At 40.6% G+C, this 142,741-nt stretch overlaps 8 protein-coding genes across 19 annotated transcripts; 3 read left to right on the forward strand and 5 right to left on the reverse strand.

Moving 5' to 3' along the window:
- Positions 1–207: 207 nt before the first annotated feature.
- Positions 208–18,056, reverse strand: LOC119916428 (WD repeat-containing protein 49). 5 transcript variants are annotated; one of them, XM_038736433.1, is made up of 18 exons: positions 15,617–16,953; positions 14,298–14,544; positions 13,982–14,128; positions 13,340–13,462; positions 13,084–13,255; positions 12,920–12,966; positions 12,680–12,817; positions 12,345–12,533; positions 11,362–11,553; positions 10,754–11,227; positions 10,476–10,625; positions 7,607–7,791; positions 7,355–7,494; positions 6,491–6,639; positions 6,198–6,409; positions 3,522–3,655; positions 2,835–2,887; positions 208–1,046 (listed from the first exon to the last, which is right to left on the reverse strand). In XM_038736433.1, exons 1-18 carry the CDS (start codon positions 15,685–15,687, stop codon positions 990–992), a joined length of 2,880 nt encoding a protein of 959 aa, XP_038592361.1. In that variant the 5' UTR covers positions 15,688–16,953; the 3' UTR covers positions 208–989. The 5 variants fall into 5 exon arrangements, with proteins under 5 accessions (XP_038592361.1, XP_038592362.1, XP_038592360.1 ...); XM_038736432.1 differs by lacking the exon at positions 208–1,046 and adding an exon at positions 2,079–2,622 and having other exon boundaries at positions 15,617–16,954; XM_038736434.1 differs by lacking the exon at positions 3,522–3,655 and having other exon boundaries at positions 15,617–16,956.
- Positions 18,057–18,099: 43 nt separating this feature from the next.
- On the forward strand, positions 18,100–46,437 carry LOC119916426 (myoferlin-like). 7 transcript variants are annotated; one of them, XM_038736424.1, is made up of 55 exons: positions 18,100–18,336; positions 19,208–19,263; positions 19,639–19,730; positions 25,539–25,647; positions 25,751–25,844; positions 25,923–26,077; positions 26,892–27,020; positions 27,236–27,298; positions 27,556–27,606; positions 27,689–27,719; positions 28,202–28,317; positions 28,445–28,571; positions 28,718–28,821; positions 28,932–29,000; positions 29,113–29,156; positions 29,808–29,890; positions 30,133–30,171; positions 30,505–30,629; positions 30,718–30,831; positions 31,107–31,284; positions 31,705–31,829; positions 32,014–32,123; positions 32,334–32,526; positions 32,699–32,854; positions 32,945–33,076; positions 33,226–33,389; positions 33,966–34,080; positions 34,367–34,469; positions 34,588–34,730; positions 34,982–35,152; positions 35,393–35,501; positions 35,587–35,664; positions 35,831–36,012; positions 36,475–36,633; positions 36,770–36,871; positions 36,956–37,117; positions 37,337–37,502; positions 37,597–37,670; positions 37,824–37,880; positions 39,482–39,493; positions 39,595–39,693; positions 39,854–39,982; positions 40,135–40,290; positions 40,390–40,481; positions 40,604–40,774; positions 40,883–41,031; positions 42,977–43,116; positions 43,213–43,301; positions 43,387–43,482; positions 43,764–43,905; positions 44,038–44,137; positions 44,251–44,444; positions 44,849–44,958; positions 45,081–45,228; positions 45,437–46,437. In XM_038736424.1, the coding sequence occupies exons 1-55, from the start codon at positions 18,249–18,251 to the stop codon at positions 45,473–45,475; spliced, it is 6,234 nt and encodes a 2,077-aa protein (XP_038592352.1). In that variant the 5' UTR covers positions 18,100–18,248; the 3' UTR covers positions 45,476–46,437. The 7 variants fall into 7 exon arrangements, with proteins under 7 accessions (XP_038592352.1, XP_038592354.1, XP_038592353.1 ...); XM_038736429.1 differs by lacking the exon at positions 18,100–18,336 and adding an exon at positions 19,019–19,059; XM_038736426.1 differs by lacking the exon at positions 37,824–37,880.
- Positions 46,387–50,223, reverse strand: aarsd1 (alanyl-tRNA synthetase domain containing 1). Of its 2 annotated transcripts, none has more exons than XM_038736439.1 (12): positions 50,104–50,223; positions 49,504–49,632; positions 49,170–49,329; positions 48,956–49,013; positions 48,713–48,869; positions 48,249–48,365; positions 47,974–48,104; positions 47,812–47,878; positions 47,606–47,697; positions 47,377–47,431; positions 47,204–47,298; positions 46,387–47,121 (listed from the first exon to the last, which is right to left on the reverse strand). In XM_038736439.1, the coding sequence occupies exons 1-12, from the start codon at positions 50,140–50,142 to the stop codon at positions 46,983–46,985; spliced, it is 1,239 nt and encodes a 412-aa protein (XP_038592367.1). In that variant the 5' UTR covers positions 50,143–50,223; the 3' UTR covers positions 46,387–46,982. The 2 variants fall into 2 exon arrangements, with proteins under 2 accessions (XP_038592367.1, XP_038592366.1); XM_038736438.1 differs by having other exon boundaries at positions 49,462–49,632.
- Positions 50,224–50,807: 584 nt separating this feature from the next.
- On the reverse strand, positions 50,808–52,989 carry ptges3l (prostaglandin E synthase 3 like). The gene is made up of 7 exons (XM_038736441.1): positions 52,764–52,989; positions 52,505–52,618; positions 52,159–52,225; positions 51,928–52,026; positions 51,525–51,614; positions 51,209–51,271; positions 50,808–51,050 (listed from the first exon to the last, which is right to left on the reverse strand). The coding sequence occupies exons 1-7, from the start codon at positions 52,796–52,798 to the stop codon at positions 51,042–51,044; spliced, it is 477 nt and encodes a 158-aa protein (XP_038592369.1). The 5' UTR covers positions 52,799–52,989; the 3' UTR covers positions 50,808–51,041.
- A 2,182-nt stretch (positions 52,990–55,171) lies between these two features.
- kat7b (K(lysine) acetyltransferase 7b) lies at positions 55,172–63,372 on the forward strand. Its single transcript, XM_038735785.1, has 15 exons — positions 55,172–55,226; positions 55,324–55,373; positions 56,415–56,565; positions 56,664–56,912; positions 58,096–58,178; positions 58,656–58,739; positions 58,877–58,975; positions 59,123–59,233; positions 59,926–60,117; positions 60,516–60,605; positions 60,722–60,862; positions 60,974–61,067; positions 61,561–61,707; positions 61,846–61,952; positions 62,355–63,372. The coding sequence occupies exons 1-15, from the start codon at positions 55,196–55,198 to the stop codon at positions 62,454–62,456; spliced, it is 1,731 nt and encodes a 576-aa protein (XP_038591713.1). The 5' UTR covers positions 55,172–55,195; the 3' UTR covers positions 62,457–63,372.
- LOC119916504 lies at positions 63,051–64,410 on the reverse strand. Its single transcript, XM_038736546.1, has 6 exons — positions 64,198–64,410; positions 63,900–63,996; positions 63,709–63,738; positions 63,444–63,497; positions 63,215–63,286; positions 63,051–63,085 (listed from the first exon to the last, which is right to left on the reverse strand). Exons 1-6 carry the CDS (start codon positions 64,309–64,311, stop codon positions 63,051–63,053), a joined length of 402 nt encoding a protein of 133 aa, XP_038592474.1. The 5' UTR covers positions 64,312–64,410.
- Positions 64,411–120,153: 55,743 nt separating this feature from the next.
- Positions 120,154–124,313, forward strand: dlx4b (distal-less homeobox 4b). The gene is made up of 3 exons (XM_038736413.1): positions 120,154–120,744; positions 121,747–121,940; positions 123,622–124,313. The coding sequence occupies exons 1-3, from the start codon at positions 120,423–120,425 to the stop codon at positions 123,874–123,876; spliced, it is 771 nt and encodes a 256-aa protein (XP_038592341.1). The 5' UTR covers positions 120,154–120,422; the 3' UTR covers positions 123,877–124,313.
- Positions 124,314–130,822: 6,509 nt separating this feature from the next.
- dlx3b (distal-less homeobox 3b) lies at positions 130,823–133,653 on the reverse strand. Its single transcript, XM_038736412.1, has 3 exons — positions 133,097–133,653; positions 132,088–132,272; positions 130,823–131,733 (listed from the first exon to the last, which is right to left on the reverse strand). The coding sequence occupies exons 1-3, from the start codon at positions 133,437–133,439 to the stop codon at positions 131,419–131,421; spliced, it is 843 nt and encodes a 280-aa protein (XP_038592340.1). The 5' UTR covers positions 133,440–133,653; the 3' UTR covers positions 130,823–131,418.
- Between the last annotated feature and the right edge of the window lie 9,088 nt (positions 133,654–142,741).

The following is a 142,741-nucleotide window of genomic DNA, read 5'->3' on the forward strand; positions in this document are numbered from 1 at the left end:
TTCTCGTCTATCTCTAAGCATATTGTGACAGCCCCTGTGTGGTTCGGGCTGCTCTGTGGGAGTGATATCTCACTGGTCTTAACCATCTTTGTTTTGTTGAGGTGATCTGGTGCACCTGAGACCTGTGAGCCAGTGCCGTTAAAGCTCCACCTGGTCAATCTACATTCTCTTCTCTGCAATCCAGACGTCAACCATGGCCTGATCAAATCAACTGCCACATCTTGCTTTGGGTTTATTTACTTTACAGACACATTTACATTTATTCATTAAGCTGATGCTTTTATCCAAAGCGACTTACAATTGCTATACATGTCAGAGGTCGCACGGCTCTGGAGCAACTAGGGGTTAAGTGTCTTGCTCAGGGACACAATGGTAGATGGGTCACAGTGGGGAATTGAACCCGGGTCTCTCACACCAAAGGCATGTGTCTTATCCATTGCGCAATCACCACACCAAATTTTGCACATTTAAATAGTTATGTTTAGTTCGCTATTTTCTTAAATAAATCACTTTTTGATCATTTATGCTGCCTCATTCCCTCTTTTGTCATGGCCCTTGAGCCAGGTTGTGACAATATTACCCAAAATATCACAACCATTGCTTTAAAGAAGAGATGAATATGAGAGGGAGCGAACATCAGGAAATGTGGGCAGAGTTTGGAATGAATGAAAAAGAATAAGAAAAAATGCTAAATGCAAGACAGACAGAAGGTGGGGAAAACAATTCCTACAGTTTTCAGTATCTTTATCGTGCTGTGTAAGTCCGGTGCAGTGTATATGATAGACTGTTCTAAAGTAGAAATATTGCCAGTACAGTATGGCATATTTAAACACATATTCATGTTTACAGTTTCAAGACAACTTCATAAAATAAGGGGAAAACAGAAAACAGCATTCATGTCTGCATCTTTGTTTGTTTATATCTGACTGGACTGGTAGGAAGCTTCACTTTTCCTTCTAGATGTTGTGAGCTGAGCCTTTTGCTGTCAGTCAAGCTCTGACACCGGACCCAGGGGATTGTGGGTAAATCCTCAGTGGAGCCTTCTCCTGGAAAAGGAATATGAATAAAAAAGAGGAAAATGAAGACCAGACTTTTCAGCCTCAGGTTCAGAAAACTATTTTCATAAATATAGAGCAGAGTTTATGGGGCAGCATCATCAAGGCATTTCTGACATTCTTCTCTCAACAAACTTCTAAAGCAGTCTGATGAATCGATGGATGTCTTTTTAACTTCCTTTCTGACCTCTCAGCGGTCAGTCCACAAGGACTGGAAGCTACAGGGAAAGTTTCTTCCATATCTAAGCCACAAATGCAGTGTGGCAGCACAACCCACAATATGGAGGGATGAGGTCACAGTTAGACAGAGACAGAGAGAGGATAGAGAAGCTCAATGGAAGGAGAGACCAAGAGAAAGATTTGGAGCTGTTAACACAAAATGAGAAAAGGAGGAAGTGGGAAAGACATGCATGCAAACACTCAAATGAAAGAAATCAGGTTTTTCCCATCAGATGTATCTAAAATAGAGTGGCAGAATTCCTCTGGTCCTTCTTTTATCCCTCTTTCATTATCCCTCAATCACTTCAGGCTGACGTGGAGCCACAGTGCTGGGACCAAAGGATGTGGAACTACACCCTCACATTCCTCCAGAATTGATCGAACCTTTTATAGCCGTGTGTGCTGACTAGTACTCCACTACTACTGGATGTCAACAAAGCTAGACTACCGCCGACAACAACAAACACTCCTGCTTAGTATTTGCATAATAGCCTATACTGAAAATGCAATTGCACTGTCCAGAACAGTAGAGCACACCGGCAAGGCAAAATGACTGTTGTAGATGGAAAGCTGATCAAATAAAGTTTATTGATTGTTCATGGGGAAATCAGGCACTGCAGCAGCAAAGAGCTGACCATTTTTATGCTAACATGTCAAATTAGCTTTATAGTAGTGCAGGTGTCGAAAAGTCATAAATGCTAATGTCAGTGTCACAGCAATATCTGTCTAATGTTTGCTAACATTAGCCTCCACAAACTAATTTAACTTACCATTTAAATGGAGAAGTGTGTCTTTTCCTTTTTCAAAAGTCACATGCTGTTGCTTTGCGTTGAGACATCCATCATGCTGATTGAAAATGTTAGTTTAAAGGAACAGTACAACTTGTGACAGGTTCAGTTTTAAATTTGATAGTTAATTTCCACAATGTTTGCATTTAGCTGTTTCCCCGTTTCCAGTCTTTGTGCTAAGCTAAGCTAATTGGCTGCTGGCTGTAGCTTCATTTTTACCGTAGCCTACAGACACTGGAAAGTGGTATCTATTCTGACTGTTGGCAGTAAAGCAAATAAGCACATTTCCCGAAATAATTTTTAGATTAATTTGCACATTTTTGGTAGTCTTTTTAAACAAAATGCAATGAAAAAGGATGAAAAAGTTAATTGAATTTTTATTATTGCAGTCACTAGGCATCAACAGAATATCAAGATCAGATATTCATGAGATATTCAGGACCGAAGTCTGATGGGGCGAACACAGCCAATCAGCAGTGATTGCTGGTGCGGATGCCATCGAACAGATGTCTCCTTTCATGACATGAAACTACCGTCTGGCAAAGGTCCTCACACAGACACTGACACAAAACAGATGCACAGATGATGGTTGGATGGATAGGTGTGCACAGAGGGAAGAGAAGAAGATAATTGATGAGATAGATGAGAATCACGTGTGTGTGTGTGTGTGTGTGTGTGTGTGTGTGTGTGTGTGTGTGTGTGTGTGTGTGTGTGTGAGAGCAGTTTAAGTGTCCACACTCATCAGCAGCTGATTGTATGTTTTCAAGGTTACCATGAGCTGCTGTGGTCGCTCGTGGGCATTCTCTGATGGGCTGGTAGATGAAGCTAAAGAGGGTGACAGGAGACAACGTTAGCTAGTTTGTGTGTGTGTACATAACTGTGTCTGCCTGGGTGTGGTTGCTGAGAAAGCACAGCTAATCGCTTATTTTGGCAAGTCCTGAGTAACGGGCAGAAAGTGAAAGGAAAGTGTACAAAATTTCCTGCAGATACACACACACATACACACACACACACACACACAGACACACAAATCATGAGCATTTGTGCACGTTACATTTTTTTTTTTTATCTGGATTGCGTCTCTGGAGCAGAACATTGCCCAAATGTTCCTGAGCCGAGATCCAGACTTCAGAGGAAGAGAATGTGAAGAATGCTCTGACTCTTTTCTTCATAACGTGGTGAAATTGGACATGATTTAATCAGAGTATCAGGTTTAATTAGCTTGGAAGGCTAACCTGAACTGGACGTCTAGTCTCCTTCCAGTATCTGCAGCAGCAGCTACACACACATCCACACACATGTGTAGGATTCTGATGAAAGTGGTAATTACTGGAATGGACATTCCCAGAGCACAGCCAAATGTGACTGGAGACTGGAGATGGCCTGGGTCAGTGAGAGGCCATGTGTGTGTGTCTGTGTGTGGAGCACCTCAAAACACCTGTTTGCACTAAATGTTTACCTTCAAAACATTCTTCCTGTGAAGTTTGACCCCTGTTGATGGGGTCAGGTGCTTGACTTTTGACCTTGCTGAGCCCCATTTCGTCACTTTCAGTCCTCTCATCTGCGTCTTGTGTCAGTTTCATTTTTTTCTCCCTACGGATGTCAGAAGCAAAAGATATCGCTTTTGCTGAAGGGAATCCACTTGTGCAAACACAATGCTGTTTACTTTAGATGAGACAGGTTTCACAATTTTGGTTCATGTGACTGAACTAATCAGGACTTAGATTAATGATCTCTGTTGGATGGTATTTTGTCCCAGAGTCTGATATCTGTGTGAGTGTTTGTTGTTAGATCTGATTTAAACCAGAGCTGTTGCTGTTCTCCATTTCTGTGGTGTAGCTGGCCTGCACTTGAGTACTGTGTGTGTGTGTGTGTGTGTGTGTGTGTGTGTGTGTGTGTGTGTGTGTGTGTGTGTGTGTGTGTGAGTGAGTGAGAGAGATAGAGAGTGTGTGTGTGTGCATGTGTGTTTTTGTGCATTTTAGGACTGGTCAATAGGTTAAATTTGGTTAAAAGTAACTTATTATGATTTCAATATGCAAGAGCTCAACTTCATGAATGTGCAAGCTAAGAGCCCACAGACTGATTAGTTATGTAAAAGAGACTACAAAGAGTGAATGTGTGTTGAAGACAACTTATTTGGGATATTTACACTTGTTTAAGGATTATTAAAACCTGTATAGTGTTTTAGTAACAGTATTTACCATATGGTTATAAATTGGGCAATGTATGGCCAAAACAAGTCTACAGCCATGCTAACATGCTTACAATGACAATGCCAATATAGTGGTGTAAGTAAGTGGTAAGTATAATGTTTAGCATTCTCAACGCCTTATTTTAGCTTGGTAGCATGTAACATTTGCTAATTAACACTAAGCACAAAGTACAGTGGAGGCTAATGGGAATGTCATTAGTTTTGCACCAAGATAAGACAAAAAACTGAAATATTTGTACAGAAACAGAACAAATTTTTCTATGCTCGTCTTCTTGCCTGTCCTGGATTACAGTGACATTATCTATAGACACACATTTGCCTTTGTCACTCCACCCCAAGATTTATTACGGTGACAGTTATTCTACTCATCACTGAGTGGGCATCTCTAATAGTGACACGATACAGGCATTGGTTTTTATTTATTTTTAAAGCCCTAAATGACAACTTGCCATCTTTTTTCACTTCCTCATTATACTGGTCCGATAGTCTCGTCCAAGTGATTGGCTAATAATCCCACATGCAAACACTAAATTTGGGAAAAGTGTTTTTAATTTTTGTGCTGCACACACTTGGAAAAGTTTACACACATTAAGACACAATTGTACCCATAGGTCAATTTAAAAAACACAAAAAACTCTTGAAGTAACAGTTTTTTTTCTCATTAATTATATTTGGTGTGTATTTAATCGGTTTTACAGAGGTGGTATTATGCTCATTTTCAGATTCAAAATCTTATTTAGGGGTTGCACCAGAACAGGTTTACAGGGTTTAATTTTCAAAAATATTTTTTGTCATACTGCACATTGTTACAGCTCCTCTTTTCATCCTGTGTGTGAATGCTTCTTTTTAGCTATGGAGTGAATCATCTTGTCTATAAATGATCTTTGTTGGGAGTTGCACATGCGCAGTTCCTAGTTAAGGACTACTAGCCAATCAGAAGCAGTTTTTGAGGGCATGTCCGACTAGCTGCTTGGCGAGTGTTATGAGGCGTATTTTGTTTTCATCCCTGTGACGTCACAGGAATGAAAGAGAAACTCCTGGACTACAAACGAGGAGAGATGAGCTGAACATCTGACATTGCCATCCCTAAAAAAATCTGAATTATACAACACTTATGGGAGTGCTGCAGCAAAGACGTTGAAACATTCTGTAGCGCTCTGTGGGTGGTTGACCAATCAGAAACCACAGATGCAGTGACAGAGTGAGAAATTGATGCAAATAATATAAATTACTGAACTTTTCCTTAACCCTTAACCATTAAGTTAAACTATGTAATGGTTTGGTTCCTCAGTGAGCTTCATATTTATGTGTCTCTGGATATGCTGACTCTGTGTTTCACTTCACTGCCGTTTTTCACCCTCTTAAATTAGGAGTGTTCGCTCATTTATGGTCCATGTTACCAAACATGTGACCAAAATACAGTCAAGCACACAGCAAAGGCCTGGGCCAAGCCAGAGTTTATGACCTTTAACCAAACTGAAGTTTCTATTAAAGACTCGAACTTCTGTGGAAACATGGAGGGAAGTTTCTTTTGGAGAAAGCACTCACCCATGACGTATTCCTCTGCACATTGTCTATATTAGATTTGGCACAAACTATCCAGGCTTCATATATAATCCCAAAAAGGCTGCCATGTTTACACACATCATCCTCAAAATTTGGACTGTATAATCCAATATGCGTCAGGGGCAGCTTGTGTGCAGTCATTTTTAGTATTTGTGGCCTCCAATGCAATAAGAAAATATGTCTTTGTTCAGATTTTGGCATTTTTTTGTTTCCCTACAAATGAAATTTAGTTTCATGTGTTTAAATATAATTTTGTCATGGAGGCGCTGCCATTTCTAAGCGGCCTCTGTGACTGTTTTTCATTTTTCCTATTATTTTACATTTGAAATGTGCAACAGACGAGCTCATGAACCTCACCACTGGTAAGTAGCTGGGTCAGTATTATTCCACAATACTTCCTGCCCGAAAGAACCCACGAGATCTCCGTCTACAGTCCACAGACCAGCAGAGCCGTCAGCTGAGGCTGTGAGGATGAACAATCTGTCAACCACCTCGAGGACTTCCACACTCACTAACGCTCCCTTATGAGCCTTCCAACACTGCAGCAGAGGAGGCCGCTCACAAACTGGCTGTGTAGATGGAGAACACATCAGGTATATGGGGATATACATTCACACCAGCTCACACACACAAAGACATATCCTTCTCACCTCGTGTTGGATGTCCAGTGCAAAGTGACAGATGTCCCAGATCTGAAGCCAGCCCGTTGTGTCTCCAGACACGAGGATGGTGTTTTTAAGCCGATCTGAGCTCAGGCTGATCACACGCTCACCTGGCTGCTCTGGAGCATAGAACTGTCCTGGAATGAATAGGAAAAAAGGAACTATTCTTATGCAAAAAAAATCTTAAAAAATCTAGATGGATCATGATTTTAACAATAGTCTCCTGCAGGTTTGGGTTCCTGAAGGTCTGCAGGGAGAATGACTGTTTCAGTGAAAATTGTGTGCGAGGAAATCTATTTACAGTCACATTTAGTGCCATTTTTAAGAATACTGTCTTGACTTAAATGACAAATGTATTTCCGAGACAAATTGCAATCATTTAATGCTTTATGTCACACTCTCAAATTCCTTTATGCTAGAAAAATGCATGGACACATAGACTTATACACACACACACACACACACACACACACACACACACACACAAATGTACACTGTCATACACCCATGCATGCTCGCACACATATGCAGCGGTCACAGTGATTGAATCCCACACCACTAAACACAGATGGGATCTGGAAAGAGACATAGCTGTGGGCTGCCAGGAATGGTACAGGCTAGAGGCCAAGTCGACAGTTCAGCCGAACTGTCACTGCTTTGCCTGCTTGTAAATCCATCTTAAGGGAGAATCATTAAATCTGACAGCTGCTTGTCAACTGCTTGCACAGTTTGGTGCTTCTGCCACCCTCATAGTGTGAAAGTTCTATGTTAAATTCCTGTCTTTTTATTTTTGATTCATTTATTCTGAATGATACTCCCTGCATCCATCCGACCTCTCCCTCTCCCACTCACCATAAGTTTGTGTCTGTCCAGTGATGCTCCAAAAGCAGAGACAGCCAGCCTGCGATGAGACCAAGACGCCTCTGTTTTTCAACTTTCTGTCACCTGCCCGATGCTGCAGGAACAAGAGGCTGTCCACAGGGGGCACCACTCTAGATGCACACAAGCAGAAGAAAACAAACAAATAACAGTGAATACACCCACTAAGGATGCAGTACTCTGGACAGGAACAGGTCGGCTTTGCACATGGCTGCGTTTTCTCACCCTCTCCGTGTCAGTCTCTGTAGGTGGAGCACGGCTCCTTTCGTCTCCAGCCTCCAGATAATGACCTCTCCATCATGGCTCCCCGTGGCAATGACCCCCAGAGTGGAGCACTGACACACAGCCAGGATGTCTGACTTGTGAACACCGTTGGACTTCCACGACATGTCTGCTCTTACATACAAATCCTATGTGTATAGTATTTAAATATAAATTACATCAAAGCTTTTTTTTGTGGTATTTATTATAAAAATGCAGTGCACTTGGTATGCAGTTTCAAATTTAAAATCACCAGTTTTAGTGGTTTTGTGCTAAAATAGCAAAGATTTTCCAGAAAACACAAAGTACCATGTTGTCTTCAGGCTCCACTGTGTGCATGAGTTTGTTGGCTGAAGTTGTGAAACTATTTTCACATCACTTCCCACATCACTGTGTGACAGTTTACAAATGGTCTGAAGATCACATGTAATTGTTTGTGTTGCCTTGTGGAAAGCAGCTCTATTTACTTCTCAGGTTTACTGATTTTGTTTACACCTCTGGGCTACGATGTTTTGGTCAGCCTTTTAAAACTGGATTACCTGGAAGCTCAGCATGGTGGACGTTAGGGAAAAACTGCAGCAGATGTCTTGCGTGGCACAGATGCCTTAGATCTCATTAGGTGCATGTCTAAATGTAGTTTACATCATTTGCTGATATTATTTACTCCTACACAACAGTCCTCGGATATTTTTTTCCTCAGCCTTAAGGCAATGGCAAAGCCTACTGTGTTAGCAGGGGGCTTTACAATGAGAAACATATGGTCAGAAAAATAGGATTGAGAATTTGCTGGGTAGGCGTGAATACTGAATGTTACTACTGTAGTCTTGAAGAGATGAATCCGACCGCAATTTGAGGTGTGAAAATATGCACACCCAGACCTTTGCCTCACATCGCACTTCATACTGGTGTTTATACTGGCACTGGTAATAGTAATTTTTTGAGACCTGAGTGTCAGCATGTATAAATGTGTAGGTGGATGTGGTGAAGTTTTTTATGCTTTGAGAAGCTGTAGACATTATATTTTGCTTGCAATTAATGGACATAAGAGGTCTCATTTAAAGATATCACAGATTTAACCATGTATTTTTTGGATATGTTTTGTGCTAGTATTGAAGGCTAAACGTCTTCTTAAGCTCAAACTGTTGTCAGCATTCCTAAGAAAAACACAGCGTTTTAAGTCTGTATCAGATTAGTCACTATGGTGACAAATGTTTGTGTGGGACTCATCATTCAGCATTCAACATCTGGGGAAGAACTTGTGGACGAGCAAAGTGCGAAGGCTAAAACCGCTTGGCTTTTGGTCATTAATAAATATTTGTGCTGCACATTTACTGGCAATCAAATGCTTTTGTAATTTATTTAATTCTGTGATTTTCTGTTTCAATAGGTAATGCTTTATTGTTGTCCATCAAGTAATGATTGCTGTCGATGCTCAAACTAACTACACTGCTTTTCCTTCTATTTTTCCAAACAAATGGCTATTACTGATAGAAACATGACAAATTACTTCCTGCCCTGAAGAGCATTTTCTTCCAAAATACCGACCAGACCTGCACAAAAAAAGGCAAGAACATCCTACATTTATATTTTTGTTTCATCTGTGTTGTTTTCCATGTCCAGATCCCACTGGATGTTCCCCGCACTACATTGAAGGTTTGAAGGTGCCATGTGGAGGTTTTGACCACTAGTAGCTCTATGGAGCAATGTCTTTATAAGTGAGTCCCCATGACGCACAGTGCTGCTGATGGTTTCATGTTATTCCACAGAGTGGATTCTGGTCATCTGCCAAAAAGTGCAGCAACACGCCAAAAAAAGCAAGGTAGAAAAAGACTGCTAGCAAGCAATATACATAGACAATGCAAGATTCAAATTCAATCTAAAATTTGGCTTTACTTTTTTGTATTATGTTTTAAGGATGGCATTTTATTGTGAAACGGTGAAAGTAAACATACTTTTGTTTACAAAATGAACTTCACATAGTACCTTTAATGTTCTATCTCTTGTATTTAAAATAATGAACTGAATTCCAGGTTTAATTATAATTTTGTTGTATCAGTTGTAACCAAAATATTAAAGGTAAGGAGTAACTTCATACCTCCTGGAAATCTTTTTTTTTTTTTGCTGCACTCTAGCGGTTTAATTCTTCACTTTTTTGCAGTGATTTACAGGTGTACTCCAGGACGCTGTAACATCACTGTTAAAGGGGCCATATGTTTTTTTTTCAATGAAACAAATCACTTTTTATTGTCTGTGAGTAAAGGGGTTGTAAGCTCACATAAAAAAGATCCACTTGCCAGTTTTTTTCTGTTACCTCTAAAGGCCGGTAGTCTATCCCTGTTCCTATGTGAAGACTCCGGGTCGGATTTTCTCGCAAAATCCCGTGGCTGTGAAGTGCATGCGCAATCCAAGCCTCTTGCCTTGTCTACTGACTCTGCACTAAACAGAGACGACATTGTAGCAAATATGTGGTAGTAGTGACGCATGCGTAGTAGAAGTACAACCGGTTGGGAAAAACGCTTTTTAAACCTTATTTTGGGGCAAAGTCATCAAACTTTTTCAGAGATTTTTATCAGATTTTACTGCTGATTCTATTCATGTAGTTTTTATGTCCCGGTGACCAGTGAAACTGCAGTTCTGGCTCTCTCCTCATTCATTCAGATAGGAGCCTGGTCTTGTTAGTCCGAAATAGGTGTCCAGAGACGTTGCCAACATGGCAGCCGAGTGGCATGACTTGCCTATAAGGACTTTGACTATACTGATGCTAGACAGAGGCAGCCAGCCACTGTATGCAAAACAACTGTTGATTATAAATTTCAAGCACCTTTAATTTTACCTTAGCAGCCGCAATGTCATACTGAGCTATCCGCTGGCTCCACCCTACAGCCATCAGCTGGTTGTCAGGGAGACAGGTCAACCCTGTGACGTCAGAGTTGGTCACAGGCTCGAGTTTGTGCAGGTTAAGGCCGTTTAGTAAGTTCCACACCTGCTTGGGCGACAAACTTCTCATGAATAAACTCTTTAAGTAACCCATACATGTGAAATAAACATGTACATCAAATCAAAGTATATTCACAGTATTTTTGTACAAACTGAGAAGATGTGTTATTAAACCTTAATAGTGCCATTGCGAGCCCCAGTGATTAGTCTTCTGTGGGAGGAGTCTAGCGCCATGCAGGTGAGTTCATCTTCTCCATGAGCATTTAAGATCTGAAGCCGCCTTCTCCCGGTCTCTACGTCCCACAGAGACACAGACGAGTCGGTATGTCCAGTCACCACCTGTCTCAAAGTGGAGTTATACAGAGCGCAGGAGAGAGCAGGACTACTTTGAATTTCTGGTCCAGTTTCCCTTCCTTCATCGGTCAACCAACCGCCCCCTCCTCTTTTCCCTTCAGCCAGATTGAGCAGTGCCAGGTAATCTTTGCATCCCACTACTAAATGAGACTGTGTCTGCTCAGGAAGATGAGGGCTCAGCAACAGGAAGGGGAAGTTGCCGTGTTCTGGGATTCGACCTGGCTGCTGGCAGGGGAAGTGCAGGCCGATGGTTTTCAGACAATGATGGCTGGAAATGTCCCAAACCCTCAGCTCCTGACAAAGGACAGACATCAATTAATTAACCAGAAAATGAACAAGCAGTATATATTTAATATATATATTTAGCTCTATTCAGACCCATTGTCAGGCCAGTTCTCTGTTTCATTACTTCATCTTTAATGACTCACAGCATCTCTTGAGTAGCTGAATATCTGCCCAGCAGGTTGGTAGATTGCAACATCCAATACAGTGGTACGGTGACCCAGCAGTGTAGTTACAGGACGTGTGGTCACAAATCGAGTCCACAGTCTGACGGCTCGGTCACAACCTCCTGTGACCATCAACTGCAGAGATGCGTTGTAGTCAAAACATTTAGCTCCCTGAAATGAGACAAAAAGACCCAGATGGTATACAGAATAAGCTGCTCTGTGTGGTCGAGAATGCACATGAACTGGTGTTTGTTTTTTTTTAAATAAAGCATGCCTACTTCTGTTAACACAGATACACTTAGCTGGTTCCATTTGTTTGGACTGAGGAGTTTATGGCTTCATTGTTAAAACTGTCCAGACAGTTGATTGCAGTATAAAATTAGTGTGCCCGTTGTGAATAACAGGAAGCATCCCCACCCAGTTTAATACTGTTTTGTGCATCAGCATTACTTCTTTTTCCCGCAGTCAGTGGCACTGTCTGCCTCTGCATGCTGGGCGGGAGTCCACTTTAGAAATAGTAACTCGACTCACAACTCATATTAGTTTTTCTAGATAAAGCTGGGTTGGGATAATTCACTGAATGCGTTATGCAATATAGCATTTGCCACGTAGGGACATTTTCCTACAACTACAGTTGAATTTTGAACTTTGATCCACCTAGTTAGGTCAGTGTCATCCAGACCAGAGTACTGTGACCGACATGTGTCTGATCTGACCTCGACAAAAATCTTTATCTTGCTGTTTTCTGTTTTATTTTCTTATACTACTGTTTAAAGAGGAATAAATGTCTAGAAATATAATTCTGATGCATAAAACAAACTATATAATAATGACTAACTGACTACACTGACTACAATAATGTGCAGAGGTGTGAGGCCACAGTTATGTTCACAAATGAGAATACATACATAACCTTCTATTCAACATCAGATCAGGCAAAACCACACTGTGCAGTCAGTTACCTGCTTAAATTTCCAAATATAAGGCTCCTGCTTCAGTGTTACATTCATGAAGACCACAGAGGTGGTATCACTTTCTGATGATGTCATGATGATGTTGGTGCTGGGCTCAAACATCACTCTGTTGATTGGTTGCTGGTGGATGTTGGGGACGTGATGGTAGGAGACCATGTTGCTGTGTTCACCAAGGTCCTGTTGGGTCATGATGGATAACAATGAGTGGTTAAGTATTGTTTATAAAATTGGAGTGTTATCAGCAAGTGCTTGGAATTGCTGCATGACACAGTTCTCTGCAAAAAACAGAGATTGAGCTCAGTAATTTAATAGACCAAGCTTACTGGGAAAAAGATCCTCTGTGGGCCGTTCTCTTTCTTAGGTGGATTCTTGAAAAGACCTTTAGATGGGTTCAGGAACCACATGAGGTGGACTCCTCCTTTCTCATCCCCCAGCAGCAGCAGGGAGGGTCGCTCTGGACACTTGGAGCGAAAAAAACATGTGACTAAAGTGATGAATTTATTGTTTTCAATTGATTGTTTTCTATTTATTGTCCTGCTGAAAAGAACATCTCAAAGTCCTACCTGAACATCATGCCAATAACAAAGAGCAGTTGGAACACTACGAAACCCTTGGAGCAAAGATGAAAGAAATAGTTTTAAAAGTTAGATCTTTGAACAGTAAATGCTTTTTTTAGTGACCAGCTCAGTTTAGTACAACGTAGTAACACGTTAGCAATCAAGTATACCAAAAACATGTACGTCCTCAAATACACTGGCTGTGGAGACATTGACAAAGTGCAAGTCCCTGCAGTCCGTTGCTATGGCAACCTTGTGGACGTTGCCCATATAGACGGCGTCAGTGGTCCAACCTCTGAATCTCCTCGTGTAGGCCACTTCCTCTGTTGGGTCTCCAGTCAGCTGGATCAAACAGGATTAAATATAAAAAAGTGTGAGTGTTGTACTTCCAGGTGGATGTAAAAGTAGTACAGTGATGTGACTCACCTCTAGACCTTTGAGGATGTGTAGGCTGCTGTTCCAGACAGAGATCTGACCCCCTTTACTGACACTAATATAGCGGAGTGGAGGAGGATGGGAAACAGCAACCAGGCGCACTGTTGGCCCCCGCTGCAGAGGAATGTACAATTAATAAAAAAGTTTACCAGAGGACTGAAATAGTTACTTTTAGAAAGAAATATACAAGAGAGTAACCTTTGTCTAGGACACTGCAATAAATTTAATAAAATGAGCGCTCTGTAGAGCTGCAGTGATAATACTCTACAGACTACTCGCTATGGTTTGTCATTATGAGTGACCCAAACATTAAAGGTTTGGTGCGGTTATGCTTAGTGTAAGAATTAGGTCTTATTATTTGTGAGGTTCCCAGCACAATAAAACATTAGCTAATTTCATTCAAATAGAAAAGACACTGGGATTTAGTTACTATCTATTAGCTACTTTCTATCTGCAGTTAGACACAAAGTGTACATCTGTCTCTCCTCAAAACTTGTCTGTGAGGTCTATACTTGTCTCTACACGAATTTTAATCATTTTGGCACCCCCATTAGGCCTTTGGGTGTAATTGAAGGATCCTACAAAGATTCAATTCCTTATTAAGTGACCAGATTTAGTCCGGGGGATTTCTACCTTATTGTGAGAGCAGTGTCTGATCTGTGGCTGCGAGTCCAGGAGGGCTGCTCTGGGGATGGAGGCACGCTCTCTCTCAGTGTACTCCAAAAGCAGGAAGGAACAAAGCTGCTGCCATTTCACCTGCCCGGTACAAGTGATATCTACCTGGACATGGAACGTTAAGACTTTCAGTGGCCCTACATCATCATCCATCAACACATTTTTGATGGCACAGTGAGTTTATGTGCTGTATTGTACTGTATAATGGCAGTACAATACAGCTTTTCTTTTTTTGTTAGTACTACCACAAAGCCACCTCTTTATTTCTCCTTACCTCACTGAAGAATCTCTCAACCCATGTGTCCTCAATATCTGGACCAATCACAGACCTCAGAACCTCCTGAAACTCTTCAAATATCATTCCACGCTCTTTGTTTCCTCCTCTGTTCCTTCCACTCCTTCTGTTTGGCCGGTCTTCACATATTTGTGCTCCAGCTTTAGGACAGGTGAATGCATTTCTCAGGAGCTGCAGGTGCTCTGGGCTCAGTTTTTCAGCAGGACTGACTCCCCAGGCTGGATCACTGCAGAGGGGACCACACAGCAGTGGTCATAGGTAGGACTGAAGGTAACTGAAGCCCTTGATCAATCAGGGTCAATTTGGTGTCTTAGCATCATGTTAGTGAGTTTTGACACTTTATTAATTCCACCCAGTCACAGACATCTGGCTTGCAGCAGAATGAACGCAGTGCTCCCATGTGGCAGCCCTGGGACAACACACTGCAGAGCCCAAAAACAGTTTAGCCTTATATGATCCATCTATGACACACACTGAGCAATGTAAATATAGATATATATATATATATATATATACACATTGAACGATGGGTCTTAATGTGTGCACTCGGTAAACGCTGCAAACGGGGATGGGGGAATAACTTAGGTTTGGGGGATGTGTTTGAAAGTGTTCCTCACCACCAGCGGCTGTGGCCCGGTTGCTCAGGGAGACCACAAGCTGGAACAATAAGTCACATGTCTCAGCATTGTGAGCTCTTTTCTCCTTTTCCATCGGGACATGCTTGAGTGGTCGTTTACATCATATACATTTCTCACAATCAACCAGCGTTAATGGAAGCGTAAAATAATTAAGTAATAAAAGTGCATTGAAAAAGAGAGTGTAAAAGGCTGTTGTATGTGAAGGAGTTGGTGAAGCTGCGTAGGAGGGACGGAGGAAATCCTTGTCAGTGTCTGAGTGGAGACAATATGTGAATCTGAACCAGAGAGATGCAAACGGACAGATAAAGGACAGAAGGATGAAGATTGAAATCATCATCACTCAGAGGGAAATGTTTTATTTGACAGGAGGGGATTTGAAGCCATAAAATGTAAGAAGCCATGGCCTGGCATCTAGTGGTATTGGTGAACTTCATGCTTTGTGCATGTGTTTATGAATTATTATGTATTACTAGTATCACGTACAGCAATTGTATGATGAATATTATGGAGGAGTATTATGAGGTAGCCTACAAATGCACATGCAAAATCTACAAAGCTTATAAATTCAGTAACATGTCATACACACTTAACACACAATTAACAATGATCCATCATATTTATCAAGATCAAATAAATAAGATAAGCTAAATAAACACTTACCAAAACCTGCTGTGTGGCACTTCTTTCTCATATTGCACCCATGGATTTTTGTTGTTTCTTAAGTTATCCATATTGGTAACCTGAGCCTCACAGTTTAAAATAATCCACACACGAGATACTGCTCCATCTTTTTCTCTTGAATTTGTGATCCAGGTTGGTCAGTGTTTCAAGTTCTTAAGTTCCAGATCCTGGTGACAAACAAAGACACAGCAACCACAAGTTTCCACCCCTTCCTCTGTCTTTTCAGGCAGTCCTGATTTGGTCAAACAAAGTATTTTATCTCCAGCCAGGGAAGGAATGTCCAGGACCACGGATCAATAAGCCATCCGTCATGAGCGTTTGACTGCTCCCAGAGGTGGAGAGTCAGCACATCACTGATGAGAAGACCGTGTTACAAAATAACTGTAACTCCGCTGTGGGTAACAGAGCCACAAACCCCACAGACAAGCCCACAGTGGATTAATCATTTACAGAGGACCTCAGGACCCAGGAGAGTTCAGATAGGCAACTTTTGCACAAGGTCAGTTCAGCTGTTCTAACATCATCATGACTATGTAGAAATCCTTGATATTTCATTTCAAATGAGCCTATGTCCAGTACACATATATTCTAATGTGAAAAAGAGTTAAAGCAATGACACTTTATATTGTTACGGCCTCACAGACTTCTACAACTAATGCAGTTTAATTATTGCTAGGCAACCACAGCAGTTTTGCTTACCACTTCAACGAGCATGAGCTATCCAGAGTGGCCTCCCACTATGTTTAATGAAGGTACCCAAAAGGTCCCAGTGGAGTGTGGTCCCTTGCACCTGGTCTAATCTTAGACCTATACATACCTACACACCAGTGGTTTATAATATAACTGGCTCAATAACTACATAATTCATCTGATATACATTATGATGCAATGGCCAGTAATGGATGACAGAAACTAAATCACAGCACATTAACAGCGGCTCTGTTCTATTCCTGCAATAATAATCAATATGTTTAAAGACTCCTTGCCCAATTCAATACATTGATTAGTTCTCTGATGTTATTATGGTGTTTCAGTCAAAAAGGCTACCTGCTGTGCCATGTAGCCATTTTAGAGCAGTGTCTGTCATCAGTGGGCCTCTTAAGGTGACATTTAACATCTCAGACAAAGACATCGCTACTGAGCAGATAAACAAAAGTGGATATGAAATGTATTATACAGGAGAAATCACATATCCCTGATTCCAAAATACTGCAACATTTCTGTTCTACCACTGAGTTCATTTCAGTCACCTGGACATCCAGGTGTAAACAGAATATTCATTACCTGCGTATAAAAAAATACAGCAGGTTTGAGAAGCACTAACAGTGATGGAGTACTCAGATCTTTACTTAAGTAAAAGTAGCAATATACAATGTAGAAATACTCTGTTTCAAGTTACAAGTAAAAGTCCAGCAGTCTTAATTTTACTAGTAAGAGTACAAAAATATTAGCATTAAAATATATGAGTAAAATATAATAGTACTAGTAAGTAATTATATTATTAGATAGATAGATAATTATTATGTATTAATGTGTTAATCACTTAAATGTTACTTAAATATAACACCCCACCCACACACACTCCAGCTAAAGTGGATTTCATTTTTATCAATCATTAACAACACAGACAGTTGAAATAAAACAAAAGATTGAGGTAAGCAAAAGAGACCTTTTTTAGTTTATGCCACCACATGTATAACATTCATGAAACTTCAGGTCAGCTCAACTTCCATGCCTATAAGGCATATAAGCTCATATTCCAGCACACACTACATGTATATTGTGTGGGCAGGCCTATCTTTACTACAGGTTTAAATGTGTCTATGCTATGCAGAAATGTTTTACATAGAGCCTAGGAACAGTGATAAGGTTAGTTAGTCTGGGATGGCCCCTTGACTGGCCCCAGCGTTGATTGTCAAAAGTTCATGTTATTACCCGTAACGGCCGCTAAGTAGCGCCACAGAAATATATTTGATTAGGTCTCAAACATGAAGAGGCACGTCTCAATTGGTAGATTTGCAGTTAATATATAGCAAATATCTGACGACATTTACACACACTAAACACAATAACAATCTCTTATTGTTACAATATTTATATTAATAAATACATAACTATATACACTAATTATACATAGCCTATAATTAGACCACATAAATAAAAAAATTTATTATTCTGGATTTAGTCAATTGAGAATCGCGGTTATTATTATTAGGCCTACTCGTCAGTCGTCACTTGTATTTAGGTAATAGCCTAATTAATAAAATCTGCTCACTTGCAAAACATGCATTTATCTAGTGAGCTCTTCTCCTGTCAGCACTGTAGTGTGTGTAGAGCCATGGTCACTTACCGAGCTACTCACACGATGGCAGCAGCAGCAGCTCACAAGCCTCCACTCAGAGTAGTAATTACACTCCCGTGACCCGCCCTCATTTCCCTCTTTCTCCCCGACGGGACCGAGAAATAGTTTATACTTCCTCGGCCCTGCCCTGCGCGCTTCAGTGATGGGGCAGTGAGGATGCCAAGACACGAGAGTCCTGTGAAGACTGTTTTTCATTTGATTCCTCAGCTTTACTGATTCAGCCTTGTTGATTTTAACCTGTTTGTTGCCATGTTGCGGGTTGTAGTAGAGTCGGCTAAAGGTCTGCCTAAAAAGAAACTTGGAAATCCTGATCCATTCACCGCTGTGGTCTATAAAGGTAAGTCTTATTTTAAAAGTTTTATAATGTATTGTATCATAGTTTGCGGGCAGAAAAAACTTGCAGCCTAAAATTTGGTGTTAAAGAAATAAAGTGTCTTGGAACTAAATTGTAACTCTTGATTATACTTTTTTCTAGTATGACTTAATAGTATTTTTTTTTATGGTAGCCCATACAATAGATCAACTAACATACACTAGTGCTACTCTTGTACTTGTGCATTAACTGGAAGCACAATGCACCATTTAGAATTAAGAAAGTTTAGGCTTAAGTATGAGTGTAGCTCCTAACTGCAGTATATTTAAAAACCTCATCAGCTTAAATTGCATTGCACCTTTGAAGACTGTCCCAACATGTCGGAGCATTTCCAGATGCTAAGCTGGGTGGGGACTGTGTTAGGACCTGTAGTATGTACATGAGCTCAGAAGACCATGGTGAAGGCAAATTAGCCTTCAGTCACTGAATTGAAATTAAATCAGACACAGTTCTGTATCAGACACAGAATGGCATTTCCCCCTGAAGAGGAAATGATCCTGGCAATCAGCCCTAGTTGCTCCCAGCTGTTTTCCTTTTACACATGTCATCATCATCACCTGCAGGTGTGACAGATCCCCCCCCCCTTACTGGTGAAGGCAGAAATTTGAGCCCACTGACACCAACATCATGACGCATGTTTAGATAAAAATTCAGATCCAGCAATCACTTTGACAGAAAAACAAATGGGTAAAATATTTTAGGTGTATTCTTAGGTCGGTTAACCTATGTGTGTTATCTTGTGAAATCATGTGCCACAATATTACCACAGGAAGTGGCAAAGAGAAACTGCAAACATTTTTCAATTAATATTCACAAAAAATCATTTCCCTTTCAGATGAGAAGAAGAAAACAAAAACGATTGGCAATGAGTTGAATCCTGTTTGGAATGAGGTAAATCCCTTACACACACAAACACACACATACGGTCAAACATGCAGATATCGCTGGTTCACTCATTTACTTTGATGTTATTTAGAAGATGTCCTCACTTTAAATACATGATATCACATGGTAAATATACTGTGGCAATCATCATGTGACTGTCACAGTAGGGATTGACCATGCCAATAGATTATATGATAGATAAATCCAGGAGTTGGATGTGAATGTTTTGGATTGTTCTTGCTGAGTTGCCAAATCATTATTTGCTCAGGCTATATTCAGTTAAAGGCTCTGCTCTCAGATAAGATGTTGCTTCTTCAGGACATAACAGTAGCTGAAGGTACCATATCTGATGGACTGTGTGTCCCTCATCCTGTCTTGCAGGTGCTTGAGTTTGATCTGAAGGGCACTGGGCTGGACTCTAGCTCCTACATAGACGTGATTGTGAAAGACTATGAAACCATTGGGAAAGATAAGTAAGTGCAACACAGCGCCTGAGCTCCCTGTTAGCTTTGGCTTTATAATTTGTGTAACAGACGGTGGTGAAAGAGAAGCTATGTGCCTCACCTTACTGAATCACAGCTTAAACTTCTTGTCTGAACCAAGAGTCTGAGAAATAATTCTGTTTATTCAAACAGCAGGTTAGCCAACAGTAACTGAGGTGTGTGTGCATCTTTGTCATTTTCAGTTGCTTGGATGTTAGTTTCTTAAAGTTACAATCCAGGTAGCATGAGCTGTTAGTAAGCTAGTCTCAATCTGAAGAGCTTCTAAAGTACCACGACTGAAAAATAGTTGCATAGTTTGCACATGCCAAAGGCTACCACCACTCACTAGTTAGGACGTTTTATTATTAACACTTAACACAGTATATAAGTTTTCATAATATTCCAGTGCTGGCTGTGTCTACCCCCTCACACCCTGCTTGCCATGCTGAGACTTGCTGCGTGGGATGACTGGTTCTGATTGGGCAACAATGGACAGATGAATTGCTGTTTGTCTTCTCTCTCTCGCGCTCTCTCTCTGGGATTTGTGTGTCTTAAAGGAGAATACTTTATGTGGTCGTTAGTTGCCAAACTACATTGTAGCAGTATAATTGCAGGACATACTGCATGTATGAACTGCTTGAATACTATGTGAGGAAGAGGCGCTGTCATGCTAAATGTTTCTAAGTTGCTCCAGAACAGCTCAAGGCTGCTACTTCCAAAAAAGAATCACACATGGGACCAATTTAGGCCAACCACAGAGAATGTTGTCTCTACATCACTAATTACTGCGATCAAAGTCACCTTTGGTAAATACAATACAGCACATGAAAGTGTATTAGTCTTTTTATAATTTATATATCATGATATTTTTTCCCTGTCCATAAGCTTTACCTAGTAAAAGTTTCCGTAGTGCACAGGACAATTGTAACTGAGGGAGGAGCTTTTCGTGTGTGTGTGTGCTTGTTAAATTGAGCAAAGTTTTCCACTGGTCTGGCCCTCTGACACACTCCCTAAAGATCTACACAGTGGGAGCAGAAAAGGGCTTCTCTCTTTCTCTCAAATAGTTTTCCCAGCTGCTATTATGGGTAATCCCTGTCGTCGTGGCAACAAAAGAGGGAACCACAAAACAAAGTTGCGTCTTCTTAACTAATTAGATTTTAGAAAGGATTCAGAAGATAAGACAAAGTTTCCTTGTGTAAATGTCAACGCGGTTGATCATAACATTGAAACTCTGCCTATAGTGCCTAAATCTGCCTAAGTCTACAGCCATGCTAGCAGCTCTGGGGATGTACTTAAGCGCAGCTGTGCTTTGAGCTAAATGATAACATCAGCATACTAACATGCTAACAATAATGTCACTGTTATGCTAAGATTAGCTGGTAATGTTAATGTGCTAGCATGCTAACATTTGTTAATTAGCACTGAACACCAAGTATAGCTGAAGTTGATGGGAATGTTATTAGTTGAACTGGAATTTAGTCACAATGAACACTTTTTGACGTTTTGACCTGATGATGGCGCTCGATGAAAAGTCAGGGGATCACCTAAGTGTCTTACAATTCATTCTCTGGGGTGAAAATGTGGGCCAAATTTCACAGCAATCCATCCAATACTTTGAGATAGGCTATTTCAATAAAAACAAAAATATCAACCTCATGGTGGAGCCAGATGAAAGATCAGGGAAGTCTTTAGGATTCATCCTCTCGGGGGCATGGATGTCTGTACAAGATTTCCAGAAATATAGCAAATATTCGATCTATGTTAACTTTTAAGGACAACGAGATCATTTTACACGCCTTCATCTCATCACGCCTGGATTATTGCAACAGCCTTTTCACCTGTTTAACCCAAAAATCTATTGATCGACTCCAGACTGTCCAGAACTCAGCTGCCAGGCTTTTAACCAGAACAAAGAAATATGACCACATTACTCCTATTTTAGCTTCATTACACTGGCTCCCAGTATGTTTTAGAATTGACTTTAAAATTCTATTGATCACTTTTAAAGCTCTTCATGGCCTCTCGCCTTGTTATATTTCTGACCTTTTAGTCCCATACGCACCAGCACGTACCTTGAGTACTACTAAACTAACTAAACTAAAGGGGACAGAGCGTTTGCTGTCAGGGCCCCGAGGCTCTGGAACAGCCTGCCCGGGGGAAATCAGGTCGGCTGAGTCAGTGAACTCTTTTAAGTCCCTTCTTAAAACATACTTTTATAGGAGAGTCTTTCCCGATCTTATTTGACTTTATTTTATCCCTTTATTTTATTCTATTTTACTTATTTTATATTTATCTTAAACGTGTATTTTAGTCTTTTCAATGTTTTCTTGCTTTTATCTTTGTATTGTTTTTGTATTATTGTCTCTTGGGTATTATTGTCTTTACACTTGTTAAAGCACTTTGTAACTTGTTTTTGAAAAGTGCTCTACAAATATAGATTATTATTATTTATTGGTTAGTAATTGTTGAGAGAATTCAATCTAGATCAAAGTGGTGGACTGACTGGCAGGCTGACATTGTTGTCCCTAGAGCAAAAGGTATCCTGCTTTGCCCAGTATTTGCTTGCTTTTTAACTGAAGCAAGTGTAGCAGAGTTTTTTTTTTTTTTTTTTTTTTTTTTTAACTAAATACAGGGCTGGAGACTTCTAGAAGTCATTGCATGGTTAGTCTTTTGATAACACTAAAATAACAATGAAATGACTACTTAAGTGTTATCATTACCATTAAATGTTTTGCATGAATACATTTGGAATGGTATGGTGAAAACCAGGGTCGCATTCTTCACAGGAGAAGGCTGGAAAAAATTTGACCTCAAATCAGAACTTCCAGTATTGTTTAATTTCCTGTCTCATGAAACGTAGAGCCAGACATGAGTTGGTCTGTCCAAATAACTCACCTATTTTTGACTACCTTGTGTATGAAAATATTTCAGCCTTGCAGTGCAGACAACTCTGTTGATCAATATGAAGCAACAGAAATCAGAGAATCAGGGAACTGTGAAGGCGGATATTCACACCCTAGTCACAGATCTAAGATGAACTGTATTCTTTCACACATCCATCAAACAAATCTGTGAAATCAAATTAATTATGACAGGGAGAAGGTGTTAACTTTTTGAACTGAAGCCCAGGCAACGACGCTCAGGTCTGCTTGTCAGTCCTTCCTCTTCATAGACACAGTAAGCGATCATAGTTTATTTGGCGCACAAATGTGAGAAATTCATCATACCAGGTCATGTGGAAAGTCTGTATCTATATCCAGTAATAACTCCATGCACATAATGTCACCCTGTCTGATTGTGATTGTTTGGATGTGGGGACTTAATCAGCTGAGGTGGGATGTGACTCACCAGGGCTTGACAATGGTCACAGTCTGTTTTGGTCATTCTGTCATTCTTTGGTCAAACTGTGTATTTAAATGGAAAACAATGAGAGTCAAGCATCCATATTCTGTTCACAAAATGTGCAGTACTGGGCTGTAATATGTAATTTGTTCTAATGCCTTACAATCATACTGTGTGACTTAATCTCTTTCATATTTGAATGCTGGTATCAGAATGTCGAGTTAAACACAGGAGTAGCAAAGAGTTTGATACCTTACAATAATTTCGTTTGACTTAATCTCTTTTGTATTTAAATTCTGTTATCAGAATACAGTCAGGCTGCCCACAGAGTAGCAAAATGAAAATTATCTGACTGCCTTCATGAATGGTTTGGAGCCGAATAATGCAACTCCTATGTCATAGGAGAGAGGATGAGGATGTCCCATTCCACCTGAAGCCACTCTTTAAGTCTAATGAAACATTAAATGTTTGCGGAGAAGCCATCGGAAAACTACACACAAGTTACCCAGTCAGAGTTGAGGCTACATACCAGGTTTATATAGTCACTGACTCCCTGGGGAGATGCCAAAACAATTACACTCCATCCTTTCTCCTCCCAACAAAACTCTGCCCAACTATTTGTAGAGTCGCCCTGGTAAGCTGATATCCAGCTGTTAATAAAGAAATCCTGTCTGAGTAACATTGGATTATGTATTTGTCTTAGTTTGCTGTACTTCAGTGGTCTGCAGTATGACTGTATAGTATTAGTATATTTATAGTTTACTTTTTAAATGATATTCATACTTAAATCATGAATGTCAGATGCTTTGTTACAGAGTATAAACACAATCTTATGATCTAATGTTTGTTTAAAGAAATGCTTTCCTGATAGAAGTAAGGTTTGTACTTGGTGTAAATTCAGTCAGCTTCTCATAGCACGGTGGTTGTCTTGTTCCCTGCAGTTTTCTTTTTGACATTTCTGTCCAGGTCAAGTCAATGTTGTTAGCAAAAGGTAAACAAAATACATAATTCTGAATATTTGGGCCCATTTCGAAAGCTTTAATCTCTCGCCAGTCTTGGATGTATCGGATTCGGATGGCTTCAGTGGTGTAGTTGGATCTAGTGTCTGTAGTGAGTTTCCGTCTAGGGGAAAATGCCTCCAGGAACGCTGCCAAAATAATATTACTCAGTCCTCCCAAAGACAGTATACATGATGTACTGCATTCCATTAGCTACATGATGTTACTTTGGACACAATACAGTGAACAATATTTTTTCCATCCAAACTGCGTGCCCGTTTTATTAAGTACACCTAGCTAAAACTGATTTAGTCTACTACAATAATCCTGCAATAAATCCAACCTTGATGGAGGATGCTAAGTTTGTGTTGAAACTGTTCTTCTTCTCTTCTCTAAAACAGTGTGAACAGAAACTGAACATTATAGGTTATTATTGCAAAGCTGTTATATTAGACATCTTTAGTTTTAGCTAGGTGTACCTAATAAACTGGACATAAGTGTGTTTGATCGTATTTGTAATGGTTCAGTGGCAACATTTGAGATCTCTAACACAAATCTTTTTCTTCTCGGAGCCAATATGTTGTTTTCATGTTCACTCATAATTGCTTGAGCGTAAACAAGCTGCACATTTAAGCTGTGTAGTTTTGGCTGCAATACGATAACACCTATAAGCAATAACAAACTGCTTTGGAGCAGGCACGGAGAGACTGCTGAAGATGGTGTACTTGTATAACAAAGGCCAGTATTAATGAGTCCGCTCTCACATGGATAATTTTAGTTTCATTGAATTTTTACCCTTGAAATATCTAAGAAGGTGTAAACAGAGGAATGCGATTTATGCATTTCAAGCCTAAAGCCGCACAGCTTAGTCATTAAAATGTCAATGGTTACTTCATTTCTCAGGAAATGTTATTAACATTCCATAAGGAAAATGTTATAAAACTGCTATAATTTACTCAGCGTATGATACAGGCGGTCGAGATAATGTTTTTGTTATCAGGAAGTGACATTTGTTTTCAGTACTGTCGATTTTACCAGGTAACTGTGTCTCATGAACCTTTTTAGGTTTACCGCACTGGAAACGATAGTTGGATGTCTAGTTTGAATGCTTCCAAATTCCTCCTGGTTCTGTTTTTCATATCTGGCATTAAAATAACCTTTTTAATGGAAAGAATTGGACGAATTAGTTAATTTCAGTTGTCAGATGTTCATTTACAGAAAGATCACTGGCTGGTAGCTTCTGAGCGGCGTTGACTGTATGGCTCATAAGGTGCGTCTGTTTGTCTGAGCAGGCTGGGTTTGTTAGCTCTGGGTGGTGACCTTCTATATTGTCCTTTTGTAAATGTGACTTCACTGAGCACACAGAGTATTGTATTCCAATGTGGTGTGTATTTTGATTACTGACATGTTGGCACAAATACAAATCTATTTCTGTTTCCTGTTTCTTTTCCCCCATCAGATTGATTGGGTCAACCAAAATCTCTTTGAGAGACCTTTCCTCTGGGCAAGTGAGATCACTCCCATCCAGAAATCTTCCTTTGGCCAATGAAAGTGGGCAGAATACTGGAGTAAGTGTCTGTCTTTGTGAACTTAAAAATATAAACAGGAAGGCTATCTTACTTTTTCAAATAAATAAATGAAGTAATAGAACAGGCAATTATTTCCTTCTAGGCTACAGTCAACCTTGTGATTGGCTACGATCCTCCAGCCAGTGCTGTACCAAACCCCAATGACCCTCAAGCAGGAGATGCTACAGTGGATGCTGGTATGTTCATGATGCAGTAAAATGCAGATTGTTGATTAGAGGCATGCCAGGAGTTCATCTTGTTGTTCTGTTGATTAGGTGGTGGTGAGCAGGGGAATGAGACGCTACCAGATGGAGGCCAAAGTAGCTCTGCAGGCATCCCCTCGCCTCCTGGTCAGCCTGGTAAACTCCACCTGCAGATGGCAAGGGGACAGAATCGCTCCCGACTAGCCGATAAACCCCAGGACTTCCAGGTCAGTTTGATGTTGATTGATGATTATCAGTAAAGACCATCAGCACCATAAGGAGGACTGAACCTGTTCTTGTTCAGCTGCAAATCAAAAACTTAAAGCCAGTAAAAGTACGTAATAGGATTTGTTATGCTATGGTTGGTAGAAAAATTTGGCAATCCTGTGAGGGATTATCATTGCTGTCTGCACAGTGATAGAATAACGCTACAATGGATGCTTATGGTTGAGGATAAGAAGATCATAAAAAAACATGATCTCTATTCCTTTTATTACAAAATATGTACTTTTATTATATATATTTATGTACTCTTTGATAGGCTACTTTCATACTTTGTAATCCTTAGGTATGTTTGAAATGGTCTCTTTGAAAGCCTTTGATGGGAAAACAATCAGCAAAAAGTAAAAGGTTTTGCTCCACTTTTAGGATAAAGAACCATTTCCCACCTTAAGATAGTGTGTGTGTGTGTGTGTGTGTGTGTGTGTGTGTTTTTTAAATTTAGGTTAGTTTCAGTATTACCTCCGCCAAGAGGAAGGGTGTAGGACGGACCAAGGATTTCATAAATCACGGGGACAGACTGTCAACAGAAATGATTTTTCACTTTTGTTATCATTGCGAGATAGGATTTGCATATCATAGAAGACTGGACCATTTGCGTTAGCGGAGGTCTGCGCTCTGAGTGCCCATCTAGTTTCTAGCTAGATTAGGTTTAATTTTACAATGTATTTAAATAAACGGAGGTGCTCTTAGTTAGAACCAGGTGCTCTCATACTGTCATCATTTATTTACGTTCATCCACGCTGAAAAAATGTTTTTCAGATTCGTGTCCGGATCATTGAGGCCCGTCAGTTGCCTGGCAACAACATCAAACCAGTGGTGAAGGTTCATGTGTGTGAACAGACCCATAGGACAAGGATCAAGAGGGGAAACAACCCCTTCTTTGATGAGGTAATCTTACTTCGCTCTTGTACAGTGAGACAATAGATGAACTGATTTGAAATGGAAATAAAATGTTTCTTTTGATTCTATTTATTGCACGTAAAGAAAGTTGAGTTTTAGAGCTAAGCCAACCAAAACTTGTGCCTAGGAGGTCCAGTTCAAATGTTTTATTTTGTCTATTGTCATTGAAACTTTCATGATTTACCTTTTTTGTATTTTCACAGATGTTCTTCTACAATGTCCACATGCTACCGTCAGATCTATTTGATAAGCACATCAGCTTCCGGGTCAGTACACAAATGTTGATTTTGAGATCCTGGCCTCTCTCTCTCTCTCTCTCTCTCTCTATCTCTCTCTCTATCTCTCTATCTATCTATCTCTCTATCTATCTATCTCTCTATCTATCTCTCTCTCTATCTCTCTATCTCTCTATCTCTCTATCTCTCTATCTCTCTATCTCTCTATCTCTCTATCTATCTATCTATCTATCTATCTATCTATAAACAAACAAACAAACCAGGAATTGTTTCACTCTCCTTTGCAGATCTATAATTCCTATTCACTGAGGGCTGACAGTCTCATGGGAGAGTTCAAGGTACCTGATTTAATTTAGTCATAATTGTAAATATCTCAGTGTTTGGTGAGTCTGACTGATTTGTTTTTGTTCTCTCACACAGGTGGACATTGGTTATGTTTATGATGAACCAGGTAAGCTTGCTTGTAGTGGTGAACCCACAGATAATTAAAGGTGCTACGGAGCTCTTTAGCTTCTTTCAACTTGGTTTTGGTGTTCCAACCTGCAATTATAGTATCGTGGTTCACGTTCACTGCTCAAATAGTATAGTTTTCAGCTGCAGCATGCAATTGGTGACCAGCTTGTGAACATAGTTTAGTGTTAAGCTAGCAGCTATACAGTCAGACATAGTTATTTTTCAGAAGTCTGTGGAGTAGAAACACAACTCCATAATGTTCCCGCTTTTTAACATTGATATTAAAATTTGGTTAATATTTTATTTATGAAAATGACTTTGAGAGGGGAGGGAATGAAATGGGGGGGAAAAAAATTCAGGCCCTGTGTGCACACAAGCACTTGTGAAGTGCTTTTCATTTACCCATACATTTCTACCTGATGGTGCTGTCTCTGACTCTGTGTACTAAAGTGGTATATTCACGTGTGTCTCATATTGCAGCCCACTGTATCATGAGGAAGTGGCTCCTGATGAATGACCCAGATGACTCTAGCTCTGGGGCTAAAGGCTACCTCAAAGTCAGCCTCTTTGTAGTGGGGACTGGAGATGAACCTCCGGTACGACTGACAGAAAACAGCTCTTATATAACTTGCACTGGCTGCTTCCTCTTTCCTCATAAATATGGTGGGTGTGCTCCTTGATCTCTTCTCACTGACACTATTCTGTTCTTTGTATCTAATGTAGAGAGAGAAAAGGGACTCAAATGATGATCAGGATGACATAGAGAGTAATCTGCTGCTGCCAGCTGGTGTGACTCTGCGATGGGCCACCCTATCACTGAAGGTGTTCAGAGCTGAGGATGTTCCCCAGAGTAAGACTAGCTATTATAGTTATTTCATTTGTAACAAATCAAATTGTAAGTTTAGCTTGTTTAGCCCATTTTATGGCTGCTAAAAAAGATGACGACAAAATACAGAATAAACTATGATGGATTATTGCATTCTTTTCTCATTGCAGTGGATGATGCATTCGTCCAAACCATGAAAGAACTTTTTGGAGGAGATGAAAACAAGAAGAATTTGGTGGATCCCTTCTTAGAGGCTTCATTTGCTGGCAAAAAGGTTCCTGCTCATATGTATATTTTTAGCTACAGTGTTAAATGTTAAAAATGCAGGATATGACATTACTGTGTAATAAAAGAAAAGTTTGTGTGTTTTTTCTGTCTCTCCAGCTGTGTACTAAGATCATTGAGAAGAATGCAAACCCTGAATGGAACCAAGTGCTGAACCTCCAAGTAAAGGTAGGAGGTCCTAAAGATGGAAAGCTGTATTTTAATTTGGCATGAAAGTAAGACACCATGAATTCATTTAATAGACTCGCTTTTTTAAAGCTCTTTCTTGTGTTTCCTGTAGTTCCCCTCCATGTGTGAGCGTGTCAAACTGACGGTCTTTGATTGGTAAGCTGAACAAGATTGTGCTTTAGAGATTTTTGCCTGTGTCATTTTGTGTTCAAGTACAGGCGGTGTTATTTTGAGTGAGTTATTTGGGGTTGAGAAAGTATCCCACAATATTTCTGCAGTGTGGTCAGCTGTGCTGTGTTTCTCCATGCCCCATCACCAACCACATGAGAATAATGTAAGCAGCCTGCGACTCAGGCTGTGTAGCACCCTCCCTTACCCTCAGTAACATGCTTTGGGATCCTGTTGGCACCGTCTCTCAGCTAATTGTTTTCATTTATTATTGTGCGTTTCTGAGTGAACAGAACAGTCTGATAACTCAGGTTCAGGAAGGCTGAAGGGAAATAAGTGCAAGAGGAAAAGTTGAGGAAAGAGGAAAAACTGTGTGCCTCAGAAGGTGTTGAAAACACACTCTTAGATTCAAGGAAGTACCATGGAATTGGAATGCAAAACAATGTACCTCAACTATGCATATAATGGGCTTTATATGCATAGTTGCAAGTTTTTCAAATGCCATGGCACTTCCTCCACAGAGGTATTGAAAAGGCAGAACATAACAATACGCCTACATTGTGAAATGTGCATGTTATTTAACAGTTAATCGCACATGTTTGTGCAGTGTGAGTCTTAAGGTGCCGAGTGTGATTGCAGGGATCGTTTGACAAGAAATGATGCTGTTGGCACCACATACCTGAACCTGGCCAAGATAGCCTCCTCTGGTGGAGAAATAGAAGGTATTATTTTTGGATTTTTAAATAAAAAAACAAAAAGAACATTTTTGCTTGAAATAGTATCTTATAAGCTTGGATATTTAGTGAAAACCACAGTACAGAGGTTTCATAGCCTTTGCCTTTCACCTAGATAAAATATATCATAGTATAACTAAACATCTTATTTACGGTTGAAAACCATTGTTACTCTTATGTGCCTGCTTTGTATTAACTTCTAAATGGTGCTTGAATTGTCCTTTTTCTAGAAAAACATGCGGGAAATCCGGAAATACCGTCATTTGAAGGTTCAACAGTGCTCTTTGTTGCTCTGTGTTGCATGACATGTAATGCATTTAAGCATGTTGTGCACACTAAATTGCTCAATAAGTGAAATTCTGTATGTGCACATTACTAATAAAGCTGTGCTGTGCTCTGTTTTGACATTTAACCGTTTACCGTTTTGTTGTCGTAGTGCCTGCCACTCGCTTGCCCAGCATTCACTGTTTCCACCGCAGTCTGTCCATCACCACCGTCTCAAAAAACAGCAACACTGACATACTAACATTAAAGCTTGGCTTAGCCTAGCTGGAGCATAATCATAAAGAGATTAAGCCTCTCGTATTTCCATCTCTCCACAGCTACCACAGGTTCGTCTGAAGTGGGTTTCCTGCCTGTCTTTGGGCCCTGCTACATCAACCTGTACGGCAGCCCCAGAGAGTTCACCGGCCTGCCAGACCCCTATGAGGATCTCAATTATGGCATGGTAGGGGACAAGACTTGGAACAATTTTAATCTTCTCTTCTGCCCCTGTCCTACATTCATTGGTTCATATCAATGTATTCTGTTTACAGGGAGAAGGAGTGGCGTACAGGGGCAGGATCCTGGTTGAGCTGTCCACTAAGCTAGATGGCAAAGCAGACAAAACAGTTGACAGTATTAGCAGCGATGACATCCTGGTGGTGCAGGTATTGTGACTATTTAAGCTCTGACTAATACCTGACCCATAGTTCAGTGTGACCAAAGTGTGGTTTCAAGATTCGGGACAAGGTGTGACGAGCAGTTAGGGAAGTGTATTAAATGGGTAGGCTATACATAGAATGTGGTTAGCTCTCTTTTCTATACAGACCTTGTTGATGTTCCTTAAAATGTCTGTACATAAAGTGACACTACATTTTAGTTGGTTAAAATATGTTATACTTCTCTCTCTTCTTTCTCTCTTCCATTTTCTTCTCGACATCAGAAGTACCAGAGGAGGAGGAAGTATTGTCTGTGTGCAGTCTTTCACAGCGCCTCCATGATACAGGAACCAGGAGAGCCAATCCAGTTTGAGGTCAGCATCGGTAACTATGGCAACAAATTGGACACCACCTGCAAACCACTGGCCTCCACCACTCAGTACAGCTGTGCTGTATTTGATGGTGAGTGAGGAAGCTACTGTCTGATGTGATACCTTCACTAGCAAGGACCACGCCACAACAATTTGTCATTTAAAGGTTTAATGAAAGTTCGTAATGTATAGATGATAAAGGACAGGCGGGACAGGGTGATGGAGAAAGAAGGATGTTGTCTGATGGTCTGGGAGAATGTACAGAAGAGGGGAATAGGAAGGGTTTTGGGGGATGAAGGGAGGAGAGGATTAGTGGATGTGTGTAGGGATGAAGAGGAAAGGGAGGGTGGGTTGAGCAATCTGACACAAACTGGGCAGGCTGAGTAGAACATGTATAGATTGGTTTGACAGGTGATTTGAGGTGTGGCCCCACTCCCAAACCTAATTTAACTTAATTTTTTGAAAAACTGCTTGCTTAAGAGAATTCTTAATTTGCGTATAATCTTTCTAGGTAACCACTATTATTACCTGCCCTGGGCAAACACTAAGCCAGTGGTGGTGGTTACCTCATTCTGGGAGGATGTCAGCCACCGCATGGACTCGGTCAACATCATCCTCCACATTACTCACCGCCTGGTAATACTGCATTATCTTGTTATACTCAAACTTTGATTGCTTTACACTCAGAGTTCATGATTTATTGCCCATGGTTTGCAGCCATTAAAGCGTACTGCATTGTACAGATGTTTGGTACGTGTTTCTGTATGTGCGAGTGTGAGAATCATTAGATCTAATCCTCACCTCTATTTTGCTGTTGCAGCAATCCAACCTCGATGAATTTAAAATAGCCATCTTGGCAAAAGTCCCTGACAACCAGCTTGTAGAGGTGTGGCTGAAGTTGCTTACTGAGCTGATTGAAGACCTAGAAAGGTAAATGGAGTTGGTGTTTCTGGAAAAATAACATAATCTGTGTTGTCTATGAATCTTGTAATGGAATAAAATGTCTGACAAAAAGTGTGTTCAGTTTTACAAAAGAAAAGAGCCAATAGTGGTAATTAGTAGTAAACCCATAAGGGATTTAAGAGTTTACTGGGTAATTTGTGTATTGTTTAGTCCCATTTTGCCTATGCTTTCCCACAGTTTCACAACACCTGAGCTGGAAGGCCGCTCCAACCTGACTTCTTTGGACATCCAAATCAAGAAGCTGCGAGACAGCGCTTTGGCCACAGTCAAGGACGGAGCCAGACACATGAGAGAGGAGGCCAGAGAGATCCGTGACACTGTGTCTGACATAGAGTCCTGGGTGGACAAACTTGCACTGCTGGCTGAGGAGGTACGTACACAGCAATGATTTTTAACAATATAAAATCCTTAAACAACATTTTCTAACATGACATACAGTCAGTTTTCTTCAATAGCCGTGGCCTCCCTTTGATTTGGTACTGCAATGCATCATATTGTTTGGTTTGCATTTGTTCACAAGTTTTTACCATCACTGTGTCCAGCCCCAGAACAGCATGCCTGACGTGATCATCTGGATGTTACGGGGTGAGAAGAGGGTGGCCTACAGCCGCATCCCCGCTCACCAGATACTCTACTCCACACACAGTGAGCAGGCCTGCGGTCAACACTGTGGCAAGACACAGACTGTCTTTTTAAAGGTATACATCTGCAGTCAATCAAAAAAAAGATAAAGGAACGGTTTAAAAGTTCATTTTAAACTCCGGGTTTTTTTTTCTTGTCCCTCTCAGTACCCCATGGACAAGAACAAGGGCTTAAAGGTGCCAGTTCAGATCAGAGTCAATATGTGGCTGGGTCTGGCTGCACATGAGAAGAAGTTCAACTCCTACTCTGAGGGAACCTTCAGCGTATTTGCTGAGATGGTATATCACTCCAAAATCTCTCACAATAAAAAAATAAATAAAAGCATGTGCTTCTCCATATTCACAAAGTATTGCTATAGATTGTTAAATATTTTAGGATTACTCAGTCCCAGCATCTTAAACTAAACATGTCCTCCTTTGCGTTATAGTACGAGAACCAGGCCCAGGTGTTTGGGAAGTGGGGGACCACAGGACTGGTGGGGCGCTACAAATACTCAGACGTAACGGGCAAGCTGAAGCTGAAACAAGAGTACTTCATGCCCCCAAGAGGGTGGGAGTGGGAAGGTGACTGGTTCATTGACCCAGAGAAAGCGTGAGTATAATTGTAGATGACGTTTTTGGCATCCTCTCTCCTCTGAAATGCAAAACATTTGACCAAGAGGAAGACTTTGTGATGTGATATTTTCAGATTCAGACTAGTTAAATTATTTTATGGGTTGAATGTGTGTTTTCCCTATCGAACACACACATTCTGTGGACTGTAGAGGAAGTGGGCTACGTTCGCTCTCTACTGTTTGCATTCCTCTCATGCCATTGACCACGATTTAAGTACCAGGCTGTGCCAGTAAGCTGGAAGTTATTTACACTTCATCTACCTCTGTCTGTGTATATATGAAAAGTAAAAATGCCTATGCGGAGCATCAAGAGGAACACACACTTTGACAGCTTGATTTGTGTAAAGTTTTTGCTCGAACGGGTAACAGTTGGGTTACTCCCCACATGTAAACACAGTCACTGTCAAAACAAGCACAACGTTCCTTCTCTTTCACGCTGTCATTTTTGCATGCGTTGGTGTTTCAATGTTTTTTTGTTTTTTTTTTACATATTACCACCGTAATGTGCCAAATTTCATGCAGATATGGCACGTATGTTTGACTTTATGTTCCAGTCTGTTAACAGAGGCAGACGCTGGACACACTGAATTCATGGACGAGGTGTTCCAAAATGAGGCTCGCTTCCCTGGTGGAGAGTGGAAGGCGCCCTCTGAGCCCTACACTGATGTGGTGAGAACAGCACCGCTGACATGCAAATAATGTGCAGGGTGGCTATAAACAAAACAAGTCCTTGTTTCTGTGACATGCAACACAAAAAGATGCATGAATGTCACACAGACCCACACACCTTTACTCCATTTGTTCTCCTTCATTATTTCACTCAGCTTTCCTTCAGATGTCTATGGCGGAGGAGTTATCTATAACATATCTAATATTTGAGTAGGCAAAACACATATTAAACACAAATTAAAAAAATGAACTTGTGCAGCTAACAGTTTGTCTTGTTGTTGCACAGAATGGAGAGAAGAGCCGTAGCCCTGGAGAGTTTGATTGTCCTCCAGGTTGGAACTGGGAGACTGAGTGGAGTGTGGATGACAACAGAGCTGTGGATGATCAAGGTGCAGACATTTATCTAAGCAGATAAAATTTGGATGAAACCATACGTTATTGTATCCAAACTATAATCAAATTAAGTAAAATTTTTTGCGGGCATGTGTGTGTGTGCACACTCTACAGGCTGGGAGTATGGAGTCACCATCCCGCCAGATGACAAACCTCGGTCCTGGGTCTCTGCGGAGAAGGTGTATCACATCCACCGCAGGAGAAGGCTTGTTCGACCTCGCAAGAGAGTTGCAGTCCCTGCAGGAGCAGTTGCGGAGGTCAGCATAGGACTATAGTGCAGTATTACAGTGTATAAACTGTAGCTTATTTGTATTTTGATGCCATATCCATTTTTTATATCATAAACTGCAAAACACAGTTCTGATTATGTTGTTAAAGATTAAGAGACAGATATCCAGGTATTTCTAGATACCAGAATTTATTATTTAATCTAATGCCGATTGTTTCATTTTCTCTGATTGACTCATTTAAAATATAAATTGCAATCCATGTTTATTTTTGCCCATAGAGGCGGAACCAAGGTGACCCTGAGGGTTGGGAATTCTCTTCTCTGATTGGCTGGAAGTTCCACCAGAAGGAGCGTTCATCGGATACCATTCGTCGTAGGCGCTGGAGACGGAAGATGGCACCAGAGGGACGGCTCGGCGCATCCGCCATATTCCAACTGGAGGGGGCGTTGGTGAGTAAAAAGGGAAAATAAATGTTTTATTCTGGCTTGAATCTGTCAGGATCTGGCTTCCAAAAGTCAGAATGCAACATTAAAGTAGGAAGGGCTGGCATAAAAGTCCGTACCAGATCTGAGCTCACCAAATATTTCCAAATATTTACTTATGTATTTAACACATCTATGGCGTGTGTTTATTTGGCAGTGTGTGAGACACATGAACAGTTAAAAAGCTCTGAGATGTTTACTCTGCAGGGTGTTGATATTGAGGAGAAGGAGAAAGGCTCCAAGGCCGATGCCAACAAAGCTGATGCCACCAAGCTGTTTGGGGCCAACACGCCCACTGTGTCCTGCTCCTTTGAAAGTGAGTGATGCATACAGTGACACACATGAATGATCATCAACATAAAAAGAAATATACTGAATAATGTATTTTTCTCCCCCTACAGGGTCACATATGTACCATCTCCGTGTCTACCTTTATCAGGCACGGAACTTGACATCTATGGACAAGGATAGTTTTTCTGGTAAGATTCTACTCGCTGATCAAAAATATTATTAAATTAAATTTAAAATGTCAACATTAAGACTCCAGATTTCAAGTCTTGCATTTAATATTAAATGAGTCACTTTGCAAAAAATAATGTTGGATGTGAAAACATGAACATTAAACCTATTTATTTTCCCTCACAGATCCGTATGCATACATCTCCTTCCTGCATGTAAGTAAGACAACAGAGAAGCTGTCAGCAACACTGAACCCCACTTGGGATCAAACACTGATTTTCAGTGACGTGGAGATTTATGGAGACCCCCAGAAGATTGCTCAACGGCCCCCTAATGTTGTAGTGGAGTTCTATGACTACGACCAAGTGGTAGGTTGTGCCAGATTTACATATAAAAAGCATTTTTACAACTAATTTGCATATAGGGAAAATTAAATATCACTTGCATATTTCTCTGGGAAATGTAAATTGACACAAAAAATAATTTTGAAGAAAATCTCCCAAGCAGAAAAATGCCCATTGGATCTCTGCTGGTCTTGAGATTCAAGTTTGACTTTCATAGTATGAGCGGTCTTGAAAATAAATGTCTGTCTTTAACTTCATCCTATCTATGTCCACCTTTCCTCTACACTCTTATAGTTGAAACTGTAATGTGTTTTTTTAAACCTCTGTTTTTGTCTAATTTCCTTTTTTGTATTCATTTTTAGTATACATAATCTACAAATTAGAACTGTTTATAAATTAGTAGGTTAACTCAGGTTAATTTGCCTCAAATGAGAGCATCAACTAAAGGCATAAAAATATACCTGTGACATGTTACCTTCTGCCCAGGGGAGGGATGAGCTGCTTGGCCGCAGTGTTTTCCTGCCACTGGTGAAGTTGAATCCAGGCATGAATGAGACTCCCAAACTGCTATGGATCCCCATCATGCAGAAAGGAAACAAGGCAGGGGAGGCACTGGTGGCTGCTGAACTCATCCTCAAAGAAAAGGTTTGCCCTAAAAGTAATGGAGAATAAGCTGCTTTACTGTATTTAATACCCAACTATGTTCGCTAGGTTACAAATGGGATATAGCATGTGAAGTAACTGGTAAAGGTCTCTCCTGTCTCTCTCTCTCTCTTCGTAGACGGGCGATTCAAATCTTCCCCTGATGCCCCCAAAGAGAGGAGAGAAACTCTACATGGTTCCTCAGGGCATCCGACCTGTGGTGCAGCTCACTGCTGTGGAGGTAATGCACAACTTTAGACACTGTCCCTCTGAGCTAATGCACATAATGTCTCTAAATCCTGTCTGTGTGTGTCTCTGTATCCAGATTCTAGCATGGGGCCTGAGGAACATGAAGACGTACCAGCTGGCAGCAGTGTCTTCACCCAGTCTGGTGGTGGAGTGTGGGGGTCAGAGGCTGGAGTCAGCTGTCATCAAGAACATGAAAAAGAGCCCAAACTTCCCCAGCTCTGTCCTCTTCATCAAAGTGGTAATGGCGAGGTTACACGTGTGTGTGTGTGTGTGTGTGTGTGAGAGAACTTAAAGCTATTAAACAGGGGAAGTAATAGTATAAGCCAAAATCAAATTATTATGAAAAATATGTAAATCTTCTGCACTTGGTAAGTCTTATAGCTTTTACACAATACTGTAAACTCCCAATACAATTATTATTATTATTTTTTTTTTTGTCTCTACACCTGCCATCCAGCTCCTACCAAAGGATGAGATGTACACACCTCCCATTGTGCTTAAGGTGATCGACCACCGTCCATTTGGCAGGAAGCCTGTGGTGGGTCAGTGCACCATCACTGCTCTGGAGGATTTCAGATGCGACCCATATGTCGTCACTGCAGAAGGAGCCATGTCTTCCAAAAGTAAGGAGGCAAACGTAAGAATATTCTGATTCAGTTAAAACGGAGACAAAACAAACTAAAACTACTTCTAATATTGTCTTGACCCTATCCACAGTGCATCTGATGGCCTCCCCTTCCAAACACGTGTCTATTAAGATGGATGAATCAAGACCACTGCTAGAAGCTCAGGTAAAATCTACCTCTGTACCACCACATAACATATTCCTCATGTTGTTCGTAAGTGGTATTCTTCTTTCTAATACACACATTAAGTTCCATTTTGTCACTAAGAAGTGCTAAGAAGTTGTCAAATTTGACAAACCTTATTACTCTGGCTTGCAGTTCATGTACAGCATGTCAGCTGCTGTCAACAAAATGGCTTCCCCTACCTCCTACTTTGTATGTATGGTTACTTTATTATAGCTTTCTGATTTGCAAGGCTGGGCACCAATGACACTGGATGGCTGAGATCACTTAATCCACAATGCTACAGCAAGCTTGACAAATGCCTTAATGTCATTACTTTGTGGAAATTGTCAAAATAACAGCGATTGTACTTCATTTAATTGGCACAAATTTAATGAGCACATTTTCATTTTCATAGCAAGGGCGTAACATGTAAATGGGCCCTGGAGCAAATTAAGCTCCAAAGCATTCGCTTCACATGGGAGCTGATTTTGTTATTGAACTATCACTGCCATGATGTGGCTGGAAATAGAGTTTTAAATATTCAACTTAAAGCAGAAGTAGGACATTTTGGGAAATGTGCTCATTTAAAGGAGCTATATGCCACATTCACTGCCAGAAAAGGAAGAAAAAAACAAAAAGGCGCTACAGCCCACCAGACTCCATTGAGGAAAAATAGCAATTTTACCTGGAAGATGATTGTAGAGGTTGGCGTCTGTGGATCTGAGGTTGTGGGTGAGAATATGACAGTGTAGGAGGTCAGTGAGGTAGGAGGGGGCAAGGTTACTGAGAGCTTTGTAGGTGATTAGGAGGATTTTAAACGTGATTCTGTGTTGGATAGGTAGCCAGTGGAGGTTTTGGAGGACTGGAGTGATGTGGTCCCTGGTGCTGGAGTGAGTGAGTAGAAAGGCAGCTAGGTTTTGGATGTATTGGAGTTTTTTTTTTTTTTTTTTTTTTGAGGAATTTGGTGGATGTACCGTACAGAATGCTGTTTCAGTAGTGCAGTTGTGAGGTGATGTATGCTTGGATGATGGTTTCAGCAGCTAAAAAGGAAAGGGAGGGTTGAAGATGGGCAATATTTTAAAGATGTAAGAATACAGATGGTCAGGAATTATACTGATACCTCACATGTGCCATACAAGAAATATCACAAAGCAATCAATTCTGTGTTGTGAGAGAAAGGATAGTTCTTATTCTTTGGATTTACTTTTACTAAAGTCAAGATTGAAAACCTTACAGTGGTCATGATCAAGCAGGACCTCTGGGTCTAAAAAGTGAACCCAATGTGGAAGTGCCTTACACCTGCGTTGTTTTAATGGCTGGCAGGGGGCAACTACCGTTGGAGGCATAGCAATACTTATCCCTCCCAAGCTCCACCCTCTCATCCAAATATGTTGACTTCTGGTTCCCAAAAAAACGTCGGAAGTCTACAAACCAATGGGTGACATAACGCTGGCTACGTCCACTTCGGTAATACAGTCTATGGTCATAATTCAAAGCCAGGTTTTATTCATGGCAGGCATGAATACCGCTAAACTACCGGTGCCATGTTGCAAGTGAACGGACAAGCGGAATTAGTGGGCCCCCCGGAGGTCCAGAACTCTAATGCGGTTGCCCATTCTGCACATTACCTTTGTTACGCCCTTGTTTTCAGATTGGCTGTCAATTGTGAAATTGCCACTGGGATCTCCTTTTCAACCTTTCCTTTACCATCATTCCCTGTTTCTCTTTCTTGTCTGTATGTGTGTTTTTGCATTTGTTACTGATATGTGTATGTACTTGTGACTTCTCTTCTTTTTTTTCTGTCTCCAAAGCACGCAGAAAAGGTGAGAGTAAACAAGGGAATGTGACTTAAGATTTCAGATTCTTGTACCAAATGCAGAGAACAATATATATGAAGATTAAAATTGTCCAATTCAATCTTCAGGAGAAAGAGACAGTCGATTGGTGGAGTAAATTCTACGCTTCAACTGGAGAGCAGGAGAAATGCGGCCCTTACCTCAAAAAAGGGTATGACACCCTGAAAGTAAGTTGGCTGTGTTTCTTCCCACACGATATATTTAACAATTCGTCTTTGTGTTGTTGTGTCGTGGCTGTGTAAGTAATGATCAACACTAAATGCTTCAAATTGTACAGGAGCTTTCCCCTGAGCTGCGTATGACTTGAATGTGACTGTGTATTCTCAGGTGTATGACTGTGAACTGGAGGATGTCCCAGACTTCAAAGGGCTGACTGATTTCTGCAACACCTTCAAACTGCTGCGAGGCAAGAATGAAAATGGAGATGACGACCCCACTGTGGTTGGAGAGTTTAAGGTAGTAGTACAAAAAATTTACTTCTGAAATGCTACAGAATAGAAACTAAAGCTATTAAACGAGCTAAATCTCATTTGCTCAGGACTAAACCAAATTCTTAAAAGGTATTAAAGACAAAAAGTAGAATCAGATCTGTGTTCTTGTACCTGCAGGGTTCATTCAAGGTGTACCCTCTACCAGACGACCCAGGTGTTGCTCCTCCTCCCCGTCAGTTCAGAGAGCTGCCAGATAGTGGACCTCAGGAGTGTCTGGTCAGGATCTATGTCGTCCGGGGCATTGACCTGCAGCCCAAAGACAATAATGGCAGTGTGAGAATTCATCTGTTTTAGCAGCAATAAAAGCAGCAGATTCACACACTGCCCCAGTCCGCACCTTCTGCTTCAACTTGTGTTCTCTCTCCTGCTCAGTGTGATCCATACATAAAGATATCACTGGGAAGGAATACAATTGACGACCGAGACCACTACTTACCCAACACCATCAACCCTGTGTTTGGAAGGTAAACACTACGAATGGACACATTTAAGCAATGGATAATTTAATATAGATCACATTATCCTTAGAGGATGAATGTAAAATCCAGTGCACCTTCTCGCTAATCAAACACATCCCTTTGTTTAGGATGTTTGAGATGACGTGTTTCCTGCCCCAGGACAAGGACCTGAAAATCTCTGTCTATGACTATGATCTCCTGACCCGTGACGAGAAGGTTGGCGAGACAGTGATTGACCTGGAGAACCGCTTCCTGTCCAGATATAACTCCTACTGTGGCCTGCCACAAACCTACTGCATGTAGGGAAATCTTGGTGTGGGCAAACTAAGGGCTGATGGGGAAATGAATACATATTAATAATTTTAAAAGCAAGCAGAATTAATCTGTCTCCTATCTTTCCATCTTAGTTCTGGTATCAACCAGTGGCGGGACCAGCTGAAGCCATCTCAGATTCTGGAGAACTTGGCTCGTCTAAAAGGCCTGTCCAAACCCATTAGTGAGGACAACGGCACCTCTCTCAGCTTCAATGGCAAAGATTACACGCTGGATAACTTTGGTAATACCAAATTTTTAAGAAGAAATTGTGTAAATTAGTTAGTCTAAATATGATTGTTCTGTTGTTTAGTGAGAGGGAGTTACATTTCACATCAATGTCAGGTACAATGGTTTGCAATCAGTCATTAAGTCAATTTATTCTGTATACCCTTTGCAAGTTATAGGGGCCTGCTGTTCGTTTACAGTTTTTTCCTGGAATATAATATAAGCAAGCTGTGAGTTGACAATGCTGACATAATGATGTTGGGTATACTAATTACCATTGTTCACCATCTTAGTTTAGCATGCTAACATTTGCTATTCAGCACAAAGTAGCTAAGGGCTGATTGTAATTAGTTTTGCAGATATTTGGTCGTAAATCAAAATATTGGACGTATTAAAATTCTGACCTGAAGATACAGTACCAAATTTTATGGCAATAGGTCTGGACATATTTTACTAAAAATGTTTTTAAAAGTCACCCTCATAGTAGTGGTAAAGTAAAAATCAGGAGGATCACAAAGGTCATCTTTCTTCTGGGTGACCATGAATGTCTGTGGAGACAATTTGGTCTTAACCAAAGTGGTGGATGGACATGCCGACGTCATCCCTACAGCTATGTTGTCAATTCTAAAAATAGTAACTTCAGAATATAGTCATGTGCTACAGGGCATAAAAACAGGCTATTGCACTGTTGAATATAACAGAATCTTGTGGTTTGACTGCTTGACATTTTGACTGAATCTTTTTGCCGCATCTAATTTGACCAATTATAATACATTCACCGGCCACTTTATTAGGTACAACTGTTCAATTGCTTGTTAACACAAATAGCTTATCATCCAATCACATGGCAACAACTCAATGCATTTAGTCATGTAGACGTGGTCAAGACAACTTGCTGAAGTTCAAACCAAGTATCAGAATGGGGAATAAAGGGGATTTAAGTGACTTTGAACGTGGCATGGTTGCCAAACAGGCTGAACCGAGTATTTCAGAAACTGATTATCTACTGGGATTTTCATGCCCAACCATCACTAGGGTTTACAGAGAGTGGTCCGAAATAGAGAAAATATACAGTGAGTGGCAGTTGTGTGGACGAAAATGCCTTGTTGATGTCATTGGAGAATGGATAGACTGGTTCGAGAAGACAGAAAGGCAACAGTAACTCAAATAACCACTCGTTACAACCAAGGTATGCAGAATACCATCTCTGAATGCAGAGCACGTCAAACCATGAAGCAGATGGGCTACAGCAACAGAAGACCAGAGTGCCACTCCTGTCAGCTAAGAACAGGAAACTGAGGCTACAATTTTCAGTCACACCAAAACTGGACAATAGAAGATTGAAAAAAATGTTGCCTGGTCTGATGAGTCTCGATTTCAGATTTTATTCAAAATTTGGTGTAAAAAAACATGAAAGCAGGATCCATCCTGTCTTGTATCAACAGTTCAGGCTGCTGGTGGTGTAATGGTGTGGGGGATATTTTCTTGGCACACTGGGCCCCTTAATACCAACTGAGCATGGTTTAAACGCGACAGCCTACCTAAGGATTGTTGCTGACCATGTCCATCCCTTGATGGCTACTTCCAGCAGGATAATGCACCATGTCACAAAGCTCAAATAATCTCAAACTGACAAATGAGTTCACTGTAGTCCAATGGCCTCCACAGTCACCAGATCTCAATCCAATAGAGCACCTTTGGGATGTGGTGGAATGGGAGATTCAGATCATGGATGTGCAGCCAACAAATCTGCAGCACTTGCGTGATGCTATCATGTCAATATGGACCAAAGTCTCTGTGGAATAATTCCAACACCTTGTTGAAAGTATGCCACGAAAAATTAAGGCAGTTCTGAAGGAAAAAAGGGGTCCAACACAGTACTAGCCAGATGTACCGAATAAAGTGGCCGGTGAGTGTTAACATAATTAACTAATTAACCTATAACATGTTTCCACATCCAGAGAACAACAAGGAAATTCATCAGCACATGGGACCGCCCTATGAACGACTCTGTCTGCATGTACTCAGGAAACAGGGACTTGTCCCTGAACATGTAGAGACCAGGACCCTCTACAGCACCTTTCAGCCTAATCTCTCTCAGGTCAGATGTCACAGCTCACACATACTATATCCACAATTGTCCACATCCATCCTGACACGGCTATTTTGTGAAACCTGTATATTGTGATGATTTTAGGGAAGCCTTCAGATGTGGGTGGATGTTTTCCCCAAAAGCATTGGCCCCCCTGGACCTCCATTTGAGATCACGCCACGCAAGGCTAAGAAGTAAGTGCTGTGCAGCTCTTTGGCACTTCGTCACTGGGCACATCAAATGCTACTGAGTTAATGTTCACTTTAATTGAACGTTCAGGTATTTCCTGCGGGCTGTCATCTGGAATACCACAGATGTGACTTTAGATGAGACCAGCATCACAGGAGAACGCATGAGCGACATCTATGTCAAAGGGTATGACTAATGAATCATCTAAATTAACTCTGGCCTCTGAATTAAATATATACTGTTTGACTTTGCTGATGGATTCAAGACTTTTTGTTCAGATCTTTATTCATTTTTGTAGGCTTGCCTTATGATGCTGTTTCTCACCAGTAGCCATTTCTGAAATCTTTGAACTGATTTACATTGATTTTATTTAATTCTTCTAAAAGCCAAACTGTATAGATGAAGGCTACTGTGGAACCTATTGGGACAGGACAATGAACGCTCACACCTGTTGTTCCTTTTGCCAGCTGGATGCCAGGAATGGAGGAGGACAAGCAGAAGACTGATGTCCACTACAGGTCTCTGGATGGAGATGGCAACTTTAACTGGAGGTTCGTCTTTGGCTTCGACTACCTGCCTGCTGAACAACTCTGCCTCGTGTCCAAGAAGGTGAGGCTTGTCTGGACTATTGACCAATTGGCTTAAGATAAAATCATTTTAAAACTACAGATGAAAAAATAGTGCTTGCGTTGTTGAAATAGGTAATCTAAAACATATTTTTGCATGTTCTTTATTTAACAGGAGCACTTTTGGAGTCTTGACAAAACAGAGTTCAGGATTCCCCCCAAGATGATTGTTCAGATATGGGATAATGACAAATTCTCACTGGACGATTACCTTGGTAGGACAATCTATTTTAAAATGGACAAAGAAAAATAGTTTCAAGTGTTTGGTTTACCTAAAGACCACCATTATAAAACCTGACTATTGGAATATTTTAATCTGTGATCCTAGGCTCAATGGAGCTGGATTTGCGTAACATGGTGTCCCCTGCGAAGACCCCAGAGAAGTGTTCTCTGCAGATGATGGATGATCTGGAAATGAGAACTCCGCCCAAGACAGAGCATGCCAATTCTCTGTTTGCTCAGCAGTCAGTCAGAGGCTGGTGGCCTTGTTCTATTGAACAGGATGGAAAGAAGGTCCTAGGCGTAAGTATGAACAGATAGTTGGCAAATTGCCTTGTTCAAACCTGTACTACTGAACAAATGAATAAACACAAATGAGGTTGGATGGGAATGTAATTCAACATGAGTTTAATACTTGCAGTAGACTCAGCAGGAATTTTGTTTTGATGTTAAAGACACCGTTGATTTTAAAACTGTTTAAACAAAGAAATTAATGTCATGCCTCCCACTCTTGTCTCCAACCTAAGCTAAAAAGTAACGGACAGAACAAAGTCAGATTGGTTCTTGTTGGTCAGATTGGTTTGCATATTTAGACACACTTCACAAGTTACATGCAGACTGGTGAATAGATTCTGCTCCATTAGAATATTAGAGCTCCTCATTATTCATTGTCTTCCTCGGTATGTCTGCTCGTCCGTCCTTTACAGGGAAAAGTGGAGATGACACTGGAGATTGTAAGTGAAGCAGATGCAGATGAGAGACCTGCAGGAAAAGGCAGAGATGAACCCAACATGAACCCAAAACTGGACCCTCCCAAGTAAGAACCCACAGTGGAATGACTGTTAAACATTAAACATATTCTTCTTAATTGCTAATTAGAATAAGTAAAAGTGTAGTTTTGTGGGTAACAGTCACTCTTTTACTTTCCACAACCATCAGCCGCCCAGATACATCCTTCTTTTGGTTCACCAACCCATGTAAGACCATGAAGTTTATTGTGTGGCGAAGGTTCAGGTGCCTCTTCATCGGACTCATCATCCTCATCATAGTGATTCTCTTCCTCGCCATCTTGCTGTACTCTTTACCGGTAAGGACGGGCAAGAGGGGCCAGCTAAGAATATTGGTCATATATTCTGAAACCTTTGGGTCCAGTTAGTATAACATAACTGCGGTTCCAAGTAGACAACATGTCCATTGTTATTTGCTCTTAGGCAGCATTTGAATTTTATGTGGTTTATGTGCTAGTCCACACTGGACAGAATCAGTGATTTGATTGTTCTCTTTGCATTTTCCAGAACTACATCTCAATGAAGATAGTGAAACCACTAAGCTAACTCTACAATGGAGGAGCAGTGGAACTGTAAAGGACGATTCAAACCTCCTACAGGATCACACTAACACGGCATAACTGCTGCCAAAGCATCAATATTTTTTGCCTATAGTATTTTATAAAGGTCTACTTAAAATGGGAAGGGGGGTTGCACATTTGCACTATATCATACTTTACTATGAACACTATGTACACCTATATGTGACCGACTTGTGAGCAAAAGATTTGTTTCCAAACCATTGTTGTTTTTTTAATTAGTGAGTGATGAGAAAAAGGAACTACCTGTACATTTTAATGCAAGCCAACACAACTGTCCCGTAATCGACACTTGCTTACTTTGGCATACTGTATGTAAAGAAGGGGATTAATTACAATTAATAATTAAAGGTTTCTCCAAGGCTGTATTTATTACAAGGCTGTTACATTTGATTGCATTACAATTAACAAGGGTTTTGGTTTCTGCCAAGTAATCCTGCCAATAACAACCTAAAAGTGACAAAGTGCGTCTGCCTTTTGTACATTACATTTTAACACATCTTTTAAATGTGCAGTGCAGAACTTTTGCGCCCCCTTCTGGCAGTAATTACACAAACACTGCCAACACATGCTTTTGATGTATGCCTACAGGCGAGTTCAGTTATTTCTGTGAAGTAAATGTAATAGCTACATGGGCTACTCCAAATATTTTACAAATGCCAGCATGTTTGCCCTCAGTCTCTCTCTTCTCTCAGCAACAAGGAAATGCTACAACCAAACAAGTCACTACTGGTTCACCAGCACAGCAGTTGCACCACACAAGATTTAAAAACTCTGGAATACTACAAATACAGATCAATTTACCTGGTGGTGATGGGCTTAATCAACATTGTGTGAACTCGTTTGACAAGGGCTTGAATGTAATGTCATTTATATGTTAAAGTCCAACACTTTGGCTTTTAATGAAATATATTAAAACTTATTTCCACAGGTGTTTGCGTCCATTATATTGATGGGGAAAATGTTTATGTATAAAACAGCTGTGAACAGTATAAGCAGCAGGATAACTTTCTTCATTTAGAATATTTCATTCATTGTTTGTCTAAATTGCAGATTAAGGTGCCCCTGAGCCGGGCACTTAATGCCCTCACACATACATATAAGAGTTAAAGGGAAATCTGATTACAGAAAAAGTTTAACTGATGTGCTTTTAAGTGAATTAAAACAATGTGACTGTTAACATTCAGATATATACAGCGTATGTTGAACAGAAGTTGCATTATATACATTTTCACTGAAAATGATCCATGAATAGCTAGAATAATAAGACTGGTGAACTCTCCTTATTGTCTTGTGTATTGTATTGTTTCCCCACAACATAAATTTATGTTTGTATTGAACTACCATCCATCCATCGTCAACCGCTTATCCTGCGTACAGGGACACGGGGGGCTGGAGTCAATGCCAGCTTACATCAGGCGAAAGGCGGGGTACACCCTGGACAGGTCGCCAGTTGTACTGAACTACTGCTGGGTTTATTCTTCCTCTGAGGTGTGATGTTTGAAGTTCTGCTGCAGGAAAGCCTCCACCTCTCCTCTGCGTGCCAGGCTGTTTGCTTTGCCTTGGAAACGTCCGTTTTTTCCCGCCCCCTTCCCTTGAAGAATCTCTAACACCCTGGAGAGCACAGAGAATCATACAACACCAACCGACATTAACATATGCAGAGGCTACATAAATATGCAGTGCTGTATCTTACCGCGGTCCCATCTCGGCCACTAGTCCACAAGGTCCAGCCAGTACAAACAAACCAGGTCCCTTCTCCTCTCCAACAGTCAGGAAAACCAAAGTTTCCTACAAGCACAAGACAAGGCTTAACAAAAATATTTAACTACTCCTATCAAGAACTAAACAGTCGCGTAATAAACTTACCTCTGTGTTTATTTCATTGGCAATGATATTCATGAACTCATTGTCACCCTCTTTTCTGTAGAAAGAGAGAGAATTTTCTTTCTGAAATACTGTTTGACAGTGTCTCCCTAGTGTTGTCTGGGTCATTGCTGTGTTTTTCTTTTGTTTTACAATGTTTAACATCAGAGCAATGTATGGTATAATCCTGTGCTTGCAAACAAGGCCATCAACTTGAAGAAAAGTCTCTTACTTGTGCAAGCTGAAGAAGTTGCCTTTCTGGGGGTCATTATTAAAGTTCTGGGCGATGAGGACAGCCATGTCCCGTAGCAGGCTCAAGTTAGTCTGCCCAAGACAATTTTAATGATGGTGTGGACAATGTGTTATGTTGCAGTAAACATATGTGATACAGTGCTTGTCAAAATGGAATTTGTTTTATCTAAATGGACATTTTCTTACTTTCTGTAGCAACTTAACAGACTTTTGCAACTTGTCAACTGCCTCAACATGCTCATCAGGTCCAGTTCTGTTGAACAATCACAAGGATAGTTCCACTTCAAACGCTGTGAATGAGTTTAACTCACACTGGTGATATTCTGATAAGCTGGACTTTGAACTTACTTTAGGAGAGACACCAGTGATCGCTCTATGCTATAGCTCTTCTCTGCATACTTCAATACCCTGTTTCCTGCCAGGAAGATCAGGTTGGTTTTGTTTTTCTTTCCTTTCTCAGTTCCCAGCAGCTTTATTACCTAAAATTTAAATACAGAGAACACATTGAGTTTAATAGAATCACTTGACCTAATCTTACAAATGACATAAATATCTGTAAAGCCATGTATGTACACTTTCACAACTAATTGCTTGGGTTTCTGCATGAGTGTGTGAAGCTGAACCTGTAAGTGGCTGAGGTTAGACACGTGGGTTCCACAGCACATATTGGCATCGATGCCCTCGATATCAACGATCCGAATGGGCCCAGCATGATCCTCTGGCAGTCCACGACTCCTCACCTGGTACACACACACACACACACACACATCACTATCTTTGCGGGGGCCTGTCTAATCATCACTACTAAGTGTCTAACCCTAAAACCAAGTCTTAACCCTCAAACAGCCCTTTAAACATGAGCCCACACAAAGTATAAAGGGCTCCCGGTTTTTGGACCCCACAAATGTAGTAAAACCAGCTCATGCACACCCCTCATGAAACACACTGTACATACAAAATGTCTAATTCATGATGAAGTACATTCAACAGAAGATGTATGTTGAAATAATACCTAAATATAACTAACTGATCGCACAGTAAGAGATCTGTATTTTACCACCAATAAGTACAATATCTGTATATGCACCTTTTCCACAGCAGGATCATCTATAGAGAGAAGCTGAACGGAGACAGGGACATGTTCTCTGATCTTTTCGTTTACAGCTTCCTCCAGCGCCTGGAGCTGGGCAGGCTTCACAGAGGGAGTGTCCAGTTCAATGGTGCTTCTCTGACGCCCCAGTTCCCTGGAAGAAACAAAAACAGAGATGAGAGTTAAACCCACAAGTTTTCTATGGTTACAGGGGAAGGAATCTGTGCAGTGGAGATGTACCAGGATGTCGTCTTGAATCCAAAAAATGTATCTGCCAAAGCTGTGATCAAATGTTGACCTAAAAGTACAGAAGAAAATAATCATGATTAGAACAACGGTGTGCAATACCAACATATGCTCATAGTCATGCATTTGTAATTCAATCTGGTAAAGAAGTTACTCCTATATGAACATGTACAACAGTCCCTGGCCGTATTAATTTATGCTTACTCACCTGAGTGTTGCTGCATGTGGTCAAACCTCCTCTCCCAGTCCACCTTCACATGCACCTCCTGACCCACCTCCAGAAGTGAGCTCAGAAAGTGTATGGCATCAGGCCCCTGCCTTGTCACCCTCAAAACTGGGACATCTCCAATCAGCCCATGGTCATCTGGCTGATGACAATACAAAACATGCAAATAATAAGAGTAGTAGTATGACCTTTTGGTGACTACTACTGATACAAACAATTCCCAAATGAGCAACATGATCATTTATGTACATATTTGATCACTGATAGGACTTGCTTGATGTAGAAATAGAAATGGTGGGGTATGATTCCAGCTTACTTGGCCGCCTCCCTCAGGAAACAGGATGGTGTCTTGGAGCTTGACATTGAAGCCCTTGAGAGTTTCTTTCTTTCCATTGACTTCTTGCTTGAGCTCAGCAGGGCAGCAGGATACCACAGAGGTAGTAAACTGAAAGGAAAACCATGAAATGCAAACTGATACTTGGCACGCAGCTGCAAAATGGGTGGGGGGTTGCAGTCTTATAATAAAGCTATAACATGGTGGTAAGTTATAACGTTATCCCTCTATTGGTTTACACACAAGGATTAAATTAGCGAAATTAAACCGGGGACAACTTTACTGAGTAAAATTTGAAGCAAATATGACTTATTCCAGTGCGTTAATGACACTTAAAAAATCCTACATTTAACGTTACTCTGCTTCTACTCATATTCTGCTAATACGTTATCAGAACATTGTTCAACTCAACGTTCATCAAATTGCTGTAAAATCGTAAGTAGAAAGCTTGCTCCCACTGGAACAGTTTGTTAGCAATCATGCTAATCATTTCAGCAGAGAATGACAAATCTCCGGGTTTCAAGGGTTTCGCATGCTATTAAACAATTCAACGCTGATAAACTGTCTTCAACAATTTCATACCTCTTTCATATAACAGTCTCGTTGACACTGAAAAGCCATTGTGGAGAATTGTTGAGGTAAAAACAAAAACGTATGCAGCGACCCACTCTGACAGCGTAAGTACGGCTAGCAGCATAGTCCAAACTTCATTATAGCGACTTTGGTTGACTTCGACTTGTTTCTTTTCATATACAGTCCATGTTTTAACATATATTTTAAAACGTGATAGGAAAGCACAGGGAATTGTCAGGGATAGAGAATTTTCATTTTCTTTTGAAGGCGAAACATAGAACAAGCAGATCACAGGAATGGATGAACGTAAAACCAAACATTATAACATATGGGCTATGTGTGTAAAACATGCGTTACAGTCGTGATGCATTAAAATAAAGTGTGTTTTAGGTGAGAGCAAAACATAAAACCTAGTGTACATCCAACCATCACCATCCAAGACAAAAAACAGTGGTTAATAACATCAAATAAATGACTCAATAAATTAATTAATATGGTATTAAATGTACTACTACTACTATTACTACTACTACTACTAATAATAATAATAATTTGGAAATTTGACAGTAATTGATGTTTCTGTTTTAATTTGCTTCGATAGTTATATTTTATGTTAATAGGCTTTATACATTAAAATTAAAGAATAAATGAATAAAAAAGAAAAACTAAATGAGTAAATAAAGCACCATATTATAATGAATTTCAAACCATGGTTGATAAAACTTGCTTTTATTAAAACTGACAATGATATGCCATAGTACAGTGAACAATAATATGTCAATAAATAATTCAATAGAAAATATAACATATGTAAAAATAGTATTTTGGACAATAACACATCAAGTCATCACAAACATGATAAGCTTCAGCAAACATAGCATTGTCCTCGCTATCCTGAGCAATAAAGTTATATAGCCTCCAACACAGGAGAGATGGTACTGTGAGTCTCAGTCAGACTGTAGGGGAAGAAGGAAGACAACATTTCAATGATTAATAAAATAATGAGGTTTTGATTTTTTATGAGTGAAGCAGGGCAAAACATTCGGGATTTAACAGAAACATGAAATATTACATTGTAAAAGTAACCTCCCAAACACCAGAACTCTGTACTTACATCACTAAGATCACCCATATCTGGTGCTTCCCCTTTATTATTGTTAGACATTTCTTGGATCATCTGAAAAAGGAATGCCAAGTGTTTACACACACATGAATCCAAACCCTCAGATATATAGTGGTGCTAATTAGCAGAGTTTCAGGAGCAGGACCACACATCAAGCACGTCATCGCCAGCATTTCCATAAATACCCAGAAGTCCTAAGTCATACATCTTCTGTTCGTTAATCAATAAATCATTTAATCATACCTGTTGATTGTGGTCCTTGCTAGTGAATGGATAATTAACACAATAACACATTGCATGTACTCACATCCATGTATCTATCGTATTCTTCCTTTCCCTCATCCTCTTCATGCTCCCAGTCCCTCCAGTTATCAAAGTCTACAGCTATCCAGCTGGGCTGCAAAAAATAAGAAAAAACTATTTAAATTATTTAAACATTTGGTTGTCTTGCCTACAAGCAATTTATAGTAGTTTTGGATTCATTTGAATTCTCATTTTAAATGTGAAAATCAGCTGTCCAGGACATGTTTCTTATTTAACATGTGTTTTTCTGATGTATCTACATTTCTTCTATCCATGTAGATCTTACCAACAGAATATAACCATAAATAAATTCATGTGAAAACTTTTATTATTTCTGAGGTCATGACAATTTTTCGACCTAAATGTAGGGCACACACACACACACACACACACACACACATACTTACCTTGGCTTCATCCTTCTGAAGACGAGGCCATGCATAATCAGGCTTCATCTTCCTTAGCAAGACATTGATGGTGCGGTCGTAGACTCTTTCCCTGGAGTCCTTTTAATGTATTGAAAGGATAAAAACACACTTATATTCACATCACACTGACTGTATATTTCATCATACAGCATATAAAATTAGTTATATTCTGACCATTGATCTCATCATGCCTAAAATTGGGACTCTTACATTGATGTGAACTTTGTCGTAGAAGTGCAGCACATTGTAGAACACATCATCTGTGTTGTTTTTGCAGCTGTTGTAAAGACAGGGCAGAGTTGTCAAGGGAACGATTTACATACACAATTTTGTCCAAATCAGTTTATACGCTAGTCCTCCGACACATTTTGAGCAATTGGCATCAAATTTTTCACAATTTTGTAGTACAGACAACAGGCCACATTATCATTTCACTCCCTGAAAATAGATGGCCATGGTTTTCCAAAAATCTCGTTGCACTAAAAGCTACTAAAGACAGAGCAATAAAGATATTTCACTAACAGAGAAACAAAATGCCACCCATGTTTAAACTCACCATAAAATCATTTTGTCTGGCTGGATATCAACCTGGACATCTTTAGGTTTATGAACCATGAAGTTGACGGTGACATATTTCTTTCTGTCAAACCACAGTGCATGTGCTGGCTGGCTGTTAAGACACAAAGAAACTATTATATGAATCGAATAGGTGGTCATTTGTATTGGTGTTTGACTTTCAAGAGTGAAACATTTTCATTATCAAAATAATTAGTAAAAAAGCACATGATCTTCAACAAGAGACTGGTAGCACTTACCTCTGCTCTGGTCTGACAATTTTGGGCTTGTTCATTCTGATGAAAAATTAAAACAGAAGCTATTTTCCTTTTCTTTTTACTCCCAGAAAGTAAAACGCATGTGGTTTGTGTGTTCGGGCTCTGTGCTCTAATGCAGTCACCAGGCCCCTGAGGCTATATATAGAGCAGTTGGTATCAGCTGCTGAGACTTGCCTGCCATAGCCCCTTCCCCTGCCCTTTATAATCTGTCAGTGGAACTCTCGAGAAAACACATGTACCTTCTGGGCTCTCCAATACTTCAGCCTCCCCCGACTGGGTGCAGAAAGGGTGAAGGTGGGGGCAGGAAGACAGAAAACAGAGAAGTGCATGTCTTCAAATGGGACATAAAAAATGTAGAAACTTTATTTGGAACCATGGAAGTAAGACTATTTGAGTTGTTGTTTTTGCCTTTCTGTCTTACTACTAATAATAATCTTTATTTATACATCGCTTTTTAAAAACAAAGTTACAAAGTGCTTTACATGGTTGAACCAGGATTAAAACATTTCAGGATTGAGACAAATAAAATCAGGCAATTAAAAAAATTCTGAAATTTTAAATGAAATAAAACAAAAACCCCAACAATAAAGATAAATACTAATAATAAAACAGATACTATATGCTGGCAATAAAATGTGTGCTAGACATTTTTTTTTAAAGATACATTTTGAAATGTTTTAAGTGAACATGTTGTTACATTTTCATTCCATGTAAAAATATCTGTAGGTAAGATAAGAGTTGTACACACAACACTGACAATTAAGGGTATAAGCGTGTCTTGACACCACCGCTCTGGATACAGGGCAAAATCTGCAGTTTTAATTCAATACCAATAGAGTTCAATGCAACACTTTTAAAGAATCTATATGGTCTAGTGAGTAGTGTCAACAAAGTTAACAGCACCAGTGTATTTTTAACACTAAATAGAGTTGTTGCCATTTTAACAATAGAGGATGTAAATTTTAACTCAATAATTAACTCTTTTAGAGTTGATTTGTATTTTAAAAATACTGTAGAGTCAATTTAAAATCCCCAATGCTACTCCCACACACAGTACAATATTAGTAATATTAGTAATTATTTATTATTTATTTATATATAATTAATTATTATCTGAATCAAGACGAGGAGCAGGTTCAAATAAGGGGAGCATTTCGCACAAGACACCATGACTGAAAAGTGTTCAATCCAAGATCTTTGCTACCGTCATCCATTATCAACCCACTTGGCCTGTTTCTTCTGTCATAATAACCATAGCTGAAACTTTGGATCCTCTGTGACAATCAAAGAAAGATACTTCTTATTGAAAAGGTATTGAAAGACAAGTTTCAGTTCACACTGATAAACCTTTAAACAAATTGTGCATTATAATATAATAATTTATCATTTAGCTGACGCCAGAGCATATTACAATTGCGTTACAATGTGTCAGAAGTTATCCAACGAAGGTTAAAATCAAGGGCAACTGGACTTGGTTGAAGATACTGGAAGACGTTTCGTCCCTCATCCAAAGGACTTCTTCAGTCAGAACTGAACTGGAAGATGTTTCGTCCCCAAAGGACTTCTTCAGTTCTGACTGAAGAAGTCCTTTGGATGAGGGACGAAACGTCTTCCAGTATCTTCAACCAAGTCCAGTTGCCCTTGATTTTAACCTTCGCTGGATAACTATGACCTGGATGACTGAGAATCTTCATAGACATCGTGTCAGAAGTTGCATGCCTCTGGAGCAACTCGGTGTTAAATGTCTTGCTGAGGGACACATTGTTGGATATCACAGTGGAAATTTAACGCAAGTCTCCCGCACAAAAGGCATGTGTCTTATCCACTGCTCCTTCGCCACCCAACTGCATAGTTATCAGAGGTATGGGAAAAAATGTATTGTGCAAGCATGTCTTCTTGACACTGAATTTTATTTAAAAAAGCCTCTGCTTTATCAAAAAATCTAAATCCACATTTCTTCAGGTCTTGTGAGTGAACGAGTGCCACAGCATGAATATTCATCAATACAGAATTACATTTTGGGGATATGTTCCTCGTAAATACAACCACGTTTGTGTATCCTTTTATATGAACTTAAGGGTTTGTCTCAAAATCATCATAATCAAGTTGAAACAAATCATCAATTTTTAAGTATGCAACACTAAATAACTAGCTAAGACATCGAAATAATCTTAAATTAAAAACTTTGACAGAAATAATGATGCAAATCAAAGAAATGAACAAGGGACCTGACTTTTGTCAACACAGTTTTGGGTAAATAAAATACTGTATTCTGCACTGGCCTGCATTTAGTACACTAAACTGCCTAATGCACAGGGTTTTGCAGTGTGGCACAGAGTTGCCCCCTGCTGGTCTGGCGGCTCACACCCCATTTGTCACCGGAAATGCAATTCTCCACTCTGTCCGTGCGTTGAATGTGGCGCGAGAGACCCAGGGAAACGCTGTGTACGTTTAAACTTGTGCCTGAAAAAAAATCAATAAATAGTTTTTCTTTCGTTTGTGTATCTAAGGCTTTAGGGTGTTGTGCTTTTTGTGACTACAGCCCTACAGGGAGTGGTGCTCATCAAGGTGAAAATGCCTCGTAGACGACAGGTAAGTTAAGAAGAAATGTAGGTCGCACAGGAGGGTAACGTTAGCTACGTTAGCACCGATGCTTTCCACTCTCAGATGGGAAGAACGTTCCACCATATTCCATTCAATAATCTGACATATTAGCATGCCAAAACATTGGATTAGTTGTGAGTATGTTCAGTGCCACAGTCTGCGTTTAATATTTCAACCTTATTAACGTTAGTTGTCATATTTAGCATTTTTGAACATTTCGAGTTAACGTTAAAGTGTAATAAATGTAACGTTAACGTTAACGTTATCTTGGTGGGCGGTAACGAACATCTAACGTTAAACGAAATCTAAAACTTTAACTTGGATACTATTGTATAAACTGTGCTTTTGTGGGTCATATGTATGCCGAATTTACCATAAGACCACAATAGCTGGTATTATGTCAATGATATGTTAAAAGGTAGACAGGGAAGCACTACATTTTCAACTGTGAGATTTGTTAATGCAGTTTGGTGCCACAGTGTATTAGCGTATAAGAAAACGGGGGCAGCTTAGCTAACGTGACATGCTAAGCTAACAATAATAATAGGCTGCTGAAGTACTAACCGGGCTACCTACTTTGTGGTGTAGCCACTATTGTGGCTATCAATTGTAACATTATTTGACTAGTTGCTTTTGAAAAGTATCAAATGCTAACCGGTAAAATATAACGGGCCGGAAACGTTAGTCACAGCTCTTGCATGTTACAGACCCAGCTAACAGCGAGCTATCAGCTGTCTGTGGCCTTTTTCTCAAAGCAAGATTGCAGAGTTTGTTGGAAACAGAAACGGTGGGCAAACCCGTTTACAGCTCTTGTTACACAAGCATCCTGTTGTCCCGGATGCTAGTTTTATTAATCCAAATTAATCATTGGCAAGCTAGCGTCACTGATTGTCCTTTGTGATACATACTCCTGTTGTTGTCATGTCTAATTTACATCCGTGACACTAGACATGGCACATCAGCCAAGATTTGTACCATGAGTATGGATTTGTTTAGGATCCCTCTCATGTAAGTTTTTTCCCTTGATAGAGACTTATGGCTGGGAGTGGTTCAGATGGGACTGAAGACTCGGACTCATCTGCTGAAAGAGAACAGACCAATAGCTCAGAAAGTGATGGGAACATGCACAAGAGACAGCGCCTCACCAGAGCCTCAACTCGCCTTAGTCAAAGCTCTCAGGGTTGGCCAACATATCCTGCAAATGAAATATAAAACTTTTAAAGCGGTCTTCATCTCAGCTGTTTAATCATGGTTGTGGTGTGACGACTTCTGCTTTAGATACTCCGGACTTGAAGCGAACTGCGGACCATGATGAATCTCCCCCATTGACACCCACAGGAAATGCCCCATCCTCTGAATCTGAACTGGACATCTCCAGCCCCAATGCCTCCCATGATGAGAGCCAGGCCAAAGATCAAGCAAACAGGGACTCAGACAAGGACCTCTCCCATCGACCCAAACGCCGCCGCTGTCACGAGACCTACAACTTCAACATGAAATGCCCTACGCCGGGATGCAATTCGCTTGGTAAAATTTCTGCCTTTGTGAAAATGTCATACTTCTGTTTATTAGGCAGCAGGGTAGGGTCATTCCTTATTATTTATACTTTTATTTCTATTCCGTGACATCCTGTACTATCATAATCTTATTGTATTGACTGAACGATTAATTGCATTTGCAATATTATCGCAATATGATTAAATTAGATTTTCTAATCACAAAGACACGTGATACGCGAGGGAAAACTGCAGAGGAAGCATTAACTTTGCACATTACGCTGTACCTTGACTTGTTGTTGTACAATGGCCTTAAGCTTAACAGAAGGTGACAATACAGAAACTTCAGTGTCACACAAGGAATGAAAGTAGCACCCGCCACCCGCGGGTAACTTGGTGGTGGTGAGTGAAATCGACAGGCCATCTGCTACTTTTGGCGGACAGGAAAAAATGCAAAGAGAAAGACACGTGTAGAAAGGTAAGTGATCGGCACCAGTGTCTTACACACAGCAACCAGTCAGCTCAGGAAATATCTATGAAACGGGTTTTTAAACCAAACTCACAAATCCGAAAGAGGCCCAGTCTGTTCAAGTTACAGCCTGGTTACAGCCAGTGCGCTGCTTAGCATCTGAGGCATCTGAGGCTGAGGGGTTGGGGGACTCCGGTGTTGTCAGAGGATTACTAAGCTTGTCTATTAAACACAAGAAGTGTCACTTGGTTTTATTTTCGTTGGCTAACTTTTGAATTAAACCTCAAACTGAGTATTTTTTGAGGTTTTTGTTGAGAGATGGTCTCCTTGGAAATTTGATTGGTGGTTGAACTGTGGGTTTTGTATTGAGCACTTACTGTATAATACACTACGTTGGACTTTGTTTCTGTAGCTAAGCCTACCGGATGATAATATATTATTTAATGCCATGACTTGACTCTCAAATTATCTTTCCATTGCTCATAATAATAATTCATGCATCACCTAATTTCATCATAACACAGGCCTCGCCTACAAGAAAGAACAGTGTATGTTTAATCTATCTAATATTGTGTTGGTACTATACACTTGATGTATTGCTTGTTCGTTTTGAAAAATACAGAAGGTGAGCTTAAAAATGATCGCATATTAAATCACAATATTGGTTAAAAAAAATTAGATTATTTTCCAAAATCGTTCAGCCCTAATATTAAAACAAATGACCGTCTTTTCTCAATTTGCCCAGGTCACCTCACAGGAAAACATGAACGCCATTTTGCTGTATCGGGTTGCCCTCTTTACCACAATCTTTCTGCTGATGAATGCAAAGTGAGTATCTTAAAATACAGTGTAGGTCTTTTTAAAAGTTGATGATCTGATGGTATATTTCAGTTGCTTGTCCACTGTCTTTAGCTATGATGAGGATAGCCAAAACTGCTTATATCATTGACAATGTTTTATAGTTGTATTTTTGTTAGCCTCATTTGTTCTTCATATTCCAAGATTTATTTTTCCCTTCATGATGTGATCCTTCTATTTTTTTATGATATATACATATATTTAACACAATGCTGTTTGGGGTGTCTTCTTTAATTTTCATCACTAAGTTTAATTAATGGGTAAATGATATGGTCAGACGCAACAGTGTAGAACTTTATTGTACCTTTATGGTAGCGAGGGGAAGCTCAGTTAAGTTGACCTGATGATAACACTTACTTATAAACAATATTTAAGAGAATTGGAGCAATAAGCGGATTTTTGGTTTTGAAAAACAGACTGTAATTCTACCATTACTCTTCATTATAGGTGAAAGCCATCAGCCGTGAGAAACAAGAGGAGGAGATGAAGGGACAGGAGGAAAGCAACTCACGCCATGCAACTCGTCACCAGGTAGTTTCTCTTTGCAATGATTGGCATCACGTTAGTTAAGTTTACTTTCTGGAAGCATGTGAATGTTATGTAAGACCGCACAAGTCATAGTGTCAGATGTTACCATGAAAGTAAAGCATTTCTATATTGATTTTCAGACACCAACATCGAAACAGAGCAGATACAAAGAGCAGGTGGCTGAGATGAGAAAGGGGCGAAACTCTAGCCTTCAGAAGGAGCAGAAAGAAAAGCACATGGTAACAAACTGCCACTCACAACGTGCATTTGTTCACTTGCGCTTTGACACTCCATGTGTCACTATTACAACTGGCACTCCATTGGTACTTTTTTATGTCGAATGGTTTACTGACATATCTATATTCATCTTTCTGTCTGGTCTACAGGAGCACCGGCAGACACATGCCAACACCCGAGAGCCTCTGCTGGAGAACATCACCAGTGATTATGACCTAGAGCTCTTCAGAAAAGCCCAAGCCCGAGCATCTGAAGATCTGGTAATGGGCTGTTTGATATATCGGTGCCACTCTTGCATTAAGATTTGAAATACTAAAAGAACTGGTTATAAATCACTGTTAATGTTTAAGAAATACCCCTTGTATTTTAAAAACTAAACTTCAGTAGAAATATCTAAGTGTTGCCTGTTTTGGTGTTGGATATAAACACACTGACCCTGTTGTGTTATCTCCCTTTTTCAACATTCATGTCCTTTGGGTTTTTGCTGGATAACCTTATCATCTTTCTTATAGAGCAGGTCTAGACCGTACTCTTTGTGGTATTGTAATATTCTTCAATCATCATCAGTCAACTTTTTAACAGGTTCAAAATCACCAAAACACATGGTTCCAATACACTTTACAAAATGCTTTGTAATTAAATAAAATCAACCATAAAATACAGAATGCATGTAAAAAAACACAAGATAAAATGCAATCAGAATAGAATCAGCAAAATAAAATCATAAAAACTATTTAATAATTTAAAGTTTGCTCAATCTTGCCCTAACAAAGTTTTATTCAACAGAAAGGACTTAAGTGTAGCATTAAAAGTGGTGATGTTGTCTGATGATTGGTCAAAATTGCAAGTCACGCTGAATTCACAGGGATTTGTTGAATTTGTGTTAATCGATCGCGAAATCCTGGAGGTACTGAGTAACACTATGTATCCCTTTCTGTCTTCCCTCCTACAGGAGAAGCTGCGTATCCAGGGTCAGATCACCGAGGGCAGCAACATGATCAAGACCATCCTATTTGGCCGCTACGAGCTGGACACCTGGTACCACTCGCCCTATCCTGAGGAGTATGCACGTCTGGGTCGCCTCTACGTCTGCGAATTCTGCCTCAAGTACATGAAAAGCCAGACCATTCTCAGGAGACACATGGTGAGAGTCAGAGACTTACATCTCAAAGTCTGTGATACATCATTTAATGTCACACCAAATACTGTTGAGCCACAGTTTTTTTCAGTTGTAGATTTGGGTTTTTGTCTATTCATGAGATACTACTACTGACTATCTGACCGACATATACACTGATAGTTTATAATAATTAAAGCTAAAAATAGAGCTAAAATGTTGTATAATCACATCTATAGATTACGTCCATAATTTAGAAATTGTGGAAAGAGATGTAAAATTTTGGAAAAAAACTTTCATATTACATATCGTACCTATTAACACTGCATTTTAGCACTCAAATATATGTATTTAACATACATGTACATACTCGCTGAGGTCTTTGGAAATAACGCTGATGTGTGTTTTATCCTGTGTCTTTTTAGGCCAAGTGTGTGTGGAAGCATCCTCCAGGAGACGAGGTGTACAGAAAGGGGGCTATATCTGTGTTCGAAGTTGACGGCAAAAAGAATAAGGTAGAGAGAAATCTTTGTGTTACTCCGTCTGTTTTTTTGGTAAATCTCCCAATATCACAGACAATGACATCTTACTTTTAAGACAATTAACTAAGCAACTCACATTTTATCTCTAGATCTACTGCCAGAACCTATGTTTACTCGCCAAGCTGTTCTTGGACCACAAAACGCTGTACTACGATGTGGAGCCTTTTCTCTTTTACGTCATGACTGAGGCCGACAACACCGGCTGCCATCTAGTGGGATACTTTTCCAAGGTAAATGGAAAAACAAGATTAGATTTTTGGTGTGTAAGAATTATATATTGTATAAATTATGTATTTGCATTCAGAAGCAACTGTAATGTATTTCTGTTTTATTACTTCAAGGAGAAGAATTCTTTCCTCAACTACAATGTCTCCTGTATCCTGACAATGCCGCAGTACATGAGGCAGGGCTTTGGCAAGATGCTCATTGACTTCAGTATGTATATGTTCACTGTTTTGTTTTTTTTCTCTCATTTGAACATCATGTCAACTGCTTTAATCTTAAGACTCATCTTTTTCACGCTGTTTAGGTAAACTTTTATTCCACACAGTTTTCTTGAGAGAAATAATCCTTTAAGTGATGCTGTTGTATCGTATACTCTGTAGAGTCATGTGAGATCTGAGAGTATTTCTAAAATAAGCTTCAATTCCATAATATTTATACAGGACTTTTGCATTAGATAGCATGAGACTGTACAGGCTTGTGACTTGAAAACCCCCCTCTGTGTATCCACTTGTTATAGTGATCATTAAGTAGAGCACATTACGCAGTGTGTAAATGTATCAGCCGTCTTTTCACATTTATTTTTGATTAAATTGTTTTAATTTGAAACACTGATGTATTTTCAGCCTTTAGGAATGAAATCAATATTATTTATATAGGCTACTATTATGTGTTCTTTCGGACTGTCTTCTGTGCTTTTGTTTAGGCTACCTGCTGTCCAAAGTGGAGGAGAAGGTGGGCTCGCCGGAGAGGCCTCTGTCTGACCTGGGCCTTATCAGTTACCGTAGCTACTGGAAGGAAGTGTTACTCAGATACATGTGTAATTTCCAAGGCAAGGAGATTTCCATTAAAGGTGAGTGGGAGTACAGAATTCAAGCAGGCGACCCACTTGTTGGCGGGAAAGATTTATTAACACATGAATGTCTTTAGCAAATTACACACATGCATATACCAGACGTATTTACTGTTGCAATATTTGCTCGCTGCACAGAGATCAGTCAGGAAACCGCTGTCAATCCTGTGGACATTGTGAGCACCCTGCAGGCTCTACAGATGCTGAAGTATTGGAAAGGAAAGCACTTGGTGTTGAAGCGACAGGTAAGATCCCCAACAATTGGTCTGTGTGTTTCTCTTCTACTGTTTGTCATCGCTCAAAATAATTGTATTGTAACATCATTTTCATATTAAGAGATCATGTTGCACAATTCCCATATCTAACTGAAACATTTAATCTTAAAAAAAAATTCTTCAGGTCAAAGTTATTATTTAACTAGAACGAACATGAGTTTAACTTTTACTCATGTTGTTTTTTATATTTCAGTGAAAAGTGGACACTTTAATTTCAAGATAATGCTGTAATAATTATCAGATATATCACATTTCATATACCCCAGTCCAAATGTCCTTGTTTTTTTTTTCCTCTTAAAAGTGACAAATTACACCATGCACCATGCTCACGGTATTTGACAGACCGGTTTGTTACTTTTTTCTTCTTCCCAGGACTTGATTGATGAGTGGAAAGCAAAGGAGATCAAGCGAGGCAATAGCAACAAAGCCATCGACCCGAGCTCACTAAAATGGACCCCACCCAAAGGGACATAAGCACTAAGATCCTCAGGCTACTGAATGAACTCACCTCCAGCCTCACCAGCCACAAGTAGCCTAGACCTAAGAACTGTCAATAAAGACCAGTGTTTTTTCTTTCATGATTTTACCCTTCTCATTTGTGTCACAGAACTTTTTACTTTTTATATTTTTACTTTTCATTTATATTTTAAGCACCATTACGTTCCAAGTCCTATGACTCTTGACTTAAACATTGTCAATTAACAGTAGAGAATCTGTTTGTCCTATTTGTTTTAAAACTGCCTACTTCTAATGAGCTTTGAATGTTAAATGATAAATGGTCCAGTGTGGTGGATAACATGAATGTTCTGCTTTGCAAAAAAAAAAAAAAAAGAAATACATTTCTACATTTGGCAGCATTTGCAGAATTTTGTTTTATTTCACTTAAGAAATGTGCAGCATTTTGAAGGTGGTAGCTGTTTTTGTTTGGGATTAATACAATAATTGTTAGCATGAATTGAAACAGTGAGCAGAGTGTATTTCGAGGAGTATGATGTATGGTAATGTCTTTGGTTGGTGTAAAATTGTATAGATCATAGTAATATGTACTACTTTTTTTTTCTAGCTCCATCAATACAGGATTTGGACCCATTCCACTGATGAACCTGCCAAATAGTGGGAAAATAAAGTCAGATATTTTTAATTTGTTGAATATAGAAAGTGATGACAATACCACTGTAAGAATGCACATAGAAATAAAACAACCTCAGGTTTTTATACTGATACAATCATACCTTGCTTGAGTGGTTTCTCTGAAACATCAATTGCAGTGGTTGTTGCAGATGGTTTAATTCTGGTTAAAGATTCTGTAATAAACAAAGCATTTTAATGAGACTCTTTGCTTTGTACTTGTGATCATAGTTGTCAAAATGTGTGTTAGCAATTTGATATTTTTTAATATCAATAAAGCTGCCTTGATATTTTGAAGTGAGTTAGATTTTGTTTCTTGATATTTGTGATTACCACCGCTGGAAATGCTTCTTCCCATCAGGCCCACAAACACCTCTCCTTTATTTCCTAGAAGTACGAGAAAAGATGCTCACATTTACAAAGTGGCAGTTTCACGGTCACAATGTAAAGATAATGCTGCCGTAAAAGAAAAATATGTTTTCTTTTCAAGTTATCAACAGACAAATCATGTTTTCAAAGACATTTTAGCAGTTTAAAGGGCATTGCTAGTTTTTAGTTACAGTATACTATAGTTTGACAGCAACATCAAGCTACTTACGTCTGTTTACTTGAAAGGGTTTCTTTTTTTCTGTGAGGGGGAAAAAGGTATTTATAGCTATGTACCAGTCCATTTATATTCATTACCACAGACTAACTCAGTATATTGAGCCCTAGAAAAGAGTACATTTAAATACACAAAAATACAATTGTTGCATGTTATGTTTATGCAGAAATGAGGTTAGAGGCCACCTGAGCGTTTCCCCATGAGTCCATAGAAACGAAGCGCTTTAGATCTTTTAATCAGACTGGCCAGCGGATGTGTCAGATCTGCCTCCACTGACTCATCCTGACAGAAAAATATATATTTTTGGTTTTATAAATAAGGCCCAACATCAACAACCAAATAATTTAGTATATAATTCATAATCCCTTGTTATTTATTATAATTCAAGCAGAACATTTAGCACATTTCTGGAATGAAACCAGTAAAATATGTCCATATTGTCTCTGAATTTCTGATGATAATAAAAAAAGTACTGATGCTCACCTGCCAGTCTTTAGATAACCCTCTCTCCTCTTCCACACTGGAAGACAGTGCCTCATAGGTTTGCACCAAAGCACAAAATGTCACAACAACAAGCTGGATCTTCCAGTTATCCATTTCTTGGTCAGAGTGAAATGCTTCAGTTCTTCAATGAAAGTAGTATTTTTGTTGCCTGAGCTTCAATTTCTAAATAAAATGATACTGGACAGATGTGATTCAGTGTTGGTCTGATAGCTCCAATTGTCCCCAGGGTGTATTTATACCTCTATACCCCATGCTGCTAGACCCCTCCCCTCCAAACATGATTACGCACTTGTTTCCATTGCATTTGAAAACTTCCAGATTTGCTCTATTCCAATAAAAGGGTCTCTTTTCACATACTGTATTTCTTCAGTTGTTCTATAGTTGGAACTGGGATGTCACCAAAAGATTTACTGGCAGTGTTAAAGAAAATGTCCAGTATTATTAACCTAAATATTTACATTTGAGATGGTCACCTTTCATCTCCATTTTTATTAGACATCTGGATTGCTATTGGTCTAAAAATATCCCCCTGTTGCTCATTTGTACCTTGTGATGTGCACATGCTTCTTTGATATCACCGGCGAAGAGGACATGCAGGCGCGTCTTTGAGCGACGCTTTGCAAATATATCTATCTGCTTTGAAGTTAGTGCTTTATTGGTTAGCCAATTGACTTGGTGAATTAATTGGTAGTTCTAGATTTATAAAGCAGGGCAATACTGATGTGACAAATGAACTTGATTATATATATATATATATATATATATGTGTGTGTGTGTGTGTGTGTGTGTGTGTGTGTGTGTGTCTGCAAGATTTGTCTTCTCAGATTTATTCTTGATTAAATTTATTATTATGTATTCTTTCTGACTATCCTCTGTGTTTTTGTTTAGCATATATATATATGATCCAGCACATTTGTCACATCAGTATTGTGCCACTTTATACACTGATAGTCAAAAGTCAAGCAGAAAAAAAGTGCTCACTATTTAGAAACACCAGCAACTAGACAGATGACATTTCAAGTGCAATGAGATTTATGAAATGTGTTGAACATCACAACCTGAAATATACCAAAATTGTTCACCACACCAATATTTGTGACTTTCTGATTAGGTGATATGCCACTAGGGTCATTAATTTTCCATCTCCTGATATAATTACACCGTTATTAAACCTTTTCATGAACTTTACAAACGGAGCTCTTTTTCCAATACACTGGCTATAAAAATTTCTGGAGAAGCAATTACTTGGCAATTATCTGTGTGTTGTAGGGACAACCCACTTGAAACAAAGCTGACACACACATCAAATGCTTTGATCCGCACACAGGTGCTTTTAAAAACAAGAAAAGCCCAGGACAATTAGGCCTGAAAGGCAATTACACCTGAACAGCCCTCGTGTGCACATAGTCTAACCCACAGCTAACGTGGAGTGCTGAATCAAAAGAAATCAGAGGCACAACATCTGCATATGAAATGGTTCAGTCACAAAGAGCTCCCGTAATGACAGAACGCTGCATCTCCATGTGACGCAGGGTAGTGGCTTGGGAGGCCATTTCAGGATTTGCACTGCTCACTGCTGGTGATTCACTGCAGGTGTTGAGTCTGATATTACCTCTGATCCATTTCATATTTAAATATATGACTCTTCTAGTGCTTTAAATTCTAAATCTCCTATGACAAATTTCCTATGACAAGTGACGCACAACAAATGTAATCATGGTCATGGGTCATCGCAGGCTCTTTAGAGAGCTTTGAGTCTGATAAGACAAGAAATATGTTACCTTGATTGCTGTGGATCACCTTCTTACAGTTGCATGGGATGTGTAATTATCAGAGTAATCTGCCATCCTGGTTTCTGTAAGAAGTGTAACTGTAATCAAAGTATAAAGTATACAAAGTGTAACCACTTTTCATGTATATTTGGAACATGCATGGTTGAAGAGATCAACTGTGCTTCATTTGTATTGGGAGTGACTCATCCATAAAGACCACAGATCATTTGTAGATCATACATCAATGTATTGTTACTGTTTTTTATTGAGGCCTTGGGAGATTTTGAAATAAACAATCTCATATCCCATTCTGACACATAATTCTTAATTTAGCCATTAACACTCTGTCTGACTACGTAATGATTTTAACATGTTGACTTAAACAGCAACAATTACCACAGAGGCCTGAATGGTCCAGCTCATCAAGTCGATGTCTTAAAGGTTCACTCCATGGATTTTACACATGAAGATGAGTGCTCCTGAGTCTGAATAAATAAAAATGTTTTGGGGCATTTTTATGCCTTTATTGGATTGCTCATAGTAGGGAGATGACAGGGAACCCAACCGGTTGAGGCAGATGGCCGCCCACCCTGAGCCATGCTTCTGCTTGAGGTTTCTGCCTCTTAAAAGAAAGTTTTACCTCACCTCTGTCGCCTAGTGCTTACTTATGGAAGGAATTGTTGGATCTCTGTAAATAATATCACATGCATGGTCTAGACCTGCTCTACATGAAAAGCACTATGAGATAACTGTTGTTGTGAAATGGCGCTATATAAATAAAATTGAACTGAATTGGAATGAGGGGAGAGTGAGAGGGAGACTGTCATACAGCAGAGGTCACAAATCAAGGATGTTGCAGGTAATGGTTGACGGCTTAACCCCTCGGCCAGAAGGACTCCTAAAAGAGTTATCTTAAAAAAAAAAAGCCTGCATTACAAACTTGGGATGTGGAGTTTGTAAGTATTGGGCATTTAGGAGGCAGGCGAGTTGAAGTGTTGGAAAAGTGGGGAGTAGGATCCAGAGAGTCTGAAACTTGACATATAGAGACTGCTGCATTGTCTCTTGTGAGTCACACAATTTTATATTTATTAAAGTGCAATACTAAACAGCTGCAGTGCTTCATCTTAGTGGCCGAACATCTTTCATGGATTTAAAGATTTTTAATTTGGTGACATATATTGGCTTGATTTTGTACACTAAATCTTTCTTGACTAATTGCCTCAGTTATTGCCAGGGAATCTCACTCATTATCATCAGACAGGGAAACTGTACGTGATATGCACAGTCTCTGTGCATAATTTCTTTGTGGTCTGAAGTAATAAAAGCCATCATCTTTCCCTCTATGCCGTCCTGTGAATGCTTTCATTTGGCTTTAAATAAATGCCACCATATTGTCAGTTTGATGGTCTCAAACATTTAGTCTTAGAATGAACTATTATTATCAAATCAATATAATTTTATTTCATCCCTCTCCTAAGAAAAGCTGCAGCTATGTACTGATAAATGACGCATGGTGGCACTACCTGGCAAAACCAGTCTAGGACACCTTGTTGTTAAAGCTGCTGGCCATAATCCTGTGTTGACAGATACTATGTTATCAGATGAGTCAAGCCCCACAGAGGCTCGACTGTAGTGAGTTTATGCTTGAGGCACATTATCATCACATCTTATCCTGACAGAGCGGCTTTAAGGCTGACTGTTAGACCTGCATCTACGTACAATCTGGATCCATCTTAACACTGACAAATGAGCCCATTCATGGGCCTAAGTGGGCTTTACTAGAGATGGTCAGTCAAGTAAAGAAAAGAGTAAAAGGGTAGCCACTGTGCTATGTAAATATACTGCCATTTAAGTGCCTTCAGGCATGTTTCAAGATGAAATACTTGTTTTTGAATAACAATTTCTATCTGATATGGTTTTTCCACATAAAAGAAGTTCAGGTAGCTAGGTTAAAATCATATCCGTTCTTTCTTTCTCAATGAAAAATACAGAATTTATGAATATGCACATATTTTTCAAAATGTCTTCTACTTTACTGAAAAGTCCATTCACAGTGTATGTGCAAGTAGTCATGTTTCCCCATCAATTGTATAAATTGTTCCCCATCATCGATTAATATCTTATAACCCTTCGTGATGTCAAAAACTGTGCTCCTAAGCAGACATCTTAAGCTCAGAGTTAAGGTGAGCTCATCACTTTAAATATTAGTGTCCTTGTTACCTTGATACTGCTGGTTGACTAAACAGCAACAAGGAGTTGTGTTTCAGTTTTTCAGTTCAACATCTCCTGAAATGTGTCAAAACTATAAATGATTTAAGATGCTAAGTTCGATCTGCAAATGTTCTCTGTGAAGTATTGGTTGATTACTTTTCACCACTGCATTTACTCTTTCCCCAATAAGGCCCTTTTGAGTATGTTTGTAGTTTTATCTGCGGCAGTCTTCTTAAATGTTTGTGATAGGATCTCATCCAGCAGGTGGCGGTGTGGTCAAACAGATGAAATCTCAAGCACCAAAACCTGCTGTCTCAGTGACTAAATGTTCCCTCAACCTCACTGGAGATATTGTAAGAAGTTCTTATGGTGGATTTATGTCTTGTTAGCATGTTTTGTCTGTATGCTTGGCTGACGTATCCAGAAATGAAAGAATGTGTACTGCCTTGGTCAAGGGCAATGTGACAAAAATTATGATTTGCCTTTGATTTTTATTTCTGTTTGTGAGTTTTAAATTGAAACATTCAAGTGCCAGCATGTAATATTTTTTACCACCACAAAGAAATCTGGATATACTATTGTAGTACACAACATGGTGAACATGGTGAAGTTATAAATGTATTAAGTTATTAAAAGATGAAAACCTTGGGAAAAAATTTGAGTTTCACACAAATCAATAAAAAACTTGTGACTTTGTGTAATAACATCTGCTCAGACCACAATGTCCATAAAAACACAACCAGTTTAGGTTAAAAAAAAGTTTATTTATTGGCATCACAATACCATCACTAGGAAATGATCCACAGCCACCAATTTCTGAACAGACTAAAGCATGAAACCATGGTACTATGAGGAAAACTGATACATTTCTTTATTAACCATATATCAGTTGCACTGCTTTAAAACAGATCACTATTTATTTATTTCTGCATCACTGAGATGACACAAGCCATTTCTATGTTAGTGTCACACACCAGAATAGATGAGACATTATATGATTAAGACTCCATCCAAGTTTAGGCGGTACAACCTTTATAAATGTAACTATAAATTGTCATAGGAGTCTTCACTGTTGCAGTTAGCCTGGATGCCTTCTAACTCTCTTGTTCCCGAAGTTGTTTTTCCCGTTTGGTGCCCTGTGGCACTTTAGTGTGGTTTCTCTAGAAAGGCGTACATTTGGCTCTTCAAGGCTCTTTGAGAATGAAATACTGCTGTCTGCCTTTGCATGCTCAGACTGGGGGCTTCAGACTGGTACTGTGGTGATGTGTCTAACAGTGTGAGACATGCTAGGGTCATGGGATTGGCAGCACCAGACATGGACTAAAATGAGCATGGGATGTGTATTATGTGTTTTATATTAACTCCAGTGTAAGCACAATGTAAAGAGCAGTTGCCATCACTATTACATAATAAAGGCACACAGTCTTCGGCAGGCAGGTTGTGTGGATGTCTAATCAACATCGGTCACGCTCTTTTGGAGGTGATGTCAGCTGGTGGAGGTTCACTGGAGCTTCCTCAAACACAAAGGACAGCAGACAGATTTGCCTTGCCAGGCCTGTGTTAGAAGCAGCTGATTCTTGGCTTTGAAGTTATTGAAAATGACTTTGAGGGTTCTGTGTTTCAGCTTAACACATGACTGTGAGGAGATGTTCAGTAAAATCATTTCCTCAGTGTTGTTACTGATCTGGCATCATTCTCAGAAAGAATTCTTTCATTGGTGAACGACCGGTACTGGCAGTGTTTTCATTTTGGTATTGTCACAAACTTATATTACAGGTTATGTTAGTTGCTTGTGCTATAATTTTGTCACCCTTTAGTAATTATGTAACTATTTGTGGTATTCTTTGCTGGAAAGGAACCTGTGTTTGCCTTAGCTAACCTTCAGATATTTAGGTTGTGAAACATTTAGCTTGTTTTCAAATGACTTTGTATTATGTGCTTTGCTTTGTGCTTAGCTAAGTTAGCCGGCTTTTGGCTGTAGATTCATATTTAGCATGCAGACACGAGAGTGATATCTTCTCATCTAAATCTCAGCAACAAAGCAAATAACGTATATTTCAAAAGTGTCAAAAGTTTCCTTTAAATGTTTGTCCTCATAAGTTAAGTGGGTCATCAATATGTTGGATCTTAGTGCCTCAGTATGATTGTTTGTTGTCTTTTCCCAGACCTTATTAAAGTGCTCATCTATTGGTTCTCAGGTCAGAACCCACGGGTCCCCAGAGGCCCACAATTGGCCCTGCTAGTGATGTTCTTGTTTGCTGGGCTCTTGTGGCTTCTTCGACACTCTCAGCCTATGGCAAAGCCTCGTTTGGTCAGATGTGCTTACTTTGTCGGGGAGCCAATCACCAATTCATTCCCAAAGCCTCAGAGGTTCAAAAGCCAAGTGCATAATTGCTCCTTAAATCAATCTGCAAATTTTGTGGTATCCGAGTTGCAAACAGTTGGCCTGGAATCGTTTATTCACAAGGAACTGCTGTCCATGGTATGTATTTAGAGTCACAGAAAATACTACAGTGTCCTGGAGAAAATTACATTAGAATCAGAGAAGATATGTTCAATTATGGGCCTGTGGTTAACATACATTTTACATTAGGCTTAGTACAATTCAACCCATTTGTTCGGCCTTAATGGGTATCTTTGTGTTTTTGTGGTTCTGATGGTGGGACGGGCCACACAGCTAGAACCGTGTCCCGACTCTGCATCTGAAAGGTTTCCTCCCATAGTGTGAGACATTTTCCCCTGATCCCTCTTCATATACTTCAGTCAGCTGCTGTCGTGCGCGAGACAGAGAGACATAAGAGGCAGACAGTGCGGTTGCAGCAGTGTCACTTTAAAAAATAGACAGGACTCATCTCCACCTTAATAACAGTTCCTTTCTACACACACTTTGATGCCCAGAGCTTTACGAGTCCTGTTTAATGCACACCGCCCTGCTCTCTGCTTCTCTGTCTCTTTTTTAAGCTTTCTGTCTCTATCTCCTTCTTCTTCCGTCCCTCCCTCCTTCTGTCTTTCTTTCTCTGTGTCTTCCCTCCTCCTCCTCCTCCTCCTCCTCTCCCTGCTGTATTTGCAGGCAGCTTTAGTGCCAGACACCCTGAGGCAGCGGTAGCGCCAGCGAGTCTTCCCACCTCTGTTTTTGTGGTGGGAGATGACATGTCGAAGCTTTGAAGGGCAGGGGAAGGGAGGGAGAGAGGGAGGGAACGGGAAGGCAGGGAGGGAGGGAGCACATCACTCGGCGTGGAGGAAAAGCAAAGGGACCCAGAGAGAATGTCATGTGGCCTGCAGTCCGCCCAGATATTCTCTTTCTCTCTTTCTTTCTCGGGCTGTCTATGTGGGCAGGCAGGAATGGCGACAGGAAGCAACCCCCCACCCCCCCTCCCTTCATCCTCTCCTACCCTCCTTCAGCTCTTCACTCACTCAGTCACTCACTCCTCATGTCTCCTCCACTCCACCCCCCCTTTTCCTCATCCCCATCCCACCTTCCACCCCTCCGATCATGCTTCTTCTCCCCCTTCTCTTGGCCCAGTTTCTGTTGTGTGAATTTCCCTAACTTTTTCTTTTTTCCTCCCCTTCTCCCTCAGTTTGTCTGCCTCCCTCACCCACAGGCATGCCCGAGCACCATAACTCACTTGGTGTTGAAGTGTGTTGAGGTGTGTAGAGGTGTAAACTGAGTGAGTAACAGACAAAACATGTTTGATTTCAGATCCTTGGGCATAGCACCCTCTCACCTGAGACAGGAACGCTGCAGTACTTTTCCAAAAATGCAGGTTCCATATATGTACTTATACTTACTATATATATTTCACATACAATGTCATATGCAGGCACATGCCTCTTAAATAACTTGTAAATGTCTTTTACAAACACTCAACAAATAACCATAAATAAACATACAGACTCATAAAATACCTGGAAATGTGGGCTGGTCTGTCAGGTAACTGTTGATATTTCCACTAGAGGAATGCAGGGTTTGTGTACCAATTTGTGTATCAGAGCAGTGGGATTAGCACTGAGGCAGACAGGATGGGGCCACACAGAAATGATCAAACGTCATCTCAGATCTATGGGGTATAGTCTTGGCTTTGTTTGGCTCGCAGAATCGCAAGACGCTCACAGTGATTTCTCCCATTCAAACAAATAAAATGATGAAAGGAAAACAGAAGCCTCCACTGGTCTATAAAAGATATTTCCACTGACTTTGATATGGGCTTCTGATGGTACTTCAACCATACCTGTGTGTTCTTATGTGGCTGCTTCCTCACCTGTGTACTTTCAAAGCAAGCACATGTAGCTTACACATTGTAAGGGGTCGTCTAAAAAACTTTTTAGGTGGTTATTTTTCAAAGTAGATATAAGATGTACCATTCAGTACCCAAAGAGAGACCAAGGCACTCTGTATTTTACCATAAATTAGTGTGTGGTTTGGTTGGAGTCTTTTTCTTCTACTTTCAGATCAACAAAGACAACACAGCATCAGTCGCAGGCAAACAGCCTGAAGATAAAAACAAAAGAGTAAGTTGCCTTTTCTGGCTCAGGTGAGCTCACTGGAAGCTTGGTCTATATGTGTTTGTGCACAAACGTGTGTGCATTTGCGTTGGTGTCACCCTATGACATACTATTTGTGTCTGCATGTGTTTGTATGGATTGTATCACTGCAGGCCAGTTTGATATTTCAAGTCATTACCAGCGTCAGAAAGGGAAGAGATTACAGGGTACAGCAGCAATAACACACACTATTAGCAAGACAAGGTGTTATTATGCCTCTGGTGTCAGGTGAGATGTCAGAGCAACTAGTCTGTGTCATGCTTACAATTGCTGGATCAACAGGATTACACAGTAATACAAACATATTAACAAAGAGGTAATATAAATCTTTTCTGAATGGAAAGTCAAGGATTCTCTGCTTTGTATTTTGATAATCCAAGACATTCTTTATTTTAAAGTAAAACATTATGTACAAAAATACATACAATTTGATCCAACATGACATTTTCAACCATCTGTATGTGAAACTCGTCATCACATTGCAACATGTAATCCCATTATATTGTTTAGATAGAGTCCCAAACTACTGTTGCAGTGCAGTTTTTTCTTTCACTTTCAGATTTGAAATTTTCTATGAGAACTCTTCCCTTCACAGTAAAGTGTGTTAAAGGCATTAAGAAAATGCACACGGCCGCAAATGTGAATGAGCACATAAATTTCGCCTGCCTCCTTTTTTCCCTCCGTCTTTCTTGTTGCGTCTAAATTTTCCATGCCTGGCCTCCCTACTGCTGAGAGTGCTGTTCCTCGAAGCCGCAGTGTATTTTGAAGCAAGGTCGGGAGAGAGCCAGTGGCTCCAAAATCAGGCACAAGACTCCCAGTGTTCCACTGTTCGGCTTGCACTTGGCACTGGCTCCTAACCAGAGAGGTCTAGCAAGCCACAGCCACTGTGTGTGTGTATGTGTGTGTTTGTGTGTGAACATATATAGCCCTCCCCCCTCCCAACTTTTTAGCCTATATAGAAATAGCTTTGGTTGACTCATTTATGTGCTCTCCCACATAGAAACAGTACCTAGGTGTGAGTCAGAGAGGCTCGAGCACAGTTTGTGTTGGAAGAATTTTCAGTTTTTGTTAAAACCCCCAATCCTGACCCCTCTCATATACAAACCGTCTCCCCAGTAGTAAATTATACATAATACTGAAATGGAGAAAGGCCAAGATGTACTGGAGTTTGACAAATCTGAACACACAAGCAATTCAGGGGAGATCCTCTAAATTGGTTCCATACCTTGGCTGACAGTGGTGAGGTCATCCCCCAAAGAAAAAGCGTCGAAACTGGTGTTTCTGTCAGTGATCAAATTTCATACTTTTCCTGCTGCTGTCATTACAGACCATCATACAAAATGTCAAGTCTTTACAGGAGGACAGTCTGTCTTCAACCATAGCCTGCTCTGAAAGATAGACCTACAGCATTTTGTTTGAAAAAAAGTGGGTTGGGGGGTGGGGAGGACCACACATCTAAACCTCACACTCAATTAACACATATGGATCTGACATTAATCCTCAAGGTTCCTTTAAGTATGTCAATGGAAAGCCATCCATCTGTCTTCGTCCTCAGACAGAATATCCACCCGGGGTCTGGAAGTCTAGGACGCAACACGCAAAACCACAGTGAATATAAATATATGGCTGTATTTCTCTCCCTGCTTTTGTCTGGTTAGGACACTCCGTGGAGAGCCTGCCAAGTTGAGCATCTACATTTGGGTTTGGCTGTTCCCCTCTCCCGACAGCTCAGCTCTGGCCAAACCACAGGAAAAGGAAGCGAAAGGTCCTCTCTGAAGGGCTCATAAAATATTGTCCTGGGTAAAAATGGCCAGTGTGAATGGCAATATTTAGTCCATCCACTATAAACAAAAGGCCTTTGAAGGAGAAACATGGGGTAGTCCCTGTTGTTTTAGCTACCTTTGCTGCCCAACCTTCATGTTTTACTGTTTCTCATAGCTCATTTGAGTGTCGAGTAAGGGCTTTGTGTTTTCTGGCAGAGATATTGTGCGTGATATGGTGAAGTAACCTCTAAGAAAAGCACTTCAACTGTTTATTGGTACAGCATAGTTATGGCTTCAAATTACCAGGAAACTCTATCTAATATAAATGTTGTTAGTGCTATCACTACATAGAGAGCATATTTCAAAAAGTCTGCACATTCAGATCAGGTTTAACATCTTAGAATTGTACATAATGCACTGCTGTCTGTAAATGTGTTGGTTTAATTTTTATCCAACCAAACCAAAGACTCTAGTTAACTTCTATTTTAACTACCACAGTTTAATTTGATATTTGCCAAGTGGGATTGGAACTTCCCTGGTTCAAATCCACAAAGCAGCTGGGAAAATCTTGGGAAGACGAGATACACATACTTCTTCTGATGTACCATTAAGCAAGACATCCAAACCCCTAACTCTTCCTGTGCAGCTGCTCAGTTGCTAATCATCTAAATAGTATGTGATTTTCCTGGGCATTGCTGGGAAACATTTTATGTTCAGATGAGTTTTAGTGGATGAAAAAACACAGTGGGCTAAATGCCTATCTTAAAAATGTTGATGTTTTATTTTTAAAACAAATTCTTTAAAACCCTAGTTTAACATTTTGGGTTAGAGTTAGTTGAGAAGATTGATACCACTCTCACATTTATATGCTAAATGTAAAGCTAGCCAGTATCTGTTTAGCTTAGCATAAAGACTAGCTTAAAGGCTAGCATAGCGGTTACTTTTATACTAGGTCTGCTGTTTTTCTGCACATGCATTATATTTAGTGCTTTAACAAAACATTACGTTGCTTAACGCTACTCTCTCTCGTCGAGTCCAAGCATCACTGACAGCAGTGGCCGTAGTTTATTTATGTAAGTTTGACATTGTTGTGCTGCTTTAGCAACTGCTTCAATAAATCAGATGTAGAATTGTTCACGGTTGAAATGTTTTTGCTGGTCGCACAAAGTTTACAATGGACGACAATGTTCTTTGCATCTTAGACTGTGACACAATAATGGCGATACTTACAGCTGTGGAAAGAACACCACTCTCCCTTGTTCTCCATTCTGCCTTTGGCTTGAACAACATACTGTATGATCGGTGCTGCTGACCTGCCACGCAGTCGAGCATTCACATCAAGGATTGTGCGTTCAGTAAAGCAGTAACGCAGTGTTACTTGGATTAGTAACTGTAATAATATTACTGTTTTGGAAAAGTAATCCGTTACACTGCTAGTTACTGCGAAAAGTAATGTTATTACAGTAACGCTGCAAACAACACTGACGACAGTGGTATCGATCTTCTCATCTAACTCTCAACAAGAATACTAATAAGCATATCCCAAAACATCACACTATTACTTTAATAGTACTGCAATGGTTGTGAACTAATTTGTTACACTTAGAACTCCATTTCAGCACCACACTATTAGTAGACCATCATCACAGTCAGAAACTCCTGAATAAAATCCAAACATTTTGAAACTGGAAGCCTCTTTAGTTTTTAAGTGTCACTAATCCCAACCCTGAAATCAGTTCCACAACTGCAAATGGCTGAGTTATAACTTAACCAATGTACAGTTTACCTGCAGTGTAAAAGCCTAGCCGTGAAATTGAACTGAAATGTGGTGCCCGTGGTAAGGACCTCTTCCATTTGAATGTTTTCCATCTCTGAGTCCGTGTAGTTTCACTCTCCCAAAAAACACACATATAAAATACAAACCAATGTCACAAATACTTAAAGTCAAGCAGTAAAGCAAACTAATCACCTCCTACACACACACACACACAATCAAACCAAACACACAAACATGCACCGCACACATCCTCCCACCCACTGTCTCTCTCCTTGACAATGTCTGTGACAGAATATAGTTGCAGAGTTTGTGTGCATGGATGTGTGTAGTATAAGAATACATCAGGAGTTTGTGTCCATACATATCAACATACCTAAACTCTCATGGTGCACGAAGAAGTGCATGAATGCATTGCTGAACGCGCCGGTGCATGCGGCATATGCACGCATGAGGTGTGTGAGTGAGGGTGAGGTGTGCCAATGTGATGTGTGCGGAGGGCCATCTGGTCACCCCTGCCATGCCATGGTCCCTGTGAAGTGCTGTCAGCGTGGCCGTTGCGGTCTCCCGTGGCGACTGAAGGCTTGCTGCACAGCACTTCCAGCCCAGGCAGCCAACCTCAGAAAAGGAAATTTGGGTCGTTCAAATGGAGGGGTTGCTCCCAAGCTATTTACAGAGCCCTCTACCGGTCCAGCGCCACCCACGATATTCCATATGAGAACCAGTGTGTGTGTGGTGCCTGTGGTGTGGTGTGTGTGAGTGTTGGGGTTGGGGAGGGGGGCAAGTTTGTGCATGCCTGTGTGCATGTGTATGCGAATGAGGTGCTTTTACAAGAAAATGCAGGATTTATATTTATCAGCAGGCATGTGTGGTGTGTCCTGGCATACAAATGTATGTGCATTTAATGCATTATTAAAACCCTTTATCAGAAACAATCCACTTTACACTATGATGATAACCTGCAGCAATAAAATAATTAGCAACAAGAATAAAAATACACATTGACATGCATTGACTCACTTGTCAAATGTCACAGATGAAACATTTAAACCCAAATCTGCAAACGCATATTCATGAATCACAACTTACAAATTTCAGATTTATGGATGTTTAGATATAAAGAGTGCACACCGGAGCAGAGATTGAGACGATCCTTTTCTAACCTAGACTGTATAAACATCTGGGGCGTCATGGTTGCTGATCATGGAAATACGATGAGGATATGGAGAAGAGTGGAGCCTCAGATTAATGAGAAACCTGCCTGTAGGAAACTTTGGTTCAAGTGAGATCATGGGCATTTCTCTTTTGATGCCCATCAATTGGGTTTAGTGGTTTCTGGTTGAGCTCTGAAGACGTGGGGAATAATGCTGAAACAGGACTGCAGGTCCATTTGCCAAGACGCTGAGGATCTGTTGTATATTCACAGTATTTTAGTGATAAATCACATCATGTCTACTGAATAGGAACATACTCAATGTATTGAGAATTGGGAAAACCATGTATAGCGATATCACAAGCTACGCCAGAGTGCGTTTCATGTACAGGAGCTCAAATGAGTACCGCGCCCACATCTAAGACAGGTAAGCAAGTAAACAATTTCCTCAACGCCTACAGGCTGAGGACGGCCCACCGCCACCCAAGGGGAGACCTCCAACATTTCTCAAAGTCTCCCTATGTTGTGAATATTAGGTTAAGGTTATTTTAGGCCGACCCGCTCCAGAAGTAAATTACAGTGCAAGAAAAGGGGTGAAAAACCAAGTGGGCTGTCCACCATGTAATTTTCCTGTTTCTCTTTCAAAGGATGAGGTATTCCTCGAGGAAGCCCTGTTAAATTTACAAGCCATGACCCCACATCAGCATGAAGGAGGCTCCTCTGACAGGGAAGAAGAACCATGGATGGAGCTTTATGACTGTCTAGCACTTGATGGAGCTATGTAGCCGCTTTTAAAAATCTTAAAGTCTGTTTATTAGATTTAAAGCAGATAATCAGAAGTGTTTGAGTGTTTTGAGTTTGAGTTTGAGTTTGGCTCTGCATTTAAGAGAAGATAACATGATAAATCATTCACCTTGGCAATTCTGTCTCCGTTTAGCACTCATGCATACCAAACTCGGCTGGCATAAGATTTCTAAATAAGACCCTCTGGCTGATCTGAAGAAACCTCACCCTGAATAAAGGTCTTTCCTGCCTGAACAGGAGAGCAGCCTTTAGAAGAATGAAGATGATCACTGCTTACTCCTAAAGTGTACCTCCAGACGTCTCAACCGTAATTATGCCAGTCTGGGAGAATTACAGGTACCCTGGCATTAGTCTACCACTAAGATCCACACACGTTCCTCTTCTTTATCAAAAGGTACTATACTCTTGTTTCTTCATGGTTCAAGTTCGTAAACTCTTCAGAAAACCATTTAGCTTTGCGACTTTGATCTTTGCTAAGAGTGCCTTACTGGCTATAATTATGTGTTAAGCATATCATACTAAATTGCAACCACAGAATTCATGACACTTGAAAGCTAATGATTGCAAGTGTTGACACATAATGCTGTTAATACACATATATACACCATCGATACTTACAGAGCATCCTCATCTACAAGCTGCGGAACGAGGCTGTATATTCTTCTTTTGAGTTTCCAAGGGGCCCCTGCAGTAGTGTGAGGAGGGGGAAGGGATGTGAGCTGCAGTGCGGCTTGCTGGTTAATTATGGGTCGCGAGCTGCAGTTTGGCTGGCCTGGGCGGGTGTTGGAGCCAGTGGGTCTGGCACAGGGAGGTCTGGCCACAGACCCCGGCGGTGACGGCATGAAGTCTGGGACGAGTCAGAACACCAGCCCGGGGTTTGGAGCATTCCTTGCATTCCCTCCTCCCATGGCTGCCTGCCTGTGTATGTATGTGTGGATGTGCATGAGGCAGAGAGCAAGGGAAGGAAATGTATGAAGGATGCAATGTGTGTGCATGTTCATAAGGACATCATGTTTTACATCTTGGCTGTATGGTGCATCTAAGCTCAAAAACAAGGCAGCATCAATGCAGAACACATTCCAAGAGGAGGTGTCATGATATCTGAACTGAAAGTGAAGAGAACAGGAAGTCCTTGATGAAACTGCTGTCACTAAATAAATAACTTTCTTTGACACACTTATGTAAGTAACTCTAACAATTTTGTCATCCATAACCCATCTAATATCTTGCACAGCATGGCTAAGTTTCATGTTTTTCCATTAGAGGAACAGCTCTTTCATAAGTACAAATCATGAGCTTTATACATTTGTCAACAAGCTGAAGGATTTGCAAACAAAATAACACCAGAAGCCCAAGAACTGTGAACCAGAGACAATATGTTGCTAACGTCAAACATACTAGTGACTAAACCTCTGTGGAAGTGAGCTGACTTGCTTATAATCAAAAACTAGCGAATCGACAACTTTGCTAACACAGCCAAAGGTCAAGCAAGTGCAACAACACAAGACATAGCAAGCTAGCTGATTTACTCATGAGTAGAACAGCAGGAAGGCCAGCTCACCACTGACTAAAAGCCATTTCAAGATTTGCTCTCGCCTTTTCTCTTCTTAGCTTCCTCTGTCAACATCCACTTTGGTCTCTTTGCCTTTGCCATGATTTCCATTCTCAGAATCTAGAGCTAGCTTCTTCTTATTGCTAGCTGAAGACTCAGTTGGTGGTGTGTGACATAGTGCCGTAAAGTGCTATGCACTTCTCACGGGAGATCATGCCGACTTAACCCAGGTTACATATTGCAAGAACATGCATTCGGGGTGCAGAGTGGGAATGAAAGAGGCGCCACTCTTTCTATTACAAGTCAGTGTACCATCAAAATGATTTTGAAGCTGTTATTTTAGGGTGACATAGTTGCATAACGTTGCTTAAATAAGCAGACAATTATAACAGAGAAGCACCCTTGATATTCACCTTCATATTGTTTGACAGTCAGTTTCTTTTCTATGGAGGTTTACTTTAATATGACATGACAGATTGACAACAGGACAACACATGCTGAAAACTTTGCACAAGATAAAATTCAGTCAAATTCCACTTTGAGTCTTTTGCACTTAAGATACATTTTGTTATGTTTTTTTGGAATCGCAATTCTAACCAAAACTGAATATTATGATTTTGATTCTATTTGTATTTTTCTAACAATTTACTAATGATTTTATTGAATGTTTCCTGAAAAGAACTATGTAACTTTGTACTACTTATAGAGAAAATAGGAAGGGGAGTAATTTTGGGCTCATTTACATATTCATTTATTTTAAAAACTTTATTTCCATATATGTTGAATTATATGCTTACCTGTAGACAAATGTTCCATTTTGCCTGTTCAGCAGACCTGTTGTGCTCTAATTAAAATGCTGGGAAAAATTTAATTATTTTTAATGCCATTGTATTTGTCTCTATTACCATATAAACCAAAATAGTTATTTCTAGGATATGTCTTAGAAATTATTAGGAAATGATGTACCTGTAAAATAAAGCATTACCCCAATTCCCTGTCTCAATGTGAACTGTACTGTTTGTGTTTTCAGAGAGAGAAATAATGCCTAATACATTGTTAACCCATGTATGTAACTAATAAGTGAATGAATGGCCTACCTCTTGCGAGCCCTTACATGACAAATAAGTATTTTTTTAATACGAGTCTGGGTCCCAGTTACTGAGAATCATTCTGTGATGTGGAAGTTAAGTGATGAGGTTTGGTTTCATGCCTGGTCAGCCTGCTCACAGCAGGTGTTTAAAGCATTTTAAAGCATTTTTTGTGTGTGCTGTAGACGCAGACAGGTGAGTGGGCCGCAAAGACAACGAGGAAGTCTCCACGCACTGGAAACACAGATCAAAGAAGCATGGATGTCAACAGGCTGCCCTGTGTACATAGCTCAGGCAATTCCTTACATATAAGCTTTTTTTTTACCCAGCCACATCAGCTCACCTGTGTGTTGTAATAAAGGTGATGTGTAAAACATATTGACATGTAGTAACCTTTCTCATTCAGTCTTGGAAGTTTCACAAACTATAAAAAAGAGGGCCGTGGTGGTATTTTTAGCTCTCTTGATGTTGAGCTACGCTTAAAAAAAAAACAAGAACGGAACCCCCTCCTTGTCTTCATGTATCATATTCAAATCTATGCAGCTTCACCCAAAGGTAAAGAGTTAGTTTGCTCCAAAATAGCTCCAAAGTGGGGAAGAGGGCCACCAAAAGGCCCTATTTCTTTCTCCCCACACAACCTTTATTTTGACAAGGCTGGGAGAATAGGGTATTTATATATGGGGCTGTGTGCTGTGGTTTCTCCACAATTACAGAGTGGCAGTGCTTAGACTGGGAGGCGTGCTAGAGGTTTATAGAGGGGGACATGAGGGGACCAGCCCTCCTGAGCCTCTTACAATCTGACGTATAGACTCAAATACCACACATTCATGCAGAAACATAATTTATACCTAAATACAGTCAAGCACATACAACTTACACACAAACAAACAAACTGGGCAGTCATCACATGACCCCCTGGAAAAATGTTAGCGTAAAAATGTATTTTATTGCATTTAAAAGTATGAACTGAATTTTTCCAGGTTGAGCCAAACCTCCGCAGCCCAAAACCTTTACATTGCAATGAGGCTCAATTTCAGTGTTTAGAAATTGGTCAGTAATGTTTTGAGTGGTTCTTGCGTGGGCTGGAGCCTCTCTTTGTAGATCTACTGTATTATGGTTGCGATATAAACAAGGATTTTCTACCAAAAGTCTTGCACAACCACTGCAAGCCACGTAGAGGAGAACAGTGGGAGTTTGTGTTTGTTTCGTGGATGCTGTGTTGAATCTGGCATCGGCCTCTGCAGGGGTGAGCGGGGGTTGTGGGGGTGGGGTGTTGCGGTTCTGCCGGGGGAGCCTGGAAGTCAGTCAGGGCGGTGGCTGAACCTCCTTCCCTCCACAAGCGCAACATCCACCCCACTCCCCAAACACACACGTATATGTGAACACACATTTTCACAGGAGCGCATATAAGCACATATAAGTACATACACATACAAGCTCACCAGCTTCGTCTCTTCTTTTCTCAGTACAGTGGACTGAGGAAGATGGCGTGCCAGGCAGCCAACAGGAAATACAAGACGGCCTTGTTTACAAGGAGAGCATGTGATGCAGCAGCTCCACACACCAGAAAGACTGGAGCCACAAGAGAGTACAATTAATTAAACACCTCTTTAACAGTCTGAAGTAAATGGGTAGTTCTTTTGATGAGAATATAGACTCATTTTCCTTTTTCCCCCCTTCAACACTGAACTTTATATTGCTTCAGACTTGCTCATGCCTGTCTATATTTCAAGCCCAGCTTTGAAATCTAATACATCTTCAGAGGTGTGAATGTTCTCAATAACAGGCTTGTTGTGTCTCTAGAATGACAAATACTTGCAAATGGAAAACAAACAAGTAGAGCTGGTGCTGATATACATACAGTATTCATACATTTTGTAGTTTGGCACAGCTGGCACCATAAGTGTCAGCCATGTGGTGATAGCAGTTTCATCCTGTTGTTTTTTTATTAATGCCGACCTGATCATCTGAATCTCCTTGTTCTTGTTTCCAGGCTTGTTCTTGTTTCCTCCTACGCCTGGATTTAGTCGCCATGGCGGCATAACAAATACTTGCATCAAATGTAGCATTTCAATCACAAAACCTGCATTTTCTACCCACATTAAAGGATATCATGGTTTCTGAGCGGAGACAACAGTGCATTAAGGTGTGTAGAAAGCATTGTGGGTTTGTTTGCATTTGTGGTTGGTAGTCTTAGGGTGTATTGTTGTATTGTTGTGATATACACAGTGTGGTTTGAAGCGTAACTGAGAATAAATGGGAGAATAATGTGATGTCACAGGTACGGTGAAACGCTAAGATGCCAATGAATGACTTGCTGTAATATGAGATGACCGTTACCTTACCCACATGTCTGGCTAAATGTTTACAAGGAAATATGATTGTTGGAACAGTTTTCGCCCTTAGAGGAGTCTAACTTTGTCATTGTTCAGCCAGCCATTACAGTCAATTATTCAAACCACAATACATATTAACCTTATTTATGTACGTGCATTTTAAATATAGCAATGCTATTATAATCACAATATCACTATATAAAATACTGTTTTATACCTATAACGTAGAAATTTTTACTTAAGTAAATTAGCAACAAAATGTTCAGAGTGTTGTTGTTATGAGTAGAATTATAAAAAGCTATATAAAATGGACATAATGACATAAATGTTAACATTCAGAAATATTTCACAACTCATATTAACATTGTCATCAGCAGCTACTGTAGTTCTTCACATTACTACCCCACAGGTTTGTCACTGAAGACATATTTAGGGCACTTTTGTTTTTCCTGGTTCTTCCTCTTCTCTCTGCACTCAGTGGCAGATCAAATAGGAGCTGCACCCGTCACCTGTCAGAGGAATGTGCCAGCACTCCCATCAATCAGCAGCAGCAGCTCGGTGTAGGCCCCAAAGAGCCCCCAGGGCGAGGAGCACCTTGCCTGGTGAATCAGCCAGGATGCATGTGTTTGTGTGCGCGTGTGTTTTCGGTGTGTGCGAGTACAGATCAACACAAGTTTGCACTCACGCATGTTTTCGAGGCATCGACGCAGCCAGTGGTTCCATCACGTGACCCAACATGTCCTGCCCTGCTCAGCGGCCTATACGATGTCTGTGGTTTAGACAGGGCGTTCCAGCATGTTCACCAGCTACCTGGGAGAAAGAGGGGGATTTGGCATGTGTCAACAGGCATACCTGTAACCTGGGAGATGTTCCCTGCAGGCACCTAGTGATTTTCTCATGATTGTGATGGCCAGACGCAGACGACAGGGCTTGCAAAAGTAGACTCCTCAGCAGGACTGAGGTGGCTTAGTGTGGCGTCAGACACACACACCACTACATTCCATTGGGATGCTCTTTATGCAAAGGGAGGGGTGTTACACTAAGTGTGTGTGTGTGTGTGTGTGTGTGTGTGCACATGTGTGCGTATATGCCTGTTTGTGTGAGTGTATCACAATTACTGTTTGTGTTTGTGGCCACTGAGGGCCAGTGTCATGATAGCGCTCAGGGAACAGAACACAGGTCCAACCCTGAGAACCTGAGGAACCTGAGTAGACGTTAGGGGACTAACGGAGTCTAAGGGGCTTATGTCTGGCCCGACACAAACACTTACCTACTGTGTCTGCTGTCTCCGTCACTGTGTACTGGAAAACAAGAGCTTTGGTGGAGACACTGGATCCGAGGGGTACCCCTGGGCTGCTACCCAGGCCTTGAGCTTTTTCTTACATATCTCATGTTTGTTTTTGGTTTAGGTAATGTTGAAACGATACTGTATCACTCACAATATTCCTCTCTCCCATGTCATCTTCTAGTTTTTTTTTCTCTGAAGTGGTTCCCAACCCCAAGCAACAACAAGGTGGCCCTAAACGTAAGGTAAAGCTGTGTGAGGGGTATTAATCTCTCTCTGTCAGTTTGGAGACAAAGAAGGGCCCTCTGATAAAAGACAAGCCTCGCGTGTGAGAACACAGGGGGTCTTTAAGTGACGGCTGGCACTGCATGACAAACAAAAGGAAATGATTGCCATCAGCTGTCATGAGGCAGAAGATGAAACGCTTACTCAAGACAGATGAAGAGAGTCATTCCTACTGTTGCACTTCTTGTGCCGCCACACCTGACTCTGCTCTCTCTGCTTTCTGTTTGATCTCAGTGTCATTGTTGCCTTAGTGAGCTACAGTGACAACAAAGAGGCGCCAGAACATTTTCTTTGTATATCCTGACATGCAAGGGCATGTGTTCATATTTGTGGGTGTAGGCATACACACTTAATGCACATGGCTTTATGTGTGTGTTATACTCCTTTGCCTCAAGATAGTTGTCATTATGCTGTAATTGACCCACTTTTTCTTGTCATTAATTTACTTTAGCGCTGCATTTGTAGTCCTTGCGTATTGGCTCAGGCAAAAGCCTAATGGAGGCAGGCTGATTTGATAATTAAGATTAGCTTTTTGTAGACCCTGAGGTGAGTCTTCCTCGTCGAGTTGTGTAATAGTAATAGCAGGGTTCCTTCCACGACCAGAGATAGTGAAGCAGGGGAATCTCTAATTGCCCCAATTATCAAGGGAAACCTATATTCCAGCAGGTGGTAGAGTGAGCTGCGTGTTATGACATTACCTGTGCCATTAACTGCTGATTAGATTATGATAGTACAAACAACTGTAGCTCAATTTCACACAGGTCCTTTACATAAGTAGAATAAGAGTGGAATGACATTTTAATCTGTTTATTTTTAAATTGAAAGGTTAGCTGTTTTAATAGAGAAGATACAGTAGATTACAACCTTGGACAAACAAGAATTAAGATTCATTAAATGTCCTATAAGGTGGCAGTGTTTTGGGCGTGGTGGTTATGTGTTCTCCTTCCAACGACAATGTCGTTGTCGCCCCTGTCAGAGAACAGGGTGGCACTCTGGATCGAGGACAACACAGTGACACAATGTAACCAAATATTCACCTCAGATCAACCCACCTTATTCTATCACAGAGTGTTCAAGGCAAGGTGCCAATTTTGTTGGGCTGCCAGCTTGTTACTCTAGATATACTTAACAGTTTTACCTTTCAGATGCAAAAAGCAAATCAAATATGTGATTTGTGCCATGATCATACGAATGCAGAGATGCCGTCATTGCACAGGGTACTCTGTCTTGCATACACACGTACACAAACAAACTGCTCTCACTGCATGCCAGAGTATGAGAAGTGTCAAGGCTGATGTTGTGGCCAAGCCATGGCCATCTCGTGTCAAGAGGTTCAGATTAGTCACACTCTGAGGTGTACCGTGTGCATTATTTATCAGCAGGCTCTCTTCCAGTCCCCCACCACTCCCGCTGCCCCTGCCAGCTAGGATTTATACCTCTGGTGTAGCTGGATGGAGAACGAAGCACACATTAATTAAGGAAATGGAGACAAAGTGTGGCCGGACCGCACTGACACCTACTTAATACAGCTGCCCTGCTCTCCTATGCTTATCAATTTAAAATCATCATACTAAAAGAGCAATATGTGAAGCTACGGTTGCAGCAGTCAGACAGACAGAGTTGGAGTGCATGTAAAACCTGGTATTTGTCACTGTCACTGTGAGATAGCATTAATGAGCATTAGTGGAGGCAGTGAGGAGACACACTCTCTTGTGTTCAAGAAGTTACAAAGTAGTGTGAGGCCAGAGGTCTTAGAGGAACTAATGGACAGACGTGAATGGGGTTTCAGAGTTGTCATGAATTATTAAAATATGATCAGGTTTCCCGTGTCCTTGTATATGTACAAATGCTCCTGCACATAGGAGCAGGACCCTGGGTCCTCTTGCGCAGTGGAAAGAAAACTAACACCTGTAATCCCAACAAGGTGTAGATAAGTAGAGGTGGATTTTGAGCAGAAATGTGTGTATGCGGACCTGTAGTTCACTGGATTAGTTAAATTATTATTTTATTGAAAATGATTTTAAATATTATTAAAAAGTATTCTTATTCTCATTCTTATGCTTATTCTTATTCTTATTCTTATTCTTATTCTTATTCTTATTAACTTTTGTGTATAGGCTACAATATAATTTATATAAGTTTTATTGTTTATAGGATCCCTGTTAGCTTACATACAAATACAAATCTGGAAACTACAAGAGAAAAAATTATACAGGGAAAATAAAATGCAGCAAAAATGAAAATTATAAAATGAATTAGTACAAATGCAAAAAGATATATAAAAAAATCGGATGATTAAAAAGTACATTTATAATATAAGCTGAAACAAGCTGTAAACACTTTTAAGTTGATATGGTGAACAAAACATTTTTAGACTTTTATTATATTATTTATGCATTGATACAAAGCAACATTAGCATTCATGTGGGGTCATGTTTCTGGAGACTTTACAAATGCAAGCCCAACATTTACTCTCCTTCCCAGAGGTAAGCAAAGAAGAGATCTCATAGTTGTTTCTTTAATTTTTCCTAGACAATGAGTTACTTTTAATACTAAAGTGAGACCAAAGGATTTTTCCTTCTTCTCAAATTTAACTCAGGAGAAACAACCACATATCATCTCATTTATGTCTTACTCTGAACAAAACAAGAGCTCTTTAAATGGTCTTAAATAAGTCTACTTTAAGTCTCCTGAACAGGGGATAGTATGATTTCAGCGAAAGAGCTCAAAGAAAACTCAGGATCTCCTCAAACATGTCTCAGTTTTCTCTCATGGAAAGAAACATGCATATATATGCATATAATTCATCTGTGTCTTAGTCAAAACAATGGATATCTAAATGATCTTAAATACATGTAAGTTAGGTCTCCTGAGTGTGGATCAGAGAAAAAGCTCCAAGATATGTCTCAGTTTTGTCTTAGTGACCCCACTCAGGGGAGGAAAATATTTTACTTGTGTAAATGTTGAGGTACTTGCACTTGAGTATTTTCATTTTAGGGGGATTTATACTTTTACTTATTGCTTTTTATCTGATCCCTGTAGTTAACTTACTGAGAAGAAGAAAAATAATTATTTTGTTTAATTATTCAACCACCTTTACTTACAGTATCTCATATCTCTAGGAGGTGCGATGCCCCTCCTCAGCTCCTGTTTCCTCCCCATCACTAATTACATCTACATGTTGACAGCCTGTCCATCTTCTCAGGAGAACCACTAATGAAGTGCCCTCTATTAGGATAATAGCAGAAGTCGAACTAAAAGACTTTGGGGACAGAAACACTTTGTTAATGCCTCACAAATGACTCTCAGCTCTAACCTAGTTCACCTGTCTGTGTAAAGGAGAAGATTGTTATTGAGACAACTTCTACTAATAGATGTCTGTTTAGAGTAGTACGTGTTGTGCATTTTGTGTTAATACCACTGTTCATCAAGGCCATTGTGATTTAATGACTGACTACAGTGAAGAAAACACAGACCGTTGCATAATCATCTCTGAGGTTTGACACACTTGGCTGGAATCCTTATAGACAAATGCGAACTCGCTGTCTCGTTATACAACTTTCTGATGCAGGCACCTTTAATGGTCTACTCTGTTACAGATCACAGTTGGCACAGAGACACAATCCTCCCTCTGTAGGTAATAATCAATTTAAAAGCTATACAGTGAAAAGAGACAGCTCTACCTCCACCGTTGACTTTGCTTTTGGCATTTATGATGACAGAAAAAAAAAACTCCTCATGACCAGCGAATAAAATCAGATCACCTTCGATAGAGAAAGCACACAGACGTTCAGAGGTGTCCACTGCAGACTTTTCTGACTTTGTTAAGCACTTGTCTTTGTTAGCTCATGGTGGGGGGGTGGGGGGTGGGTGCAGTGGAAAATCCCATCCTGTCCTATGTATTTCCCTGGCAGTGAGGTCATGTTGTCTACCTAACCGCAGGCCTCGGGACTGAAGCCTGATGACTGACTGAGTGATGTTATTTCACTGAGTGAGGTCACTGGGTGGCAGTGTTGAGCCAGAAAGATGGAGGAGGGAAGAGATGAGTGGCTTCATGCACATACTGTCGGTCTGTCATGTTCAGTACTTCCACTACAGGCTGGATTAACATGTGAAACATTAACAAAACCGACAACTAGGATGTGAAAGCAGAACTATAGAGTGTGCAGATTTCCATTATTCCACGACCAACACCCACCTGTCAGTTTCTGGTGTAAAGGCAGTCAGTATACAGGGACCACCACATCCCCTAAATCTTTCAGTCTAAGCATGTTCCCTCGGGGCCCTGAGAGTGACTGAGGGCATTGTGCATTGCTGCTGAATCTGAGGGACTTACCTGTCACCAGCTCTAGACCAAAGGACAAGCCCCTGTCTCTACTTTTTATAGCACTGACAGGGGGACAAGGGGATACTTCCAAGGGAACCTTGTTTCAGTGATCACATGATGATGAAGTGACCTGGTCTGGATTCACAAGTGTGGATGGCGGCTGTCAGCGCTTGTCTGATTGGTGGCTTGGCCCTCAAAAATGCCAGTGAATTGATAGTGTTAGAAATCAGATGTATGGTGTGTCCATATTATTTTTTTGCATGATTTTAGAAAGTTTTCAGTTTATCAGGGATGGACCATCAATTGCAATATTGTGAGTCGGAATGGGTGCCGTTTTTTAAAAATGCCCATGAAGTATGTACATCTGTCTGAAGTCCTGACCCCTTGCACACTTTCAATAAACCTCTCTGTCTCGGTCGTTCTGGAGTGGAGACATGCCCAACTCTCCTTAATGGCCCTTTGTTCAACCTGCAGGCTTGCAGGTCAGGGGTCAACTGCACCTGAGGCCGATTCCCACAAACAAAAGCTCTGTGTTTACTGGCACAAGGCCACCACTTCCCTGTCTTCTGTGGGGGGTGGATGAGGGGACACAGAAACACATGGGCAACATGGAAGAGTGGCAATAGCACAGATGATATGAAAGAGCAGGTTATTTTGACAGTCTTGGTGTCCACATGCCGTTGCATTTGTGTGTTTGTTAATATAATGAAAAAAATAATTATGTATTCCTGTATTAAGTATATAAGTTCATATAAATATTATTATATTATAAGTATTTGAAGTAATTATAATAGTTCAGTTCTGGGATATTAAAACATGGATGAAAAGTTACTTTAAGGGATGAAGAACACCAAGCACAAGCACAACTCAAGCTCAAGATGTTTCCATATTAGTAAATTGCAGCCTGCAGCTTGTTTGAAAATAAATGTCCACTTTTTCGTCTGATATATACAAAAGAAAGCGGACTGTGTGGGCTCAACCAGGGTGGTATGTTACATTACAGAAAGTGAAACCAGGTCCAAAACCTCACCATAACCTCAACCACCCAAACCATACCTAACCAAATGTAATTTAACTTCAAACCCAGCGATCTAAATCAAAACTGAAGAGGTGGAGAGGGATGCATTTTCAAAACTAATTGGAAAGATAAAAACTAGTTTTAATGTTACCACAATAGCACATATGTTACACTGAGCACAAACACTTCTGAGAAATGATCTCAACCAATCTCCCTTATATCTGTGATGTGTTAGGTATGTAACAGTGCCTCTCACTGCTTCCAACACAAATATCATATAATGCTCTCTAACCCCTAACATGGAAATCTACCAGGAAGCAAAGCCTGAACAATTCCCTGTACTTCCTGTATCAGAGACGGCCATTCCCAGCTCCTCTGGCACCGAGTCAAGGACAGCAGATGGGAATCTTTAAGCTGCCACACATCCGCCCACGGACAGGAGCATAAGGGGGCTGCGCTGACCAGATTGAACCCTGAGATGGAATAAAAGAAACTGTTGGGTGCTGCGTGGGACTGGGTGGTGGTGGTTGGGCTTGGGGGTGGGGGTCGTTGGCAGAGGGGGGATCCTACCTGTCAGGACTTGAGTATAGAACAGGTGAACCCCCGTCCCAGAGGCCCTGCTCTCATTTGCTTCCACTCACACACAGACACACATGGGCCAGCCCCCTCCACCTGTCACTCTGGGACTGGCCTGAGAACCAGCAGGGTGCCTCTCTTCACCCATTCCACCTTCTTTCACCCCCTCTTTCCGTCCCTTTAGGCTATCTCTACTGTACCTTTTTAAACTTCTCTGCATTAAGCTGTCACCTGTTTTAAGTTGTTTTCAATGTAGTAATGCAAAAATTTATATAGTTTCCGCTCATGATTGTGGCATATTATAATATCTAATTTTCATGAAAATAACTGTTGGCTTTGCCACCTTCTATCACCAACTACACACCAGTTGATATTCAAGAAGTCAGTAAGTAGGCCTGTTGGAATCTGCTTTAGCAGCAGCAGTGGTTTGTTCGGAGCGAATAGAAGAACTTAGTTAGCGTGAGCAGCGACATCTGCCACTTTTGAAAAGACAAATAAAAGAAGCACAAACAACATTAACAGAAAATCTAAGAAACACACCACAGTTCTGCCCACACTCTTTGATTAACAAGTGATCTCTGGGGAGCGGCAGCACAGAAACACCACAACTACTTAGCACTAAAGATGGGACTAAAATGTGGCATTAATTAATTACTCAAGGCTTTTTGCCATAATAGTCAATAGAAAAGACTTGTGTACCTCTGATATCTCATCACAACAAAGCTCTGCATGCTAACGGCTTGTCTCTAAGGATGGCAGTCAGTTGTTCCACCACTTTGGTCTAGACTGAATATCTCAACAGCTTTTGGGTGGATTGGCCATGAAACATTGTACACATATTGTCTCATCTGGATGAATTGTAATAACTTTGGTGATCACTTACCATTAATCACTTATTTGCCATCGTCAGGTCGACATTTCAATGTGTCCAGCACTTTGATTTATGTGCAAAACTAATGGCATTCTTGTTAGCATGCTGATGTCAGCGTTTTGTTCAAAGCACCACTGTGCCTAAGTAACTATGTTAAAACAGAGCTGCTATCATGACTGTAGACCTTTGGTCTCAACTCCATGATGATCAACTGCTTCTCTGCAGGGAGAAATCATTGTCACTTTAACTTCTGTAGATACATTAATTTCTTTAAAAAACAAAAGACCTGATTATATTTGTATTGCACTGGATTATAATTTAATATAAAATTAAATATATAATCTGAAAACTAGAACTGATACCTGCTTCATAACAATTCCATTTTAATTAGCATCATTATCATAGTTATAAATTCACTGCTTTTAACCATAGTGACATGATCATAGCAGCATATACAGGTGCATCTAAATAAAATAGAATATCTTGGAAAAGTTAATTTTCTTTCGTAATTCTATTCAAAAAGTGAAACTTTTATAAATTCTACATTCAGACATAAAGTAAAATATTGCAAGCATTTTTCTATTTTAATCTTGGTGATTACGGCTTTCATCTCCAATATCTCAATATCGCAACTCCAATATCTCAAAACTTATTAGATAGTAAATATAATTTATAATACAGAAATGTTGACCTGAGAAGAGCTTTAATCAGCTAATGAACCCTAATTTCTCAAGTTTAGTTCTGGTGCTCACAATGAACTTCTCCATGATATTAAACTTCTTTAAGATCAGTTTAGTTTAAATTTCCCTTCCAGCTTTGTTGAATTTAAGGAAATGGCTTTAACAAAAAGTCTTCGTGGTACCTTCCAGCAGGACACTTAACCCCCAGCTGCTTCAGCGGAGCTGCTCTGACATAACTGTGGTTATACAGGGCAGCCTAGGTGTGAATTTGTGTAACCGTGTTAATGTGCAGCAGCTAGGAAAGAGCAAGCATGCTTCACTAAATAAATACTGGTTAAAATAATAAACAACGTTTTTGGAAGAGAGATGACAAGCAGTGAGTCACCCTGCACAGCATGGTCTGACTCACCTCAATTGCGCCAAGCAGCAGACGGCTGCTGGAACCTGTTGTGATGAATAGAGAGACAGAGACTGTTAACTACACGCAAAGTCCTCATTTTAACCATTTAAAACTTAATTTGCAAATACAGTATGCAGAATTTGAATTGAGTTTCTTATCTTGTAAATCTAGGAGGGACATTGTCTTTACAGTTATTTGACATGGTGGCTCAAAAGCTTTGTGGGAGCTATGGTGTTCACGCATGTTAACATTATAATAATGCTTGTGTGTACTGCTCAGCTACCTGAGGGGCTTGCTGTTTTACATGGCCTCTTAAATGTTTCTATGGGATTAAAAGAGGTTAGATGCACACAACACACTGCTATTTCCCTTAGGCAAGAGTGGAACCTTTCCACTCTCTGCTTGCACTCCTCACTAGTCACGCAAGCCCCGTCAGAGATAGGTGTATACACACGCACATACACAGTCACAGACAAAAACCAACCTCGCACTTAAACAAAATGAGTCAGAGGAGTGACTGAGGACGGTAGATTCTCACGTTGTGGAAGGCTATGTTTGTGGTTTGTGTGGTTATACAAAATTCTAAAGGGTTCTCGCATTCCCATCTCATCTTATCCCACCCCATTGTATTTGCATTACAGAATTAAACAATGTTTTAATGGAGTGTGTGCATAGTGTGCATGTGTGAGAGACAGAAAGCGCGAGAGAGGAGGGCCTACACAAGAAGGATGCATGCTTTAGAACAGGCTGCGGGGCATCGCTGAATGACTGATTTGAGAAACCTTTACAACAAAGCTCCTGACATACACACATGTGCATGGACATACACACACACATACACACACACACACACATGCGCACTTACTCACACCAACAAGTACAGAGACCACTCTACACACACAATCCAAACTGAATAGAAGCAAAATCTCCACAAATCCTTCCTTGCCTGTCTACCTCATCTTGTGATGACAGTTTCTTTTCAAAGCAGTCGCATGACACGCGAAATCTACTGTAGCAACTATTGTTCAAGCCAATCACTCAGACATAAAATAATGCTTTGTCTTTTATTGATGCATTCACCCACTGGCACACAGCAACAAACCAAGTGGCAACTACCACAGCGTGTGATGGGTGCCTTTCAACCAGTCATGGACTTTTGTCTGTGTGTGTGCATACTATATGTTTTTTCTGCATGCACAGTGCTTGTCAGACGTGGAGCAGGGGTTTGGGTGGAGGTCAGGCACTGTCTTATTTGGGTCTGAATGGCCTTGGTAGTAGATCTTAATTTCAGTTTCCAGGTGTGGGGTATAGCCCCTCTGAATTCCAGAGCTGTATAAATGCTCTCAGATGCTTTGGGGTTAAAATGAGTAGGGGTTAGGTGTGTTGCATGGGGTCCTGCAGCCAGGGTGGCGTGCATCTGCGAGAGACAGAGAGAAAGAGACAGAGAGCTGGAGAGCAAAACCCAGACAACCAGTCTGTACGTGAGAGAAATTCTGAGTCTCTCCTTATGTGATCAGTGGCATTGAGGGTTGGCGACTTTTGTAACTCTGGCAAGGATTTTGAATTATTATGGCCACAAACTGTCACCGCCACTCAAACCACATGGTGTGGTAGATGCTCATAAGTCTCAAGCATGGCAGCTTTACTGTAACTCTCTGTGCCTGCTGTTCCTGGAAGTCCCACACAATGTGTCCAACTCTGTTACATGTTAAAAGACAATTAGGCAGTTCTGAACTTTAACATATTTGTTCACATTGGTCAGAACATTCATTGCATGATAATTTAAAAGCACCAGAGAGAGAGATTTCACTATTTAGCCGTTCTCTTTCTCCGTTTTGAAAATCTAAAATGGCTGCCCCTCCTCTGTCTCTCCCAGTGTCACCGGTGGGCAATGCAGAGCTGCTTAGTTCATATACAGTGTGCAGGAAGTGATTAACAGTAAAAGATCAAAGGCGGTGGACAGGATAAACATTCTTCCCCGGGACCCTACTCCTCCGGGGTATACAGCACCACTTCCTCTTTTTACAGACTGACTGCTGCCTCCACCGCCACAGCACAGCACACACATTGTCACCACATGAGGCACTGACCCACAATTCAGACTCTGTGTGTGAGTATGTGTGTGTGTGTGTGTGTGTGTGTGTGTGTGTGTGTGTGTGACAGAGAGAGATACAGAGATAGAGAGGGGGAAAGGGGGGAGGCGCGATGTGTTTATGTGCTGTGGGGGTGCGTGTATGACTTTTGAGAGCTGAGGCAACATCCAAGCTGCGTTTAGAGTTTGAAGATTATTGTGTTGTTCAGATAAGAGCGATCAGTTGAGAGGCTCAGCTTATGCTAATTTCCCACATGATGCTCACACTGGTGCACAGCTGTTGCGCTAAAGGACTTGGGAGTTGATTATGTGACCCGACCAGCTGCAGGTGTACCAGAGGAGAGTAAAGGCAGGAAGAGAAGAAAACCCTCTCTGATGTCAGCACCACTGGATATGTGATGCAAATTTGAACCAAAGCTGTTTCTATGCGAAGCCTTTTTGCTGCATGTGTAGGCTGATGAAGGGCCAGAGGGGGATAAAGTGTGTGTGTGTGTGTGTGTCTGCACCAAAAAAGAAGAAAGAAAAACATGATCCCTATTAAATACCAGACACCTCATACAAAATTTGCATATTATCTTTTGCAAAACATTGCATTGCAGTGACCTTCAACCTGAATACCTGCATGAATCATCCTACCTTATGTTAATATCTTCAATACCTGTCACTCACTGTCAGGGGATGCACAACATATACAACATCGTATGACTGCTCCTCTTATGAATCCAGTTTTAACCTTTTGATGTTAAATCTGTGTTTACATCAATATCAAGGCATTCCTTGTTGAATCTATCTTTTCCATCCCCCCAACCTGAGGTGAAACACAACCTCCTTTTGGGCTCAATGGATGGCAGATCACAGGCCCTCAAGATCTAAAAGACACAATTATCCTCAATTGAAGGCTGACAAGAAGAACAAACGCTTCATAAGTGGTGCAGGGGTCTTTCTTCTCCTGGGGGTGGGGGATGAATCCAGCACCAAAGGAATGACCAGGTCACCACATAGCCAGGTGAAGGACCCCACAACCCGTTCTCTGAATAACAGGACGATGGCTGAGTGATCATAGGTCTGTGCATGTGTATGTGGAAAATCATCAAGACATACCATTACATGAGGTCCAGCTTGCCGCAAAGTTTGGCCCAGAACCAGTAAATGTAAAAATACACTGTTTGACCTTGTTGTTCCTACGTCTCAGGGACAATGTCTTTGTGTTGGGTTCAGTGATGGCTCTAGCAGCCTTTGCTGTGGTAGGCAGAGAGCACCGAGTCCAAATGTGGGTTTAAAAATAGCCAGGTCTCTGGATGTGTGGCTTGCTCTTGCAGTTTCTCTTGGCAGATTGAGGTCAGAACATATTGGCCATAACCCGGTTCATATGCAAAGTTACATAATATGATTCCTGCCAGTTATTCTTAAAGTCACTCAATTCTGAGAACATGTTGATAAAGTGATATTGACATAAGGAAAGAAATTGTTACACGTTTTTTTTTGTGTGCTGTCTCTGACATAACAAACAAGACATTTTCCTCCAAATCTCCACCAGAGCTTAGCCTTTCATTCACATATTGGTTACAAATGAGCCTCATTTGGAACGATAACCAGAGAAACGCACATATGGCTTCTAGTGAAAGACCTACATTTGGCCTCTCTGCCTGCCATTAAAAAACATTTAATTTGATAGAATCATTTGTCTTTGTGTCTGAGCCCTGGCAAGTCCAAGGGCAGCTTCTAGCATCTAATTGGTCACGAAGATCGTTGACATCACAAGAGGTGAAAGGTCAACATGGGACAACCTCGCAGGTTCTTTGGTGCCAAGTTCTGTTTGAGAGTTGCCAGGTGTGAAAAGCTTTTCTTGTTGTTCTTGGGCTGATGTGAACATCTGTGTCGGACTACTAGCCAGTGCAGAGAAACAGATCCATGCTGAAGCTGGGGACTTTGATTTCCCCTCAAACACACGGTAATTTAGAGAAAACAGACTTGTGGGTGGGGTGGGGAAATGGGAATGAAACATCTTTGTGCTGTGCATCAAGGGTTTTGCAACATACGATCTGAAACATTTCTGACATGAGCCAATCTTTCTTCATGGAGAGCAACTAAAGTTTAAAAAATACATTTTAGAAGCAATTTTTTGAGCCACATAAGAGTTTGACTCCTTGACTGGCTTTCAGCAACTATACATTACTAAGTTTGTGAATGGAGTTCTTCCTAAGTTCTTATTAATAATTAGAGCATTTCAAACTGGCAATTTACTAAATTTTGTTGCACCATTAATAAACCATTAATAAACGAGTGGACTGGAGCTCCATATGTGTTTCAGTTAGTAGTATTGATGCAGTTTGGAATGACAGATGTTATTTGTCCATTTGTCTAATGCTAATGTTACTAACATAATGTTTTGTAATTTGAGGCATGGCAAAAAACGTTCAGGTCAGAAATGTCAACCCATTACTTCTTTTTCTTTTCAAAGTAAAGGGGTCCCATATTTGCATCCTAACGTTAGTTTAGTTGGTTGGTTCAGTTAGCTACACAACAGTTAACACCAGCTACTTGATGTAAATATTCACTAAAAACTAATCTCTGTGTAAGAGCAAGTTTTTGTGGGGCTGACATGTTTTAATTTAGTGACGCATAAATCTCCACTTGGTTACACTCCTTATGTTATAGCTAGGCTAAGTTTAACTAACTAAAGTAAGCTAACTTACAAACAGCTGGTGTAATTGTTGCATCTTGGGTCCAAAACACAGCAAGCATTGAGACTATTATATAAATAGACAGTGTTTACTCACACATCAAGTTTACCCTACAATGGCCTACCTCTCTGGCTGACCCCTAACATAAACACAACATGGCTCCTTTCCCCAGTGGCCCAGGGGGGTACAGGTGGTCCTCATGGACACATCTATATGGGCTCTGACCTGGGTTCAAAGGTCATACCCCTCAAATGATGGCCTTCCTTGCCGTCCATAATTGCCCTGTTTATTTTTAGTCCACACTGGGCCGCGTTGAGCTATTAAAAGAAACATGAACATGAGGCCGTCTGCTAATTATTGCTGGGCCAGCAGACCCTCACTTTCCCTGATTGCTACCATATGCACTCAGAAAGGAGTGTCTCATCTGTCACCTTCACTGTCTCTATGTGGTTTTGCTGTTTATGTAGCGCTGCAGGATGGCACTGCAAGTGTGTGTTAATAGAAATGTCTGCTGTTATGGCATAAAAGTATAAAAGCAGAATTTTGTGTAAAAGCATAAATCTTCTAAAGAAGATGACTGGGTTAAATATAGGCATGATGGCTGGATTTTTCTGTAATAGAAGTGAATCTCAGGGCTATGATTTCTATCACTGCCCCTCGATTTTGTGTAATGTGTCACACTGTTCTGAAATTCCCCAAAGTCACAGAGGAGATGTTCACAAGAAGACTGTCATTTCGCAGGATACACAAGAAGACAACAGACGAAGCAGATAGTAATCACAGAACCATTGCTGGCAAGTATCAGTAAATCTGTTTTGAGCATTTAAGGAAGCAGTAAGTAATTGGGTCGATTTAGACCTATTTGTGGTCAGAGGGAGGTTGAAATAAAGCAGCAGAGGCGGCCATCTTGCTGGTGTTGTGAAGTTTACAGAGGTTTGATTGCAGTAGGAAGCTGGTTGTGTGGATTAGCAGATGGGCCTGGACAAAGAGAGTACATGCTTCTGTTTGGTGCTGCAGACATTTGATATGACAATTAGAGATCTGTTAGAGAGTTTGTCCCAAAAAAGTAGGAAACGGTTAAATATTATATTAAATAAAACCTCAATATCTAAATAAGAAACTGGGATATTTAATTAAATTCATCTTAATATGGGTTTTATGAGTTTTTATATTGGATTACCTTTAACACTGTAAAGATACTGGATGTTGAATTGCCATGACATCACTTATTCGTAAGTTTTCCACTTCCTGCTCTACAGCAAACCAACCTCTTTCATTTCAACATTTTCTAATTTGTGGCCACTTGTTTCTTGTCCCTCAATGCCAGCTTATGTTTTGCTGGTAACACATTTGTTAGCGGTGAAGCACGAGCTGTCATAAAGGTGTCTGGATAATGTCAGACAGCACAGGCCCACCCGCCTCGCTCTGCCCTGATGGATTGGGTTTCCGCCGCACCTAGATGCACACAAACCTGCAACTTCCTGCAGAAATGAATCACTGAGTGGAGGAGGAAAATAGATATTCACAGGAGAGCAATGCATTATACTACTTAGACCTGTTAGGTAGCTATGATGTGATGTTTCCTGAACAAATAAATGACTTTAGAAATGTCAAGGCGAACCCAAAGGCAGACTTGTTCATGGTCAGTTTCCAAAAGAAAAACTATAACATGATCTGGCAAGTTCAAGAAATATATTGATCATGGCTGGCAATTAATTTGCATGATGAGGCTTACATTGTGAAAATGCTAATTTGTTTGGCCAGTAAATATAGTATACTTATTTGTTTTTTAAAACATGCAACAACTATTAGGGTAAATGCTGTTGAACCTGATAAAATCTGTTTTGTTGTCCTGAAATCTAATCTGCTGCGGTGCGGAAGCACATGTGAATACTTTGATTAACACTGATGTGATTTAATTTATTAGACAAATTGTTAATAAACACTAATGTGATTAACACTAACTTATTCTTCTACACAGTGAATAAGAGACAGATAAATTATGTTAGTTGTAGCAAAAGGGTAAATAAAGAAAAAGGATGTATAAATTATTTACTAAAATGAAAATCTTTGAAAATCACTGTGCGTGGTTTGCCCAATAAGCAATGGTAATGTACATAGTTGGCATTAGATCTACTTAAGCTACTGAAAAGGTTTAAAGAGTGTGCAATTGCCCATAGCCTTTAACGTGCCAAAAAGGTACAATTTTAAGTGTGTCTGAATATTTGCAGTTGCATATATAAGTATTTTGTTCACAACCTTTGATTAGTTGTTCATGATTACCTATTTGTTGACAGTCTAATACTTGATAGGAAGCTTGAGGCTAGTTGTTCCACCTTTACACCTCTGTTAATCCCCAGGCATGCCACCACCCGACTGTCACCCAGCGCAACAGAAACAAGAGCCTCTCCGTAGATTAACCAGGAGTGGCCAACCTTTGATGATTATTGGCCATATACAGAAAAATATAAGACTAACTAACCAAATTCTGAAATTGCCATGTTTAATCAACTGAGGTAAATGTTTCATTAACTAGTAATCCATATTGTAGCCCGAGTACTTGTTAAAATGGCTGCACATCTACAGTAAGATCCCTTGGATTAGACTGTTTCTATGTTTCCCTTATTCCCTAATACATCTTTCTTTTAATATTTGCCCATGTAAATATCATCTGAGAGATGTATGTTCAGTATATGTTTTTCACACTGACTTAAAAGTGTACATTTAAATCAAACTGCTACTAAATGGTTATAATACGACATGAGGAAAATGTGATATAAAGAAACTGAAGAGCAAAGATTTGATAACCTGGAGACTGATGATCATGTTGTTGAAGCATCTGGTAACACTTTCTAGTAATGGCTGCTAACCAGGGTTATCAGGACTGTGCAATGTGGAATACTCTTTTTTTCTTAGTGCCGGAATCTCAAGCTGAAAGACTTAATGGTGGAAAACTCAGACTTTTTTCTTTTTGGTTTGGTCTGCTGAGGTAACACCCACCTGCTGTACATCAAAAGCTTTTCTTGCCACTATTGCTGTTGTTGTTTGTCTTTTCTCCCCTGTGTAACATGGTGTGACTTTATTTGGTTCAGGTAATCCTTAAATGTGCTGCGCAGATGTAGTGGAGATTTCATTACACCACTTTTTTTTGCAGATGTTTGGTTTTGGCATGGGCCACTCCTCTGGACATAAATGTGTTAATTTTAACAACATGTTGATAGTTTATTCGGTCATGGACTTGCAGTTAAGCAAAGTATTGGCAAAAGCATTTAGCATAATTTTAACCACTCATAAAAGTATATGTTTGAAGTAAGTGTTAAGTGTTACATGTTCAGACACGCTAATGTCAGCATGCAAGCATGCTCACAATGAGAATGCTAACATGCTGGAGTTCAACGGGTATAATGCTTACCATGTCCTCCATCTTAGCTTAGCAAGTTATCATGATGACATCTGGTATTAACACAAAACACAAAGTACTGCTGATGTTGATGGAATGTTATTAGTTTAGCAGGTATTTGCTCAAAAGTATTTAGACAAATTGACGTTTTGACATTGTGGAAGGGAATTCATATCTACCTAATACTGGTGAGCATAAATGTGTGTGCAAAATTTAATGGCAATCCAGTAGTTACAGTAGCTGTATCGCTAGCTTGGCTAAAAGCATATAAGGTTCATAGATATAACAGCATAATACAAAAAGTGCAGATCTATAAGTTTACTGTGCGTTTTGTTTATGATGTCATGCTCCTTGTGTAACCAGTGGGGGCCATGTGAGGTCAGCTGTTGCTGGGCCACTGTTACCACCCAGACAGCTGTTGTAGAGCAGAGGCCACCTGATGAGCACCTCAGCATGATGAACACACCTGATGGCGCTCTCTGTGGTTCTCTTCTCTCGGGAGCCTTGCAGATGGCTGGAACGTCGGTTTTGGGCAACACTCCAAGAACAACACGGAAGTCAACGGAAACCAAGTTTGAAAGCAAAGCTCGTAAAATCACCAATCACGCTTTTATGTTTGTGAACAGTCTGCTGCCACTGAGGAGAAGCCCCTTTAATGAGGCTGCGCTCAGTTATTCATAATGGACGGCTCAGTAATAGAAAACTGCTGTGTTGCAGTTGCATTGGTTTCACATTTTTGAATAACAGCCAAGCCAGTGAGGCATAAAAAAGCATACAAGGTTGTTGCAATACAGCATGAAATTCAAGACATGTTCCAAGAGTGTTCCAAACCCAGTGTCTGGTCCCTCTCCAAAAAATCTGGAATCCTTTCCAACTGGGATCAATGGCTGTAGCTCCATTAGACAATCCCACTTCCTCCACCACCTTCTAATCTTCCTGAGAAACAAAGATGGGACTTTTGTGTGAAAAGGTCACTGTCCCCCAACATTCCTGGCTTGGCAGGGGGGCAAGGGTTGGGTTCAAAATGGAGGGGCAGGGTGAGGTAAGCAGGGGCATTGTATGTCCAGGGGAGGTAACTTAGTCGGGTTTGGCCCATGGGCTTTTGTTTATGTTTTTTGTTGTCATTGTTGGCCAGACTTAATACAGCATTCCTCCTGGCTCCGAAGTGAGTGTGTACTTGGGAAAGGTAGCAGTAAGGGGGAAAGACAGGTTAAATCTTATGTGAAACAATAGAAGGTGAGCCTCCCTGAGCCATTTTAGAGCCTTGAGCAGAACACCGCATGACAATGACAGTAAATAGGCCCAAAAAAAACGTGAGCAACCTGAGCAAAGTCACCTGAGGAAAGATTCACTAAATTCAGTGTTTACCTCTGAAATCCACTGTAGCTTTTTTAAGCAAAAATTCACTGTTTAAATGCAATATTACGGGAAACCTTGATGATTTTTTATCGTGATTGACAATTTAGTGGGGTCACAACTCCAGCCACACTTGTAATATATCAAACAACTTTTTTGTCAGACTGATGTGTTTGGCTTATTATGGCCAGTAAGGTTGTTTTCTATGTTGTGTTCCTGGAGTTTAGACCTCTTCAGACTTAAGCCCCTCCCCATCCACCTTAGAAGTAGGTGAAGTTGGGCTTGACACCCCACACTTCACACTTTTAAAATTGTCCTTCCAATGACCTACATCAAAACGTAAATTAGATTGCCTGAAGTGACTTAGCAAGAGCTAATGGGGTCAAACTCAGGTCAGTTGAAGCTTCGCATACCTCCCCGTCTTTCTATTTTTCAGCTCTTGACCCAGTCTACCAAGGGTGATCTTCTCAGACAGTTTCCCTATCCTTACAGACTTGCCTCACTCCTCCTAGGCTGTTTTGAAAACAGATTACAGGTAAATGGGTTGTTTTACCCCGAAGCTTCCTGTCTCTAAAATATGGATGTTTGAAGCACTGGCCCCCACACAGCTAACAAAGAGGTTACATGTTTGTGTATGAGCAGGATCAGTCATTCTGCTGGCGTTATGACTAGCAGTTTGTCATCTCTGCTAAAGCTCAGCTAAATTCCTCAGCCCAAGATTGCTATCCTCAGGTCACTGCTTGCTCCTCAGTTTCCCTCCCTGGCTTTTTAAAAAATGGTCTCAGTGTAAGAGTGGCCACAAACGAATACAAAAAAAACAGCGCAGTTACTCAGTTGCCCACCCACCACAAGGCATATTTGTCTACACATGCAGATTTTAAGAAGTAGCTTTGTCTGTTATCTCAAGTTCCACATTTAGAGAAAGAGACTTTCCTTTCTGCCTCATTCAAACAAGGGAACTGCCAAAGCTCCATCCATCAGATAACGGTTTTAGTTTCTTTGGGGTAAGGCATATAAGAGGAAGTTTTTCTCGGGGCATTTCTTTGCAGTTGCCGGGCAGAGGTTTTCCAAGGCTGGCCCAGGGGAGCAGATTATGACTAATGAGGTCCAAGTTAATGTGACCAGAGGAGGCAGCTGGAGAGAAACAGGCCCTAGTTTAAACCTTTATCATGAGATCTCTCTGTGGGCCAGACTGAGGGACAAACCCACAGGAAGTACATCACTGCCGACGCCGGTCACGTCGGCCACAAATGAGCTACAGTGACTTATAAGGAAATCTTTGCGACTCAGACTGGCTTATTTAAAAATATATTTTCAGTACTTGTGTACACTGTAAATCACTGTTATGTCTCTCACTGTGCCTTCAACTATAAGAGGTGATACGTGTGATTATGGCAGATGGTAGTTGGTGGTTTCATTTACCTCACCTGATGAAGTTGCATGCAGTATTTGCAGAACACCTGTTCCCTGGTCCCTTGGGTCCCCAGTTTTGTTTTGTGCTCATGTTGTAACAAGACTGTACATTATTCACAAGGGAGGATTAATAAGTGATTTTTCAACATGTTTGCAATTTTATGATTTATCAACTTTTGAGATCAACAATAGATGGATGAAAAAAAATGCCAAAACAGAATTTTGAGTTAAAAATCCACCATGTATATTTATTTCTCCGTAATGTATATAGACGCTGATTTCTGTTGCAGTTTATCCAGTGTGAGGTCCCATGTGAGGAGTTTTGTTTTCCCCTCCCGCTGCTTTATTGAAACCATTGTTGTCACAGCTGACAAACAGAAATAAGTAATCAGTAATTGTTTTGGGGTTCTGGGACCCCGGAATCTATTATTATGTCTCCCCAGCAATAATTTGCTTAGTTGATTTAAACATGGGCTCCCCTCAGGCAAGTCATCAGGGCTAATTGAGACCTGGGGAGCTCTACTGCAGAACAATGTTGTTTTCAAATGTGTTGTGGGGCAGCACGCTCCCTGTTAAATGTTTTATCATTGAAGAAGATAACATTTATCAAGGAATCACTAAGCACCTAAAGTCACCTGAAGTTGCTCAACATCATTATAATAAGAATTCTTTTGACTTTGTACATGATTTATAAAAAGCTCCCAACTAAAGAACGTTTAGCAGGTTCCCTCCTTGTGTCACAGGACAGTGAATTACAGTGCCAAGGTGAGAGCAGCAGGTGTGGGAATAATCTGGGACCCACCCTATTCACACTCCGCCCTAAGCTGCCATCCATTGTGTCCCAGTGGCTGAAGAGGAGCAGAGGAACAGGACAATTATGACATTATGGCTGGTTGGCTGAGCAGCAGTCCCAGTTGGTGAGAAACAGAAGGGAGGAATGGGCAACCAGAGAGCGACAGTTCCCACAGGAAAGCAATCCACCACATAGAGAGACTATATTCTATACTATATAGTCTTGACTTGGGTGACCGCTGATGCTGGACTGCTCAGTTGGGAGTAGGGGTGTAACGATTTAATTTAACAGTGATTAGGTTATATTCCAGTTCTCTGAACAAAGATTTATCACATTGTACAGTCTCACATTCTGCTCATGATTTGATCCAGTTTAATTAATTTTTTCTCAAAACATTCAGGTCTTTAAATGTAAATTGTAGAGCTGAATAGCGGGTACATTTTAAAAACAATTGGATCATACCTTATAAAATAACCATCGTAGGTTATATCCAGCTCCCTGACTATGTGATCTGAGAGCAACATTCTGCTCTCATGGTGCTAGTATTTTTTCCAGTATCATTTATTTTTGATGGAATTTATCTTCTAACTTAAAGCTGGGGTAGGCAATTTATCTCAGAAGCATTTTTGTTGTATTTGTTGAAATTGTCTCTTCACATCATGACAGCAGTAAATCAAATGCTCTGACACAAAATGAAAACAATCCTGCAGTCTACCTGTGACTGTAATAAGCACAGAGAATGAAATGATTGGCAGGGCGACCTGCCTGCGTGCGCTCTGCCTGGAGGCCTGAAGAGAGGGTATGGAGGGGGGGATGGCGATTTTCGTGGTTGGATACTTTCAACATCTAGCTGTCTCTTTCTCATTTTTTCAACATTGCTCACCCCAGCTTTAATCAAACTCTTACTTGCTGAAAAGAAAGTAAATGTCAAGCTCATGGTTGTGCTAGAGGAAAATTGAGTGTCGATCCATCCGATATTTGTTACGATACTTCACTCCAGACGAAAGTGGTGGATCAACAAACATACCAACATTATCATCCATAAAGCCATGCCACTAACACTAGCATGTCAACAAACAGTACAAAAAGTTGTTTTATACATGAATTAAAACATGTCAAACATGTGATTTTTGCTGTTCAGGTTTTTTTTTAAATCCCAGGAATCTGACAAGACAACCTTCTGTACTGTATGTGTTACAATTGATAACATCACTGACTTTAACTTGTAGCAGGTATACCGTATCTTGCTTTATTACTTTCCACTGTCTCTAGCTGCCTTTTGATGGTGTAAGTCACAGTGCTTTCATTGTGATTCATTATATTCCTGCCAGTTTCACTATGAGACAGTCACTTCCTATTAGTTATTTATCTGTCATAGTGTTCTTCCAAAGTCAAATTTTAGGAAGGTACCTTCCAGTTGTGTTGACTTGCACGTTGTAATATAGTTTATGATTTATTGTATACAGTGCTATAAAATGTAATATTTTTATATTTCATATCCGATCTGATATGACATCTGCTCTTCAACCATCTAAGGAGCATTCCTGTTTAGTTCCACTCCATCCAGGTGTCCCATCTTCTAAACCAGACCACTTTGACATCAAAGCATAGGTGTGTTGTTCTCTCTCCACTCTGAGGAGAATGTCATGGGAGAATGACCCTGCAAGAGGCTGGTCCAGCCCCAGGACGATGTGGAGACACCTGAGAGGAGCGGTCAGTGCATTCCTCTGTGTCTCTGCACTGTAAAGGTTGAGTGGCTTAATGTGACAAAAAGCCACCACATGTCTGAGAGAGACCATCAGGTCCAACCATTGCCCAGCAGCCAGCAAAGACTCCAGGAGATTACTCCCAACCAAGAAAAAGACCCACACATAACCCCCAAATTCTTGCATGTAAATAAACAAACCAGACACAATGTGTTCATTAGTGAGCTTTAAAGGTGATAGTAAGCCAGATTTTGTTGCTCTGGTCAAAGCTGTTTCCCATGTTTGCAGTCTCTGTACTAAGCTACACTGAATAAAAATTGTAAACGCAACACTTTTGTTTTTGCCCCCATTCATCATGAGCTGAACTCAAAGGCTTTATGTATGTACACAAAAGGCCTATTTCTCTCAACAATTTTTCACATATCAAAATCTGTGTTAGTGAGGACTTCACCATTGCCAAGATTATCCATCCACCTCACAGATGTGGCATATCAAGATGCTGATCAGGTAGCATGGGTATTGCACAGGTGTGCCTTAGGCTGGCCACAATTAAAGGCCACTCGAAAGTGTGCAGTTTCACTATATTGGGGGGTCTGGAAACCAGTCAGTATCTAGTGTGACCACCATTTGCCTCACACAGTACAACACATCTCCTAATTGTGGCCTGTGGAATGTTGGTCCACTTCTCTTCAATGGCTGTACAAAGTTGCAGTCAGGTCGAGACGACAAGCATGGAGATGTGACGGTTCCAGACAATTTGTGCAGAAATTCTTTGGTTATGCAAACCGATTGTTGCAGCAGCTGTCCGGGTGGCTGGTCTCAGACGATCTTGAAGGTAAAGATGCTGGATGTGGAGGTCCTGGGCTGGTGTGGTTACATGTGGTCTGCGGACTGCCAAATTCTCAGAAATGCCTTTGGAGACGGCTTATGGTAGAGAAATGAACATTCAATACACGGGCAACCGCTCTGGTGGACATTCCTGCAGTCAGCATGCCAATTGCACGCTTCCTCAAAACTTGCGACATCTGTGGCATTGTGCTTCTTTGATGGAGCTGCACATTTTCAAGTGGCCTTTTATTGTGGCCAGCCTCAGGCACACCTGTGCGATACCCATGCTGTCTGATCAGCATCTTGATATGCCACAACTGTGAGGTAGATGGATTATCTCGGCAAAGGTGAAGTGCTCACTAACACAGATTTTGAGATGTTTGTGAACAATATTTGAGAGAAATAGGAGTTTTGTGTACATAGAGAAAGTCTTAGATCTTTGAATTCAGCTCACACACATGTGTGTGTTGTGTTTATAATTTTGTTCAATGTAAGTTAGCAGTCTGCTGGTTGCAGCTTCATATTTAGCATCCTGACATGAGAGTGGTCAGTTATCATTTCCTGTGGTTTGTTTCAGCAAATAGACAGATCAACCTCTGGTGTTTAGAACAGCTTTTTATTAAATTCATGTGTCAACAAATTGAAAGTCAAATTGAAGTGTCCAAGTCAAATACACGGACGATACTGTGATAGTTGGCTGTGTCAAGGATGCACAGGAGGGGGAGTACAGGAGCCTGGTTGAGGACTTCGTGAGGTGGTGTAGGACTAACCATCTGCAGCTGAACACCGCCAAGACCAGGGAGTTGGTGGTAGACTTCTGAAGGAAGAAACCACCTCTCCAACCTGTGTCCATCGAGGGGGTTGGTGTGGAGGTGGTCAGGACTTACAAATATCTGGGGCTGCAGCTGTGCAGAGCCGTCTGTACTGCTTGAGAAGGCTGGGGTCCTTCAAAATCTGCAAAAAACTGCTGCACATGTTTTGCCAGTCTGTGGTGGCCAGCGTCCTCTTTTATGCTGTAGTTTGCTGGGGAGGAAGCAGCAAGAACAGAGACGCCGGTCGACTGGACAGACTGTTGAGGAGAGCTGGCTCAGAGCTGGACTCTCTGCTGACAGTGGCAGAAAGAAGGACCCTGGACAAACTGCTGTCCATACTGGACAAACTGCTGTCCATACTGGACAACGCCCACCACCCTCTGCACAACACCATCGGGCAGAGGAGTGTGTTCAGCGACAGACTGCTGTCCTGCACCAACACATTTAAAAACTCGTTCGTCTCCGTCTCTGATGGCCATCAGACTGTACAACAGCTCCTAGTCATGGCAGGGAAGACAATAGACAATATGACAATTTCTACCTCCATCTGTACTCTTTACTTCCATTTGCACTGTTTACTGTTTTGTAAATGCTCTGTATTTGTATAGCGCCTTTCTAGTCTTTTTGATTACTCAAAGCGCTTTTACACCACCTCTGCATTCACAGCTCAAACAGAAACTAACATTCACACACATTCATCAGTATCTTGCCCAAGGACACTTCGACATGCAGCCTGGAGGAGCCAGGGATTGAACCCGCTCCTCCAGCTGCGTGAACTGCTGACCTTCCGATTAACTCCTGAGCCACGTTGCACTGTTTACTGTGGCTGCTGTGTTATAATTTTATTTTAATTTGGGATATGGGTTTAATGTATGTTTAATGTATGTATGTTTCATATACTGGATACTTGAATTTCCCTTGGGATAAATAAAGTATCTATCTATCTATCTATCTATCTATCTATCTAAAATTATTAGTTGACAAAAGTTATTAGCACAGAGTCTTAATGTGTATTACAACAGCAAACCTTCCATTTAAGTGTATGGTCACTCCAAGTGCTTTTTATTAAGGGTCAGTGTGTTTGACCTCTGCTCTGTCCAGTGCATACGTGAGCTGATAGTGTAAGTAATAAAGTAGGACCTCCTTTGATCTGATGTCCCACCCAGAGGCTTCTCCCTTCGAGCGGACAATACTCCAATTCATTACTGGACCTGCCTCTTCAAAGCTCAGCCACTGTGCACTGGGAAACTCTAAACGTAGGCCCCAGACAGGCTCTTTTAAACACCCACTCACCCCCTGGGCAACGAGGTGTTGGCTGGATGAGTCCACATAAGTCACGGTAGCCCGCACATATTCCCTCCTTAGCCCCGCAGCACCACACCTATCCCCCTCAGGTGACAGGTGGATTATTGGGCAGTGGTGTTTCTGCATTCATTCCTGCCCCGTTATAAGCACGACAATTGACCGCGGGAAAATGATTTTATGCACCTCTATGTAAGACTGTTACTGTGAAGTGAGTTTTGTGTTTATTTAAGGTGGTAATGTCAAATTCAGACTACGCCTCAGTTGAACGGAGGTCACATTAAATAAAAAGATGAGAACTTTAATGAGATAACTTGCAGATCAAAGCACATTCATAGCATCCCTTGTCCTTCTATCATGTGTGTTCGAAACATCACTTTACACTGGAATGTGTTTGTTGTTACTGTGTAATCCCTTGTTATGACCTCAAATGGGCTGAATGGCTGGTTGGGCACTCAGGAGACCATTGAGCCACTTGACTAAAGCAGAAGTAGTTTGACATGTTTGGGAAACATGATCTGTTATAAAGTGTTTGTTGCTGACCCGTAACAAAATTCATTTTACCCATGATTGATTTTTGTTGCAGTATTGTCATAGAGATTCAGAGTGGTGTTATTCTGAAGCCCTTTGAGACTTTAACGCCTTCACAAATAAACACGGCTTTGCTTGACTTAACATGTTTTCATTATTCATTATTTTAGTTGTATTCATAATACAGGGATACATTTGCAGAACTACTACACACTATCATTGAAGTCACCATATAAACAGCGATATGCTCTTACATAACTTGATATGCTGAAGAATGGTTCACCCCTTGGGTGGTAAGAAGCTGAGAGTGCCAGGGAAACCTGCACATCTCAGTATCTCATTTTTCTTCTCTCTCTCTCTCTCTCTCTCTCTCTCTCTCTCTCTCTCTCTCTCTCTCCATGTCTATTTCTCTCTGACCCTGTTTACCCACCCCTTGCCAAGTCTGATGTCAGCCCTCTGCACACAGGGTCCCTGAGCGAGTGTACAGTTTCTGTTTTGACACCCGTTCCTAATTACACATGTAAATGATTGATCACCTGGACTTGGCAGGGGCAGCAGAGATGGAAGTCCTTGTTACATGATGGCTCTGCGATCAGAGTTCAGGACAGTTTCTGCTGCCGGGAACAGTGGAAACAGATACCTGCAATGGCCCGAGAGCTGGGAGATTAAGTTCTGAGCACCCACCATTTGGACCAAAGACTCTCCCTATTAGCGGTCCTTGAGGAGCAAGTTGCACAGGTGCGGATAGATATCTATGGCTCTTTGTTTGGTCTAATCCCACACAACTTAAACCAAGGCTCACTGCCCACACCTTTAAGCTGACTTTGCGACACCTGAGGGGCCTGGCCACTGAAAGCAGAACTCAGCTACTTTTGTGAAATGTGATTTGGCTAATTGATTTTGGAGTGGCCAGTCTAGAGTGCCTGAGGGGAAAAAAGCACAGGGATGACTGTGATGGAAGCCGAGGGTGCTTCCTTTATACACAGCAATGCAGGTGGTAAAATGAACCTGCTGCTACCAGAGCTCTGTCCTTTCAGGTACAAAATGATGCTTAATACAAAACACAGACATCTTAGCTCAAACTGTTAAGAAAATAAACAGTGACCTGTAGCCAGAAACCATGTAATGCTTTTACAGATGTGGTGAGAACCTCTCTTTCCCTGTTCTGCCTGGCAACAGCTGTTGCTTCATCTGTCGTTTGACTCAGGTATGGAGCCAATCTGTGGGCCAGGAGGGTTTTAACCCCAATCTTTTCTTCTCTCGTCTCACAGCCTGGCACACATGGGCTGTGCAGCTGCACTTCCCATTGATCTACTGGGCTGCCTGGATGGCTGGCTGGAGGGAGATAGATTGGAGGGGAAATGGCTTAATTGTCCTCACTCTCACTGCTGGAATGCAAATAGCCCTCCACCACTGGCCTCCTCTGTGAGGAGATCCCCATGTTGAGAAACCAAGGTCCTATTTGCTGTGGGGAAGAATAATATAATATAGTATAGCATAGTATATGTATGTAATAAAACACATGAAATCACCTCAATGCTGTGTTCTATCCTTTCGCCATGGCTGTAATCAAACAGGCAATTTTAATTTTTAATGTTTCATTACCTATTTTGTTTTTGTCCAATAAAGAAAACTGGCAGCCTCACAGAGGCCTATATTGGTCAAACAGATGCAGAAGGTGAAGGGTCATGACTCATGTATGAAAGGCGGAGGAGATGAAAGAGTTAAACACTGAGGCGTATGTATCCTGTCTGACTTTGATCTCTGCCTCAGGTAACTCTTCCACAGCCATCAATCTTGGCCAAGAGCTGATGGGAGGCAGCTCCCTTTGCGAACAGGCTTGCTCAGACCGAGACTGTCTCCTCGCCTTGACAGAGCGCTGGCTTGGCAAGTCAGATGTCACGACACAAAGCTGACACAAAATCCACAACGAATCCTCGGTTTTTCTGTTTAAATTTTCCAATTGGTCTGATTTCAGTCTTGCGCTAATCAATTCAAAAGCAAAAGAAGGCTTAGAGGGTGTGGGGCAAGAATGCGGGCAGGCAGGGAGGCAGAGAGGGGAGTGTTTCGGTGAGGTTCAAAGATGATATGAGCAATTCTCCGGGCTTTGATGTTTCTTGGCAGGCTTCAGACAGCAACTGACAATCTGATGATCTGGGAACACAGGCCTTTTTAAATCCCCAGCCCATCCTGGCCCCAGTCGTCTAGCCCTCCAGTAACAAACACTTTAATATGACAAGGTTAAACACCTGAAGCACTGCAGCAAAATGGTCACGACCAAGCTGGGGTCAGGGGAGCAAACTTTAAACACTAGGTGGCTTAATGGTTTACTGTGACTGTTTACTTATTCATGCCTGTTTTGCACAACAGGCCTCCTCTTAGTTTGTAAACTGAATCTTGAGGAAGGTAATGTGAAAGAATGGGTGTTAATGAAAACATTAATTAAAGCTGCTATAATACATATTTTTATATACATGACTACTTGTAGGTGACCCTATACAGGATTATCACTGGACTCTGCTGTTCCCTTCAGCTCTGTGGAGCTATATTGCCTCTTTAAAGTCACTGTTTCAGTTTTGGTGTCTCACTGCTGTCATCAGCGTCATTTTTAGACACAACAGGCAGCTGTTTTCAGTGAAGAAAAGCTGTAAAAACAAAAAAACTGTGTGCTACCTGCCCAAAAAAAAGTTAGAAACTAGCTGATGAACAAAGTGGAGCATTAAGCAGCTAACAAGGAGTTAGTAATGACCAAAAGCAGAGCTTTAAGACTTGCAGTCATCATAAACATGACTCCGAATGAAGGTGGTGTTATGACACTGTTGTCGTCACATCTCGTTTCTGCTGCAGTATGTGTCTACTTATTTTATTTCCTAAAAATTCTTAATAATAAATAAATACATGTGTTTCCTGAGATCACTACTATTGCATAACTATTGCAGTTAATTATTATTATAATTAACTTCAGTTAATTATAATAATAATTATAATTCAGTGGTTAGCACTGTCACCTCACAGCAAGAAGGTTGTGGGTTCAAATCCCGGTTGCCCCAGCATTTCTGTGTGGAGTTTGCATGTTCTCCCCATGTCTGTGTGGGTTCTCTCCAGGTGCTCCGGCTTCCTCCCAACATCCAAAGACATGCAGGCTAGGTTAATTGGTGACCCTGAGTCTATGTGTGGCCCTGCGATGGCGACTGGCGACCTGTCCAGGGTGTACCCCGCCTTTTGCCCAATGCCAGCTGGGATTGGCTCCAGCCCCCCACGACCCTGTATGCAGGATAAGCGGTTGACGATGGATGGACTAACTTCAAGGGAACCTTTAACTTGTTTTGAAATTATTATAGACAAGTGTTAAGAATTTCAGTTAAGTATTAAGTTACATGTTTGTATAGTATAGCATACACTTTTGTGTTTGTATGATATAGAGGGGAGGGCACAGGCAGGGAAATTACACCGTCAACTTTCTGTCACCTCACACTTTTAGATAGGATATCTTGTTGGTTATTGTTATTTCAATGTGTTTTCTAGATTAGAGTATTAAGAAATGTTTGTAAGTATAAGAAAGAATTTGAAATTACTTTAAGTGTATTTGAACTTCTAAGAAATCAGAAAACTCCAAACAATCCTTGATCCTTTTTGTTTTTAACATTTTCATTTACACTGAGTAAGGGATTCTTGGATACCCCCATGCTGCATGATGTAAAAAAGAAAGAAATGATACATACAATAGAGACATTTTCTTAAAATCAGTTTGACAAGTTTTTCTCTGAGAGACGCTGTCATTTGATAGGCAGCGTGGTACAGGCTAGGTGCCATTGTGCCATATTGTAGGTCACAATGGAACTTAACACTTGACAGAGCCGGGGCTTGTTGTCAGGAGCTGAACTTGATCCCGTCAAGTTGTTCCCATTGAAGAGCTATAAAGAAAGGGCTTCGACCTTACGGCGGTGCAAGCTCTATATCAGGCCAAATATGAATTCTCTGTTTATGTATAATAATGGAGCTGCTGTAGGTGTCTGTGCATTGCTGGAAACGTGTTTTGGCATGTCTGTCACATGTTTCTTTACTTAAATTCTCATAAAACCACTTTTTGATCCAACATAAAAGGATATTTTGGTGTAAGATTCTGTGCCCACTATCACTTAACCTAGCTGGCAACCCTGCCCGGATGACCCGTCCTGACCAGACAGATGTCCCGTCCTCCGAGGACTGTCACTCCCGTCACCTCTGGCATCTCAAACTGACGCTTGCCTTGTGCACTGTTGCCCTGCAGACCACAAAAGGGGGTTCACGTTACCCAGAGGGGCAGGTAACTTCAGAAGGATAATCCTTGGACCTGGTAAACCGGTCTTTAACAGGACCTACTGTCTTAACCTGGCAACCCTGAGCCATGTGTCATTGTGTGTTGATTGGGTGTGCATGTTTGACTCCCCTGGGCAAATCATTGTCCGGTGTGTTCAATATTTCCACCTCCGTCTGTCAGCTCGTCTGCTCTCAAGAGGAAAAACAATAAATTATAGAAGTTAAATTATTTTCTTGCCTAAACATCTGCAGCTTGTTAAACCTATGGGCCTTTCTACTGGGTTTATGAGCATGGTGAATCTTTCTATTGTTTATAGAGGAGATTTATGGCCTGGACACATTGTCTGTGCAGTTCTCATACATTATTTTCACAAACGGCCTCAGTAGATGTCCTTTGAAATACTGCTGGAATGTAGCGTCAGATGCCTGTAAACGGACAGTTTGCATACACAAGCTGCCCTGGCGGCTCATGATGCCACTCCCCCAGCTGTTTTGGCCTCAGCTGAACTCATATGCCATCTCAGCCACCAGGCCTGACAGGATTCTCACACAGAGACAACTGTCTCTCTCTTTCTCTGGGCCACTCCCCCAGCTTTTGTCGCCCCACTGATCCATGCCAGCTTCCAAGCTTTTGTTTTCCTACCAGCCTCCCTTGATACTGGGGGCAAGATTTACAGTGGAAAAATATAGTTTATTTTTCCCCCCATGTTGAGCTGGTGAGTCTGGAATGTGTGTTTGGGCAAGATTTTGCGAGGAGTGTGAAAAAACAACAGAGCTGTAAACACCAAGGGTAGACCCAGACTGGCTTCTTTGTTCCAGATGTGGAGCAGGCACACAGTAATAGTGCAGCTCCAGCCAAGCACTGGGCTGTAATCCAATACATGCCACCACTGTCCCACTGCCTGTCCATCAGCTGGCCTCTGGCTGCATTTGCTTAGACAGGTTACTGCATGAATCTGCAGAATTTTGAATGAGAACAAGCTAAATGTGTGTGTGTGTGTGTGTGTGTGTGTGTGTGTGTGTGTGTGTGTGTGCCAGCGCCCATATTCAGAATTGGTACCAAATGCACATTTGAGCGCAACCAGACGATTGAGGATAGAAAAGAGAAAAAAAATCAACCATGTATAATTTAGACATGTGACCGCCGTTCTCTACAAATGAAGCCGTTTAAATCAGATGCCCTGTGTGACACCGAGCTCAGGTTGCACCAGAATGGCTTATGTGCGTATTACGGTTAAAGGATTCCAGACGGGTTTTTTCCCCCGAGTTGCCAAGGCCTCTATATTGAACCAATCAATTAAAAGTTTAAGTCTAACAGTCAGCGGCAGTGGGCGATGTCGCTGTCATCCGCTGTCTGGTAACAATTATGCCAATGATGAATTCAAAGCTTGAGCCAAAAGACCAGACGCACTCCGGGATTTCCCACGCAATGTTCACTTTTAGTCACTTTAGTTTTAGGAGGTAATTGTCAGTGTAATTTATTTATTTATTTATTGAGTTTATTATAGCCTATCTATTTTCTTTTTGTGCGCGGGTAGCCTCGGGCACTCGATGTAATTTTCTCTTCTTCTTTTTTTTAAAATGTGCCAAAAAAAGTTACACATAACCTGATTGATGAAGCTTTTAAATCTGCAATTTGACTCTCAGTTCTAATTACCCAATAAAATCCGCGCTTTGAAGATAACCTATTCCAAAACAATCCAGGTAAGCAGTGCACGTGTGGGGTGTGAAAGGTAATACATGAAGGGATTTTTTTTTTAAATCATCGAAACAAGAATTTCAAACAGAATTAATAAACAAGGATAAATAACCAAAAATACTTTTTTTTGCCGAAGTATAAAATAGCTTTTTTGTGCTTGACATTTTCCTTGTGAGGAGAGACAAATGCAAATTTTCTTTTCATAATTTAAATTAAATGTGTGAATGTAAAATTAATTGTTTTAATGGAATATTGACCTACCTTATAGTTCCAACACAATCAATGATGGACATATAAATACTTTTTATTAATTAAACTGTATTTTATTTCATATATTCTATCATATTTTTAATATCATATTGCAGGTTCAAGATAATGTGTGGAAAAATAATCTGAAGGTTTTTTACACAAGCTTTATTTATTCACAGCAGACAGCACAGTATTAACATTTTAATTAGTGTCTAATATTTATGAACACAAATGGAAAATGTAAAAAAATCCATACCTCAAATGTATTAATTTTAGTAAGAAAACATAAATAAAGGTTGACACACTTTTAATTGAATTTAGAATTAGAAAACCACCCCCCCATCCCCGTGTCTGCCCCCCTGTCCAGCCGGTGACAAATCAATACATAATTAAATAAATAATAAAACAGACAAAGGAGTATTTTAATACTCTCTTGTTAAAGTAAAATCTGTCTGGCACAATATGGTATCCATGTCATTATACTCTATACCAGGCAGCTGGGCAGGACAGGTTTAAAAAAATAAAATAAAATAAAGAATTAGAAAACCACAACATGTATTCACTAAATTGTTGCCATTAAAATTGGCAAGTTCTCAACACAAATCAATCACAACATAATATGAACTACTCACCTTAAAGCTGTCAGTCCACATCAACAGCATGCAATTATAGTTATGGTTTATTTTAAAGGCAACATTTCACACAATAATCAATAAACCAGTCAATCAAATTTATTGCAGGCCTCTATGCCATATAGTAGAAACAGAAATTTGAAGTAGAATAGAGATTACATAATGCAATAAACCAGACAATTTCTTTTTTAATCAGCTGAGCCAGCCTGTTAACATTTGATCTGTTTGTGACAAGGATTTCACACATGATTGATGTCGATCACTGGTGAACTCTCTGGGCCCTCAGAGGCTGCCAGCACAGGCACAACACACGCATATAAGCTGCAACGTGGCTGCACTTGAGGAATGGGAGGCCGGCTGTGCAGATATTAGTGTTTCTGTGTGATGGCGCCTGGAGGAGAGATTAGGCCGGTTCATCCTCTTCTCTGCTCTGGCTCCTCCTCTGCTCCCTTCTCTATCCTGAGGCAGAAAACAGTCACAGAAATACGTCAAAGCTATTGTTTGCATTGGCTTTGTTGGTGCAAAAGGATTTGGAAAAAAGCCGCCTTGGACAGTGATCATGACAGACACCTGCTTAAAGTGAAAGAAATGCAAAGCCTTATCCGATCAGAATTAGATGTTTTCATATAAATGTATGAAACCATACATAAAAGTCAATATACATTATATGTATCATGATTATGATATCTGGTTTTCATCTACTTAGAAGTTAGTAAAAGTGTTTAGATGTTTATCATGGCGTGTACACACTTTGATTCTTTCTGCTGGCATAATTGTGTGAAACCACACCTCAGCTTTGGATCCATCATAATGTGCTGCCAAAATGGGACATGTGGGTCTTTATTCGTGTCTATTATGAGGTGAGCCCAGTCTATGATAATAAATCCTGGCATTTTGTTGGGGTCGTGGACCGTCAGTCTAGGTCCAGGCCTCAGCCTGGGCCCCAGCAACAGAGGGTTACTTGTAAAACACGATGTGCCAGTGGAGAAGATCACAGCCGAGGCAGATGCCTGGGAATGTAGTCTTGGTTTGTACACAAAGACTGCTGTCACTCTGCATCAGAGCTGCAGCAGCAATGGACAAACTCAACTGGTGTGTGTGTGTGTGTGTGTGTGTGTGTGTGTGTGTGTGTGTGTGTGAGAGAGAGAGAAAGAGAGCGAGAGAGAGCACACACTAAGGACACACACCTATGTTGGACACACCTCTGGAGATGTATGCCTATGTGCACTGTGCAGCAAAGTAGACGCCAGTGAGTCTGGGCTGCATTCAAGAGTGTGACTGTTAACATCATCCCTTTGCGTGTGTGTAAGACAGCTACGGAGGAGGACTCATCCCTGCCCTATATGACTGCAGGGCTCAGCTTTGTTCTACACCCCTAATACAGACATAATTACAAGCCTTAAAGAGCCTCCTCACCTTGCTTTCTCTCTCTCTGTCTCATACACCTTGGATTTGCTCGGTTTTGACAGATATTCACATCCAGGCCACAGTCCCCTGCATTCAGCTACTGAAGTGCCTCACAAGAGCGCTGCACACATACGCCCACAGGCCCCTGTGTCTTCAAAGCCTTGCATTTTGTGTTTATCGTCATTTGTCCTCACTGATCCCGTCCATCAATCAGAGAGTGTGACTTTTCTGTGAACTACACGCCCACAAAGGTTGTTTCCCAAATCATAACATGGGCTCAAATGCAACACCTGCTCCTATGGCAACAACACTCTCTCAGGCACTGCTAATTGAAAAAATACCATATTGCTGCTATAATCCCGACAGTAATAATTTGTGGTAAATTCCTAATAGACTAGCCACAGAACTGCATTTTCTCCCAATCCTCAAGTGAGGGCTTACAGCTGTGTGGCCGTATGTGTGAAACTCGCACCCACGATGTGAAGCTGGCCTCCCAGCAACTTTTTAAAATGTTTTTATTGTGTCTGAAATTTTACTATGATAATAATTTGTGGCTTTGTTCTGGCTGGCTGCTTGGCTGAGGCCTGTGGGGAATCGGGAAGCGGTCCAACCCCCAGCAGGCCCTTTAGTGCTGCTGGGTTCCCAGTAGTTGCAGGCAGGGTAGGACATGACCAAAATGACGGGGTTGGACAGCAGCTCAGCACCACGCTCAACCCACCAAACACTCTGTTTATAATTTGACTGCAGCATATATATGATTCAACGCGTATGGGAGGTGAGATCTGTATTAAACCATGCTGTAACACAAGGTGAATTTATTAGATTTGACTTAAAATATAGCCGTAGTGGCAGGATATCCACTCTTCTCTCCTCCCACTGTATTTTTCTCCACCTCTGGATTTACTCTGCTTGAGGGTGAGTCAACAGAGGCTGAAATATGGAGACAGGGTTCTCTCTTTAAAACTGTGGTCACCATTTTCTCCCCCACTCCCACACTTTATTCACATGCACCTTGTGAGTTTTTGCTGACTCTGCAGTGTACACCACAATCCCGCCCTCTTTTGGCAGGTATGTGTTTGCCTTATTTTATAAACTCTGAGATTCAGTTGGAAATAATTTGAGTGACATGTGGGCTGAGTATTTTTATTTCAGATCAAACTGAAATCAAACATCCTTTTTGATGGAGCATTTTCTTCTTCTGTCTCCTTCAGGTTCCTGAAATGATTTATTTAGTTTTAGAGCAATCACTGAACCATTAGTATTTATTCAATTATGTGTAACATATACTTTTGCACTAGTGCTCATTTTTAATTGGGGTTGCTGTACATCAGTATCCCCATTATAAGGCTAATTTATGTGTTGAAACTTGGGATGAGGTTTGTTGAGTGAGCAGTATGTAGCTTTCCTTCCTAAACCAAGCCTGAGTCAGCATGTCTTGCTAAATGGCGTGTGGACACAGTGTCAACAGCAAAACAACATTTTATGTATCTGTCTTTGATTTTGCTGCTGGACTTGTCCATAAATATTGTAAAGGCTTGCTGCAAAAGTAATGGAGCAAAATTCCAAATATCAAAAGATGTTGTCTAAGTCATCGCGAAAATTTTGGAGTCACCAGAATCTCTGGTGCAATAATATTTCATTATCCGGTGCCACAGAGGACACTGATGTTTTTAGCAGCACTGCTGAAAATGAGAACTTAACCTGTTTGTTATCTGTTCTATTCAGTGAATAAAGGGTTTGTAATAAACTTGATTACATTATTAAAGCTATTATTAAAACAACGGAAATTTGAACTCGATTTTTGACAAGAATTAGGGCGCATGAACATTATAAATGAAACGATGTCCAATCTCTCTGTATCTGATTTATTAACACCAGATAAGATTAGTCTAATAGCTCTAACTTACATTGTATAGCTCCTGCATTAACCACTGCACTGGCCAATCCCCTTTATATCATATAGTAGAGCATCACGCATATTTTTACTTGACAATTCAACAAAATTGTCACTATTAAATAGTAAAAGAGATATATTTACCGACATTTTCACTAAGTTATTAACTGTCCCAAAGAAGGTAGGCCAATGTTTAAAATACAGACAATATTAAGTCTGCGATTTGACGCATTTTTATTTGATGGAATAAATTACTAAAATAGCAATTATATGATTATTTCATAATCCATGGAAGGAGGTTCCTGCTGGCTGCAGAGCTGCATCCTGTATCATATGTTAATGAAGTTAATGGTGGGGCTTCAGTGACAGCTGGCTGCTGAAGACCAATCAGAGAGCTCGCATGGAAGGCAGTGTGTTCGAGGCTCTGCAGGCAGGAGGTGTTTGAAGAACCATGTCAGCTCTTCCAATGATGTAAAGAAGAATCCCTTTCGCGATTAACCTCATAAACAGTGGTGAACATGAAAACCTTAACTTTTTGGAGCGGAAAACGTTTTTTCAAGAGCAATGCATTGGACTTGAGTGTGGATTTGTTCCAGGTTTTCGTCGTTGCCCGGCAGAACTCATGAAACCCTCTTCAGATCGACGGGTTTATGGACTCGCGTATTAGCTAATGATGTCTATGGGTTTCATGCCTGACAGTCTGAATGCCTCAGATCCCTCCAAATCGGCCTTTCTAGAGTTTGGCCACGGACATCCGGCACACCAGCAGCACTCCTCCGGATTCTCTCACATTTACCCCGTTCACGGCTTGCATGCTGCTGGGCATTCCCAGCACGAAAGTCCTTTTCCTGGCAGCGCGTCCTATGGCCGCTCTTTGGGCTACGCCTACCCCGGCGCGGTGAACACTCATCCCCCGTCTGCTTACATGTCCTACCAGCACAGCAATCACAGCAACAGCAGCAGTGTGGCCCACAGCAGATTAGAGCAGACAGGTATGTGAGAAAGTCAAATCGAGCCGCACTCAATTGTGATTTCATTCATGGCTGTAAAATTCTAATCTGTCACCATGCTGGAGCGCAATTACGCACATGAGCGCGCAATTTCCCTGACCGGTGAGGAAATTAAGTTCACTTGACGGTTTAGAAAGTAAACAAAAATAACTCATTTTTCTTCCTAAATAAAGTCTTATATTGAACGTTTAATTAAGGAATTGACGTCAGGAAACATATTCTATCTCAATCATAAATGTCCAAACAAGGCCTATAGCGTTCAACCAGGCCTCTCAGGGATGCTCCCTCTTTACCACTCATGTTATAATGAGGCAGATGGTGCCATTCATTTTATTGACCATAATTTTCTGTGGGTAAATCCAATTATGGCCCATGTAGTCTGGGCCTACCTCAGGAACTCGTTTTTACCCTCATTGTTAGGGTACATTGACAAAACGATTCCAGAAAATAGCCTAGTCCTTTCATGTCTGTGTGTGCTTGTGGGAGTGCTCCTATTTCCCACTTCTTGCATGCTTTTGTTGTTAAAGTGTGAGGGTAATATCTTGATCCAGCGCTGTCAATGCCACGCGAATCCCTTACTAAAACACAAAGCTGAAACTCTAGACTTAACTTAATAAAAACTATAATTAGGCCATTTATGTTCATGGGATTTGATGAAGCTTTAACACGATGGTTAAAAAACACACAAGTTAACTTCCTTTTTTGTGTTTATAGCATGCACTGCAGGGCCTGTCAGTGGAATTACCAGACACTATATTTCTATTTATTGTTTGTACTTTCATCTGTAAAATAGAACATTTATCAGAGCTCTTATGTTGTTTGAGATGGTAGATTTGTTTTTGTTTTTTAGGAGATCAGGAAAAGCCGAAAGCCAGCTCAAACGTGACATCTGACCTCCTTCTTTAGAGAAAAGTGAAAAACCAAAACTCTCCTTATTTCATCTCATTTTTGGTTGTCTGTTGTCATTTTTTGTTTTTCTACAAGATCGCGAGAAGTCCACGGTGATTGAGAGCAGGGACACTCGTCTAAATGGCAAGGGGAAGAAAATCCGGAAGCCTCGGACCATCTACTCCAGTCTACAGCTGCAGGCGCTGCACCAGCGCTTTCAGCAGACCCAGTACCTGGCCTTACCGGAGCGCGCAGACCTGGCGGCCAAACTGGGACTCACCCAGACTCAGGTGGGCCTTCGACTCACCCAGTGGTCCTAAATGGATCAGGGAAAATTAAGGGTTCAGGATCAAAGATGTATCATTATTATTATTATTATCATTATTATCATCATATTATTATTATTATTATTATTATTATTATTATCATTATCATTATCATTATCATTATCATTATCATTATCATTATCATTATCATTATTATTATCATTATTAGCAATGAAGTTAAGTTAAGGAGGTTGTGCATGATAAATTTCCAATTATTCAGCAAAAACTCCCAGCCTTAAATATCAGGCCTGCAATATTTAGCATTTAGTGGGCTATTAAATAGAACTACATGGCTAATATTTAAAAGTCTCGATTAAACACAAACTGAGAGATTATTAAACGTATTACTGAGAGAAAGGGGAAGTAACGGCTGAAAAGGCAACATCTTTTCTGCTGTGTTATTAGGGATCACGGCGCTTCTGGAGATCAAATGAAAAAACTAATTCTTGTGATATGTAGCTCAATCCTTTAATGCTGCCTTATTTACTATGCTTAATTTCGCTCCTGTATTTCCTTTGTCAACCCAGGTGCTTGGAGTGCTCATTTTGTGACTGCAGCCATGCTTCGTTCACCTTGACTGCAGTTTCAAAATGATCAGAAGAAAAAGAAAACAAATAACTAGCCATTGCAGGTCTGCAAAAATAGGGTCTGGCAGCTGTTTTCAAAGTTAGTTTATAATAAAATATATTTTATGAAATAAACCAGTTCCTTATAGGTTTTAATCGAATATATTTGTTTCTTCCTTTGTTCCTATGTCTTGTTTTTTATTTATTTATTTTGTTTTATGTGTAACAGCTCATCAGTCTGGTACATCTCTTCTGCACTTATTTAGAGCGCGTTTTCACGGGCATTTTGTAAATGAAATGCTGAAGTGTTAAAATGAGCAGTATGGGAATAATTGCATTCTAATTATTTTGGAGACAAGCAGGTGCACGTGACAATTTATCAATCTCAAAAGGGACAAAAAAATTAGGTCATCAGATGTCGGCTAGCTCTTTTTCTCTCTTCACTTTCTGGAAGTTGTCTGACTACAGTTTTAGTTTCAAAATAACAGGTAAACAAATTAATCTAATCTAGTCATTTGAGCTGCCCCCTGCACATTTTTCTCAAGCCCTCGTCGTTTATCTCAACAATGATCTCCCACTTATATGTTGCCTTTCGTGCTGTTGATGCTTACATGTTTATAGAGTGTTTCATTTGAGCTTTTTGCTGCAATTTAAGAAGATCCACACCATTGTTTCCGTGTAAAAATAGCCATCTTATTTGGAATCAGCCGAAATTTCAGTGACCTACCACAGCGCTCTTAAGGGCTGTTTTTATTTCACAATATTTTTAGTCTCAGCTTGTTGCTGTCACACTCATGCACAATTGGACTAATAAAACAGCGAATAAGAGAGCTCAGTTTTAATGGATTACAAGTGCCGCTCAACCATAAGGCTGAATAAGTAACAATGCGCCAGCAGTATAGCCTGGGATTTGCAAAAACCAACACAAAAAAGATGAGAGTTATGAGGACTTATTTATTGTTTCCAAATGTTCACTTGGGTTTAATTGAAGGGAAATATGCTCATAAAAAAACACAGTATAATTTATTTTATATTACTGCTGATTGACAGTGACAATTATGTGCATTTTCTCTTTTTAGGTGAAAATTTGGTTTCAGAATAAGCGCTCCAAGTATAAAAAGATCATGAAGCATGGCAGCGGATCAGAGGGAGAGCATCTCCACAGCACTAGCTCCATCTCTCCCTGCTCGCCCGGGTTGCCCCAGCTTTGGGAGGTCTCCATGGCGAACAAGGGAGCCCAAATGCACCCAAACAGTTACATGAACAGTTTTGGTCACTGGTATCCGAACCACCATCCTCACCAGGACGCGATGACGAGGCCTCAGATGATGTGAGTGGACTGTTTTTGGTGCAGCCCAGGTGCTCGGGCCCATATGAAGGGCACTTCAGACTACACTGAACTTGCTGGTTTCTCTCAAGGCCTCTTCTCAAAACTGAATTGTGTTTAAAACGTGTGTTTAATAGAACGTGTGCATATTCATTGTATTTCGTGTGCGTTTTGAATTCAATTTTCACTGCAAAAAAATCGACCAGGCATCAAATATATTTTTAGCTTTGTTATAATGTCACTGAAACTAAACTCACTGAAATGTGGACTTTAAAAGAGTGTGCAGTTTAACCACATACTCTGGATGACAGATTTTTTTAAAGAATACGCTGCCTATTTGTGTGCGTGGGTCTTCTTCATTAGCAAAATAGTTTCAGCTGCATGGTCCAACCTATGGTATGAGCATTATGCAAATAAATAGCTGTTGGATTGATGTAATTATCATTGATTTCTTCTGTGACGTGTTTGTTTGGGTTGCTGCTTTATCAGTTAAATGTTTTCACTAAGAGATAGGCATATGGTTTTTTTCATCACAAAGACCCGTTGACTGCTTATGTGAGTCTAGATTAATGGCAACTGAACTCAACTGTGAGGCTTTAAGTAAAGGTCTTCCTGGTCTGTGGGTAAAATACAACATCTCGAGACTGGTTTAGTGTAGGCTAATATAGAGAGTTTTGTTAACCACCACAGCTCAGCCCGTGTTGTAATTTCTAGCTGGGATATCAGCTGTCTTTTGTCCATCAACACTTCTGCCCTGCTGTGGATGAAAACCTAAAGATGATTGGATTTCGAGAGTTTTGTCAAAACAAAGATTGATTCCTGTTTATGATTGGTTTCTTATATCTTATCCACTGTTCATTTTAGTGTTCGTGTTTTAGGATGATTACTTTAAAGGTAATGCAACATATCACCCCTCCCATAAAGGCAAAACAAGAGTTCTCAGGATGGTAGCCACAGTGGTTGTGCTCAGTATAACTCTTACGCACGGACAAGTGACGACACATCGCTTCCAAATTGTTTATTTGAAGATGAAAATCAGCACTGGAAGAGGAACACGGTCATGTATTACAAAAACTTAGGCAAACTTTTTCTCATTCACTAAAACAAACTTTTACGCATAAAAGGAACGTTTGTCATCTGCTGTTAAAGAAGGCCTGATGCATCGCCCCCCCCCCCCGAGAATGACACATACCACGAGGAGAGGAGAAAGGATGTGCAAGACAGCATTTTTATGATTTCTTTTTCACTCTCGTCTCAAGTTAGCTCAAACAGAAACCTTGCCGTTGTTGTAATAAAATGACAAATGGCCATGCTATTCCTCCAATAAACTGCGCCTGATTTATGGTCGTTTGCACTGATTTGCACATTCTGGCGCTTACACTGTTTAAACACAGATAATTAGTTATTTATATCTTTGCAAACACACATCCCGCAATCTGGGCTGATGCTCTTGATTGAATGGGGAGTTAAGCTCTGATTAATGAACCCGAATAGTGCGTTAAAGACACATCCAATTACCTCTTTTTATCTTTTTAATTTGCTGTCTTGGCAGTCTGGCAAACATTAGATACAATTTGTCTGATGTCACACACACACACACACACACACACACACACACACACACACACAAAGGGGTTTGAAAAATAACCATGATCATAGATGCAGTTTCTGTGGACATATTCTCTCCTAATATTACTGGTATCACTGAGCTCTATTAAAATCCAGCATATTTCTATTGTAGCTCATTATGAGTGATGTCATTTTAAAGGGTCATGACTTTTCACACCTCGTGCTTAAAGGTCAACTTTATAACTTAACGCTATTTTGTTCAAGTTGGTCCAGCAGCGCTGCAGTCAGAAGCAGTTAAACAAGGCTGAAACTCAGTCCTTGCAGAGTAGGTCCACTAAAGTGCTTGTTTTTGCCACTGACAGGCTCAGATTGTTATTATACATGTCTGACTACATTATAGAACATTTCCACAGGGAGATATACCTTTTTTTAAAGAGTATCATGCTTTTGTTCATACAGAAACAGTCACCATATAGCTCTCATCAAAGCCACCAGACTCCCTTGACAAAAATAGTAGTTTTACCTCTCTGATATCCCGCTGCCTTGATATCGGTTAGTTTGTGTTATTGTATGACTTTGTTTTTTTTAACCCTTTAAAACTCCATATTCACAAAATCACATGAATAAACAAAAACAACAAAGTTACAAAATAACACAAACTAACTGACCGAAGTAGCGGTCGAGCAACGCCCTTGTTCTGTGAGGTGAAATTGCTGTTTTTATCAAGAGTCTGGTGGCTTTGACAAGAGCTATGTTCTTACTCTTTAAAAAAAAAAAGGTCTAGCTCTGTAGGGATCTCCAGAATGTTGTCAGACACTTGTAATAACAATTTAAGCCTGTCTATGGCACAATCAGGCTCTTTAGTGGACGCGTTTTGACTGGACGCAATTGTCTGCAGCAACCATTTCAAAAATGTTGTCCCAATTAGTCACATTGACACAAAAACATTTGAACATTCAAGGTAGAAAAATATAGAAGCTACCCTTTAAGCAGAGGCGTCCTAGCACAATGTATGCAAAAATAAAATTTTAACCACATCAACTATATGCCAATAAATTAATTGAACTTTAATTTTGCACTTTTCTCACTGAGTTTTGGTACAGCTGTGATTTTTTTGCTGTTTAATTACAGCAAAGGCCACTCGATACACATATTATTGCATTGGAAAATAACATGCCATATAACAGCCGACATTCAAGCTTCTATCACCACCACGTCACCTGCCAACATAAAGTCCCGTCTTACCTTAAGTCAGAGAAGCGCAGCCAGGAGGTCTACAGCCTGCTGTGATGTTTCTCTGAAGAACAAAGCCACATCAGAGCCCTGTATTTTCACTCCTCCAACCTGATTTTCTCACATAACGACAAGCATTGTGTTACATTAACATCTCCTTCTTTATATACATACACCCCTGATGCCCCTTTTTCCTCATTCCTGATCATTATGTGCCTTGTTAAACATGCCGGCCCTGGGAAGAAGAGGCGAGAATTGCTGAACCAAGTGACGGGGCATCAGGGAAAATTATAGGCAATTTCGCATCTCCAGACTGCAATAATGGCCTGTGGAGTTGGACAGATAGAGTAGGACCTTTCAAACGGGCGGCCAATTATCACGCATGGCAGATTGAAGGGAAAGTGAAAAGGCTCCTCGTGTAATAGACAAGCTAAGAGGAGGGGACGGAAGGCCGGAAGATGGGTTTGAAGGGTAGTGATAAAGGCAAGTCTGACTGTATCAATGCGCTGGATGGTCGGAGTTATCAGATACACGGTGTCTGATGGGTTTTAATTGCAGGATAGCAATAAGAGGGAAAATAGCTTGTTATTAAATCCCAGTTGCTTTGAATGGGCGAATGGCAAAGCAGGTCTCTGGGGTGATTATTGTTATTATCTAGAGTGATCTGACATCTCGGGTAATTGTGAGCGGCTTCCCTGATAGAGAGAATGAACGCATGATTTGGTTTCATCCGAAGGAAGGCTTGACTTAGCTTGGGGTACGATGCATACACACTCTGAGGGGTGTTCAAAGATGGAATACAGTTTGGCAGGCAGAAGGGCATCCAGACACACACACACACACACACACACACAGATTAGTTTCAAAACACTGGATTTAAGCGGGAAATGCAGCATTTCCCCCTATTCTTTTACAGCATTTACAGATTTTAATGTCTGTTTTTGTGTGTGGAGGCCACGTTTTTAGTTTGTTGGTGAAGGTGAGTTCATGCTGGAGCAGCACCCTCACCATGGGGAAGGTTTTATCTGGATGTGATGACTGGATGTGAAGCATCAGCACACAGCCCAGTCTTGCCCTGGCGTGGGGTCAGCAAAGGTTCACAAGTCCACAGCTGTCAAGGATGCCTTTCCCTCCTTCATTTCTTCCCGGTTTACAGCAAAATGCAGAGAGTGAGTGATCCTAATGCAGCCGAGGCTCGGCCCAGGCCCGGACTAAGTGTTGGACAGCTGCTGGAAGTCTTTCCATGGATGCATTTCAGTTCCCGACCTCCATCTCAACCCATATCGCTGCACCCCAGAGACAAGTGCCGACACCACACTGCTGACTGTTGCAGGGGGGAGGAGAAAGGCTTCTAGGGGCCCGGGCAGCGGCTCTATTTAGGGTGCTGTGATGTTGTGCCATGCAGGATCACATTCAAGTTCAACAGTTCACCTCCATGGCTACTAACACTTGTTAATGTTCAGAGATGACATATATGGACATGTCTGACAGCCCACACACACAAGTGCAGCCTGTGGCGAACACACGTTTGTCTTCGGCACAAATGTTTCCCCTGACAACCGCAGCCGAGGGCCACACATGCTGAGGGAGCCGCCGAGGGGAGGTCACATGTCCGCTTGATGAGATTTCATTGATATTAAAAGGCAATAGTAATCATGTTGCTTTTGTCAAATCAGCACAGTGCACTGGAATGGTGAGTGATGCTATAGACAACTGGTGTTGAGTTCACAGAGATAAACTAAAGGGAAGACATTAGAGAAATAGGATTCAGAGCTGTGACATATTTGATTGTTTGTGGCAAAATGTTTGCCTATGTGTGCGTTTGGTAGAAATACGTACAGTACTATTTAAATAAAATGTCAAAGGAACCAAGACGTGCACTAAAAAACGTTATGGTAAATGTGACTAAAAGAAAAGAAAATTATTGGAATCACAAATTACAGTTCAATAACACTTTCAACTGATCAATGGAAAGAATAAAATTCTGTGGGAATATTCTAACATTATTAAAATGTTAAAACACTGCATGACTGAAATGACGACAAAGGTTCAATTGAATTAATCTTAAAATGAAGAAGAATGGATTGCACAATGTGACATGCCTCACAGGTGTATAGGCTTAATCAAAATTTCCAGTGTATTTGTCAGTTATATGTGCTCATATACAAAATAATAATTAAAAAAACACAAGGCAGGATCTAGACAATAAATGTGAAACAAATATTCGCCCAAAGAAATTCTTTAATAATATATATTTTTTAAATTATCATGTTTTACATATAATTAAAATGAATAATACATTTTTAAAAGTCAACCAAAACGATGTAATAACCGAATCTCTGTACTAAGTGAATTATATAGAATACATTAATATTATATGATCGTCCTCAGTATAATAATAGAGTAGTCTATATATATAGGCCTATGGTAATAAATAGCATATACAATTTAAGAAATAAGAAAATAGTTTAGGGCACAGAGTTTGACGGCTCAAGATGAACATTTCCAAATTTGAAGCTGTAATGTTCTGAAATTATTGTAATGACACAATGTTTCAATAAAGTATCATACAGTAACACCTTCAGACCTGGGCGCATACCATTCTACTTACTAAAAGCGGTAGAAAAGGTTATAAAACCACTAACGCCGTGGGTACATTTTCTCTGGTTGCATAATGTCGCCTTGGTGGTCCATGTGGATAAGATCGCCATTAGCGGTTTCTCCATCATGTCATTTTTTGAGCAGCATATTTAATAACGTGTGGGTTTTGTGGCTCAACTGAGGTTTTGTCCAATATCATTAATATAGCTGTGAAGACGCAGAAAGACAGGTTGTTTTTTCTATCTCATTGTCTCATTCTCACCGTCATTGTCTTTGACGGTCATTATCGCAGTAGTTGTCATGTTAATCTGGCATCACTCAGCTAATTAATATCACTGTATCCCCCAGGTTTCACTTGTGTCACACTTGTTGCCTTAGGCTGCTTTATCATATTTTTTTTAAAGGTGTGTATGTTTTAAAATGTATTGTATAAATATTGGATAAAAAGTGCTACATGAATAAGCTGAACTAAAGTGTGAAAACCTTGGATAATTTTTTTGGAGAACTATAACTTTGCAAAATGCAATAGAATGAAATCCAATGTCTTAAGTGAAAATAAAAAGTGGGTTGCTAAAACCTTCAATATTCCGCGTTTCCATCTATCCTGCTGTGAATGTGTGCGAGTGCGCGCACGCGTGAGATCCCCTTCGGCAACTGCCCTGCTTCACCCCCGCACACCACCAACCCCTCCTCTCTGCGTGTGTGTGTGTGTGTGTGTGTGTGTGCAACGCGCTGAATTCTCTCTTGTTATCTGGCAGCAGAATAGTAATAAAACCGAGTGACTCCAACATGTCTGCTTGTGTGTCGCCTCCTACTGCAGCGCTTTGCACGCAGCCCACGGCACCAAAACAGGAGTCGGTTCACTATACCGTGACCATAATACTTCTGTGCACAAAGTGGAGCATTGATCTTTTAGGGTCAGTGGGATAAATGACCTTTTTGATAATTAGATAATGAGCATGTATAACAAAAAAGATTATTACGAAGAGGAGCATTGGTTCTGTCATTTAACCTTTTGGTTTCCAAATTAAAATCAAAAGTGAATTAACCAGTGCATTGTACCATAATTGTAATAGGCATGGATACACTTAAACACTGCCTCTATAATCCTCTGCACAAGACTGTTCTTTCAGGCGGATTAGTAGCCTAATTATTCAGGCCTGAATATGCGTGCATTATAATTAAATATTCATTATAAACGCTTATTGAGTAGCAGAGTAAGTGTTTTGCAAATAAGCAGTCAGACATATGAATTAAGCAGTTTCCAGTGCAAGCACATTCAAACCAGGCAAACGTATCCTAAATTCAAAGTGAGTAAACTAAATATCTGATTTAATTCAATAAAACAAATATTCAAACAGATAAAACTGGGAAACTTCACCACATTTCACCACATAATCTCTGTCCCTCCAGAAAGTTGTCCTGCAATGTTTACTGTTGTTAAGGTGCCGTGGACTGTATAGACCCTACATTTAATTATCTGCACGGTTTGCATCTCAGAAAAGGCGGCTGGACAGTTGCCTGTTTATAAAGGGGCTGGACACACAACATGCAAGTAACTCCTTTATTCAATTGAAAAGAAGGCAACAAGTTGACTAATTACATGGATATGAAAATGGTTTTGGAAGCACCACAGAGCAGTCTTTCCGTTTCAAACAAATACGATCATAGTGGTTCTGCATATAAACACATATTTACAGCCTTCGACGTTTTGTACAAATCTATATAAATATGACCTGAGTTTTTTTCGCACTCTCTACAAACCCACATGCATGATTTGAATGTAGCATGGATCACCTGCACAGTTTAGTCAATATTCGGTTTCTCGTTACTTGTTTAAAAAAAACTTTGCATATTCATTTACAAACGAAAGTAGGGAAATACAACAGAAGCGATAAATAATTTAAAAAACACGCCAGATGTCCGTTAAATATGCTGCCACAAGTGATCAGAAATCCCTTATGTGCTTTGTGAATGGAAACCCCAGTTCTGAAAGAGTCTTGATCATCCAAAAAAATAAAAATAAAACGCAATGTTTCACTTCAGGCCTGTTCCCGGTCCAGTCACCCTTTGCTCTGCAGAGTCATTGTAGAGAGACCTCGTTTGAATAAAATTCTGAGGAGACTAATCTGATCTTGAGTCATTGTCAATAAACAGCTCCCACACTTTGCTGCGGGACTGGGTGGTGCACGGTGCCCGGGTGCTGTAGGTGTGATCCCTGCTGGTACCAATGGTTGTTATAATCCTCCAGGTACGGCGGCGAGGAGCTGTGCGTCGGCTGCGGGACCTGAGGTCTGCTGATCGGGGTATTCTGAGAGGTGCTGTTCTCCCACACTGCGGGGGAGGGCGGGGAATTGCAGGCCATGGAGTCGCTGGCGTTGGGACTGTGGTCCAGGGGAACCTCGCCGTTTTTGTACAGTTTCTTGAACTTAGACCTCCGGTTCTGGAACCAGATCTTCACCTGAGAGAAAAAAAGTCTGAACATTAATTGTAGTGCAACAGAAAAATTTAAGACAAAGGGCTACATAATGTGTATAATGTTTTAACATAAATATGATCTCTCATGTACAGTTAACAAAACACACAGTTAACAGTATTTATTCACAGTGAGAAAATAGAGAATTATTTAACTTGTATCTAAATAAAGTCGACCAAAACGAGACACAGACATCCAGAGTCTGCTTTGCGTAATTATGCATTGTTGGATAATTACAAAGCAAATTGTTGGCCATTTTGGGAGGTCCTGGCTCACGTGACTCCAAAAGTATTAATTGATTAGAAAACCTCAGGTGCTACACCGGGTCAGGCAACTTACCTGTGTCTGAGTGAGGCCCAGCTGAGCCGCCAGCTCCGCTCTCTCGGGCAGAGCGAGGTACTGCGCCTTCTGGAAGCGCCTCTGCAGAGCAGCGAGCTGGTAGCTGGAGTAGATCGTCCTCGGCTTGCGGATCTTTTTTGGTTTTCCATTCACCATGCGGACCTCAGGCTCTGGCTCTTCTTTTACTAAAAAAATACAACAAAAATGTTGATTAAATACACCATCAAGAAATACGTTCAGCGGCCATAAAGTGTAAAACATTGAGTATAGGCTAATGAAATGTAAAATGTATGTAGGAGGTATTGAGAGAATTTCGTCTGCCTAAAAACTGGGTCTGGAAAAAACTCTGCATTTTCCAATATTTTGTCAAATGAATGTGGAAAGATTGCTTCAAAGTTAAAAGCTTAAAATTTGGCAAACAACACACATGTCATAAAATAAATCTAAACTAAATCACTGAAACGGCATGATTTTATTTTGTCAAATTTCCAATTTGGCAAGCCAGAGTAAACGTGTTAATATTGATGGAGTGAATGTTATTAGCTTTGATCAGCCATCATTGTTTTACGGCCGACTGTTAATGACTGGCTCATTCCCAGGCGGGCTGTTAAAACGCGACATTAACATTAACATCAGCCGGTAGGTTTCCACTGAGCAAATGTTAGTTTTTCTACCTGCAAGTATAATGAATCAAACACACCGGCAAGTAGCCTAAATATTACTCTGGCCATGCAAGGTAAAATGTATGGAGACATGAAACGTAGAGAAATCACGTTACACTTTATTGTCTCTCTTTATTGTCTGTACCATTTCTATACCACAAATGTTTTCCACAAACTAAATGGAAAAATACGTTAGATAAAATATCATAAATGAGACAGAAAAAAACTAGCGGGTAATACAGTCTGATTCGTGTTTTCATGTGCAATCATGGCTCTTTTAAAAGACGCCCAGACAGAGTTATTCGCACTGGATGTAAACATTGCAGTAAAATATAGTGGTTATTTACCTGAGCTCGGAGGCGAGGCCTGCAGGTGATCTCTGTTGTAATGTCCATACTGTCTGTAGCTATTTGTGTAGGGGTATTCGGATTTGGTGGCATACGCTCCAGCGGCTCCCATTCCGTTCAGATTAAACTGATGATGGTAAGAGTTCATGGGCTGTCCGTACGGTTGACTCTGATAATATTCGTGCTGGCCGTGGGCCGTCTGTCCGCTGTAGTAGCCCATGTCTGTCACCGATGACTCGGGCAGAGTAGGAGAGTCCTTGGAGTTCGGGTGGCAACTCATAGATCCTGGTAGATCGGTCAAAATACACGCAATCTTCTTCTCATATGTCTGTCCGGCGCTCATGGTGAAAGCAGCCCTCCAGAGTAAAGAAAGTCCACTGGTCGATTATTTCGTTGTGGAGTGCGCAAAGCAAACCCGCAATAAAGAATTGGTGTGCGCGCGCTCTTTGAACGCACAGCTTTAAAGCGTCTATAGTCCAGTGAATCTCTCCCAGCTGCAGAAACTTGGTTGTGGCATGGCTCAGCCCCTGTGACACAGAGTTATAGAGAGCTGGGCTGGAAGCTTCCTTCCAATTGGCTCCCCCGTCCACCCCCCTCCACCCCTTGCGCTCCAGGCGAAGTCGTGGTGAAACCCAGCCTTCAGCCAAGAGCGCCTATGCACGCATACCTCAGTGTCCTGGGTTTTTTCTTTAGATTTGCATTTACCTGTTCAGTGGGCGAACATGTAGCTCCGTAAGCCTCAAGAGACTGTCAGTCTGAAAACAGTACTACCTACAGGTTCCGTTTTCCTCACCAGCTGCAATGTCTACAGGCTGGCACCAAGATGTTACAACACAATAACAGCTCAGAGCCTTTCTAAAGCCTTAATCCTGCAGCCAGACCGTCCCCTTCATGTTTTTATGCAATGTTTTCTTAACAGAGCCTAGAGATCACACTTTATTCACCCTATTGAAAGGCTGCTAGCCAGTCTCCCACAGACTCCCATTGTCATTCAAAAGTGTTGGCGGACAGTGAACTTTACCTGAAAGAGATGGAAGAGATAGGTAAAAGACTCGTTCAACTGATATTGCCTGCGGGTAAATACTTCCACACTGTACGTGTTGTGTGTATAAATGCAAATTCGTTCAACACTGTTAGAAAATGACGATAAAGCATTGTAGTCGCAGAAGACACGGTGGAGGGTAAAAAAAAGTCCGCATTAAATCGTTTCATTTTGAGAACTATTTTGCTGAAGAAATAGAAAAATATAGTTTGGCCCATAATTTACACAGGGAAAAGTTTCCATTCTTTCCGGTTTTTTCTGCAGCTCATGCGCAGCCAGCAGACAGGACGGTGCACAGCGCCCCCTGCTGTATTGATTCACACATGGTACTGTCGTTTTCTGCTTGCAAAATAGATCCATACAGCTTCACATAGCTGACGGTGTGCAAATTGTGTTTTGCCGACTACTGCCAATATTTGCCACTGTTACATTAACATTTCTCACAGACCATACTCTCAAGTTTATCAATGACACCTCTAGTATAAGATGCGTCTCCTCTGTAGCCAGTCATGTCCGATAAACTACCGCCATCTTTTGGTAAGTTTCTGAAGCACTGAGGTGAAGTGTTAAAGGGTGAGTTCATCCAAATTGAACTTGACAGACACCATCTTTGCATTAAATCGTGCCCCCTACTCTGTAGCTAACCCTAAGCCTAACGACGCTACCCTAACCTTAACCTTAACCAACGGAGGCAACGATTAGCCAATAGCTGTTGAAAACATGGAAGTAACTCTCAGAGAGTAAATCATAAGTCAAGATAGTTGTATATTGATCCACATAAGGACACATCCATACTTCTGTGTGCACTTGACAATGGTTGTAGCATAACAGTACTGAATTTATATTAAAATCTTAAGAGAGTCGAAGCCCCAGTAATAGGAAAAACATGGCTCAGGCAGCTACGTTGAAATGTCAAATAAATAAACCGATTAATGTGCCTATTTGAATAAAATAAACAATTCTGATCCTTTATACCCGTGTTGAAAATCACCTTTCAATGTTAATGGGCTAAAAGTAAAGTAAAATATTTAGTGTTCAGAAAAAACCAAAACATTTTCACTTAATGATATATTATTCTCAGATGTGTAAAGTTTTGTGTTTTTTGAGATTTTCGTGCTCGCTGCAAATGCCACAATGTGAAAGTGTTTATTTTTTATTTGAAGAATATGGTGTTGCACATTGGTTGATCATTGAACATATGCTTATTTGTGTTATTGTAGGTTTTCACTGTTTGGATGATGTGACTCAAGACTGACCTCATCAACAATATGTCATCCCAATCTCCCATGTAGGCTACTTAGAAACAAAAGTTGAAAAAAACATTCTGGTGAAGTGGGGTTGCCTCCGTTATTTTTCTGCATTGAAGTTGGCAACTCTCTGCTGCAGACAGATGCACACACATGCACACACACACATGCACACAAACACACACGACCAAATGCATTATCCCCTCCAGACTTGTGCCTGGCAGAGATAAAAAAACAAAAAACAAAGAGGACACCTTTTATACTAATAATTACACAATAGCTTTGAGGCAAACTGAGTGTTGATAACTATAACCTCTCTTAGAGGATGTAGATTCACTCTCTTTGCCTAAATAAAAAAAAATAAAAATTTAGGTAAAACATGTTTCCGACTGCTTTAAATGCAAATCAAAGCTTAAGAGCAGACCACAAAATCTGAAATATAAACAAAAGTGAGTAGACATTGGCTTCTCTTGTATTGTTCCTATCCAGTACAGATCTGTCCCAGAGAGACGTTTCCTCTCTCTTACCTTCGGGGGGAGCCAAATCACAACGTTGAATTGTGCAGTTTTAACCCCAAAGACACAGGGAAAGTGAATACTTTGACAAGTTTTCTATTATTTGATATTTATCATTAAAATAATCATAAATACTTTTTTACAGATACATTTAAAATTTTTGAATTTCAAATTACCCATTAATATATTTAAAGAGACATTGTTGCACCGGGGAAGGCGTTTTGAGGCATTTGTTGAGGGCAGTACACTACTTGTTCCTGCAGGGAGGAACATTGTCTTACAATTAACTTCACAGCACATCAGTGGTTTCTGATCTTGCTCATAACTAAACTCATCTCATCCTTTCCAAGCTTCTAATATAGTCACCACTTTTGTTATATTCCTGCTTCACTATTTCAATGGAAAACCCAAAATGTGTTTAAGATACTACGTAGAAAAACTTTTAGGTTAATGAACAGCAGTTTTATGTTGTGAAAGGGTTTTTTTGTAATTATTTTGTCAAACCAGCAAACCAGCGAAGACACTGTGGGAAGCGGAGGATGGCCTGTGTGGTCCGATCCAACAGACGAGCAACTGTAGATCAGATATCTGAAAAAGTTCATGCTGGTTCTGATAGAAAGGTATCAAAATACACAGTGCATTGCAGTTTGCGTATGAGGCTATGTAGCTGCAGACCAGTCGGGATACCCATGCTGACCCCTGGCCCCTGCCCACTGCCATGAGCATCAGAACCTGACCATGGAGCATTGGAAGAAGGTGGCCTGCTCTGATGAGTCATGTTTTCTGTCACATCAGGTGGGGGGCCAGGTGCGTGTGCTTTGCTTACCTGGGGAACACATGGCACCTGGATGCACTATGGGAAGAAGGCAAGCTTGATGCTTTGGGCAATGTTCTGCTGGGAAACATTGGGTCCTGCCATTCATGTGGATGTTACTTTACCACGTACCACCTACCTAATTATTGTTGGAAAAAGTATTCCCTGGTGGCAGTGGCCTCTTTCAGCAGGATATAGAACCCTGCCACAAAACACAAATGGTTCAGGAATGGTTTGAGGAACACAACAAGTTGAAGGTGTTCACTTGGCCTCAGAATTCCCAAGATTTCAATCCAATCGAGCTTCTGTGGGATTTGCTGGACAAACAAGTTCGATCCATGGAGGCCCCATCTTGCAACTTACAGGACTTAAAGAATCTACTGCTAACACCTTGATGCCACAGCACACCTTGAGAGGTCTAGTGGAGTCCATGCCTCAATGGGTCAGGGCTGTTTTGGCTGCAAAATGGGACCTACACAATATTAGGCAGGTGGTCATAATGATATGGCTGATTGGTGTAAATTGCTGTTTTATAGTGAAATGGTCATGCCTTTGTACTATCACAGAACATCCAGGAGATGGTGTAAATGTCTTAAATTCAACGTGGCAGTGTCACTCTTACTCATTTCTGTTTTGCTTAACTGTAAAATTAAGTTACACTTGAGAAAAGACTCCATGTTGTTTCAGACATCAGACCCCCAAATCTGAAAACTTTGTATTTGCCTCTGATCCACAAATCCACAATTTGCACTTCTGGTTAGATTCTAAACTGTATTTTGTTGTCTCAGTATATATATTCTCTGTGCAATGACAAAGTTTAATCTTATCTAATAAAGTCTAATCTTATTTTTACAGTCTGATGCAATTGCTCCTCTGTAAGGTATAAATGAGTGTACAAATGGGCATGAGTCCTTGGTGTAAATTCTTTTTTCCTGTCAGAGAATATGTAATTTATCTTCAGGTGAAAATCTATCCTGCATACGTTCAAATGAACTCATTATGTTCAAACCCTCCACAAGACAGTAACATGAGACAGCTTTCAGGGGAATGTTTTGTACTTTTCTAATGTGTAAAAGTGGAACAGCTGGCTTGGTTCCAACACAGGACAAAAGCTCAAACCTTGCACAGAGGAACCCTGGTAATTACTGGCCAACTAGGGTTTGGTCTGGTCGCTGTCAAGGTAAAGAAAAACATACCGTTTGTACTGTACATTACAAATGAAGACATCTTCAAAGTACTGTTCTTCTCATTTTCAACTTCTCAGATCTTCCTAAGAGTCGTCAGTGTGAATATGGGAGCACAAGAAGAGCAACACTAATGGTTGTGACCCTCAGACATGACGTATGAGGGAGAATCAGAGACATACCAGACTAGAAATTTTCTCATGACCTTGATAGGATGACAATGGCTGTAGTTATCAGTCTCAAGTACAAGATGTACCTCTCTCTGTAGTTCCCCTTACAGATCTTCTCTGGTTTTCAGCTTCAGCATTCCAGGTTGAATTGATTCTCCCTCAGATTGTAAACATTTTTATTTTTTAAGTCCACAAGGCTAATATTGTATATTCTGTTTTCTTGTGCATAAATGGAAAATGATTTTGTTTAGGTATATAGAAATGCAGATGATGTAAAAAGCTTCTAAGTTTTAACAAATATGCAGGAATACCATGCGCCTGCAGGACTAACACATGCATTTATTTATAAACCAATCCTACCTGCTGCTCTGTATTTCTACATAGACTCTATAGCAACACAAAGTGTAAAACTTACCCCCCTACACATATAAACAACTCAAAGGGATCCCCATCAGTACAGTAATGTGCACATAATCGCACATACATACACCTACACTGCAGAGGATGTTTAGACTTTAATTATGAGGGGGATGGTGACATCACAAAAACAAACTCCCCTCATTGCTTCCTACACCCCCGCAACCATCAACCGCAATTTCATCTCCCTTTGAAAACTTCAAGGCAGCGGCGTGGAGCTCCTTGAGATAATGAAGCGCCACTGGCCAGTTTGTGCTGATCTGATTGAATGGTCGGCTCGCTCTGGGAGTCTGGGCACTCTCATGAGTGGGAGAACTGGAAGTCTATTAACTGCTAACTCTCTCTTTCTCTCCCCCTCTCTCGATCTCCCTCCTTCCTCGGTCCTGATTAGAGATAAAACAAGAAAATGGCAATGAGTCAAGGACTCTGTGCCATCTGTGTAATGTAGATCTGTGTGTCCAGATGGGGAAAATCACCTGATGCTTTTTACTTCTACTCTGCTTTCATGAGTAAACTCTTGACAGTCTTCCCTCAAAATGTTTCCAGATATCTATGTGCTACATAATCTGTAAAATGCATTATCCAAACACTGACTAAACATGTCCAATATAATGGCCCAGAGAGAAACTCAAAGCCATCAGAAAACTACAGTAATTGGCTTCCCCTGAAACAGGCCAACATCTCAGCGCTCCCATTCCTCCAAACTAAAAATACTCCACTTGATATGAGATTTCTCTGGAACAAATGATCTCTTCAGCCTCCCAGCGGTGTTGTAAGTTGGCTAAGCTACATGGGATCGAGGCCACATTGTTCTCAGGCTGCTTCACATCAGGAAAGCGCAGAGATGGTGTGTGTGTGTGTGTGTGTGTGTGTGTGTGTGTGTGTGTGTGTGTGTGTGTGGTTCACTGAAGGGGACCAGAGGAAAGAGCCCAGGTAGGGCCTGGGCAATGTGTTCCCCGGGGTCCACAGCTGCCAAACGAGTCAAAAAGTTAATGGAAGACACATGTGGCTAGATGTTAAAGGGCATGTCCCTTACCCCGAACACACATACGCACATAAACATATCCAAAACATCTTCGAAGGCTAAACGCTCCCCTGCAGGACTGCTTCCACCCACACTGGCTTTCCTGTCATCTACAAAACAGAGTGGGTCCACTGCTACTGGCCATCTGTTGCTTTTAATGGAGCACTAATGACACTTGTCTCTCCGTAGTCACGCTCAGCAGTTAACACACTTCCTTCACTCTTTGACTCGCACCCTGTTACAGTATAGATAATCTTTAATGTGAATTTGTATGTTTATTTGTTTTTACACACACACCTTTTCTGAGTCTGAGATCATCTTTTTTCTTTCTGTATTCTTAGCATCAGCTCCTGTTGTTGTCCTTTCAACTAAATAAGTTGCATCTCACATTTAAATCATAAAAATATCAAATATACGTCCATTCGTTCATCCTACTATATAAAATGAAACAGAGAAATAAAAGAGCTGAGTAATTCAATTCAATTCAATTTTATTTATATAGCGCCAAATCACAACAACAGTTATCTCACAGCGCTTTTCATAAAAGAGCAGGTCTAGACCGTACTCTATGATGCTATTTACAGAAGCCCAACAGTTCCCACCAAGAGCAAGCACTAGGCGACAGAGGCAAGGAAAAACTTCCTTCTCTATTTTTTGATTTTGCTTCCATTTGTCATATCATTATATATATCTGAAACATATTGTTATTAATTCTGTCATATCACTGAATCTGAAATTATTGTAATCAGCCTCCCTGAGGTGAACACATACTTTTATACAGTATACAATTATTCAGTCTGTAGTCCGTCTGAATGCAGAGATGTAAACAAACAGGCCTCTGACCCGGAGAGCATTCCATGTCAATCAGCATTTGCAACAGTGCACTGCGCTAATTGAGTGGTCCGGTCCAACTCAGCTGAGAGCAGAGCAACGCACAGTGAGCTAGACAATGGCAGCCTAACAACCCACCAGAGTGTGTGTCTGTTGCATGTCTGATGCATCCTCTGTTAGAAGTTTGCTTCCTGTGTCTTTCCTATCTCTTGTCCATTGTGGGGTTTTTTGAGTTTTATGATATATTTTCTTCCCTCTGATGTCTCTCTCTCCTCTGCCATGCCATGCTCCTCATTCACTCCCCTCCTACTAGTCCTCTCTATCTATTCCACTCAGCTGGCACAAACACCAGACGCTGCACAGAGGCATCCGTACAAGTGTCCCCTGTCCTGGCAACCGCAGTCTCATTGACAAGAATGCATCTATTCTCCGGCTCCACTTTGCCAAGAGTGGATGAGTAAGAGCGGCCTGTAGAAACAGCTGTTCAGGGCGTGTTCAAAAGAGAGACTGCTTTGATTACTGCATCTTTGTTCGCCCTCCAATTAAACTTTTGTATTCACTAAGGCCACTCTCAGAGTGGGCTTCAAGCCAACGGAACACACAAGGCAGTAGCATGCTAATTGGAGTGAGACTATACTTGTATCTGTTTGTGTTTTATAGCTGTCTACTGCAACAAAATGACAAACATCCCTTCCCAATGATACTAATTTAAACTACAACATTTGCAAATGTCTCAGTCTCCCATGACTCCCACTATCCCACAGTTTGTCTTGACACTTCACCCCTTTGTTACGATCTCTTTTGGTGCTTATCACAGAATAGTGAATATGTAGCCTTGGTTACAGCTACACTCTCCTTGAGTCCGCTGGGTTGAGATGCCCTCTCCCAGGATTCTAGCAGGAAGCCTCCACCCAAGCATGTTTGTTTTGGCTCAAACTCAAACGCATGGAGGACTAGATGAAACCACTCCCTTCTATCTGCAGATTATCTCTTAATAAATAAAATATCTGCTGGCAGGATGACACCAGTTTTCATCTCAACACAATTGAATTTCTAGCAAACTTTGCCCTGCACTTTGCTTTAAGGCTACAGCCATTCAGTCTCATCAAAGTCTTATCAAAATGGTCACAGTAGTGTGTCTAGAAAAGTGGCTTTAACACCAACAGTGTGATCTAGCACTTTTGACGTATTTCTTGTATCCAGTAACTGTAGAAAGCCATGTATAACAGGAGACCCTTCCAAGGTTGAGTTTGCAAAATGAAGATCTGTATTTACATTAAGCTCAGTGTTAAAACCAAAAAATGTCATGTAAAAAAGATTAATTATTAATACTAAAATATAAAATGAAAATGTTTTCAACTGCCACAACATCCATAGTCACATGTAACACCCAGCGGCTTTGTGTAAACTTAATTCATAAACTGAATTCAGATGCCCAGAACAAACGCCTTTGACTGGAAATATTTTCACAGAAAGTCTTGTGTAAGACATCTAACTGGTTATTTGGTGGGCTTGTTAACACAGCGTAGAGCGCTGTCATTTTTGAAGGCATGCCTGAGCACGGCAGATTTTGGGAGTTTCCGTTCTGCCCTCTTTTCCTCCTCAGCTTACACAAAAACTCCACCATGGTCTCTCATCTCCATCTTGTAAACTTGAAGTCATCCACATTAAATCAAATGTGGCAGAGTGAGTCAATCAGCTTGCAAAGTCAGGTTGAAACAAAGTGCCTCAGTCTACAGCCAATAATCCATCTGACCATGAGTAACTTTCTGCCTAAATATTTGGCTCCAGGAGGTGAGTGCCCTCCCCCCTACCTCTGCTCCCTTTTCTCTTGGATTTAGTGTCCTCAGGGAAGTGATGACGACATGAAGTCTAGTCTAGGAATCAAGCGATACGCACCAGGTATTTCTGCAGAAGCTTGGGGGTACATGGCCAGATTGTGGAGTAGCTTGACTAAGTTGAAAAAGTATAAAGTATGATTTGAATTTAAAAATACATCCACATATTGAGTCGTGTTGAGAGTGCTTAACAAACTTCTTAGCAAGGAGGCAGAGAACTTGAAACAGTTTGCTACATGTGATGGATAAATGGTTGAAATCCGGTTAATTAACCGTTACTGGGTTAACAGTAACAGTTGAAAAATTGAAAAACAGCTGAAGTAGTTAACTTAAAGTAATGAATAAACTGTTGAAATGGTTAACTAAATGTGATAGGAAAACAGTTAAAGTAGTTATCTTAAAGTAATGGATATATAGTTAAAATTGCATTAAGTAATGGATAAACATTTGAAATAAATAAAAAGGTAAATGGTAAATGATTGAAATAAAAAAAAATTTATACTATATGAAGGAGTACTTCAGATCATCTGACTGGGCTGTGTGGGGTGTGTCTGACAAAAATG

Source organism: Micropterus salmoides, unplaced genomic scaffold (assembly GCF_014851395.1).
Source record: "Micropterus salmoides isolate LMB-PRFRI ecotype aquatic unplaced genomic scaffold, ASM1485139v1 Ms_hic_scaffold_21, whole genome shotgun sequence".
NCBI lineage: Eukaryota > Metazoa > Chordata > Actinopteri > Centrarchiformes > Centrarchidae > Micropterus > Micropterus salmoides.

What these genes read in the sequence shown, in the direction of transcription:
- LOC119916428 (XM_038736431.1), bottom strand. Translation starts at nt 15,687, where the DNA reads ATGGATAACTTAAGAAACAACAAAAATCCATGGGTGCAATATGAGAAA. An exon ending in TGAGGACGTACATGTTTTTG is followed by an intron (nt 12,967 to 13,083) that starts GTATACTTGATT and finishes CTTTGCTCCAAG; the next exon opens with GGTTTCGTAGTGTTCCAACT. An exon ending in CACTGGACATCCAACACGAG is followed by an intron (nt 6,410 to 6,490) that starts GTGAGAAGGATA and finishes CCATCTACACAG; the next exon opens with CCAGTTTGTGAGCGGCCTCC.
- LOC119916426 (XM_038736424.1), top strand. Translation starts at nt 18,249, where the DNA reads ATGTTGCGGGTTGTAGTAGAGTCGGCTAAAGGTCTGCCTAAAAAGAAA. An exon ending in AAAGTGGGCAGAATACTGGA is followed by an intron (nt 25,648 to 25,750) that starts GTAAGTGTCTGT and finishes ATTTCCTTCTAG; the next exon opens with GCTACAGTCAACCTTGTGAT. An exon ending in CTGTGGTTGGAGAGTTTAAG is followed by an intron (nt 39,983 to 40,134) that starts GTAGTAGTACAA and finishes TTGTACCTGCAG; the next exon opens with GGTTCATTCAAGGTGTACCC.
- aarsd1 (XM_038736438.1), bottom strand. Translation starts at nt 50,142, where the DNA reads ATGGCTTTTCAGTGTCAACGAGACTGTTATATGAAAGAG. An exon ending in CTAACCTCAGCCACTTACAG is followed by an intron (nt 48,105 to 48,248) that starts GTTCAGCTTCAC and finishes TTTAAATTTTAG; the next exon opens with GTAATAAAGCTGCTGGGAAC. An exon ending in CCAATGAAATAAACACAGAG is followed by an intron (nt 47,299 to 47,376) that starts GTAAGTTTATTA and finishes TTGTGCTTGTAG; the next exon opens with GAAACTTTGGTTTTCCTGAC.
- ptges3l (XM_038736441.1), bottom strand. Translation starts at nt 52,798, where the DNA reads ATGAACAAGCCCAAAATTGTCAGACCAGAGCAGAG. An exon ending in ACGACAAAGTTCACATCAAT is followed by an intron (nt 52,027 to 52,158) that starts GTAAGAGTCCCA and finishes ATACATTAAAAG; the next exon opens with GACTCCAGGGAAAGAGTCTA. An exon ending in TTCAGAAGGATGAAGCCAAG is followed by an intron (nt 51,615 to 51,927) that starts GTAAGTATGTGT and finishes TATTTTTTGCAG; the next exon opens with CCCAGCTGGATAGCTGTAGA.
- kat7b (XM_038735785.1), top strand. Translation starts at nt 55,196, where the DNA reads ATGTGGCGCGAGAGACCCAGGGAAACGCTGT. An exon ending in AAATGCCTCGTAGACGACAG is followed by an intron (nt 55,374 to 56,414) that starts GTAAGTTAAGAA and finishes TTCCCTTGATAG; the next exon opens with AGACTTATGGCTGGGAGTGG. An exon ending in CAAGGAGATTTCCATTAAAG is followed by an intron (nt 61,708 to 61,845) that starts GTGAGTGGGAGT and finishes CTCGCTGCACAG; the next exon opens with AGATCAGTCAGGAAACCGCT.
- LOC119916504 (XM_038736546.1), bottom strand. Translation starts at nt 64,311, where the DNA reads ATGGATAACTGGAAGATCCAGCTTGTTGTTGTGACATTTTGTGCTTTG. An exon ending in ACTCATGGGGAAACGCTCAG is followed by an intron (nt 63,739 to 63,899) that starts GTGGCCTCTAAC and finishes TCCCCCTCACAG; the next exon opens with AAAAAAAGAAACCCTTTCAA. An exon ending in AGAGAAACCACTCAAGCAAG is followed by an intron (nt 63,086 to 63,214) that starts GTATGATTGTAT and finishes ACTATTTGGCAG; the next exon opens with GTTCATCAGTGGAATGGGTC.
- dlx4b (XM_038736413.1), top strand. Translation starts at nt 120,423, where the DNA reads ATGATGTCTATGGGTTTCATGCCTGACAGTCTGAATGCCTCAGATCCC. An exon ending in CAGCAGATTAGAGCAGACAG is followed by an intron (nt 120,745 to 121,746) that starts GTATGTGAGAAA and finishes TTTTTCTACAAG; the next exon opens with ATCGCGAGAAGTCCACGGTG. An exon ending in TGGGACTCACCCAGACTCAG is followed by an intron (nt 121,941 to 123,621) that starts GTGGGCCTTCGA and finishes TTCTCTTTTTAG; the next exon opens with GTGAAAATTTGGTTTCAGAA.
- dlx3b (XM_038736412.1), bottom strand. Translation starts at nt 133,439, where the DNA reads ATGAGCGCCGGACAGACATATGAGAAGAAGATTGCGTGTATTTTGACC. An exon ending in GGCCTCGCCTCCGAGCTCAG is followed by an intron (nt 132,273 to 133,096) that starts GTAAATAACCAC and finishes GTATTTTTTTAG; the next exon opens with TAAAAGAAGAGCCAGAGCCT. An exon ending in TGGGCCTCACTCAGACACAG is followed by an intron (nt 131,734 to 132,087) that starts GTAAGTTGCCTG and finishes TTTTTCTCTCAG; the next exon opens with GTGAAGATCTGGTTCCAGAA.